The sequence below is a fragment of the Diabrotica undecimpunctata genome, chromosome 3 (genome assembly GCF_040954645.1).
Source record: "Diabrotica undecimpunctata isolate CICGRU chromosome 3, icDiaUnde3, whole genome shotgun sequence".
Taxonomy (NCBI): Eukaryota; Metazoa; Arthropoda; class Insecta; order Coleoptera; family Chrysomelidae; genus Diabrotica; species Diabrotica undecimpunctata.
Genome location: NC_092805.1, coordinates 128,668,202 through 128,812,380, shown reverse-complemented (window position 1 = coordinate 128,812,380; position 144,179 = coordinate 128,668,202). Strand labels below are relative to the sequence as shown.

At 31.8% G+C, this 144,179-nt stretch overlaps 1 protein-coding gene and 1 long non-coding RNA gene across 2 annotated transcripts; both read left to right on the top strand.

Annotated features, from left to right (window-relative positions):
• Nucleotides 1–22,466: 22,466 nt before the first annotated feature.
• LOC140436046 (uncharacterized) lies at nucleotides 22,467–22,913 on the top strand. Its single transcript, XM_072524759.1, has one exon. The coding sequence runs from the start codon at nucleotides 22,467–22,469 to the stop codon at nucleotides 22,911–22,913; it is 447 nt and encodes a 148-aa protein (XP_072380860.1).
• Nucleotides 22,914–70,725: 47,812 nt separating this feature from the next.
• Nucleotides 70,726–131,528, top strand: LOC140436165 (uncharacterized). The gene is made up of 3 exons (XR_011950254.1): nucleotides 70,726–70,827; nucleotides 107,303–107,732; nucleotides 131,439–131,528. It is a non-coding gene; the product is annotated as an uncharacterized lncRNA (long non-coding RNA).
• The last annotated feature ends 12,651 nt before the right edge of the window (nucleotides 131,529–144,179 follow it).

Below are 144,179 nucleotides of genomic sequence, written 5' to 3'. Positions count from 1 at the left end.
ACGGCGTACAGATTCTTAGTAAATCGATTTTTTCCGTCCTCTCCCCTACGATAGGACGTTTTAGGAGGAAACCGGGAAGTAAAAGATGTGAACTTTTTGCATCTTATTTTGGGTCCCAAAATCGACATTCTCAGCAAAATTCATCTTGTTAGTATGATTTTTAAAAATCAAATCTCTGACGACTGGACTAATATTATTTTTAATGTTTTAGAATGCTAAACTAATTCCAAAACAACAATGAGAAACTTAAAATGATACTACACAATGAATTCCTTTCTTTACAAAAATAAATAACCAGTTTTATTCTAAGTTAATATGAGAAAACAAACAATTTTCACAGTGTATCTTTCCTTGTTTCAGATATCATTTTCTCCAATTCAAGTTGACGAGTTGAAAATGTGGCATTTCTACTGTGGGAAAAGATATGTTGGATGCACGTGTGTTTGATCCCTTGAGCTATAAGTACACATATCATGGAATGAAAAAAATAGATTGTTGAAATGTAACCCCCGAGGCAGATCTTAAAATAATGTGAAGTGGTATTAGGAAATGGCAATAAAACTTATGAACAAGTTGCACCAAAGTTGTTTTATGTCAGTCAAGTTGTTTTAGAAGTTGAAAAATATAGGTTTGTAAAGAACTATAAATATATATCACAGCTAGATTTTCCATATTATGATACGTGTTATGAATATTGCTAATAATTAATTGCTAATTTAATTTTAATAAATGGCAACAGCATTGTAGAAACGACAAAACTAGCATTGGTATTGTAAAGTTTGATTAAAATAGAAAACATGTTTATTGTATTTTTTTTATTTTTATTTGTCTCTACTAATCATTCTGTGTAGTGTGTATTGAATAAACGCCTTTCTTGTAAGTAAAGTAGGTTTCATTTTTTTTGCAGAGTTGCTTGTTAAAGGCAATCCAAAATTTTTCGGAAGGTGAAAAAACTATTATTGTATATAACGTATATTGTGGACTCTGTGAAATAAACAAAAATATGTTGGTCAATAAAGTGTCTACGAGAAGTGTTCACAGAATTCTAAAACAATTCGGATAAAATTCCATGCTTTCTTCTTTTGCAATGAAATTAGAACCTTAAAGAAAGTCTCAGCCAAAATATATTCCGACAATTTCATACCCAAAATATCAGGACGTAAAGCAAATGAACATTAAATATATGAAAAGAAGTAGGAAAAATATTCTTATAGAAAGAGAAGATATTATTTGGTGGCGGAGACATTACCTGAAAGCAATTCAAGACTATAATCGTGAAGGAGGAAAAATCTACTATTTAGACGAAACTTGACTAAATCAAGGATATACTGTCTCTAAGATGTGGCAAAATTTTGAGGTTAAAACTGTCGGCAAGCCTTTATTGTAGGGTTATTATCGGGACTGAAAACACTAGCAGTGATTCGGGTTTTTTAGATAACCGCTTTTGTTACTTTTCTAATCCAATAAGACCAATGACTATTATGAAGAAATGGACACCCAAAAATCTGAAAGTCGGTTTTTAAAGATTTTATTAAAACTTTCACCGAATTTTGTCGTCCAATGCATCTTACGCTAGTCGATAATTGGAGCCATCAGTAACAACTGCCTGGCGGATAGCTGATATAATGAACTGACTCTTTTAAAAAAATTTATCATTCGATGATAATTTGTTTAATCTAGAATTATTAAATATTGCAAGGAGGCTTATACCTGAATACAAGAAAAATGTTGTTGATGAAATGGCTTTTGAAAATAACATAATTGTTCTACGCCTCTCTCCTTATCATTGTGAGCTGAACCCTATTCAACATTTTCTTCTTCTGGTGCACTTCATTACTGGAAGTTTGCGATCACTACAACAATATTGAACTTATATGGGCTCAATAAAAAATCAAGTGGCGAGGAAAAACAACTTTTAAAGTAGATGATGTTAAAGGGTAGCTAATGCTATAAAAAAAAGACGCCAGACTTATGAAATAATTGCATTGCACATACTTGAAAAAAAGAAAGCAGAATGTGGGATCTAGACACTAGAGTGGAATTTCTCGTTAAACCTTTAATTATCAATATGGCTAATAGTGATTGCAATAGCTCTTCATCATCCAACAAATTTTCTTCAGACGATAGTGAATATTTTGATCTTTTGTGGATGTCGAACTACTTTGTCAATATTTCCTCATATAATAAGCAAGTTATTTTTGTTTTCATGCATGTCAAATTAAAATACTACGTCTTCTATAATTCCTTATGTTACTTGTTTTTAAAAGCTAAATAAGCTTCACGGAATTTTGTTTCAAATACATACGAAAAAAAATAAATTTGGCAAAAATACTTTTTTTAGTGTCTTGTCTATACATTTTTAACGATACGCTTCTGAGTGTCTGATGAACGCCCAGACTGATTAACATATCTCCCTCTAACTTGCAACTTTGATTATGTACTGTTCCTATCTACTGGTCAGCTTTGTCATGCTTTATATGAGATATTTTAACAGATCCATTATTTTATTACTATTTGACTTTATGCGAATTATTAATATAAAAGTTAATACATTACCTATAATAACAACCTGGTAACAGTGTTGTCGTTAAAACTCAATTATCATTGCTCATAAATTATGGTCTACATTTTTGATACTCAACTATAAATACTTGATAAAAGCTGACTGATAATATTAGATATAAAATATATTTGATCAAGAAATATCATATTATCAGAGTTTTCCAGCAATTGCTTTAAAATCCCTTTCAATATTGAGTAAAAAAATTCAAACGACTTGGAAAAGATATCGTCGAGCACAATCCTGTGTAACAAAAGTAATTTAAGGTCCCGAGTCAATTTTTGAAGGAGTATATTTATATAGTAGCAAAATGTCTTTCGATGGAGCGAGTGCTTGCATAAAATATTCATGTTTTACCTACATGCATATAGAGTGAGAAGATGTGTTTGCATTTTCAACGAAATTTTGCGTCGCTATACAACTACAATTTCGTTAGGTTGGCTACGCTAGTCTCTGATAGACTTTGGAATGTGGGATTTATACATATATGTAGATTCTCTTGATCCGACGATATACACATTGATGACGTTTCTTTACAAACTTGTTTAGAATTAGGATTTTTTTAACAAAACACTTCCTTTTAAATTATATTATATATTACTAATTACCGTTTTTACGTTAAGACCTCAATACTTACATATTGTATAGGAACTTGCCTTAAATTTTTTATATTTTTTATGGGGTGCTATTTTATGCCATTAAGCTTTTCTATTTAAGCTTTATCACTTACTATGTATAGTATTTTTCATATAAAAATGCGTGCACGTCATAATTTATATAAAGTGACGTCACTTATATTTAAAATTTCCAGAACGTCAACCTTAGAGTTCAAATTTTCCTAACACAGCCAATAATACGAAACCCATACGGAACTGCTCGATCTCTCATAGGCGTCAACATGATATAATAATCAGAAAAATGTAATCATTATTATATTGGGCATTTTAGAATTATATTGATTAAATAACCAAAAATATTTGTTATTATTAATAATATAAATTTTATGAAATAACTCTTTAAGTCTAATATTCCACAAAATAATAATTTTAATTAAATATATTAGACAATTGTACGCAACTGATACTGGAATACTTCAAATTTTTTGACAGTTCAGCGTGTAGCAAAATTGTTTAAAGTGTTGCCGCTTTTTAGAGTAAGAATTTTGTTTATGTTTTGATTTTTTACAGAATTTCATCATAATATATTATATATTAATAAATTGTATTTATAAATACATATTAAATTTAGATTAATAGCTTTAAAAACTAATTATTGTTGTGTATTGTCATTGTGCTATGCCATAACAACTAAATAGTCTGTAGAAAGCTGATAAGCTTTCATATAAGATAGATTATTTTAAACAAGAAATAATGGCAAGACGTTTTTACTATTAATGCTCTAAAAGAGGTAAGTTTAAAATTTAGAATATATAATTTTGTATTAAAATGTTTTCTTATGTATTTTAGTGTGTTGCAGTATTCTTAAAACTAAGTGTATTTACTGTTAATATAGTAGTTTGACAAATAGTTGACATTTTAAAAATTCCTCACTTACTAACTATTCTGATGTTTTGGCAACGCTGTGGGGTTCTGACGTCGTAAATCTTGAATGACGTGCACGCATTTTTATATGAAAAATACTATAACATCTTTTTTTTAATCATTTTGTTTTTAATTCCTTTATTTTAGTTTTAAATTTTATATACACTAATTACTTCTCTCTTAAGTATCCAGACTTACGAACCATGAGCGAAAACAGCGGGTACCTATACACCGTAAATGGTCTTGGTTTACAATGTGAGTATCTTTTGATTTTAAATATGCAGGTCAACTTAGTCTGGTTTGGTGTTATATAGTCCAAGCCAATATTGATTCAATAGTCGATGTATATGTCATAGTCACTTGTATATCCGGACACATTATCATGTGACTGAGACTGAAGCACATCGTCTATACCAGCAGCACCAAAGATGTATATACTCTATTTCACTAATTTGCGACAACTTTAAATTATCGTTAGACACTCGACAGCCAATGATTCACTCTGCTAAACGGCATAAGAAGTACGAAATTAACAGCCATATTTTGATTTAGCACCAGATCAGTCATTATTTGCGTCTTGTTCATATTAATCTTTAGTGCGACCTCCAAGAAAGCGTGATATAATTTTTCCCTTCCATTAACAGCAATATTTTGATTTAGCACCAGTTTAGTTATTAGTTGCGTCTTGTTCATAATAATCTTTAGTCCGACCTCCAAGAAAGCGTGATATAATTTTTCAAACATTATTATTGCATCATAAGCACGATGGTATCTGCAAATCTCAAATGACAGCTTCTCTCCATTTATGTTGATACCATGCTCGTTTAGATGTGCCTTCTTACAAGTATGTTCTAAAAGCGTCGTGAACAGCTTTGGAGAGACTGTGTCTCCTTGCCGTACTCCTCGCTGTATACAGAATTTATTCGTTTCTTGTTCAGATAGTCTTACGCTAGCTGTGTCATTTTGGTAGATATATTTGATTACGTTAGTGTAGCGATGGTTTATTCGGCATTCTGTCAATGCTTCTAACATTTTGCTGTGGCTTATCGTATCGAATGCTTTCTCGTAGTCGACAAATATCAGTGTCAATAGTTTGTTGTATTCTGCAAACTTCTATATCAGGTTCTTTACCACTAGTAAGTGGACGTTAGTACTGTATCTCGATCTCAATTTAGCTTGTTCTCTAGGCCGAGAGAAGTCTAATTTAGTGTCCAGTCTTTTTTTGATCATTTTTGTGAAAAGTTTAGATATGTGTGAAAGCAAACTGATAGGACGGTAGTTTTTTAATCTGTTATGTCTCCTTGCTTGTGTAATAAAGAAATGACTGTATTATTCCATTGAGAAGGAGTTTTCCTTGGTAGATGGATTCGGTGAAAAGCTTGGCCAAATCCTGAATAATTTTATTTCTACCTAGTTTGATCGCTTCGATCACTACTCCATCATCGCCAGGGGATTTGTTATTTTTCATTTCTAAAAGTGCCGTTTTGATTTTGTATGGAGTTATTTCTGGCATTAATTCTGATCCCTGGTTTGTGATTTTGGGTAGGAGCTGATCTTGCCTTTCGTCGGTGCTCTCATGCATTTCGCGATAAAACGATTCGACAACCTCAAGGAGTTTGGTTCTATCAGTAGTAATGTTTCCATCTTTGTTTTTTATTTTGTACATATTTTTGTTGCCTATGTTGTTCTTATTTCGCCTCAAAACTTTTGTTTTCTTGAATTATTTTAGTTATTTCTCTTGTATTGTTTTCTCTTACGTCTTTTCGGATTGACCGACGGATATCTTTATTCAATTTCTTCATTGTTGTGTAGTTAGAGCAGTATTTTTCCGTCAGCTGTCTTCTTTTACCCATTAGCACTTTGGTATTTTGGCTTAGTTTTTGTTTATGAGTCTTATCGGTCGGGCAGCACTCTCTTTGCTTGATCTACATCTTTTATTTCATCTTGCAAGTCTTGTATATGTCTGGTTAGTGTATCTTCATACAGGTCGTTGTTTTCTGGGGAAATCCATTTTTTTTCTTGTTTTTAGGATCATTTTTGTTCTTTCCAATGAAAAAAGAGTTCATCAACGAATTTATATTGGGATTTTTCCGAACAGTTGGGATTGGGATAACAGTTTTCCGAACATTGACGGTAGACGATTAACAAATTTGAAATTCGCAGACGACATATTTTTGTTCTCGGATAACCTCAAGGAGATATGTACAATGCTACATGAACTTTAGTGAGTGTGTGCCAGTGTGGATCTTAAAATAAACGTCTTCAAAACAAAATTTATAACAAAAAGCGGAAATATTAATATTTGAGACAACGAAGTAGAGCTGGTGGCAAAATACATATACCTTGGACAGAAAATAAAGATCCCAGGAAACAACCAAACATGCGAACTACGAAGAAGAATAAACCTCGGGTGGGTAGCCTATGGAAAACTCAAAGACATCTTTAAAAGCGATATACCAATTTCTTTAAAACGTAAAACATTTGACGAATGTGTGTTGCCTTTGATGACCAATGGTGCTGAAAATTTGACATTGACAGCTACAACTTCTAAAACGCTGTAAATAGCTCAGAGGAAAATGGAAAGGTCAATGCTGAGTATATCGCTTCGGGACCAAGTTAGAAATGAAGACTGAAGAAGAAGGACAGGAATTACCGATGTAATTTCCCGAATTGCGGCACTGAAATGGAACTGGGCCGGACACGTCGCCCGAATCAGTGATGAAAGATGGACGAAGAGATTGCTTAAGTTGAGCCGAGGTTAGACAAAAGAAGTAGAGGCAGACCCCCTACTCGTTGGACTTGTGGAGCACGTGTGTCCATCTCCAAGTTTCGCTACAATTGTATGTATCTACTCAAAGATGAAACGTGATTTCGCGACGATCTCAAGAAAATGTCAAGAAATTGGATGAAAAGTGCTCAAGATAGAGCAAAATGGAAAAAAATAAGGGAGGCCTATGTCCAGCAGTGGACGCAAAGAGCTGGGTGATAATGATGATGAATAAGTAGATAAATCAACTTACCTTTTAAGAACAATAACATAATTAATGAGCTATCCACCATTTAGCCCTGATATGGCACTATGTAACGTTTTACAGCCAATCATTAAAAATAAATTGAGAAATCTGTGTCGACTGAAGATACCAATGTGGAGAGTGGAAAAATATATCGTAAAAAATGTTGAGGATTTAAAAGTATTTGTTAAAATTAAAATATTTATTGTAAATGGATTTTAGGTTTTTTAAAATTTTTGTCCGTATATTTTATAATTATATAATATTAATATTGCATATTTTTTTCTTGAATACGCATGAAATTTTTACTTTGAAAAAGTTATTGTAAATTGCACATAGTTTCTCAAGGAAAAACCGATTTTTCTGCACCGATGATTTTACATGCAGATTCCCTTTGATCCGAAACACATTTATATAGCGAGCGGCTCTAGCATGAGATCCCTTCCTCTTGCTTTCTATTCCTGGATATATCCAGAAGGAGCAAAGCAGCGGCGTATATATTCGTTATTTTTGTTCCTTTATCCAGATATTCGCATTCTTGTCTTGGGGGACTTCCATCCTTCATATATTGTGAGATATACGGGAGAAGAATCTATTCCCCAGACGACAGGAGTGCCAACCAAACAGGAAACGCGGGGAATGTAAGCATCAGACTGAAATATTGCGAACTCAAAGATTCAACCAATTTTCATATATTCACTTTATTGGGATAGCCTTGGATATACATTTCTCAGACTCGATACCTCTCTAGAAAATGGAAAGGACTGGAACGAGATTTTGTAAATATCACAAAGAAATGGTTAGAAGGTGATATCAAAATATAAAAGTTGCCATGAATAATGTTTTAACACAAACACAAATAAAATTAATTTTAAATTACTTTCTTAGAAAGTAAATATACTCGTAAATCAGATACAATATGTCTATTGTAAATTTGAAATATTATATAAGTTGAATTTGATAAAGGTAGCTTAAAATTATGGCTATTCCTTTTTTAATACTTATTTTTTTACCATCAGTTAGTTGTTTTATTTCTATAATGTTAAATTTTTTTTTCCTTTTTCTTTTATTTGTCATTATTTTATTGCTAATTATATGTAATGAATTATACTGAATAAAGAACAATAAAACACAAAAATTTTTGTTTTCAACACTTCGACAAAATTTACTATAATTTATTATCACTACAGCTAGTCAATCAGAATTATATCCATATTTTTTAATTTATCGATTTCCATAGATTGTGATAAAGATAACTAAAGCAATCAGAATGGCTAAGGACACACAGCTGAGAGAACAATGTGCGGAAATAGAGCTATTATAATAGAAACACGATTCATTCAATATGCCCAAAAAAGGTAAAGAAGGTTATACAATCCTAGAAGAGTTGGATGTTTGGCAGACAACCAAGGTAATCCACTACTAAGTGTAGAAGAGAAACTAAACACTTGGAAGAAATATGTGGAAATAACATTTGCAGATGAAAGGCATATTACCATTGAAGACATAGAATGCCAAACAGTACCCCCAATTACCATTGAAGAGGTCACGGCAGCTTTTAGAAAAACTAAAGATGGTGAAGCTGTAGGGCCTGACAAATTTTAAACAGAATTCCTGAAACTTATGTACGAACAAGAAATAAAATGGATAACGACTATATTTACACGGCTACAACGACTACAGAATAATTAGCCTAATGAGCCATTTACTTAAAACGTTTTTAAAAGTGATACAGTACAGAATATATAACAAATGTGAAGAACACTTGTCATGGACACAATTTAGATTCCGCGATACCTTAGGCACCAGAGAAGCTCTATTCGCTGTATAAGTGCTTATCCAGAGCTGCAGGGATGTCAACAGTGACGTATATATTTGTTTTATCGACTACAGAAAAGCGTTTGATAGAGTAAAATCATAGGGTCATAGAGACTTGGATCATAGAGACTTGCGAATTATATATAATTTATATTACAACCAAACTGTCAACATTAAAGCGAATGACCAGTTACTAGAGACAATCTTCATAGATTGAGAAGTGAGACAAGGATACATTCTGTCTCCAGTGATATTTAACATGTACTCGGAGGGTATCTTCGAGCAAGCACTGGGACAACTACAGGAAGGCGTCTTAGTTAACGGAGTGCGTCTAAACAACATTAGATATGCTGACGACGCAGTAGTTTTTTCAGATAGCCTTAATGGTTGACAAGCAATAATGTCATATATATAGCTAATTATCATATACTAACATTGAAAACCTGAGCTCCCACAGATCCATTAAATCAAATTAGTTTTGGAACAATTTTGACACATACATATCGAATTGATAGGTTGTGATAAAATAAGGTTGTGAAATATTGAGAAACTCTTGCATTAGCTTATTTCAACAACAACAATGTAAGTACAAACGCAATTTTCATAGAAATCACCATATTTTTAAAAAACAAAAGGATTTGCTAAAATCAATTAAACAAAAAATTGATAGAGATTCTCTTGTACTCAGCAAGGCTGATAAAGGTAATTGTGTTGTAATCTTAGAACAAACTCAATACATAGAGAAAGTAGAATCTTTTTTTTCAGACAACAGTTTTGTAGTTTTGGAAAAAAATCCACTTAACACCTATATTAATAAAACAAAAGCAATGGTTAAATTGTTTAATGACACTATTATTATTATAAGGCCTGTAGTAAGTTTTTGTAACACTCCAGTTTCTATTTTATCAGAGTTTATTTACAACACAATTCAGTCTATCACTACAACACAACACAACAGCACAACAACAGCAAAATAGTTTTTTGGTCAAGGTATGTTGATGATTGTATAGCTCTTATACAGGGAACCCAAGATGATACTTTATAGATTCTGGATGATCTTAATAACCTTTATCCCAACATCTCTTTTACTCTGGAACCAGAATCTAATAAAAAGTTGAACTTCTTGGATATGACTATATCCCGTAATAAAGATTCTTTATAGTACAATATTTACAGAAAACCTACCCAAACAGATCATGTTATACATGATACATCTAATCATCCAACCCAACACAAAATGGCTGCTTTCAACAGTTACATTCATAGGTTACTCAAATTTCCACTTTCTAATGATAATTTTAATTCAGAACTTAATATTCTTAAACAAATTGCTTCCAATAATGGTAATGATCCTAACATTATCTATAAGCTTCTAAATAGAGCTAAACTAAAAATTGCAGAAAAGCTTGCATATTCATCACAATGTTTTCTTCAACCTACTGCTTCAAATAACACCAGATATTTCTCCTTCACTTACATTAGCAGCATTTCCAATAAAATATCTAAACTTTTTACTTCTACAATTGATAACATTAAAATTTCCTTCAAGTCACACAACACCTTAGGTTCCTTCTTAATCAATACCAAAGATAGGATGAACACACTTGACAAAAGTGGTATTTACAAATTACAATGTGATGATTGTGATGCCTCTTATGTAGGTAGAACCATTAGAAAGTTATCCACTAGAGTTTCAGAACATTTGAAAAGACCAAACTCTTCAAGTTTTGGTCAACACTTATTATCCAGTAAACACAATTTTAACATCAACACTGGTTCATCTATCTTACATGACATTAGTCGAAAGAAAAACTATATGGAGTTGGATTTATTGGAAGATTTGGAGATTACAAGGGAAACAAATGGAAACTCTCACTGTCTTAATACTCAAATCAATTTAAATTGTACTAAATTTAAACCTATTTTTAAAAACTTTATTACAGCTTCACCTCGTAGGGGACCCAGCTCGACTGTTTAGACTTCCTGCACTGAGCACATCCATATTAATTTTATAGTTCTACCATTGACTGTGGGTTCAACTGAACTACTTGGATTACACACCATTTATATACTTTGCTTTTAATTTTGATTTTAATTTTTAGTATTTTAATTACATAGTCAGATTTCTTCCTTTCTACATTACAGATAGTGCTTGGTAGACTACTAGTGCATTTTATTGTAGTCAACTGCCCACTGTCTAATATATTGTTTAGTCTTTTTCTTGCATTCTTACTTTACATCGACTTCAGTTGCTCTCAAACTAACACCCTAATTATTATAGACAGGTTTGAGTGTGAGATCTGGATTATTCAATCTACTTAAAAAATATTCTATATAATTTTATATTTCATCAGTGACCTCCTATAGTAGTGTCAGTTGGACTTTTGGTCAATACTTAGTTTCATAGAATTTTTAAAAGGTGCAGATCACATATCTATGATTGTGACTGCTTATCCAAGCTGTCATTTGTCACATGTCACCCCAACATTTCCGTTAGATCGGGAGCCATTCTGTCTCCGGCTTCTGCACGCAATGTAGCTTTTCTTCAATAATTTTAAAGTGTTTGTTTGTCCTTTTGTAGTGTAGTGTGATGTACAATTATATGTTTATGACATTTTGTTCTTGTCGGATAGGCCGCAATTGGCGAAGTAAGTCTATAAACGTTAATCACATAAAAACTCTTTATCAACCATAAACTTCGAGTTTTTATCGAAGTTAATCAATTTCTTTAGTTATAAAAAACCGTTTCTTGGCTTATTTCAGATGCCCCTGAAGATGATCTAGGCATCGAAAGTACTTGGGCAAAATTAAATTAAACTGTGCTCGATATATGCCTTTTATTTTATCAAAGTTCATTTATTCGAGCATTCAACCTTATATTTAAATATTAATTAGGTAGAACCAGGGTTTCTGAATGAAGACAAATGGTCAAGTACAAAACAATACCTTTATTTGTAACAATAGCTTTTCAGCCAGAGGGCAAGAGATCAGACTATTCATGTTTAAACCTTTGGCCTTTAAAGAGCACAAAAAGCGGTAAAGGTTGACAAAGCGCATTTCCGCAACCTACAATTAACACGTTTTCTCCGTGCTCGGATGCGGTTAAATGTACCCGTTTTCCTCCTCTTTTAGAAAACAAAAATGATGCAAATTGTGAATCTGCATAATTTTTCGTCCATATAACATATGCTACCAGGTTTGTCAAATAGGTTTAGTTTTTCTATGGTATCTCTCAATTTATGAAAGAAGTCACCGACGATTTTTTATTCATTTTTTGGCCCCCAGCCATATTCATTTGTTGAGTTTTTCGCCTAGCTACGTCTGAATGCCTGCACAAGAATAACTTAAGCCATTATCTACGAGCTTTTTTTGACTCTTTAGAAAACTTTTAGAAGATTTGTAGTAGAGTAAGAAAACACACTTTTCATTAGAAGCTTGCTTCTAATAGGCATACCTACCTCAGCTAATCTGTGAATTCTTTCGACAAGATCATTTTCTTGATTATAGTTTATTCGTCTTCCGGGTTTGGACCGTGTCATTTGTGAGTGACCCAAAAGTGGGTTCATCTCAGGAGATGAACCCACTTTTGGGTCACTCACAAATGACACGGTCCAAACCCGGAAGACGAATAAACTATAATTCTGACTCTGGCCGTGGAAGCCTACGATATCATTTTCTTGTGCTGCAGACAACACCGGTGATCTTCCAAGCTTTCTTACGGGATTTTGTGTTCTGTGATAAAGACATAGCGATAAGCGAGGAATATTATGATGCTTGGCAGCACTTTTGATGGACATTCCGTTCGCTGTGGCTTGCAGCGTCGAGCGTAGATCTTCTTCTGATCACTTAGCTCATTTTCTTGGCAATATTCAAAAGAGTTTAATATTTAGTCCTTAATATTTCATGCAATTCATAAAATAATAACTACTGGAGTGTACTTACCTAAACTTTACTACTACTTACCTAAATTACAAAAATCCAGAAAATATTTTAATATATCTTGCGTAGGATCAACGGGAAAAACAGGTTTATTTATAACGAGGACACGAAAAACAAATAGCGACCTCTTACATCTGATGGATACCATAGACTAAAACCATCGAATAGGAAACAAGTTGCTTATAGACAAATAGACTTGCTACTGTTGCCACCTTATTTGCAACGTCGACACTATTTGTGATATAGAGGGTGGCAGTATTAGGTACAGTGGCAATATTTAGCGCACCTACCTTACACTAATATCCATGTAGAGTATTTTCAAAATTAATAAACAAAATTTGGAACATTTCCATTTCGACAACTCTATCATTTTGTAATTATTAAAAATAGATATAGAGAACTTTTTAGTCGTATGTTATGGTAAACACGCTATTCTAATAAAAAATCATCTACAAAATCAATTTAATATATTCAGGAAATCGATAGAGAAATTTGAATGAAAATCAACGAATTGAAATTCAAAAACCACACATCCTAACCGAATTTTAGTGATAAAACAATGCGTGACACAAAACGACGCAAAAGGTAAAGACCTAATAAATAAGCCAAAGTCTTGAAGCGTGTAGAGGTGAGCTAAATAGAAGTTGGAGTTCTCCTTTCTCCTTTGTATGACGCCGTGTTTTACATGCGAAAGTAGATTTGTATTCCGGGCCTTCCCTCACTCTAAAAACGACGGGAGAAAATGAGTGCACATTTGGTTCATTAGAATAACAAACATTGGCACGATGTTAGAATTACATGGAAGCTAAATTTTTCGGGAACTACCTCAAATGTAAAGACAAATGTTCAAGAAGACATGTACTGAATAGAACAAAATGCTTTAAGAATTGAAAATTATGTATAATATGTATATATTCTAGTAACCTCTACCATACTGCATTTAAAAAAATATTTTTTTATGGTGAGCATCATTATTTTTACCAATATACCTTTTAATTTCAATATATTACCAATAAATTTAATGAGGACTAATTTTTAACAGTTATACACCCATTATTGCGGTAAATTACTTCACTTTCTTAGATTTGTAGTTTCATGTCAACTGTAGGATGTTTTTAATTTAAGTTCTTGTTCTCTTTATTATTTTATTTTTACGCCTTTCCGTTTCTTCATTTTCTATTACTTTATGTTGATTCAGAGTTCAGATCCGATTCTATCATCTCAGTTTACACTGTTATTATATCCGGACCATTGTTAATTTGTAATTTAATGACTTTCATTAAATTTTGATTTGTGTATTACTTTTCCGTTTATTTTTTCTTATGTTTCCGTCATTGATTTCTCATTTTGATTAGCGATGCATGCGGGACGTCCCGTCCCGCACTTTGTCCCACATTTTGTCCCGCGGGACGAAACGGGAAAGACAATTTTGCTGCGAAACAAGACATCGATTTTTCTGCGAGACGAAATACAGGACGGGACTGGCGTTTTTTCCAGAGGGACGTCCCACATGTCCCGCAAAAATTTCACTTTTATTATTATCGGAATTATTTGATAATTAAAGTTATACAAGTATATTCATTATGTTTGCAACATAATATATATATATATATATATATATATATATATATATATATATATATATATATATATATATATATATATATATATATATATATATATATATATATATAGGAATTAAAAAGTTTTCTGTTTTAGTAAATCATATTGATGAAACATAATTAATACATTTGCAATAACAGAAAATTTTAAAATATTTTTGACAATTCTTTTTGATTTGTTGTGATGCATCCTTGGTAAGCAAAAAATTGTTTTGGTTTAGGACTCCTAATAAACCGCCACCCGACATTACGACAACACCACCAGATGATGAGACCATTGTAGCTAACCGTGAACATGATATATAAAAAGAACTTTTTTTTACTTTCTTCTGTGACGGTTAATCAAAATTATTACCATTAAAAATTCAAGAAGTAGAATGGGATTTACTAGGAGGGGAAAAGTATGTCACGCTTTCCAGTGTGGTTATGTACATAAATTTATTATTCGGCTACCTCGCCAAAAAAAAAAAAATATTAGAAATTAATACTGGCAGCAAGAAAGAAGATTATCAAATGCTACAATAAAACAAATTGGTGGTACTTTATTTCTCTAGTAATCGGTCCCTGCTACAAATTGTAAGCTTTCCATTTATCGGAATAGGGCCGTTCCTTGAAAAATGGAACAGAGAAAAAAAAATATGAAAAACAGAGCCTTAACCTGGAAGTAACACAGAAGTTGTATCTTCTGGGCCCTTTAGTGGTGAGGAATATCTTAAAATTTTGTCGCTGGACAAGAAAAGGGTGCGTCTTGACGACGAACTGGATCGATCTCTATCAGAAGAACGAGTAGACATGTACGTGAATATCTTATCTTGGCGGAAAGACAACCAGAAGAAATTTTCTATCATGGTTTATTTGGCTAGTAATATTCTATCAATTACAGCTACATCCGTCCCAGCAGGAAGGCTCTTTTCCAGAGCCGGCTTGACCATAAGGAAACAAAGAGGCCGGCTCAGCATGGATTCAGTAGCTGTGATCTTTTGTCTTCAGTTATGGACAAAAGATAACATATTTTTTAATATAATTAAAGAATACTTTATACTTTAAAATAAAGATTTGTAAAATAAACGTATATTGAAGTAAGTACTTTTTTGATCAAATCTGGCTTCTTATTATATTCTTTATAAAGTTCTGCATGTTCTAAAACCTAAAATACAATCGTCAGATAATAATTTTTGTCCGCCGTATACGCAGTTTTTCAAAAAATATTAATTTTATGAAGAATAAAGTAGTTTGCTGTCAAAAATTTATTGGTTTGTCAGTGCATCCCGGATTAAAAACCGATGTATAGACAAATGGTAAATTAATACGAAATTGAAAAAAAAATAAACATGTTGTCAACAATAGTTATTTATGTACCAAGGATATTAAATAGATATTTATGCCCAGAGGGCGACGATGTTGCAAACCTGAGAGCCTCTGACCCGAGGGTTTGTAAGTCGCCCGAGGGCATATACATCTATTAATACCCGCGGTGCATACAAACTTTTATGTCATACTAATTCGTTACTGCATCTACAAATAAATATGTTCTAAAAAATCTGAATATTCGATTTTATTTTGACAATATATTTACTCGCCGTGTTATGTTGCTACTCTACTGTCAAATGTGTCAAACTAAAACCGTGAAAATGCAAGATATTTTTGAGATCCCTAACCAAATTTAAAAAAAGTGGAAAAAGCAATGCAAAAGTTACTAATACATAAGTCGAGAGATGCCTGCGACAAGGAATATGAAAAATTACAGCACTGGATGACAGATGTTTCTAAAGATGTTTCTAATAAGTTATCTTTTGACGTGACAACGTCTTAAATTAGGTTGTGGCTCGGAGTCACTCATGAAAAAGTGTAACGCCCGCTCACGTCTGTTACGATGATACAAGCCCACTCAAACATGATCGGTCCGCTGCGCGCGCAGCACAATAACAATAAATATTCTACCGAGAAAAAGACGTTGTCACGTAAAATCTTCGCCCGTAAAACCGACTTTACAGGCAACCGATTTTTTGTTTGTATCTTTACGCCCGTGTGGGCCATAAAGTCCACTTTATGCGCCACGCGAGCATAAAGTAAACTATTACGTAGTTGGTAACTAAGCAATAAAAACACAATAATAAACTAGTATGGCATAATATAATTTATGTCATACTAGTATCAACTCTAAATATAACCAGCGCTTGAATAAACTTACAAAATATAAAGAACAATAAGTCTGACACTGATAATATTTATCGAACTTAACTATAAGCTAAGAGGCTAAGTTCATTACAATATTCCCATTTTAATTCCAATATATAACAATTGCTAAAATGCTTGGTGCGTACAGACTTATAAAGTTAAAACTATGACGTTGACAGAAATTTCTCCTAAATTTAGAACAACACATTGTCAAATAAATCTCAAACATTTGCTCAAGTGATCTAAGCAAAGGTAGAGACTGGCTACCGTAGCTGGTTAAGTGGCTAGGTACTGGCATATCCAGCCGGATGGATTGAGTTTGTTCTCGCCACAGATACAAGAAATTTTTCTATTTCTAATTAAACTGAGCCGCCACCGTGTTTCAAACAGCATGTAAAACTGTCGGTATCAGCTACGGAAGTAGTCGTTAACACTAAAAAATCTGATCCAAAAGGATATTGGTGTGGAAGTTGTACAATAAGACAATTTGCTGCAGTACGACCTACAGTACGACCTGCAGTTCGGCTTATAATAACAAACGTCTTCAAAACAAAATTAAACGCAAGGATAGGAAGTGCATGATGTAATTGAAAGTGCACTTTCGAATTATATAATTATGAAACGAAGATACAAATGTACAGATAACTAAAATTTTAATCACTTAATACATAAATTAATGATATCAAAAATCCTAAGAAAACTGCAAACATTAGAGGACACTGAGCAAAAAATAGTTCCAGAAATAGATACCATGGCCAAAAAACCATGGCGACTATTAATTTATTTCTCTCTAATATTTGCTCCTTAGGTAAAGACTGCTAATTTTTTGTGGCATATCCAGGTAATCCTTATTCTTGATGCTAATTTTATATTTGGCATATTCGTTCGTTGGTCATCTTATGTGACAAACTTTATATTAAGTAGTTTACTAGCTTTATGGTTTGGTCCATATGTTATCAAAACACATCTATGTTGTCATAGAGTAAAAGTAATTTTTTATTTTTAAATATACAAAAGATTACCCTTGATAACTTATAGATATTTTTAATCCTTTAATATTTCTAAAATCGTTGTCCAAACGGCAGCATCTTCGATGTGGCGGCGGCCTTATAAGCGAGCGAGTTCATTACTTAAGGAGCGCGATGAGACTCGCGACCGCCTCCAGCAGCTTCGGATCCCCGACCTACACTAACAACATATTAGTTTAATGTGTTAGGACTTTAAATGATCCACATCCGCACAGCCACTAGCCGGATTTTCCGCCTTAAATTCCTTTTATTAAGAGGGTGAACTTTGCTAAAAGAAAGTCGACTCGGAAAATTTCTTCTTGAGTTATGATTTCGAATTTGCTTGTTTGTGTTTCTTGGAAAGTGAAAGGGGTTTTTTAAAGATAATTCTTTTTAACATGTCATGGATAGTTATTTTATGGGCGGTACGGGGTATAAGTTGTGATTTTCGTAGAAGATAAAAAGTGAAAGAAACTCAGAAAGCATTGGATTAAAGTTGAATCATAATAGTTAAAAGGGTTTTACATCTTCAAGGAAATAAAACTAGAAGTAATAAATATTCATTATGCAGGAGTTAAAAAGAAATTTTTGTCTATGTTTACGAGTATATCATAAATGTGTCTCTTACAGTCTTATATAAAATCAAGATAGTTTTGATAAAGCCCTCATTTCAAAGAGATCTGCTAATTTTTTTTCTTGCGGTTTATCCATTAAGGAGATTGGCGATCATCATGACTTATTTTACGCTGTCTGCAGCAGTTCTGAAGAGTTCTATTGTTGTTTTTTCACTCCACTGCTTTAAATGTTTTAACCAAGACGTGCGCCGTCTCTCCGGTCTTCTTTTTTCTTTCACTTTCCCTTGTATAACCAATCGGATCAACACATATTTTTTATTTTTTAGTATGTGACCAAAGTGGCCCATTTTTCTTTCCTTTATACTTTTGAGTATTTTTTCTTTTTTCATCTTTCTTAATATTTCCGTATTCGTTACGTGTTGTCTGGCAAGTTTTTTTTAATTGCATCCGTAATTGTCCAGTTTTCCATTGCATAATTTTTTCTTTGCATTTGGGTACTTTCACTAAAGCTTTTCCTTTAACGTAGATTGTTTCATCTTTAATCTTGTTCTTACTGACAATCATGATTTTTATTTTTTTTTGTATTCAGAGCTATTTCATACCTTTAAGCAGTACTGCGTAGTGAGATCAAAATTTGCAGCCTTTCTCTGCTGTCCGCAAGGAGTATTTTATGTCTGCCTATCTGAGATTATTCACTATTGTTTTGTTAATTGATATACCTTCATTGATGTCATCTAGTGCCTTTTTAAACATCTCTTCTGAACACGTATTAATAAGTAAACGGATTAGTATACATCCTTGTCGCATTCCTCTTCATCTAGGTATCTTTAAATTTTTGTTGTTTAATTCGTATTATGGCTTGCTGATATCGATATAAATTTACAACGATTCTCACATCATGATTATCTATTTCTGTGTTCTGTAATATGTTTGCAAGCCTTCTGTGTTGTATTTTGTCGAAGGCCTTATCAAAGTCAACAAGACATATAAATACGTCACAGTTAACATCTCGACACTGTTCTATGAGTGTTTGTATAGTAAATAATGCCTTTTTAGTGCCAAAGCCTTTTTGATCTTAATTGGTTTCCCATTATTCTATCGTCTAGTTTTTTGTAGTCATGTTCATGTATCACTCTCAAGAAGACTTTTAAAACATGATTCATCATGCTATTAGTAGTCTTAAGATTTCTGTAGTTATTTTATCTGGTCTCATGGCTTTATTATTTTTGATACGTTTTAATTCTTTTTTAATTTTTTTTTTAGTAATTGTAGGTCCATTTCTACCTCTCGGTTATATGGTCTCCATTCTTTCGTTGTCTTCAAATAGCTCTTTTATATATTTCTCATGTATTTATTTTCTCTGCACTTTCTAATTTTTCTCCAGGAGCTAAGAAGCATCCACTATTAAACTTAATACGCAGTAATAAAACAATGGAAGGTGATAAAATCCCTTTCTCTTTAAGATCTGAGTCCGATAAGAGGAGAAAGGAAACAAGCTAGATGTTAACTATTCCATATATTAGCGAAAACGTTTCGTACTTACAAAACAGCATCAGTCCAAATCTGCAAGAGTAACACTCTTTTAGAAAGATTTGCGAAGCTCTTTAAAGGGAAAGCCAAAAGTGACCTCTTATGTTGAGTGAAAGGAGATAATAATGTAAGATGTGACTTACATCAGCAGTAATACAATATCGATGGTAATTACAGCTACCAGTGTTACAAAGAATTGGCCATAAAATCAAATTTTTTTTTGATTAATTGATTGAATGAATTGAGGGAATTATTATACACAGATATATGAAACTTACTTACCTTACTTAAAATCGTTTCAGTTAACAATTTGTTTATTACTTAAAACATTTGTATCCATAAATAAGCAAATTCATTTTCGTTTCATATGCCATTTAGACATCTGATAACCCGCACGGTCATTACAACAGATTTAAAGTCCTAGTGATTGTTAACGAATTTTGATGTTTTTTGGTTAATTTTGTTAGTAAAAGTCAACGTTAATATGATTAACCCGTTTTTCATTTGGCAAAAATATCATATACTTATTATTAAATACTACTCGTAGATTACTTTGTTTATATTATGTACATAGCGGCATTAAGGGCAATCATGATGTAATGAAAAATTTTAAATATTTATTTGTAATAATGCATGTCACACAAACACAAACTTTTCATTTAAACTAACTCTCTTCTTTGCCCGCCTGTCTGTATCTCTTTCGCTTTCTCTCTCTTTCTTTCACACACATGCACACACTATATATGGTCTGTAATAGTCATATATTGATTTCGGATTAAGGATTCTATTGATTTTTAAAATAGATATTGAGTACGTGTTTGTCCTTTTGACTCTACCTTTTTATGTATTTGCTACATTAACCAATCTTCAGTTCTATCTCTTATATCTCTTGGATGTCTATCTCTTCCCGTCTAATTTATCTTGACTATTGCAATACTGTCTGTTGCTCGATAGTTTTTCACCTTAATTTTATTTTAGTAGCTTTTCCGAAGGTTTTCCGATTTTTATTTATAACCAAATAATATATAACCGATAAGTGAACGGCGTTATGTATCACTAGACCAAGCGCCATTTTCTCAAATTGTGGATTATGGCACTTTCTGGTGGGAAATAGCATAAACTATCTACAGAATAAATCCCATTAGTCTGTTAGTAACGGTTAACCAGATATATTTAAAAAGAACAAGTGCCTTTCTTCTTATTCTGAATTTTGAATTTTGCATAACCAGACCAAGTGACTAATTTTCTGTATTAGTTTTGGATCAGTAGACTAAGCGCCTCTTGCTAGCGTTTTAATGATTGTAAATTATCGAATATTTGGCAACATACATACATAAACGTTGTTGATAATAACTTGTTGAGGCGTTTAGGTTAAAAAGTAGTGTTAGTTATTGCTTAAGTTTTTCTATAAAATTAAGAGAGCTATAATTTGTTCAAATATTTCCGAAGTCCCAATAAAGCATAAAAAAACAAAAACCAGTAACAAAAGAAATACTACAAGGATATACGCAATATCCGCTGTGACAGTGTGTAAACCTTTCTTTTTACAGACCTTGAGAATATCAAGTTCCAAAGTCAATGCAGCATTGAAAGCTATGAAACGTCCCATGGGTATTCGAGATTGTCGTGGTCAAAGTGGAGGTCATAATAAAATTAATGATAATCGTGAACAAAAAGTAATTGAGCATATAACAAAATTCCCTAAGTACAAGTCACATTACAGAAGAGCTAACACAGAAAGAGAATACCTAACAGAAAAAACAACATTAAGTAAAATGTATGAAGCTGGTAGCTTTGCATAATACTACAGACTTTGACATACGAGATGAGCAATGTTTATTTACTATTTTCATAATATTCAGAAAATTGTACCTACTGTTAACACTGCGTTCAACACTGAGTTTTTTTTATATTTTTGATTAATTTCTTAAGTAATATAAAATATTCAAAACAACGATTTTTATTGTCGTACCCAAAAAGAAAAAATAGCTTGTGGCCTACTAATCATTCACTAAAAGTGATATTTTAGTTACGCATCACTAGACCAAACGAATTCCATCTCGCTTGGTGTATTGATGTATGATACAATGTGGCGAAAATAAGTCGACCAACAGCCTTTTTATTTTTTTCGTTTTTCTTTAACATTAATAAGTTACTATTTTGCACTTGGAGAAAACATAAAAAACTGTCTCCGAAAACAAAAAATTATGACTATCGTAACATATACTCAATTTTAATAGAGTGAAAACTTTGAAGTCAAATATCTCAAAATAAATTTTTGGCGCTTGGTCTAGTGATGCATAACTCCGCGCCGTCCAAGTATAATCTGTGTGCGTAATTTGTGATAGCTATTTATACAGATTTTAGGGTTTCTGTTGTGACTGAGCATTGAATTATCTGATATACACTACTCCAAGAAATTTACGCACCATTTACAAAAACAAAAAAAGCGGTTCATTGGTGTTTTAAATTTAGTTGTATTCATTTTTGCATGGAATATACCATGTATTTGGAATGTTTGTATTAGGTTACTTGTACTGTTTTTCTGTTTCAACCAGTTTCTAAGGACCCCAAAACAAAGGTGCTGTAAATTTGTTAATGTCGATAAGAGGTTAGTGTCATTTTTCAGTCATTGCGTGAACTGTTGCTGTTTGGTGGAAACATTTTGCTATTGTTTTAATCAAAATGCAACGCGAATCGAGAAATTTGACTAATGAAGAGTGTGCTCAAATAGTGGTTTTGCACGAAGAAGGTTGGAGTTCCAGACATTTAGGGAAACGGTTCGGCGTACACCATACATCGGTCTCACGAATGATGGAACAGTGCAGAGAGACCCGTAGTCACTCTAGGCGTCCAGGACAAGGTCGACATCGTGTAAAAACGTCCGTTCAAGACCGTTTTTTACGACTTCGTACCCTAAGACAACGATTTGTAACTACCAGAAGCTTACAATCCCAACTTGAAGATGTTCATAATGTTCGAATCAGCTGTCAAACTGTTGTAATTTGTAATTTAGTAAATCGTATACCTGCCAGAGGGCCAGCCTTGACCATAGCTCATCGCAGAGCGCGTTTAGAATTTGCACGAAATCATATCCATTGGTTGGAGGATAATTGGAATAGAGTTCTATGATGAGAGCAGATTCTGTCTTTACAATTGTGATAGGCGTATTCGCGTGTACCGACGTCAGAACGAACGGTATGCACAGTGTAACATGCGAGGAATGACATTATTCGGTGGAGGGTCGGTTATGGTCTGGAGTGGCGTTTCTTTGTCGTACAGACTTGGTGGTGTTGAATAACGGTACCATCAATGCTCACCGATATATCGCTGACGTTCTTCAAGACCACGTTGTGCCATTTGCTCCTTATATAGGCAAAAATTTTGTTCTAATGCACGATAATGCACGACCGCACGTTGCAAATGTAGTGCAAAATTATCTAGAGAAAGTTGGAATCGACGTTATGGAATGGCCAGCGAATAGTGCCGATCTCAATCCTATAGAGAATGTTTGGGACTTGTTTGGTAGATGTCTACGGAATTTTCCTAATCAACCAAACACTCTGCAGGAACTAGAACAACGTCTTGTCCAAATATGGAATGAACTGGATCAGAATACTTTAAGATCTTTTATTTTAAGTATGAATCGTCGATGTCAAGCTGTCATTCGTAGCAGTAGTGGAAATACGTCTTATTAAGCAAAAAAAATTAAACAATTTCTATTTTTAGAATTAGAAATTTTGTTGTTAATTGTTTTAAGATTGTGTTAAGTTTATAAATATTGAGGATGGTTAGTGACAACATCACTAAATATGTTTGTTTTACAAAGTAAAGTAATACGAAATAAAATACTTTTAATTTCAGTTAATATTTTCCTGTCATATGGTAAGTTTTAAAGTTGTGCGTTAATTTCTTGGAGCAGTGTATTTATCTGGTTTTTCTTAGGATTTCAAACAATAATTCGTTCACTAGTATATTGAACATAATTACGGCTAAGCTGTCTAGAACTCTATTTTTTATAGTTGGGGCTTATATCCTTGATAATTTTATTATTATAGCAGTATAGTCATAAACAATAACCATAATTTCAAATTTTTGCTTCCAGAAATTATTATTAATTTCATTTGACACGATATTTACATTATAAAAAATTTTCTTTATATTTACTGAAATGTTTCGTAATTAAGAAACCTCAGACAAGATATTAAATACAATACTTGCAATATATGGTGGTTGGCCAGCATACCAAACACTTGGTTTGAACCAGTGAACATGAATTCACAGTGCGATTGCATCTTGAATTAAATTCCACAAAGTCACACAACGAACACTACTACATAGCTGTGCGAAGGGGAACCGCAAATAGGGAATAAGGAACATCTAAAACTGACATACCCTTGCGTCGTCCCCTGTGGCTTCGTCTTAAAGATCGGGGTAGAAGCCCATTCGAAATTTGAATATTTTTAGATTACCAGCACCGAGATAAAATTGTACGAATACGAATAGTGAAACAGAAAATAATTTTTTTAGAATCCACATAAACATACATATAGTTATATACATATATACATATAGTATATATATATATATATATATATATATATATATATATATATATATATAATATAATCCACTTATGATCATAGCTGACATCAGTTAGACACAAAAGAAAGGGATTAATGGGTAATCAGCTAATTTAACAAAGCCAAGAGTATTATTTTTTTCAATAATCAAATGTATTTCAGTATACTTAATACCATAACATCATTATCAATGATAGCTAAAAAGATTATGATGATGAGAAGTTAACGATTTTAAATAATAAGTAAAGATTAACAAAATTGAGATTACGGCCATTAGATTGACATGGTATGTAAAAAATCCTTGAATGAGACAACATAGTACGTTGCTAAATGGAGTTAAAATTTCTTTTTTAAAAAATAAACATATTCTATATAAATATCATTCACAAGTTAATATTAAAAACATCGAATCTGCATTGCTAGGTACAACCTGCACTTTTTTGCAGCAATTTTTTTTTCGGTAAAAGAAAAATTAACTCAAAAAGTGACAAGTTTTTAAACGTATGTTTGCACGCTGATCATAAATCCATTCTTAAAATAATCGTATAAATTCGTCGTTTGCCAGTTACAGAACTTTTTTAAAATTTTTCTTACCTGAAAGTGAGTATTTCCGTTTTGAGATTTTTGCCGTAATAACTTGAAGGGATAAATCGAAATCCATCATCAGTTTTTCTCTATCTATTACAGTTTTGCCAATCTATGTGGATAGACGATGGATGAATAGAAAAACATAATCTATATGAGCGATGTATTTTCGTGTGATAATTTTGATCCAAAAGATAAAGATATTGAAAGATGTCACTTAATTGTTTCAAAATACCCTTGCAAGGTGAACTGAAACCTCGGCATAATATGATGTCATTACTACTATAACCCTATCAAATGTAAATTGTTATGATAGCGGCATGATACTGAAACCTGATTACTTATAGCTTGTCCCAACATATTATATATACAAAAAGGCAAATATATCTAAGTATATATTATCGTTTTTATCTTCTTTTTCTTCTTCCTCAGCTCTTTCCTTTTTAGGGTTCGCTGTTCCTTAGTCTTCGTCCCCACTCATTTCTGTCCATCGGGTCTTCTTCATCTGAACATTTTTCTCTTAAGTCCTCTGCCAAACAGTCCTTTTATCTTCTTCTCGGCTTTCCTCTTCCTCTTCTTCCAAAAACTTCAATCAGCTATATCCTTCGTCACACATAGTTTTCATCTCTACGTCTGACATGGCCAAACCATTGCAGTCTTAGTTCTGGAATCTTTCTTGAGACTATAGTCACCCCAGCTCTTTTCCAAAAACTTCAATCAGCTATATCCTTCGTCACACATAGTTTTCATCTCTACGTCTGACATGGCCAAACCATTGCAGTCTTAGTTCTGGAATCTTTCTTGAGACTATAGTCACCCCAGCTCTTTCCCATATCAAGTCCTTTTGGATCATGTCCCTTCTAGTAATACCAACATCCACCGTAAAATTTTCATTTTAGCTACTTCCATCTTTTTTATGAATCTTCTTTACAGACCACACTTAACCGCTATACACCAACGCAGGTCTCACCACACTCTTGTATATCTTTCCTCTAAACCCTTCCCCGATTTTTCGATCTTAAAGTACCCCGCTCCTTGGCATCCAGTTAAACCAACCAACCTGTATCCTGTGGGATATTTCTCGATCTAGTGTCCCATGTTATGTTATGTAGGAACCAAGGTATTTAAATGCTCCTGCTCGTCCTGGCGTTTCTTTAAGCAATTCTACGTCCAAAACCATTTCTCTTCCTCCCAACCAGCTATACTCCGTTTTCGACCTGCTTATCTTAAGTCCTTCCTCTTAAATAGCCCATCTCCAACAATCCAACTTCTCCTTCAATATTTCTTTGTTCTCCTGTCTTAACACGATATCATCAGCAGAGAGTATTGACCAAGGAGAACTCTTACTTTCTCTGCCATTAACATCCATAACAAGTTTAAACAGGGAAGGACCCAGGACAAATATTATTCACGAGCCTTACGTAGTTTTCTCATACATCTCTATAGCTGTTGTCTAGGAACTGTGTCGTACGCCTTTTCATCTATAAATGTCAAATGTAGGTCTCCTTTTTATTTTCGCTGTATTTCTCTATCAAGTGTCTCGTTGCAAACAAGGCATTCGCTGTACTCCTTTCTTGGCATAAACCCAAACTTTTCTTCTCCTACTGATGTCTCTCTCCTTAACCTTTGATCTAAAGTTATCTCCCAAATTTTCATTATCCTTCTATAGTTCCAACTTTATCCTTCTATAGTTCTTACAGTCTTGAATGTCCCTCTTAAAGACTATTGCCAACTGCTTATCCTTTAACTTTCACCACTTTACTTTCTGGTGTCCTACTTGTTTTTCTTTTCCCCTCACCTTTATCTCCGTATTTACTATCACCGGTCGGTGTTGATTAGCTACACATTCACTTGTTATCACTTTACAGATTGTAACCCCCTTTAGTTGACTTTTCCAAAGGTAAAAAAAGATAAAAGATAAAGATAAAAAAATAAAAATAAAAATCGACAAATATTGTTATGACAGACGCATGCTAATGAAACCTTGATAGCTTGTCTCAACATATTTGAAATATGAAAACAAGGCAAATATATATAATCGAAGTATATATTATCGTTTTTTATGATTATACAAGATTGATTTTGAGTATGATTATTTAATTTTTTTTTAATAAGAAATATAAATAAATTATTTTAGATTGAGAATGATACCAACTTCTGAATCTTGTGCTCATTCATCATAGCGCGTAAAAATTGGGCGCGTAAAAAAGTATTAAATATAGTATTGTAATCAAGTAACATATGTTATTATGATAAATAATTTTAGCAACCCATTAAAGGTTTGAAGTATGATCATTCATTATATCCATTCTTCTTTCAAAAAATAAAAGTTTTATTTTACCGCTAGTATTTTTACTGCTGGTTTAGAGCAAAGCACCATAATGATTCGTGACCTTTCTACTATTGATAAGGCTAGTATGAGAATGCGTATGAGTTTAAATTTTTACATACCATTATTTTAAATGATTTACAGACGGTAAATTTGTAAGAACACTCATTTCCAATAGGTATTCCTATAGGTGAAGACATAGGTATTATATCTTGTTTTTAATTGCTTTTCCATTATTGCGCATTGATAACGTTTAAGTGTAAGTTTATGTTTTTCAAATAAGTTATGTTAGCAATAAAACGGTTCCAGTATTTATAGCTTTCACTTATTTTATATCTGTTGGATATACACAAAAAAATTTAGTTAAATTTTTAATAAAAATATTATTTGTTTGGTTTTATAAGCTTGAGAAGTATTATAAGTTGCAGAAATTGTGAGAAAATTAACTACATTTGCTGAAATATTCAAATTCAATACAAATTCAAAAAAAGGAAAAGAAAAAAAATATACTTAGGTAATGCTTGTGTGGATTTTTTCATTAGCTCAGTCTTATTAATAGTTCCGAATAAAAGTGATAAATGTACGATATTTAATTACATACCTTGCAGGTCATTATTTTATAGTCCAATTACTAAGACCGATGCAATTAAAATACAGTAGACTAGCGATTATCCGAGTCCCGATTAATCGAGCCTCTGGATTAACCGAAGTAGTAATTGAAAAAACAAAGTGTCACTAGCGAGTGTTATTGTTCTAGCCAGTATGCTTCTACTGGCCGCCTCACCAGCCACTCCTCAACCCGTTAGTTTGAGTCATAAAAGCTAGCTGTTAGGCTCTTCCAACTGTAAGCTCTTAAAAGTTCAATCATGTCTTCTCTTTGTGTATTTTCTACGTAATTTAAAGTGCAATACAAGTTTAAAAAGTAAACTAGTTGTGGTTTCTTTAGAAATAAAATTAAGTGCTGTAAAACACTTGGATAAGGGTAAGTCAGTAAATAAGGTTGCTGCTGATCTAGATGTTGGAGAAGTGACTGTGGGAGATTACAGACGTAAACGAAAAGATGTTAAACAATGGGTTAATAAAAGTGTAAGTGGTGGACGTAATTTGTTGCAGAAAATTATGAAGAAAGGAGAATACGAACAGACTTCTAAAGCCTTAATTTTATGGTTTTTTAATCTTCGAGGGTTGGGAAGTCCAATTAACGGCCCCATTCTTCAAGCTAAGGCTGTCGAATTTAACAAATGGTTTAAAGATGGCGAGGAAAATTTTAGTGATGGTTGGCTCGACAGATGGAAAAAGAGGTATGGCATCGAACAACTGAACATTTCGGGTGAAAAAGTGTCGGCCGATTCATCTGAAATTGAGCCGTTTAATTGAAAATTGAGAGATCTCATTTAAGAGCATGGCCTTACGTCAGACCAAATCTTCAATTGTGACGAAACGGATTTCAATGTCAGAATGCTTCCACCCAACACACTGGAGCTCAAAGTAAAAAAACTGCGCGTGGATACAAAAAAAAGCAAAGAGGGAGTAACTCTTTTGATGTGTAGAAACCCTTTGGGATCCTTAAAATTAAGACCATTGGAAAATCAACGAGTTCAAGGAATTAAAGAATTTTTAAAAATATTTAAGTAAACTGCCTACCCACCATGTAGAGGAATTAACATAGTGCGTAGATGGATTGCCAAAATTTTAGGATTGGTTTTTGATGAGTTCATTTGCGTTGTTGAGGACTACTTAAAAAAGAAAAACCTACCAAGAAAAGGTATTCTTCTTTTGGTCAACGCACCATCTCATCCAGATGCTAGCGGAGATAGATAGCGGAGAAGTTCGTTGGCTAGCGGTGATATCAAAGACACTAAAACTGTTTTCTTGTCACAAAACGTCACATTCTTATTCAACCTCTGGACCAAGGAATTTTAGAGGCTATGAAATGGAACTATCGTCGAAGGCTTCTCCAAGTGTTGTTGACATGGTTGGATTAGGGAATGACTGTGACTGTTCACGGAAATTGCGTAGCCACGAGATTTTACGTCTTCCTACGCTTCTTCGGCCTTTGATTTTGCCCTGCATTATATTCCTTAATAGTTCATATTTTTTTTGCTTTACTTTATTACTTTACTTTAATATTATATAGCTTGTTTAAAATATCAATAACAAATAAATAACAAAATTACTTTATTGAATTTTAAAAATATTATTTAAATTTTAAAAATACATAAAACATAGTATAAACCTTCGCGCTAGCCTACTTTGCCGCCTACTGTAACATATTTTACATTTATATGATATGATTCCAATAAGATATTGAAAAGAGCATATCAATATAATATATATATATCGTTCTTACTCGACGCAATGAGTACAAGAAAGATAGTAATTTATATGAGTAAATTGTTGATGCATAGTGGAATATAAATATTCCCAGCATCGCTCTTAATGGCTTGATTAAGCGTGAGTATACAGTTTACTTTAATTGCTATCGACACATTTTTCAATATAATATGTTACGCCAAACTCTACAATTTGAATCAAATGGGGTAAGATCACTTTAATTGTGTCTGTTAATAAAAAGAAAAAGAATATCCACATGTCTTTTTATATCTAATTCAGAGAAATATCGAGAGAAATGAAGTAAAGTACGTCGAGCGGGCAAATATGACAAGGTGGAGACCATTTCACCGAAGCGGTTACGGGAATTACCATAGAGTGTTCCATAAAGCGGCGCAAGAATGCGAAGAGCACTAAAACGTAATACGGCAAGGACAATAACTGGATGCAGCTAAAGGATATGAAGACATAAACGGAAAAATAACGTCCTCTCGGTTGATATTCAAATTCAACGCGTATGTGAATAAAGCGGATCCAAAATAGAAAAGTTTCAACGTATTACCATGATTTATAGCCGTATAAGAGAGGCTCTTATTGCCTATATAATACAAGAATGCCATAAAACCATCGATATACCTAACCATTGTTGGTCGAAATGGTAACCGTTTGCTTACGTCTAGATATATATTAGTTTGCTGGGTGGTCGTTATTATTACAAATAAATCCTCTCTTGGAAGCTCTGAATAGCACGTAAAATTAAATAAAAAAGAAATAAATCATTCAGATTATGATGTGTTTGCGTACAATATATTTTAATGATAAATTTCTTGCGAAATAGCTCCACAATAATTATTAGAAAACGTGACATAAAACCTAAAACACAACCCTCTTTTTAATTTTCATGAACATCAGCTTCCTCAAAGAGTAACTTTAAACAAAAAACGGTGTTAGAAACCAATAATTTTGGGAAATTACATATAAAATAGTAAAGAGATAATGGAAATCAAAGTTTGGTAGTACATTAGACATGGCCAAAACTATACATTGTTCAACTAAGAAGATATTTCAACAAAACAGATAATTAAACATAGAGCTAGTAGAACAGGCTAGCAAATCGTATGTGATTTTATTTTTTTACTTAAATCGCTTCGAAATATTATAAAAAATGATAATTTTACTATGCGAGCACTGCAAATGGTGGACTAAATATTTTATTAAACAATTTGAGAAAAAAAAAATAGAAAACATTCAATTTTCGTCTCCTTTTCTTTGCTATATCTCGGCATATATATTTAAAGCTATGAATGAAAAAATAATAATTATTATTGCAAAATTAGCAAAAACCATTAAGAAAAGGTTCAAAATCAATGTTTTTTCAATAATCTTTTTCAGGCCATTAAAAGCCACATAGAATCTTCAAACTTTATCCAGCAAATGGTTTTAATACAAAAAAAAACTATACAAAATTTCAGCATAACCGATGATGTAGTTTTTGCGAAATAATTTTGCAATCTGAGTTTTTAAAAATAAGTTATTAATTTTCAAAATTATGCAGAGTCAACAAAAAAGGTTTTAAATATTTAAAAGTTTTTTAACATACAAAAGGGCACTCAAGCTATCAATTAAAATTGAATCGAATCATTGATATCCATTTAATAACAAAGCGTGGGGAGTTTTTTAAACAAACAACTGTACAATTTTTAAGCTAATAAATAAATAGAAAACCTTTTTTAATTTTCAATTAACATTTTTTTTTTCTAATCATATATATCGAGAGTTTACCAAAAAATTCGTCGTTAAAAAAAACATTATTAATTAGACAATTAGTATCAAAGTTAGGATCAATAAAAATTGACCGGTATTTATAATAATAATACGAAAGTTTGAGATCTGTTTTTAAACAAATATATTTTCCTGGTTAAAATACTGATTTAACACTTTAAAAATACAGAAAAATTAACGAGAGCTAGTGGTGAGGATAGCAATTTCAACCGTATCAAAAATAAAATCAAGCGTTCAAAAGAGCGACGCGCTTACAAATTTCAATTATCTCATTTCTAGTGGACCAATTTGAATTATTATTTTCTGAAATTGGCGTCCTGTTATTTAAACCTTTTAAATATTATACTTTCAAAAACGCATAATTATTTATTTTTCATGTGTTTACGTATAAATGAATATTCACTTACGCAAAATTACGTCATTTCTTCTTACGTCTTTTTCGTTCGTTAAGGTTATATTATCAATGTAGTATTTTTTATTAATTAATTTAAATACCTATAAAAATAAGTATATTAAATAATTAAATATAATAGTTAAATTAGTTAAAATAGTTTAAAGTCTAATAAAAGTTATTCTATTGTTTATTAGCTCAAAAATTGTACAGTTGTATAAAAAGTTAGGCTATCCTATTCAACGGACTTTAATGATGTGAATTTTTTTATGGTTTTTAATAATTTTGAAAAAATAATAATTATTTTTTCAATTTGCCATTAATTCTATTTTTTAGATTCTTTTTTTGTTTTTACTTATTTTTTCTAAACCGAGATATAGCGACGAAAAGAAGAAGAACAATTGAATTTTTTTCACAAATTGTGTCATAAAAAAATTAGCCTACCTTTGAAGTGTCCGCATAGTATCTATAGATTGAACCATAAGTTTAGAATTTTACATACAATATAAAAAAATAAGATTTACTCGAAATATTAGAAATTTTCCTTTATAATAATATAGAATTCATTCTCAACCTACAGAAGGGTAGGGCACAGTATGTGCATAAAAGTCCAACAAAAATATTCTAGAACTTCTGGGGCGTCTAGGAAGATCTAGAAGCCTCTAGATTTCACTAAAAATTTTATCTTTAAAGATAAGTACCACTCAACATTTAGAGGTTTGCGATTCTTGATTTTTTGAAAGTTGTTTACAATGCCTAGAGTACTAAGACGTCCAAATGTCAAATAGGGTTTACAAAAGTTTAATTACTGTGTTAAAATGTTAACGCGCATATCGTCAAGAAGGATAATCAGATTGTGAGGCACAGGGCAACGCCGAATAAAAACAATGCATCAAGATTGTCACCTAAGGTTAATGGATTTAAGAGACCGCTTCTCCACTACTAGATCTATTGCAAATCAGTGGTTTGCAAAACATTGAAGACCAATTGGGATGCGAACAATTTATCGTTGATTTGCAGTGTTAGCCTTTTTTTCATTTCGGTCCCAGTGGGTGATACCTCTTACTCCTGATCATCGACGTAATCATCTTGAATGATGGAAAGGACGGTTGGCTTGGAACCAGGAATGGAATTGAGTTGTCTTCGGTGATGAATTTTTATTTTGTTCAAGAATGTATAATGGCCGTGTAAGAGTAAGAAGATAACGTGGTGAAAGAAGAAATTCACAGATTTTTGCTTATGTTTCGAGGTCACCTCTAGAAAAATCCTTGTCAGCGGAAACATGACAGCTTGTAGCATTTGAAAATCCTTTGGATATGTATTGAAATTCCCTCGTATTTGTTAAATATCAAAGAATAATCTTAGTGTATTTAATTTCCCATTCGTAAGTATTAAAACACCGAACTCTTCCAATTCATCTTAGCGTCGCTCAGTAAAACAAACCATTTTTAGAGTTGTTTATATTTCTTGGAGGTATTATTTTCTTTGATAGAAACCGCTTTTAGGATATTCTGCGTTTCAAATAAATATTTCAGTTTATACGTTTTGTTTATACCAAGATTGTGCGAATGAATTTTAAAGATAATTTCGTCATTCTTACTTGAGTCGCTGTAAAAGACAGTTGGCTTAGGTCTGGGTCCAAATTCATTCGTCGAATTTGTAAAGTTTTCTGTTTTTGCCCCTTTTCATGGAAATCTTCGTCTTACGTTATAGAAAGTGATTTGAGTTGCGGTTGATGGTACCAGTTTAATATGTATGCAGTTGTACCTGTTCCTGTTTTTTAAGAGGCAGAGTCCAAAGTTTTGTGTTCAGTGCCGGCTTCGGCCTCAAATGGTCGGTTCAATTCGCAGTGTGAGATGAATTTGTGTCATTATTTTTATAGCTGTTTGTAGTAGGACACAATAAATGTTAAATTTTTTTGTTTAAACATGTTGTTTATTTTTTTTTAACTAACCCTTTTTTGAGTTTCATTTGAAAAAGATATGATTTTTATTTTTAATAATTATTTCCCTAGTTGTTGAAATAGTTATACTTAGGCACCTCGAAGTGGCGTCTTTTTAAATTACTAGAGGTGTTTCCTGTTTCCTTTCTGTGTTTTGTTTTATTTGTCCCAAGAGATTCATAAACTTTTGTTTCATATTTTTGTAGTTGCCCCAATCCAAACCCCTTGTCATTTACTTATCCACGACCCAGCTCTCTTAACAAACCCTGAGTGCTGTCCGCATAAGTTTAGATTATTTTGCTTGCCCTATCTCCGCTTCAATAATTTCTGTCCCCAATTTTCAACCCCATAATCTTACCCTATGGTAGGCAAAATATTTCGTTACAAGCTCGGCGATAGAGACATATAGATGTATAATTATACAAAACAGTTTCAAAACTTATCGGTGTTCGGATTTTGAAAAATAAAAAGTAAGAATCTATAAGATACCGAACGTAAGAAGGTCCGGTAAGAAGAAGACGTAAGAAGGTAAGAACGATATTCGTAAGAAGGTCCTGAAATGTTATGTGTGGTCCATCCTATTGTATGGTTGTGAGACATGGACGTTAAAAACTACAATGCTAAACAAGTTAGAAGCATTCGAATTGTGGTGCTATAGACGAATCCTAAAGATATCGTGGGTTTCGCACACTTCCAATGAAGAAGTTCTTCAAATGATCAATTCAGAACGTCTGCTCATAAACACCATAAAGAGGAGAAAAACAGAATACTTCGGCCATATAATTAGAGGACCTAAATACCATCTACTTCGCCTTATAATACAAGGAAAAGTGGAAGGAAAGAGATGGATTGGTCGAAAGAAACTTTCATGGCTGCGTAATATTAGACAATGGTGTGGTTCCACAGTAGAAGAATTATTTCGCACAGCAGCCGACAGAGAAAGGTTTCAGGAAATTGTAAACATGATGACGGCCAACGTCTGAATACGGACACGGCACCCAAAGAAGAAGATAGCGAACGATAAATAACTATTTAAAAATGTATAAAAGAAACATTCTTTTCTGATACGAAGCAACAATTCTTAGAAAGATATTTACTATTGCTGAACGTAAAGCTAATATAGTGGTCTGTGTCTAAAACTATTTTCTTGTGGTATTTTATGTTATCTGTTTTATTTTAATGCGAAATAACCAAAATTTTATGTTACAAATAGTTTATTTTGACGTTTCGATTTCCGAAGTGAAAACTGAAACGTCCAAATAAACATATTTTCAATTTAAAATTTGATTATATAATAAATGAAATAATATATATATATATATATATATATATATATATATATATATATATATATATATATATATATATATATATATATATATTCGGTTTTTTTATAACGTCTTACGACGTTGTCCGACTCGCAAACGCCACTGTATTCTGTCTTGAGTTAGGTCTTCGTCCAGATTTCGAGCGCTAATCGCTTTCCTAACTCCCAGGTTCCAGCTCTGTGGTGGTCTTCCTCGTTTCCTCTTCTCTGGGGGTTGCCACATCATCGTTTTTTTAGGCAATCTTTCGTCCTCCATTCGGCTCACATGCCCATACCATATGAGCTGTTTTCTCTCAATATCCTCAACTATAGTGCCCTCTATACCCATTTGTTGTTTTATCACTTCATTCCGTATTCTGTCGGCTCTTCATATTCTCATCGATCTTCTGATGGCATCCATTTCCGTGGCTTCGACCTTTTTCTTATATTTTTCGGTTATTCTCCATGTCTCAGCTCCATAAAGTAGGCTAGTTTTAACCATTGTCTCATAGATGTTCCATTTTCTTTTCTTTGATATTTCTTTACTCCATAGAATTCCGTTCAAACATGCTATAGCTCTTCGTGCTTGTACAATTCGATGTTCTATTTCTCGTTCGTCTTTTCCACTACGGTCGAAGATGACGCCCAGGTATTTATATTCGTTGCATGGATTTATTTTTTGATTGTCATCGATATCGAGTTGTTCTGCTTCAGCTCCAATTGAGAGGTATTTTGTCTTTTCTAAATTGATATTTAATCCCCATTTCTGGTATTCTTCAATTAGTTTTCTAAGCATGTATTCCATGTCATCTTTGTCATTTGAGATTACCACCTGATCATCTGCAAACTGTAAAGTATATATGTAATCCTGATCGTTCAATTGTATACCCATTCCTTTGACTTTCCTTTTCCATTGTTTCAGAGCTGCAGAGATATAAATCTTAAATAGAGTCGGAGAGATACAACATCCTTGTCTGAGACCCTTAGTAACTGCAAATTTTTCAGCTAAGAGGTTTCCGAATTTCATTTGGGAGTTTGAACCATAATATAGATCTTTGAGAGCACTAACCAATGTTTGATGTATGTTTGATGTGCCCAGGACTTCCCATAGTTTATTTAGCGGGACTGTGTCATATGCCTTCTCAAGATCTACAAAAGTCATATGTAACTCTCTATTTGTCACAATTTTCTTTTCTATAATTTGTTTAAGACAGAAGATGTTATCTGTACATGAACGACCTGCTCTAAACCCTCCTTGTTCTTCGTCTTCAGACGATTGATAATCTTCCTCTATCAGGTCCCGTAGTATTCGACCGTATAGTCGACTCATTGAACTTGTGACCGATATCCCTCTATAGTTTTTACAATTTCTCCTGTCACCTTTTTTATATATTGGGGTCATATATGCTGTTTTCCATTCATCTGGTGTTGGATGTCCATTAATATATTCGTTAAATATTACCGTGAATGAAATAATGTGGATAGATATTATTAACCATGTAACAGGTAACGTAACACTGGCGAGGGTTTCCCCATTTCCAAGTTACCCATTCACAGATATAATTAATAGAATATTAGATATTTATATATTTCAGAAAGTCAAAAAGTAATTGCCTAAAAGATGGAGAAAAAAATATTAATTAAAATATTGAATATAAAAAAATGTAAAACAAATAAATCTATGCTACGCCTATGTTTCATAAATTTACTGTAATAACAAGAACATTTTCCAATGCAGTTATATTCGCCAAATCTTAGATCTGACTTTTACCCCGTACACAACATACATCTAAATCATATTCACACATTTGCTCTTGAAATTCATGTTTCTTATTCTTTCGAACAACTAATTTTCCGCGAATTTCCCCAAAGACAAATGCGTGGTTAAAGTCTTGCCAAAAACAGAACCTAAATACGACTTGAATAATGCTCTTCGATTACATAACATTATTTCTTTATGATTTTCGCGGTAAAATGCTGTGGAAAAGCGCACAACACATCATGTATTACAAGGAAAATTGCGCTAGGAAAAAACCATCTTCCGCTCAGTTAACTTTTCGAATTTCCTGCTGTTGGTTTTTATGGGAAGGCTATTAGAAGATATTAGCATCGTTGAGTATTCGGATAGAGCTGTCAATAGCATCTGCATTGGCTGTAGAAGTTGCTACTCCTTCTTTTGCACCGTTAAGGTTTTCTTTCGAGAAGGAACGAATTCACCTTATACTAAAATTTTACTTTAAATAAATTGGGGTGGAAGATTTAAAAGTTATTTTGAATGTACAGATTTTAAGATATCGGTTAAAATAAAATTGTATAGCAATGTGAAATTCATAGATTTAACAAATAATATATTTAAGAAAATTTACATGTATTGGATATTTTATATCTTGATCAATTGTGACTTTTTTATATAAACACAGATTTAGTGGTTATACAGTGTATCCATGGATCGGGTACCCAGAGAAAAACTCTTGATAAACAGTTTTGTTTGGTCGAAAGGAAAACAGAGTGTGAATAGTCTGCTAGCGAATTTTGGTCGCTAGAAAGGCTTTTCCTAAAATCTGCTGAAAAACATTAGCGACGTCTTCATTTGTTTAATGCTTTTAAGTATGTAATAAAAGTCCTCTGTCGAGTACCATAGATTTTTCTAATTATTTGCCAAACTTCGTAGGAGTTTGTTGTGTTATTGGTTTCCGAAACAATGAATTTCTTTTGGCTCACGTTACAGTAAAGGTCGTGGCATATTATCGTGCACGTTGCGTTTCCAGCACATAGCGTTTAGTTTCCGAAAAATATAATTTAAATGGTTTTAAATATGAACAACACACACTGTCCGGAACATAGCGTGTCAGACACTTAACGTTTCCGTTCAGTATATTTGAAAACAATTTTTTTACTGATGCCGACGGCTACGTAACCAGTCGTAACCGGTTGGTAAGGATAATGTGAATTAGATGTCCGTCGTTTTCCCCCTGTTGTTTATTTAGGTATTTGTTTGATTTTGATGCAGAGTATTTAAAAAAAAATAATTTTCGAGTCTATTTTGTCATTTATGCATGTGTTTTTATTGCTTTGTGACAATTAATCACGGAAGTGATAAACAATTAGGACTTTTGTACGGAAGTGATACCTCTTCTTTTTAAAAATACTTTTTGGTTTGATATGTATGGCTTCGTTAAATGTAGTATTTTATTTTTTAACTGAAGGTGAAATTAAATTTAAAACATATTTAAACTGAATCCTATTCATTCTAAAATATCCATAATATTTTTCATCGTCATCAATTAATTCTCTGTATAAAGTGTAGTATTCACATTCCTTCTTCCTTTCTCTTAGCATTGGATGTACTTCAAACCTTCTTTTTAACACAGTTTTTCATTCTTCATCTTTAAGTAGAAGAGCAATTGCACATAATTTTTGTCGAGAAAAACGAGATCATACCTTCACCGAACCAAACTGAAACGTTATATGTATGAAAATTTGAATGCGCAGCCCAATTGCTGGAGTGGAAACGCTACGTGCCGGAAACTATACGTGCACGATAATATGCCGCGACCTTAAGCTCTACCTGTACTCGTATATATGCTTTATTTGATTAATGTGAAATATACATTCATATTATGCTCAATCTCAACCCAATTCGAACCCTTAGATTACTATTCTTGATACTAGAGCTTTCAATTTGGTTAACAATTCTTTTCATCAAATTTATCAAAATTAAATTGATTTTGTTTAAATATCTTTTTTAAAATTACATTTCTAAAAGAATTCAAAAAAGAAAGAAAAACATTTATTAGACAAAGTATTTTTTTACAATAGTGTTTTTTAAGGATGTGTAAGATAAGGATGTTTTATTAACCAACCGAATTTTATTTGGTGAGTTACTACTTTTTTTTGCAATTATCAGTTCCACTTTATAAGATGTTTTGTATTATTTTAGCTCGTGAAAAGAATTGTAAACACAATTGAAAGCTTGAAAGTTAGTGTCCAACATCCGTAACGGATAGGCACCATAAGAAGAAGAAGAAGGTAACTGAACAAGGGTCTTTTGAAGGTTATCGTAACTTACGTTGTTCTGATTGCTCTAAAGCAGGTAAATATTACAGATGTAGATTTTCCTCTATGTAGTTCTATGATTTTTATCGCAATTAATTCGACATATGTTGTAAGGTAAAAGGATTCGCGCCTATTGAATTTTTTACAAGAACCTCACTCCGGTAGTACCAAGAAGTTAGTCGATGATTGTACGTTTGAATTTTAAGTGGTTTCTAGCAAAATTAGTGGCAGCTGTAAGATCGAGATGTAGAGTTGTGGCATATCTAGACAAGTGATACCCATGAACCCAGTAGAAAAGATAAGGGCACATCTTTTATGACCTCATATAATATTTCCCGGTAAAGAACTAGCGAAAGAAAAGATCAGACTTTATTAGTGCGCAGAACATAATTACAGTGGCATAATTACAGTAATAGTGGCATTTGTCATTATTATTTTACTTTCATATATATTTCAGATCCCTCTTTGTTAAGGTTTTATTTAAAATTAATGTATTAAAACCACTTCTCTCTTTTATCTCTTCTATTTACTGGGCTAGATTTAAGTCTTGTAAGATGCAGCCTTGCTGGTACCTTACGAAAATAGCTATATATTTGTAGCTTATAGCATACCTTTTATCAGAAAACTAGCATGTAAGAACTTGAGATTATTTAATAAGTTCACATACTTTTCGTGTAATTACAAGCTCCTTACAGCAGGAAATTGATATATTTTAATATAAACATTCCATGCTTTGTTTACATGATGTATGGCTATTAAACCAGATAACAGAGACTAGCACTCATGCAATGCACTCTTCTTGACTGATTTCTCACAGCTTATTTGTATAAAATTATATTATTTATGTAACTCGTTGCATACATTAGGTGTGACTTATATGAATAATAATAATATTCTACTAAAGTTTTTACCAAGTTTATAAAACATTTCACAACTAAGTATGTATATAAAAGTAACATAAATTCATCATCCATAAATTGTTCGTCACGATTTCATCATTTGTACATTCACGACTGGTTCATAGTCACTCCCTGATTGAAGAAATTCCCTCATTCACCATAATTACATGTTAATAAACTCTTTATGGGCATCCAAGGCTCTTATTACTCCCAACTAAATAATACCTAAGGTACAAAGTATTTATTATAGTTAATGTTCATTTTATTTTCAAATTTCAACACCTAAGATTTAATGAATAATAGCTGTTACCTAAGCGGTTGTTTGCCATTTTCAAGCCGTTCATCTATTGATGTAAGAAAGTATTTTAAAATATCAAGTGTTTATCTAAGGAATTATTTATACAATAACTGTCAATACTCAACCCTTTTAACGTCCAGTAAGGAAGTAAAATTACTCATACGCCCATATGAGCGGTTAAAATATTATCAATGATGACAATATGATTTTCTGTTAAAATAGTCAATAGTTTATATCAAAATAATCTCGAAAGACAAAAATTCTGCAACGATCTATGCACGAAAACAATGAAGTGCATCAGAAAGGTATCCGAAATATGTTGAGAAATAAATTGGGGAAAAATACTGTTACAGATAAAATAAATAAGATTAAAGACGCTAAGATAAATACTTGTAAATAAGTAATTATTTAGAAATTGAAGAAAAGCTCAAATGAACGAAGAAGCAATATATTATATGAGTACAATTAAAAATCAGAGTATATGTGTACAAAAACAAAAGAGATGTTCAACAGTGCACAAATTATAGGGCCATAAAACTATTGTATATAGAGATTTCGAAATATCCGTAAATCGGTTTGGCTTTTTGCAAGGAAAACAACAGATATAATATTCTATGCTTTATAAATAATATTATGCTTAATATAAAACATATGGAAATATAGAAATAAATGCTCATATAGTCTTAAGAAAGAGTATGATAAGATACCTTTGATATTTTGTTGTGCACACTTATAACTACAGGAGTTTCCAGTGATTATGTGAGCATTCAAGGAGACATGTATGATGAAATAATAAATAAAAGCCTATGTGGGAGAAATACTGATAAATTTCATCGAAAAGAATAATTTTCAGAGGCTCAGTGCTTTATCATTCAGCCAATCGCGTCCACTGCTGGTCATAATATGCCTCTCTGGTGCTCTTCCAATATTCTCTACACTGGGCCGTTTTTAGCCAGTATCTCGCTCCTTTTTTTAGTTCGTCGTTCCATTTAGTTGGTGGTCGTCCTAGGCTTCGTTTAAAGTTTGTACCTTTTTTACTCCTATTAAAGTACCCTGCCCAGTTCCACTTTAGTGTCGTTATTCTTTCGATGGAGTCTTAAACCACTGATCTATGCCTGATTTGTTAGTTTGTTATGTGGTCTCGAAGGCTCACGCCCAGTATAGTTCAGTCAATATTTATTCTCATGTTTAAGATCATTGTAATAAAAAGTTAAAATTAGAAGAGAAATAAACAAATACTAAAACCGTGGAAACCAGCTATTAAAGAAAAAGTTTTACTGCTTAAGAAGACCAAAATAATCGGATCGGCTGTTACCTAAAAAGGCAAATGTGTAAAGATGTAAAATTTTTTTTCGAATTTTGCTCTCAAGTATGTATTAAAAAAATAGAAAAAGAACTTACTGAAACACAGTTTTGGTTCTGCAATAACATTGAAACCAGAGAAGCATTATTTAGTATTTAGGTTATGATACAGAGTAGCAGAGATGTTGGCCATCCAGATAATATGTGTTTTATTAACTTTGATAAGGCCTTTGATAGAGTAAAACATACTGAAATAGTAGCCATCCTTCAGCAGGTAGGCATTGATGATAAAGAACATATCATTAATAATCTTTATTGGTATTAACGTGCAAATATCAGGATTGGCCGGGATAATTCTAGAGAGCTTCGTACACGAAGAGAAGTAAGACAGGGCTGCACTTTCCCGACTAATATTTAACATTTATTTGGAATTCGTTTTCAATAATGCATTGTATAGTGTTCATTATGGTAACAAAATTAGTGGAGTCAATATTGATAATTGAGGATAATTAAAAGGGTTTTTTTACTTCTGGAGCGAACTAGTGTGTTCCGGTCTTACCAAATGAATTTCTGGCTTTTTTCGTCTTTGGAATTTTATTTTTATTTAGAATGTATCCTGTAACATATATACTCCTATATCTTAACAAATTTTAACATGTGTAAACTTTAAATATATTATCGGAAAGAAAACACATCTGTCATATAAATTTTTTTTTAATTTTTTTTATATCAATTACTTTTCCCTTTTTCTGTATAATATTCTCAACATTAGTTACTATACAAATTCTTCACGTAAGATCTACGAAAATCCTAGTGTCTTTCGGTACGTGACACTAAGCTCACTTTAATTTCCTCTCATTATGTAAGGATTACCTTCCTGTTCGTGCATGGTTGTCTTGAAAGAGACGATAGCAATGTGTCGTATTGACTATGGTGATAACATCAACCACGTCGCTATCATATATTGGCTGTTTAACGGAAATTTATTGTGAAATATCTAGTAATTGGCGTTATCATTACTGTCATATATTTTTATTAAAGTAAAATTTATAGAGAGGTTGGTACAAATGTATATAATTATTTTAGATCGTACTTTGTTAACTATTGATTTAGAGTATCAGCAATCGGTCTGTAGGAAATAAAACTCTATTTGTTTTGTCTCAATATTTCGCCACGATTTTGTGACTTCTTCAGGAAAAAACTGTAAATTTATGAGAATAAATATTCTATGTAACCAAAGTGAATATTTAAAAACTTACAATTAAAAAATAAAAATTTAAATTTTGTTAACATATGACATTTGTTTGACATTTTAATTTATTAAGGAGTTATGGTAACCGCAATACATTATATTTTATAGAGTGAATTCTTACATATACAGAATGGTGGAAATGAAAGGAATAAATTCGTTATTTCGTAAACCGGAGACTTTCAGGAAAAATCCTGAAACCCGTCGATTTTTATTTTTAAATAAGCTATTCGTAAGAATACATTTTTATTTTTGACGTCATCTATGTGGACGTCATTGCTAAAATTTTTGAATAGAAAGGGGGTATTGGAATACATCATTTGAAAGGTCTTTTAAATACCTATTCAGCTATATCAATATGTCTAAGTAATTAAAGTTTTTAATTGTTTAAAAAAATAATTAAATTTTTATTATTACAATAAATATTTATTATTCAATAAATACAACGAAACCTAAATTAAGTGCTCAAATTGTTTACCTTCAGCTAAAATACAATGAGAAAGGCGTGCAGCGAACTCTTCTCTAACATTCTCTAAAACTTCCGGAGTTATTTGAACAACCTCATTACGTACTCTTTCTTTCAGTTCATTAATATTTTGTGGTCTATTTTGATACACCTTACTTTTTAAATATCCCCATAGAAAGAAATCAACAGGAGTCAAATCAGGTGACCTAGGCGGCCATTCTATTGTTCCTCTTCGACCTATCCACCGATTTGGAAAGACGTTGTTTAAGTAGTTGCATACCAAGACAGCATAGTGTGGAGGCGCACCATCTTGCTGTAGCCATAAATCATTTCTGTTTGGAAACAACCGGTTTAATTCTGGAAGCAAGAAATTTTGAAGAAATTCTAAATATCGAGGACCTGTTAAGTTTTCTTCGAAAAAGTATGGTCCAATACACCTATTATCTATTATTCCCACCCAAACATTAATTTTCTCTGGGTATTGAGTACGGTACTCTTGCATCCAGTGTGGATTTTCCGTAGCCCAGTACCAATAAGTTAGACGATTGACATGACCGTTTAGTAGAAATGTAGCTTCATCAGAGAAAATAATCTTTTTTAAAAACATCGGATCTCTGTTATTTCGTTCCATTATAATGTCACAAAATTCAATTTGTCTATCAAAATCATCTTCCATAAGTTCTTGTACTAAACTTACTTTGTAGGGATGCCACTTTTCCTTCTTTAGCTGTTTAAGAACTGTTGAATGGTACATGTCATTATCTAATGCTACTTGCCTTGAACTGTTATGAGGATTATCTTGAAAAGCTAACAGAACGTCTACTTGTTGGTTTTCAGATATTGGTTTTCTACTACCTTTAGGAAGGTCTTTAACATGACCCGTTTCTCTAAATTTTTTTTCAATTTTGCTTACAGTGGATTGTGAAATTGGTTCTCGACGGGGGTATTTATTATTAAATAACGCACATACTTCTTTCTGCGTACGTGTTTTATCTCCATAACCAATCATTATGAGAATTTCAATTCTTTGCGTTTCAGTTAGCTTCATGTTCAAAGATACAAAGACTTTTTGAATACGTTTACTACAATAATACTATCAATCACTTGATAGAAAGATAATTAAGTTTGAATGTCCAACGATCAATGTTCATATTGATAAGGTAACTAGTTTTTTTAAAAAGGTAAAAAGTAGATAAAAAAGACATTTCATTACCAGTGATGGCCTTTATAAAATTTATTTTTGAGTGTCAATAATACATCATATCAATACTTAATAAATATTTATTGTAATAATAAATATTTAATAATTTTTTTAAACAATTACAAACATTAAATACTCAGACATATCGATATGGCTGAATAGGTATTTAAAAGACCTTTCAAATGATGTATTACAATACCCCCTTTCTATTTAAAAATTTTAGCATAGACGTCATCACGCACACATAGATGACGTCAAAAATAAAAATGTAGTCTTACAAATAGCTTATTTAAAAATAAAAAACGACGGGTTTCAGGATTTTTCCTTAAAGTCTCCGGTTTACGAAATTTATTCCTTTCATTTCCACCATACTGTATATGAATATAAGTAAACAATTATTATGACAGAATTATCGATATTATAAAGTGGAAAGATGCAATTAATAGTAGAGGAATGAGAAAGAATCAAGAACAAGTAGTCAAGAACAGTTATTGTAATACTAATATTTAGAAATGGAATATAATTGTAGGTAGAATTACTAGAATATTATTAAGTATGTTTGCCTAAAAAAAAAAGAAAATAGTAATGTAAAAATGCTATGACTAGTTTTAAAGACTAAAAGACTATATTTTGTTTAATTTTCAACTCTCCCCATTTTCCTGATGTTCATCCCGTAATCCGAAATATTTGATAATCCGGTAAACCTGGAACGTGGTGGGTTAAAGGAATTTTACAGTATCAAAAAAATGTTTTTTTAATAATTTTTCGACTGTTCTAACAACCATTCAAATTTCGTCATTTTGTGTCATGTGGAACAATTTCACCCAATCATGTCAACATTAGACTGATAATTTTTCGACTGTTCTAACAACCATTCAAATTTCGTCATTTTGTGTCATGTGGAACAATTTCACCCAATCATGTCAACATTAGACTGATAATTGCATTCAGTGCAATTTTCAATCCCTATGACAACACGATCGAGTTTGACAACTTCATCCAAATAAATTTCAAAATGTCACGTTTCGGCAATGAGAATGTTCAAAGTATAAATGCTCTAATCAAAGAAAAAATTCCCAGAAATACAACCTACAGTCACAAATATATTTGGGGAATATTCATAGAATTTTGCTGCGGACGAGAATATGAGTTGAATGAACATAGAAGCTTAGAAGTTATGTTGAGTTATGATTTTTTTTTTCGAAAAATTATCCGCCGAATATCCCTCGGACATTGATGAATGCCTCATAATTTCATGACAAATTTCTCAAGATCGATGCTACCAAGGAACGAGCTTTCGATTGTCATGAAATTATCTCGTCTGTTATCAATGTCCTAGGGATATTACTACTGATAATAAATCAGGCGGTAAAAGGTATTTTGTCATTTTAATTTCCCTATGTTCATAAGAAATTTTTGGATTGAAATAATTTTGGCATAATACAGATGCACTACAATATTTCAAAATATACAATTAAATTAAAAAAAGTTTCTTATTTATGTTTAAAAAATTTCTAGTTACATCTTAATTTTTAACCAGCAGTTTAGCAATATTTTAATATTTTCTTTACAATTAATCTGTGTAAAGTTCTCAGACTTTCAGAGCTTATAGATTAGGAAAAGATATATTTATGTTTAATGTAAATTAACTTACCGTAAAGGAAGATAACTCACTTCTATTGATATCGCTGCTTACCTATAAAAAAATTTTACATGTTAAATTAAATTTTCTGAATCCGCTAATAGCGACTTATATGCTTTAATTAATTTACACTTAAAGGGTATTGACATGTTGTGGTTATAATGTCCTGAAAATTTTGGCAGAAAATATTTATTGGATGTTTTTTAATAAAGAAATTTATTTAAATACTAACAAGTAATCATAAAATTATAACTTAATACTTCACACTACACTATACTATCGAATTATCTGACATGGCCCATTCTGCTATACTAGACGCAAAATTTCTTCGAATGTCTTTTACGAGGTCATCGAGGGAATTCAGATAAATTTCACTCAGTTTTTCCCAAATTCGCCGTCCTAATTGTTCCTTATTTTGAGCTTCGCAGCATCCATCCCAAGTTTGAAGAATTATCGTTTTTGATAATAAAAGGTATGCGGTGTTGTCAAAGCCAGTTTTGAGTACCTTTTTGAGTATTGGCATGATCTGGTTAAAACATGATATCGTCATTAGTATGATGTTCGTGGACAAACTAAAGCAATATGGAAATGCCGTTACTTATATAGCTCTGACTCTTTAAAGTTTCATCCCTTACTCTTCCATAAAAGGTCAGGATACACCCCTGTTAGAAATTGCGCTCCGGGCGTTGACAGTTTACAGTGGACTTTGGAAACACACTTTTGTTTCCAAAGGTATGTTGATATTATTTTGTTTTTGGCTAATGAATTTTTTTGTGCCAAAACTTTTAGGTCATACATTTTGGAAGTTGATTATTTTCGAGTAATGAACTGGGTCAACAGGTTTGTTTAGAACTTATTCACAATGAAAAGGGACCAGATACAGTCAAAGAACCATTGAGCGACCACTAATAATATGATTTATTAATTAAGTAATTGTAGGTGTATCGCATGTTATAAATATAATCAACACGAAAGGTATAAGCTCAAAAAACAAACAAAAAATATAGATGTTGATGTTATAATTAGTATGTCAGAGAATTAGTAGTTGTTAAAATTTAGGCATAACCCTTATTCTTTTCCTATTACTCTTCTTCAACTTACAGTTGCTCTTATTTCTGCAATTATTGTTTAGTTCATCCAAATGTCCAATTCTTTCTACACTGTAAAAATTTTTAGTAAATCTGCCGATTTAAATACGGTATGAAATTCTAACTCATTAAACGAGGTAAAAACCAGTAAAAATACCACTTAAAAATAGGTATATTTGTCCTAAAATACATTTTGCTTATAACTCAATAAAGTTATCCTATTTAAAAGGTAACTTATGTACTAGAAAAGGGTAAATCTGCTAAAAAATTATAAAGTGTACCCCTAATTTTCAAAAGGTGCAGCCTAGTGATCCACTAATCCACTAGTAATTAACTGATCTACTAGTGCGTAGAGATGTGTAGCTGTTTGTACGGCACTATTGAGAGCCATATATTAGGAGCAATGTCCGAGCAGCAAAAAAGACAAACATAACACAGAAAAACCCATATTCAAAACGGTTTAATACAAAAAGTAGATGATAATATCAAAAGTTACCAAAAAGAAAAATTTACAGCTTGAAAATAAATTACATGAGATTAAAGCGATTTTTTACAGCATTAAAAAAAAAAACAAAACTGCGATAACAAAATAGTGACATAGAAATTTTAACGTTTGGTTTTCAGCAGAATCTTCCCCTATCGAAAATTTCGGCTGGCGAAGCCTTATACAAACGTCAACTAACGCAGTTCGAAAAGTTTTGGCACAAAATTCATTGACTTTAATTTTATCAAAAACTAAATAGTATCTCGGTGCCTTTGAAAAAAATAGTTTGTTTACTTTGTATACTGTGACTTGAGATTCATTTATATTAAGTAATTGCTTTAAGATGCCGTATAAATTAGAAATAAGTATCTACAGGTTGGTTGGACGAATACCAAAAGCTAAAATCTGTCGAATATTCGAAAATGAAAACATTTTACACAGAATCATTTACAAAACAATGTCTGATCTGAAAATACTATGTCTGAATCTCCCAAAAAGTAGAAGACGACGTACAATTACTGCAAGGAGGTCAGAGAAATTGGTAAGAAGAGTAAAAAAGCAGGTTGAAATGTCAACTAGGAGACTGGCTTGTCCAAACAAATCTTATAAGAGTACGATATTGGTGTAATTAAGGAGGAATGGTTGTAAATATCGAAAGAGACGTAAATGCTCCAAATAATCTTAATCACAACTAATTCGTATACTAAGATGCTGTCGTCAACTGAGGCGGGTACACTTTTACTTTATTACTAAGAGATACCTTAAACTAGCTTCATTCAACAGAAAATTTTACAGAAAAAAGGGAAGGAAACAAAAATTAGTTGAAAACAGTCGAAACAGGTACAAAAAACTAATTTAGAGGTGTAGGGAGGATACAAATAATGACCCGACAAACGAAAAGGCCTAAGATGTTATATTAAGAAAGAATAAAAAAAAATAACACAGTATAACACAAAGAAGCATATAGCTCGAAAAACAGGAAAAAGGCCAAAAAAATAAGCAAACAAAAAATAGCCACATGGAATGTCAAAACATTACTAAAATTAGGAAAACAGAAAGAAGTAGCAAGAGTGATTCCCAAATATAACATAGATCTTACAGCAGTACAAGAAGTACGGTGGAAGGGTTCAGGCGAAATGAAAAACAAATACTAGATCCTCTTGCCTTTACTAGATCTATCTAGTATTATAGAATTCCAACCAATAAATGAAAGAATTCGTCACGCTGCGAATAAAAAAAAGGAAAAAAACATCACAGTTATAAATGTGTATGCACCTACTGAACCTGCAGATGCTGAGGAAAAGGATGGCTTCTATGACGAGCTAGCAAAAACATATGAAAACATCAAAGAAGGGCGAAATAACTGCCAAGAGAGATTTAAACGCCAGGATAGAAAAAAAAAGTTATTTAAAAGAATTAGTTGGCAATAGCAAAGTAACAATACATAAGGATACTAATGATAATGGTCACCAAATTTGTCAACCACCAGGAACACTCAATATAAGTTTATTAAAAACAAAATTTGAATATCCTCAAAACACAAAGTCACATGGAGATATCCAGTTGGAATAATCGAAAACTAAATTAAGGAATTATGAAAAAAACAACCGATACCAGAACCTACAGAGGCGCTAATACGGACACGGATCATTAGTTAGTTGTGGCAAAATACGAAATATAATAATATGACAACCAAATAATATGAGAAAAAACAGAAGGCAAAACGCAAAAAAATAATATGAAAAAAAAAGCGGTAGAATATACATGAACTAAATAACTATGACATAAGAACAAAGTACGAAGAGGCAATCTCCAAAAAATACAATCCTAACAAAAGAAGCAATAAAAGACACTACAGAGGAGATTCTGGAAATCAGAAACAATAACAATAAACAAGTATCAAAGAATGGTAGAGAAAACTGCAATGGCTAAATTTAACGACTGAGACCGACAGAAAAGAATACAAAATAGCAAGAAATCGTGCAAACTCCATTTACAAAAGGACAAAGAACGAGTAGTTAAACCCACAACTAGAAGAAAAATGCTTCCAAAAAATGGGAAAAAGTATCTATTTTCAGAAAATGTTTCAGCTCAAAATAATATTGCAACAATACTACAGTTTCTGCATCTTTTTGTAAGAACCATATCTTCGTAGAATATTCAAAAGCATATAACTCTGACCACAATAATCTTTTATTTTTATTAAATTATTCAACAATTTAACTTAACTATCCTTATTATAAATCAAAATTCAAATGACAGACAAGGGACCATTATTTTCGATTTGCCTAATAATTCCCCTGACACGTTGCATCATCCTTTGGACGACCTCCGCGTCAATTTCTCTAATTTTTCTATATATGCGGCGTCTTAACTGTTCCTGATTTTGTGCTTCCCATCCGTTATTATAGACTTTCCGACTTAATATTGCCCAGAACTCTTCAATTGGACGAGCCTGAGGTAGGTTGGGGGATTGTCTGCTTTCGGTACAAAGGTAATGTTGTCTGTTTCATACCAGTCCCTTGTGATCCTCGCGTAATGACATGAAGCAAGATCTGGCCAAAAGACTATTTGATCATTTGCATGATGTGTGATCATTTGCATGATGTGTGTTGTTACTGGATAGGGTCCTGTATACTGTAGTCTTTCCAACATGAAATCTTCTGGCCAGTTTTCGCTGTGAGACCCCAATTTTGTTCTTAGCTGCTTCAATCAGTCTTGCCTCTCTTATATGGTTCAAAATCCGCGGTCGGCCACTTTTACGCAAGTTAACACATGATATCCCTTCTTCACATTCTCTAATTGTGCGATAAATTGTCGATTTGCTTATGTTTTGATCTCGATAAATATTAACAATATCTCGATTCGACATTCGCCCAACCATATTATAAACACCTCGACGAATATCAATTTTATAGGACATTTTGCAGAGCACAAACCAAAATATTCTGCTTTGTTTATTAAATGTCAATAACTGATGACATTTCAATTCAATGGCCTTCTTTGTTAAATGCATTTTGCTTCTCAATCAGACCAGGTGAAATTTTTCCCAAAACTTTAGGACCATACGTTAGAAAAGTTTTTACAAAAAAAAAATTAGGTATGTTTTTTCTTCTATATAATACTTCCAATTCGTTCAAGAAGAATCTAAAAATTAAATACCCATTATGGCTCATCAGGATTAGATTTTCAACTCTAGCAGTCATTTTAAGAATCATTTTAAGAAAGTTACTATGCACTTACAGAAAAAGATTTAAGGTTTCTCAAAACTGTGTTTTTAAATACAAGGACCGCACAAATCTAGTTAATGTGAGTCTTTCGACTGGCATTGCTGTTTTGGAATCGTTGGAAATTTTGTGGAATATTAAGGATTATATTTTAGCTGAATCAACTTAATGGTTTAAGATTCATCAATACTCGTAAAAAAAGCAAAGTACAAGGACGTAGTGCAATTAGCTTCCAATTGCGTTCCAGCCAATGGAATAGAGTTTTACCAAGCACTTCATCGTGATGACGTTGGTAATGATGACCGTGCTTCTCAGATTTCTGGCATCACGATCAAGCCGAAGTTTTGTTTGAGTATCAAAGAAAAAACGTTTTTTGGTAATTTTTAATATTAATAAAAAATCAATTTTGGTTACTTTTTTGTTTTCAATAATTACAATGGGCACTATCTTTTTTTTTCTTTATATTTTTTTAACTTTGGTACAAGAAAGATGCAGGTTAAATTTTTTTGCAAATATAAGCTTATAGATATCACTAAAAAATATATATTTCACAATTGTACCATATTATCTTTTTTATGATTATTTTATATTTCTCTTTTGTTTATTTTATTGTAATTAAAACATAAGTCAATCTTTATAAAACATTTTTTATATTTTTTCAAAAATTTTTAAAAAATTATAGAAAATATAGCTACTTCATCATGCAGCAACGTCCTTTATTACTAATTTGAATATGTTTATTGAATAAAATGCCACACTAGTTTAAAATAGAAATATTTTAAATCATAGATTCAAAAAAAATTAAATCAAAAAACTATGTCAGTTCCCTATTTTCATTTATATACTTAGACAATTTCTTTAAATTTCATGTCGTTGTACAACAACGACAATATTATACTTATACGAGAATCGCCGATTTCTAATCAAATTAATATCGTTAAATCGAATCCAGTCTCGTTTTATCGAGTACCTAATCATGTGAAACCCTTTTCACATGAAAAAGGGTTCTACCTAAGCCTGTCACGAATGCACGTCCGTGACGCACAGAAGATACCTAAACGGGATGGTTGCAGTCAACTTTTCGAAATGTCAAAGAGCTAGTTTGCATAGAGGTAAGCTCTTAGCATAACATTAAAAAGGACTTGCAAATCCCGACCTCATTATCATCACAATCAAGAGAGCCAATTTGTATGCACGGCGGTTTTGCCAACGGTTTTCATGTTTTACTTTTCACTCATGTGGCCGCTACCCGAGCGGAGGCTGGCATTCTTTAGTTAGGTTATCGATGTACAACAACAGTATTAATACTTAGACAGAATTATCCTTGTTACTATAAAATTTTCTTTAAAAAATGTATGTTTCTCGTTCATATCTCATTAACATTTTCCTAGAAATGTAGGGAATGGTTCAAAAATTAGAAAAAAATGTATTTAAGGAAATTGGGAGATAGTCATCAATGTTGACGTAATGACGTAATTGACGATTTTTTATATACAAACCAAGGTCACGAGACATCTCTTTTGAAAGGTCTCCTTACTTTTACTACGATGTATTATTCGAATATTTATTTTGACATGGTTAACCAAAATTATGTTCTTGGTTAAAAAAAATGGAATTATAATAAATACTCATTCACTATACTAAATTACGTTAGGAAAGAATTTACTGCTCATCATTCTCATAGCTGAAGATCGTTAATTTCGATATTAATTATAATTTTATTGTATATTACTAAACATTTATTATACAGCAACAGTTTTGTTTAGCCTTGTAGAAATTTCAGCAGAATATTCAAATAACTGCATCGTCGAAAAGGCGATTAGGAGACCTTTCAAATGAGATACCTCGGTTTGTATTTAAGAAAATCGTCGATTACGTCATTATGCCAAGACATATGACGTAATGTCCAACACCTATATAGAAATTGATGGCCATTCAAAAATTAAAATTAATGTGTGTGTGTCATTTTTTTTTAAAGTCGTCTGTTTTTGAAATATTGAAAATATTCCATACTTTTGCATCATACTTAACTTAAGAAAGTACATATTTTGGTTAACACTGTAGAAATAAATATTCGAACATTACATCGTTGCAAAGGCGATTAGTACACCTTTTAAATGAGATTTCCCGTGACCTCGGTTTGTGTTTAACCCATTATTACCTAGTGCCATATATGGTTCAGCAAATTTAATATTATCTAGTTTAGATATTTGCAACCCTCATTTCACATTAGTATTTTATGTTGCCAATGATGGTGTACACTTAATTGATATTTTGTGAAAGGTATATGTACAATTTAAAAACCTTAAAAGGGTTGAAAAAATTGTGAGAATAAATATTGCCAGTTCTCGACGGTAAGGAAATAGTTTTTATATTTTTCAAAACTAACGTTTTATTTTTATTGTGAGTATCAAGTGAGGTATAAAGAATGGTATGATAACTGCAGGTTAGTTCAATTATATTTTTTAATTATTTTATAAGTCTTTGTTTACTACCGTACCGTATATGGCACTCTAGGCTAAACGGGTCTGTTTTTTTTTAGTTTAACTTTTCAAGAACTCACGGACATCATTGAATCTGACGAATGGTGGGAAGACGATGATGTTTCTATATATTATATATATATATACATTATATACATATATAGCTGATGAAGAGTCTGGAGGTTTGTTAGAGAATTTTTCAAGTCATCAGTTACAAGCACAAGCCGAAGCTGTTTCCGTAAGCGGTGGAAGAATAAGTTATAAACAACATGAACAAAGTGCCTATATAATTGGGCAAATGATACAGATTTGGCTTGTACCCTGAGAAACAACAATTTTCCAGAATAGAATTATACGTTATCTTGGACAAAGAGAGTAAAATAAGAATGTGGAAAGAATATCTAGAAAAACTATTTGAAGACCAAAGAGATAACACCTTTGAGCTAGAAGAAGAGATAAATGATGGACCAAGAATATTACAGCAGGGAGTTTATTCCGCAATAACACAGTTAAAGGATGGCAAAGCGACAGGCTCTGATAATATACAAGCAAAACTACTCAAAATAATGGACAACGAATCAATAGCAATAATCGCAAAGATATTCCACAACATATACAACTCTGAGAAAATACCAACAGAATGGCTAAAATCTGAGTTTAGTGCACTTTCAAAAAAACCAGGAGCCAAAAAATCCGAAGATTACCGTACTATAAGCCTCATGAGTCATCTCCTAAACTTGTTCCTAAAGATAATTCATAAGAGAATCTACAATCTCTGTGAAAGTCAAATTTCCCCCAACCAGTTCGGGTTCACAAATGCTGTTGGTACTAGAGAGGCTTTGTTCTCAGTACAAATCTTATTCCAGATATGCAGAGACGTCAACTGCGACGTATACGCCTGTCTGGTTGATTACGAGAAAGCGTTTGGTTGAGTACAGCACGCCAAGATGATGCAAATACTAAAAGAAGCAGGAATTAACAACCAAGATCTGACAATCTGATTAACAACCCTTCACTGACTATGTGAAAATTATGCGTCAAGTGAGACAAGGCTGCATTTTGTCTCCTCTAATTTTCAATCTGTACTCTGAAAGAATATTTATCGACTCAATATAAACGTTAAGAAGACATAGCTTATGATAATTAGCAAGAAATGGATAACAGAAGATCAACTCAACGTCAACAAATCCCCTGTAGAAAGAGTGACGCACTACAACTACCTCGGCACCATAATAAATGATGAATGAACCAACAACCAGGAGATTAGAGCACGCATCGGAAAAGCTAGATCCACCTTCAATCCGATGAGGGCCTTCTTCAAGAGTCACAACCTCTCTCTTGATACAAAAGTTAGAATGCTGCGATGCTACGTCTTCTCTGTCCTTTTTTATGTTGTTGAATCGTGGACCTTGAACAAAGATATGAGCAGAAAATTGGAAGCATTTGAGATGTGGCTATATCGAAGAATACTTAACATCCCGTGGACTGACCGAGTCACAAATGAGGAGGTCCTCAGAAGAATTAATAAAAACCGAGAGGTATCTCGAAAAATCTCTAAAGTTACAATCCTTCGGACATATTATGCGAAATGTATCCAGATATGCTCATCTTCAAGCTATCCTGCATGGAAAAATATTTGAAAAACGAGGTCCAGGACGAAGAAGAATATCTTGGTTAAAGAACCTCAGAATCTGGTTCAATACATCTGTGCAGCTTTTCCGAGCTGCTGCAGATAAGATAAAGATTGCCATGATCATCGTCAACATTCGTAACAGATAGGCACATCAAGAAGATGAAGAAGAATTATACGGAATATCGAGATATGACAACTGTGGATATTTTCGAAGAATTTTTTGATGATCAGTTATTGAATATTTAGCGAATGAAAGTAATAAATTTGCGTTATTCATAAATTTTCCGAATCCAAAGTTCACGTTGGGCAAAATGAGATATTTTCTCATTGTTTCTGGATATTGTGATCTTCTTTCTAGAATAATATTCTGACAAAATGTGTAAAAACTTTGATGAATTTGTTAAAAGACAAATTTATAAAATATTTTGTACCCGAAAGAGAAATGGACCATGTTGAGTCAATGATTGAATATTTTGGTCGCCACTGATGCAATATATCCGTGACAAACCAATAAGTTTTGGGTACAAATACGTTTGGTAATGTCTCAACATTAGTGTGTGTATCTGATAGAGAGAGGGAGAGAGAGAGAGAGAGGGAGAGAGAGAGAGAGAGAGAGAGAGAGAATATGGCTTGGAAGCAGATCCGTTAGCCATAGATTTTTATTTGTATTTTTTTAGCATGATATATTGCTTTTTTTTATATCTATCAGTGTTTATGTCTTAACACTAAAAAAGGATATTTGATCCATTTTGAAGTAGATCAAAGATCCACTTTAAATACCAATGCGGATGATCAAAAACACTATGGTAAAGCAACAGCACCTCTCATAGCACTTATAAATGATCTAGATATTGAAGTGAGAGAGCTGCCGTTTAGATTTTATTTCGATAATTTGTTAACTTTTATGAATTTGCTTACATACATGAGAGACCATAATTACGGTGAAACTGAAACAATTGGGGAAAACCGCGTTCCTAAGACTTGTATCGGATTGGAATTAGAGAAAAAAAAATGGTGGTTTTCCTTCTTCACATGGTTGTTACATTTTAGCATTCAGAAGGCGTGGGTTTTTAGAAGAAAAAAATTTACCAACTTCAGTTTAGAAGGGAAATAGTTCAATGCTACTTATCAAAATACAAAAATTCACCTAAAGGAGCTGTCGTCCTTGAACATCTGCTGAGGACTAGCAATTGATGGCCATCTAAATATTAAAATTAATGTGCTTTAAGATTTTTTTAAAGTCGTCTGTTTTTGAAATAATGAATTTATTCCATACTTTTGCATCATACTGATATATTAAGTGACATAAAAATCAGAACATTCATTATAAATTATTATATTTTAAAATTAATTTGTACAATTATACAGGGTTGTAAAATATTAATATGAATAAAACAACTTACATGGGTGCATCAATTAATAATGTGTTGATGCACCTCGTGAATGCACCTTGGCTAGCTTCTGATTAGGTGGTTAATAATTTCCGTTTACTCCTTCTCCTCCTCCGTTAACTCCTCCGGAATTACTCTCAAAATTTAAGGAGGATTCTCGAAACTAAAAAGTCTTCAACCCATTATGTCCGACACTTATTTAATTGGGGATAAATCTCGGTATCTTGTGGGACAGGGCAAAATATTTACTGTATTCTTTTCAAAGGAAGTCTATGGTGACTCTCGTAATGTGTGGTTTTGCCTTATCCTACTAAAAAATTTGATGTTAGATTGTTTGAAGTTAGAGTATGATATGAGGTTCCAGAATTTTTGCCTCTCTTGGTTATGGACTATTTTGTTTTCAATAATTTGTGTAAAACTATTGATCTTTCTAATCTGAAATAAGCTTATTCTTCAGCTTGCATATCTTTATATTCGTTTTCTATTATGTAGTAGTTTTTCTTACATAACTTGCTAACCGAGTCACAGCAATGCTTCTATAGTTATCATATTCGTCACTCTGCCTTTTTGTGAAGTCTTTGTGCGATTTTTTGCCTTGATTTTTGTACAATTTTATTGTGTAGTATTGAATTAGACCCTCTGGTCCTAATGTTTTATTATTTATCCGAGCGTTTTCCGAAATCATTTCAAATATGCATACTGAATGCACCGTTAAAAAAAGAGAGAGGAGTAAATATGCTACCTGCGCTGCAGTATTAAATATATTTGGGATATATCTAGTCTTAACAGTCTTTTAACAGTCTTAGGAAGATTCTCTGTAAAATATTTTTAAGTATCAATATACGCATAAGAAGAATTCTTTGATGATACGTCTTTAGTGTCCTCTACGAAGTAGAAATCTGGAGTCTGTCTTCGAAACATACCTCTCTCCACCGAGGTATGTTCAGGATCTCATATAAACACCATATAATTACCATTATTATTCTTGAGAGGCAACGAAAAGACAAGGAAATTATTAACACCGAATAGAACAGCAAATTAGCTTACTTTAGCCAGTTTATGCATAATAATAAATACCAACTTTTACAGTCAATTCTACAAGGCAATCCTAGGTAACGGAATGGCCTAACGGTAACTGATCTATTTCAAGCTGCAGTAAATAACATAAAATTTGAGTTTGCACTGTTATCTTTACGTTCTGGTCTATCATCATTTAGAAGTGATTCAAAGTAACTATCCCATTTGTCAGGTATAATTATTGTTCTTGTTATTTTTCTTTTCCTTTTCTGGCGAAAATCTTTTCCTACTTTGGGAACTCCTAGGTGTGCGTTAATCATGTTGCTCTATTGTTACCAGGCTTCATTTTTTATTTGACATATCATTTACGCACTTTGATCTTCCTTGCATATTATCTTGTCAGCATCGTCTATTGTATTCAAAAATGTTTAAATTTCCCCATTTTGTTATCTATGTCTCTCTTTATTTCTACGACCCCACAGTACAGGAGTTTTCTTTGCTTCTTTATTTCGTATCCTAAGGCTTCTGTTGCTGCCTCCTGGAGGCTTAGTTTTATATGATAGAAATGTTTTTCATTATTAGAGAGTTGTTTGATGTTTAACTTCTGTTGTAGCATTTTCCGGTATAATTCCTTACATATTCCGATTGTAGTCTCTTCAAGTTATATTCTTGCTCTGTTAATTTCTCCATTTCCTTTTCGTCCTTTGCTTCCTGTGGCTGACTTTGTCTTTGATAGGTGATAGTCACTTCTGCTAGTTATTTCCTTTTGTACCCATACATCCTGTATAATGTTTCGTCTTTTATTTAACGATTGTGTGGTCTATAGCGGATTTTAATTGTAGCACGTTTTGTGTCTACGTATGTTTACATATCTATCCTTGTTAAAGGAATCTTGAGACGAACCTGTACATGCTGAGCTTTATAACAACAGATGTTTGCCGAATACCCTTAACTTTATTAATGTTATGGATATCAGAACGACCATATATTATTTTAACTTAATATCATTTTGTACCATTATACCAAAAAGACTTGGAAATTATTGTGGTAGAATGACATCAATTATTTAAAAAGAGATAACACTCCAATTGTCGCTCAATAGAAGAATTTTGGTCACTATGGTATCGAGAATTGTAATATTAGAATCACCATTGAGATTTATTTTTGAACATATTATATTGATAATTTTTCGACTGTTCTAACAACCATTCAAATTTCGTCATTTTGTGTCATGTGGAACAATTTCACCCAATCATGTCAACATTAGACTGATAATTGCATTCAGTGCAATTTTCAATCCCTATGACAACACGATCGAGTTTGACAACTTCATCCAAATAAATTTCAAAATGTCACGTTTCGGCAATGAGAATGTTCAAAGTATAAATATATATAGTAGATAATATAGTAGAGAACAGCAACGAATCTAATGTTAACTTAAATTTTAATAATTGTACTTTCACTAACTGTACTTTTAATAAATAAATGTTTCGTTATGTTGAGTTATGATTTTTTTTTTTCGAAAAATTATACGACGAATATCCCTCGGACATTGATGAATGCCTCATAATTTCATGACAAATTTCTCAAGCTCGTTGCTTGGTAACAGCACTCAGCCTTCAGCTTCGTGCTGTTACCAAGGAACGAGCTTTCGATTGTCATGAAATTATCTCGTCTGTTATCAATGTCCTAGGGATATTACTACTGATAATTAAATCTGTTAACTTTTGCTCAAACTTGCACCTCATACCTTATTTAAAATTGGTTTGCATTACTTACTGACTTTATTTTAAAATGTGTTTAAAAATATCAAACAAGAAAGTTACGAAAACAAACTTTCGTAAGTTACACAACCGTTTCGCTTATCCTATTGTTATACATCAATACTCATTATTCAATATACTTCAACTTAATAAAAAGATTGAACATAATTTTAATAAATTCAGTGGCGAAGCACCGAGTAATATTTCATAATATCGATGACGACAGCGAAAGAAAACAAACGACGCCTTGAGACTCCGGCGAAGAATTTGATCGCAGTATAGTAGTCTATGGACGGAGTAAACAAAAAATGGGCAATCATTCATTTGTCGTTGTATGCGTTGTATTGATGCAGGGGTTGTTGCGGATGATCAGCAGTGACGCCCCCGTTGGAAAACGTCGCCATGGTAACCTGGCCTAGCTGCTCGCATTCTCGAACTCGTCCCCCGAACCCCCGTATACCGTACGACTGTCACATATGAATACACACACATGCTGCCTTCAGCAATTTCAATGTGAGATAGAGGAGGAAACGGTGGTATTGGAGACGGCAGTCAGTTATTGGGAACGTGAAGCAGGAAAACTCTATATTCAAAGCTACTCTACAGTTACATATTCACTCTTACTTCAACCTGTTTTTTATTGCTTCCAAATTCTCGAAGTTTGAAATAAATAATATTCATCCTTTTTTGGAATTCTATGACAGTTACTAGAATTTCGCATCGAGAAATTAAATCTTCTTTTAGGACAAACAAAGTTCAAAGAAAAGAACTCATTTTAGCAGCATTGACTGTGTCAGCAAGTGAGTTGTGTCAATGAAACAATGGTCAGTTACTTTGTGTTAATAACAGAAAACACAAACACTTAGCAACATGCTGAGCTTCCGATCATTTTGTCGGTCGTAATATTCAGTAAGTCAAGACGAAAATACCTCACGATAAATGACATTTACTGTACATTTTCCCATCAATTTTAGTTGATGAGGCAAATGAGAAACGGAGTTTATAATTCCTGAGAAACGGAGTTTATGTTTCATTAATTATACCAAACCATTACAGTGAAATTAACTATGCTTAATAAACATTCCATGTTAACTTAAGATTCTTTTTTTTATTTACAAACTCGCATCATCCTGTAAGGCTATTAGCGAAAAAAGAAAAAGTATTAACAATAATTAAATAGCGTAACAAATAAATTTTGTATAAATAGTTTATTGCTTTTAGATATTGGATAATCACTTTAGCACCGCACTTTAAGAATAGTTCTCTTAAATTCTCCGGGATTCCGAATTTACGTCTTTCCGCACCGTGTAACGGGCACTCCACTAGAAGGTGTTTTACTGTAAGCGGAGTCTCGCAAGTATAACACTTCGGTTGGAGATCCCTTGTCATCAGATATCCATGCGTAAGGCGACTATAATCAAGCCACAGCCGTGTGATGATAACCTGAGAAAAACGATTGGTGGAACTATCAGACCATGGTTGAAATATTGGTTTTATCTCAAGTAATTTTGCCTGTTTATTGTGCCATCTGCTGATCTTTTCCCGTGATTCCAATATGAGATGGCACCCACAGGAAAGCAATGTTTTTGTGATTTAGTTTGTGCAATTTTTGTCTAATGAGTTTGACCACAGGATGGGAAGAATAGATTTTTGAGATGATTTCTAGAGAACTTAGTGAGTCAGTAATTATTAAGAAGTTAGTTTCAGGACATTTTATAACATGATATATGGCTTTATATATTGCAAAGAGTTCTCCTGTTAAAATAGTATTATGTCTCCGCTAGTTTATATTTCTTTAGTTCATCCTTTGTTACAAAGGCAGATGTTGCAAAACGTTCTGTTCTAGATCCATCTGTGAATAACTGTTTGAAGGAAGAAAATTGAGAAATTAAGGTTTGATATTTAGAATTAATTAGATGCCGATTGCTTTCTTTCTTATTTTCTGGTAATAGATCGAAATTTATGTGAGGAGAAGATTAGACAAGGAGGGGAAGTTGGCATCTTGCTAGGATAAATTTCGGGGACTTTAAGGTTTAATTCATTTATGATTCGTCTGCATCTTTCGTAAAAGGGAATGTGGGTTTTGCGTGCTGGATATTCGAGCAGCGAATGTTTTGGTGATATTGTAAAGAGTACCGCTTCGATGCATATGAGAGCATTAATTCCTGTCTTCTTAAATCTAATGGTAGTTCACCGAGTTTGGCCTGAAGTCTTAAGATAGAGGTTGTTGATGCATCGCTTATTATTCTAACGTAAGCTTTTTTGACATATAGCTGATATACATTTGATGTGTTCCTTCCAGGTTAGAGCTTGACTAAATACTAAACCTAGATATTTAATTGTATTTACATATTCAAGTGTCTAACCCCCAAATTTTAAAGTAGGTATTTCTTTTATTTGTTTTGGTCTCTTTGAGAATATGATGCAGCGAGTTTTAGATGAAGCAAATTTAAAACCACTCCTTTAAGACCATGCTATAAATTTATCTAGTTGATCTTGTAGTAATTTAGCCATATTCTGTATCTTATTTCCATTAAAGAATATTATAAGAGCATTCTCGTACAATCTCGCTTGAATGGGTTTGTTCATCGATTTGATCATATCATTAATAGCTATAAGAAAAAGCGTCGGGCTGATTACCGAGCCTTGGGTTGTACCATTTTTTTGATATCTCACATTAAATAGAAGACCGTTTACTTTTACCTTGAAATTTCTATTTAGGAGAAAATTTTTAATAAAAGCAAGTATATTTCCTTGATAGCCTCATGATTCCAGTGTTGAAATTATCTTGTGATGCCAAACCATATCAAATGCTTTGTGCAAATCAAAATAAATTGTAATAAAATATGCGATTATATATCTACTAAATTGTCGATAGTTGCGAAAAGCATGGATGAAAAATTTCAGGAGTTGATAGATATTTATAACCTAGAAGCACATATCGTGATAAGTCTTGAATGGGTAGCTTTCTGTAATTATTTCTAATGATGTATTTAATATTACAAGCTAAGAACATCGGCTGTTAACACAAAAAAAATACGAATGTTATCTTTTTAATGTTTTGTTGTGTTTTAATTGAATTTCCATTGTCGCAGTTATTTTCTTTTAAGGAATCTAAGGAATGTTTCTCTTTTTTATCGATATAAAATATTTACAGTACACCCCAACTATGAAAAACCTACACTTATGTATATTCTATACTTACAAACTAAAGTATGATAGCTACAGCAGTTTTGATAACGGGTTCATAATCTACTTGAAAAACGTGTCTAAATGGGTTCAAATCTTCTACTTCTGGTGATGTATTATGAATTCTTATTACTATTAGTAAGGCATATTTTGGTCAATGATACAAGGTTTATAAACTGTGTTTATTTTTACTCGTAGGGTTTATTTTCATTATGTCAAGGTTGTAGAATTTTTTCAGTTGTATCAATCACCACTGTTTTATTGTTGTATATCTATTTTTATTGGACTTGCCTTTGTTTATCCTGTTCTGAACAATGAGTTCTCTCTATTGGTAGTAAATTTTACTTTTATTACTCAAGCGAAGCTTTTATACTGGCTTTGTATTACTTTTTTCTCTCTAGTAAAATGCTAAGGAGAGCGTCACGGAACTAGAGCCACAAAATGTCGTCGTCACGACAGCGTCATAAAATAGCGGTTCTTGACATCGATTCGCAACTCTCAATCAATTCGTTTCTAGTTATTATATATTAATTCTAAGCAGGTTTAAATTAAAAACTGCATGAAAAATAACCAACAAAAAACAGAAAATAAAACAGAGAAGTAAAAAACATGAATGAATATTTGTCAATAAAAGATTCGATTCGGAACGATTGATAAAATTTAAAAGTCATAAATTGCATCTGATTAATAACAATATTGAATCATCTGTTTAAATTTTTAACGCACTTCTTGATTTAAAATAATTTCATATAAATACAATTAATATTTTTAAACACAATATTTAGTTTATATAATAATTCAATTTACTATCAAATGATATTTATTTATATTTTATTATAATTTAAGCTTTTGTTTGAATTTGACAGGTCTACCAGAAGTAAACAACGTATGCTTTGGTAACACGTCAACAGGTGGCGTTAGGAGCAATAATAATAATTCACTAAATTATTTTAATATTATATAATTTGTGTAAAATATAAATAATAAACAAATTAATTTTTCCGTAAAAAAACGAATAGAATTCTTCATCTTTACATAAATTTAATGCTTTTATTAGTTTTTTATGTTATAGTATCTTTATTTATAAGTAGATATAGAAGATTTCTGAATGTAAAAAATCGTGATTATCTTTTTATTATTTGTAAATGACTATTGACATTATTTAATTCCTATTCTTATAATGTTTTTTCTATTGTTTTAAATTTTTCTAAATATGAGTTTGTCTTGTTTAAACCCTTGATTTTATTTTTATTAATATTTACAGTTATATACATACAGTTCTCTTATTAGTTCTTGTCGATTGCTTATACTTTCGCCGATTTCTTGATATTGGTAATTAATTTGTATATTATCCATGTACATATTTTTTAAGTATTCGATTTAAAAGTATTATTAACTTAAAAGTATTATTAAAAGTATTATTTTAACTTTGTTTTTTTTTGTTAAGTTTCAGGTATCTCTGAAAATTTGCATATAATTTTATGTAATTTCTTATTAGATAGTTACTCACATGTATATTGGATACAGAATAAAAAGAAGCGTTTCCATCTCTACAAAGAATTTCATGAGGTTTAATATTAAAGAAAACTCCACAAAAGGTGCAAATCATGTTCGTGTATAGAGCGAAAAGAAAATTCGGAAAATTGCTAGGAGATAAGATAGAAAAACATAGTAATCTATTATTCATGTGTCTAATCTTTGTGGAATGTCTACAGGACTGAAAACCGTGTATGAAAGATATTGCTTATTGATCGAAAAGTCAAAGGGAAACCTTGTTTTCGATATAGTTGCGGTGTTGCCGATACTTGCCTCGACAAGAAAGCTAATAATAGTCACGAAAGCTTACGAAATTGATAACTGGATGAGAAATATATTATTTCATATACTTAATTATTCATATATTTCAAGTAATAAGCTATTAGAATATATATATATGTATGTATGTATATATGTATATTATATATAGTTTATATTTTCTGAGAAAACTTACTTGGAATAGGTTGAGTTAAAATTAGATATTATTAAAGACTTTTATTTTCGTTGGCTTTTCGACGGGCATTCCTTGTATTAATCATAACTATATCTAAAATTTATCGATTATTTTTATTATAGTGTTACAAAAAAATAATAAAAACTTACCATGAAACGGAAATTAGGTAACATTAATAGTATTCCTATTTTTCATGAAACTTTTTAAAAATCTGTCGTCAAATTTATTGTCTTCTTTACATTCTGCCAAAATAATTGTTTTGATCTTGTTTTGTATTAATTCATGTATTTTTCTTTTTTTGTATTTTGCTCTACTTTTAAAATTTTTGTTTGCTCAAAATTAAGTAAGAGACTTTAAGTGTGATCTTGTTGTTTTTTTATGTTTGGTAAGGGCTGTCATATTATTTTATTCCTATTGATATGAATTTAATCTGGATTGCAGATGCTGACTTGTTTGGCCAGTATAAACTTCTTGACAGTCTTTACTATGTAAAAAAAATAAATATTTATTTATTTTCCAAATATAATATACATATAACACATAAATGATATAACCTTACTAATAAATATTTTAACAAACGTAATATTAAAACTTCTCTATCGAAAAAAAAACACACAGAGTCTACGAAATTCCATCTAAAGACGGACGACTGTCAAGGATTTTATATTGGTCAAACAAGCCTGCACCTTCTATCTAGATTAAATGCATACAAATGTGATAAAAATAATATGACAGCCTTTACCAAACATTAAAAATAAGATCACGCTTTTAATTTCGAGCAAACAAAAACTTTAAAAGTAAAAGAAAACAAAAAAAAAGAGAGAAATATATTAATCAATATACATCAAGCAGTGCCCAAACGCCATAAATGAAAAAAGCAATAAATTTATTAAATAAAACTTTTTTAACATTTTGTAACTGACTCTTTGGTAAATACCAGAAAAAAAAACATCAAACATATTACTTTCCAATAAACCACTAATTTAGATCAAGAAATCTATGTTGATAGAATGGCAAATAGACAATAAATTTGACAATAGGTTTCAAAAAGTTTTCATGAAGAATTATGATATATTTATGATAATTTTTTTAACATTATGATAAATATAATTGATAAATTTTAGATATAGTTTCGATAAAGTCAAGGAATGCCTGTCGGAATTTCATCTATATATCTTTTCCATATACCTATAAATGGATTGATAATTATTTCATGTTTGGTTTGGTATATATTTCTATTTATTTTTTTTATAAAATTTGTATATTCTTGCCAAAAGCGCTCAAACTAGACTCTTTCTATCACTCAGAAGGCCCGGATTCGATAAGTGGTGCCAGCGGAAACTAGATCTTTAATCTGTCTAAAGCCCTCAGGTCTACTCAGTCTGTTTAAAATTAGTAAGTAGGTGAAAACCAGAGTTACCAATAGACAATTTTGCCTAAAAAGAATTTTTTTTTATCAGTGCTCCTTACCGTTTAGTCATGTGCTTACGGGTGTAGAAATTTTTGTAATGAAAAATAAAGCAATAAATCAAACACATGTAACCCAAAGTTACACGGTGGCATGTATTTCTATGAGATTAAATCTCCAATGAGCCAATAAGGAAATACGCCAAAGAACAAAATTAACAGATAACCGTTAAACAAAAATCAAATTCCGTTATACAATAACCGTTAAACAAAAATCAAATTCTCAAATTAGAATAAGATGATCGATGAATAAAATGCTTCATAGAGTAGAGGTCATGGTAGAATTATTTCATAAGTAGAGGATCCGCATTAAAAAGATTATCTGTCGATAAGGTCCTCAAGTTCGGTAAGAAGAAGCTACAGAGGATCTAAATCCAATATTCCACAGATTTGTGTTGATGATGATGAGAACTCTTATTTAATGGGATATTTATCTAAAATTAACAAAGTTTTAAAAAATTAAGTATTGCGATTCAGATTTACATGCAAAATTCCAATGTTTCAGATTCTTAGTGACAAACAAAGTGTATCTTTCAGCTCTGTTGTTCCATATACAAAAACAATGGAAAATTTGGCATGTCTTATTGCCCAAGAAGGAAGAACTATTTTAATAACAACAAAGAGATTCACTGGTGGACTGTTATTTTGTAGCAAATAATCCCTTAACATTAACCTTCAAGGAAGCAAACTTTATAGCTTACTGTGACTGTAATCTTAAACTTTTTTATTATATCTACTACCAGCTCTGAAGCATTTTGAAAGCATAGCTTTTTTATCGCGGAGTACAGATGGAGGGTTGGATAAAAAATAGATGAACGACTGAAACGACTGTAACGATAGATCGCGCGAACAACAGATATAAGTATATGAGTATATATATAATCTGTTGGTATATATATATATATATATATATATATATATATATATATATATATATATATATATATATATATATATATATATATATATGAATTGGCGATATCCGTAGTCAAGGAGGGTCTAATAATAAATGGTGAGCCACAACATAAGATATGTTAACGATACGGTTCTTCTGGCGGGAACACTAGAAGAACTGCAATGTCTTGCAGGTCCGGAAAGCACTTGGAAGAAAACCAAGTTCATGGTATTTAAAAAAGCACAAAAGATCAAAGTTAAGTTAAGTACTACATAATACAGAAATTGAGCAAATATTTTTGTACAAATAACTTGGATTACAGAAGATACTGATCAGATAAAAGAAATATGATGACGCATTAAAATTACATGGTCAACTTTCAAGAGAAAGAGAAATCTTTTCTGTAATCGCAATATCAATATAACGTTCCGGACAAGAATGCTTCGATATAATATTTTCTTCACTCTTTTGTATAGGGTTGAGGCCTGGACACTAAAACAATTCAACGTTAAAAACCTCGAAGCATTAGAAATGTGGTGTTACCAACGTATTCCGAAAATATCATATATGGATTGCAAAACAAACGCACAAGTTCTCAAAAAACTAGGAAAACGATGTAAGGTTTTAAATTCCATAAAAATCAAGAAATTGGAATATTTAAGGCAGATTATGAAAGGTGAAAATTAACTAAATATTAAGGAACATAATGCAGGGCAAAATTGGTAGGGCAAGGCGAAAGAAGCGTAGGAAGACGAAAAATCAGACGTATTCAGGCGCGTAACCAACAAGATTATAATTGCCAAAATTATTTCCAATCTGCGATAGGAACGGACAACAAAGAAATTGTGGCAATGTATGTTTATTTGAGTCACGAAATAAGACCAACGTGAAACAGCCAGACATTTGAGCTACAGATAAGGGTAAGTTTAGGTAGGGCTGCATTCGTAAATATGAGAGACGTATGTAAAATAAATGTCCCAATCCGTCTAAAACGCAAAGCTTTCACACAGTGGGTTCTACCAGGCCTTGCATATGGAGCAGAAAGCTTAACCTTTACAAAAACATTAGCGGAAAAATTGAGATGGATACAACGTAAAATGAAGAAGAAATGCTTGGGATAGGCTTAAGAAATAGACTAAGAAACAAGGAATTTCTTTTCCGTCGAAACAGAAAAAAAGAGGAACAGAGTAACAAATAAAAAATAAACCAAAAATAAAATACACGTTGGAATTTTTTATAAATAAATAAATTTATAAATAAGAAATAAAATGGTACTGAAGAAGAAGAAGAAAGCCTGGGATGAGTTTGGAATGAAGATGGAGGCAGAAGTCGTGGTAACCAAAAATTGTTTTACAAGGCACTAAAGAGGCTAAGAAAAGGTAAAGAAGCAACGATGAAACAGGTGAAACGTAAAGACGGCACACTGATTATCAAACCAAATGAGATTATGGAAAGATGGAGACAATACTTCAGCGAACTCCTAACACCAAGACAACCGAAAGAGGAAACTGTAATGATAGAAGTAGAAGGAGAACATGGACAAGAAAATGATATTCAAATAGAAGAAGTCAAAGAAGCAATTAATAATACAAAGAGAGGTAAATCAGCTGGTCATGACAAAATCACTGCTGAAATGTTAAAGACAATGGGACCGAAAGGAGTTGAATTTTTAACCAAAATTATGAACATGGTTTGGAACCGATGTACAGTCCCCGAAGATTGGAGAATTGGCATAATACTACCAATCTTTAAGAAAGGAGACCCAAGTTCTTGTGAAAATTATAGAGGAATTAATCTACTCAGTATCGTCTCCAAAATATATGAAAGCATCCTAGAAAAGAAATTAAGACACATCGTTGAACCACATCTGGATGAAGTACAAAGTGGGTTTAGGAAGGGACACAGTACGCAAGACCATATATTTACGTTGAAACAAATAATTGAGAAAGCTAGAATAAAGAACACAGAAATATATATGACATTTCTAGATATTGAGAAAGCATTTGACAGAGTGTCCCAGGAAGCAGTTTGGAAAAGTCTGCAAAATAGAAATATTAACCATCAACTAAACGGTGCTATCAAAAGTCTGTATCAAAATAACAAGAGTTATGTGCGTAAGGATAACTTGGAATCAGAGATGTTTGCAATAAACGAGGGTCTAAGACAAGGAGGTGTTATGTTACACACTGTTCATATTGATTATTGACGACATAATTAAGGAAACAAAAGCAAATATACACAAAGTACATATCGGATATAGTAAACTAAGACCGGTTGGTATAGCTGAGTGTGCATTCGCAGATGATCTCATGTTATGCGCTTCCAACGAGAGAGACCTCCAGAAAAATATAGATAGATGGAATAATGAGCTGGCAATTAGAAACATGAAGATTAATGTTAAGAAAACCAAGGTGATGCTAATAGCGAAAACTAACCGAAATGTTAACATAGAAATTAACCAACAACTCATAGAACAAGTAGATGCATTCAAATACCTAGGGGTTACAATAGACAGAGAAAGTACCATGCAGAATGAAATAACAGAAATAACTGAAATCAGCAGAAGAACCAAAATGACAGTTTATAAGACAGTATTCCGACCAATCTTGATATATGGAAGCGAGAGCTGGGTTTTAACAAAGCAATTAAAAAGCAAGATACAAGCCATTGATATGAAATATCTAAGACGAGTCAAAGGAATAACACGACGAGACAAAATAAGAAATGAATATGTTAGAGAAGAACTGGGCATAGAATCTATACTACACGCTATTGAAACACAACAAATAAAATGGTTTGGTCATCTGTGCCGAATGAGCGACAACCGACCCGTTAAGCAAGTCTGGAAGGCTAAATTGAAAAAGTTTAAAACCAGAAGTAGACCACGGAAAACCTGGGATGACGAAGTAGGGCAGATTTTGAAAAGTAGGGAAATGGAATGGTCAGAAGCTCAAAATAAGGCAAAAAAGAAGAAAGAATGGACAAAATTCGTGCACAGAATAGAATAGAAAAAAAAATAAAAAATTCTGTATTTTCATTGGATTTGAGATGTAATGTATATCTGTAACCTGTATTTGTATTTACCTCACACCTTAGGGTAGAGAGGTGTTCGATTATATATATATATATATATATATATATATATATATATATATACATATATATATATATATATATATATATATATATATATATATATATATATATATATATATATAAATAAAATTGAAAATTTTGTTTAGAAAATATATTTTTAAAAAAGGCATTGCAATTCGTTATAAATAAATTGAACTAAAAATGCTCAATTTCTGATAATTTAAATAATAATTTTTAATAATAATTACGCTAATATGAAAACATAACGAATTCGAATAAAATTCTTGATTAAAGTAATAAAAGGGTTGAAGAACCAATTTTTCCGCATCACATATCCAATATCATGTTTGTTTGTTCACTACACTTGAATTCCTCACTCATGCAATTTTTTATGTATTCTATTCAGCGGGTACAAGCAAACTAAGCCCATCCAAACTGAAAAAAACTCATTGTTATCATCCCTTTTTCAATATACAAGACCTTTCCCTCCTCTGTACCATCATCGCAAATCTCTTAGGCACATACACAACAAAAATTCCTATTGTAACCTAACGTAACACATTTTTTTCCACTAGACCGTGGTTTATGTGTAATATTTCTTTCTACATAAGAAAAGGGTTGATGTAAATCATTTTTTACACACAGGGATGGGGTAGCGGCCTTTATAATGCATATTTCTACGAGGATAATTTATGCCACGAATATGCAGATGTGTACCGGGCCTACTTGGATATCTAATTTGAGCAAAGCAAGGGGTAATTCTGATAAATGTACCCCCTCCATTGACTGAGGGCCACTCCCAAAAGGATACGGTTATCTTTTTAATTTAAAAATTTTAAAAGTGATAGTCAGTCGATGATTTTAAGTGAAGATAGAAGAGCATTAAAAAATAAATGGAAGGTTACGAGAGTGTTTGGTTTCGTAGGCAGTTTGTGGTTTCCGCGCCTCGACCACCTGTCAGGTAAATATTTCTTTTTCATTTTTTGTGTAGTCAGCGTACCTTAGACAAGATCAAATTACCAAAGATAAAGGCTGTAATTTTATGTGTTGTGTGAAAATTAGTCATATCTTATAAGATTCTTATAGAATTTAACAGCTTGGAAACAGTTCATACACAATTCCAAAATGTCAGTCAATATTCCTTTTATGATCCAATAAACATTTAGATCTCATTTAAAGATTTTAACATTTCTTTTTTTTACTAAGTATTTAACTAAAATTGCATACTATATTTGTGATTAAAAAATTATTGTCTTATGAATAATATCCAAGTTAAATAACTATCACTACTATGATAAAAACAATAATTAATACTTCTAACCGGCTACAATAGGGTCTATAAATTAATTTGTAAGATATTATTTTTGACGTTAATATGTCAACGTTTAAGTTTTTTTAGCTACATTTGTATATATATAAATATATATATATATATATATATTTATATATGTCATATAAATGAATAAAACATGTTTAATAATCTGATCATTATCGTCTCAAACAGATATCTTCCACTAATTTTCATCTTTTTTGTTGCTATATTAACGATTTTTTAAGTTGTCATCTACGTGGGTACATTTACAGTAGGGACCTACCAAGTCAGGTTGCATTGTTTTATCATTCAAACAATTTTACTCAGATTTTTTGGTTAAATAAATTTGTACTTCTATTATCTACATTTTTTATCAATTTTGTTATCTTGTTATAATTTACCACTAATTTATATTTATTTTATCTCATTCTTTACCTTAAAATATTAGATTATTTGGTTTACCTTTCATATATATGTGTGTAGGGATATTGACGGCGGAACCTATGGTTTTATTCGCGTAATCATGTTTGACTTTGATTCTTAGGACAAAAAAAATTAAATTAAATTTAAAAATAATATAAATACGATAAAACGATAAAATATCAATCATATATTACTCTTCGTATACAGTTTTCCAATATTATCCAATTTCATATTAAGTAGTTATATTTTTCCAGTATTATCCACTTTTAGATTCATATATTTACATTTAGTCACCGATAAGATCTCCTGAAACTGCTGTGCAGTTCTACGTAGGCGTCCACTGTTTATTGCCTTAATTGTTCAATAGATATGTTCAATAATTAGAACAATAATTGTTCTAATTTTCTCAGCATTGCCAAGAATTTTATAAATATATATTCCCTTCCATTGGCAAAAATTACACAGTCATGACATATAGTACGCTTCCCATGCTCTCTTTCTTTCTTTTTAGTTGCTGAAAAGTATATCGTTCACCTCGTCATACTCGCCTTAAATATTCCCTTCTTCTTATTTCTTATATATTTAAAAAGTTTTCTATCTTCGGGACAAGATCTACGTAATAATTCTTCCTTTAAATGTAACACATGAGCATCTCAATATTAAGTCCAAGAAAGCGTTTTTGGCTTTCTTTAGTTTTTGCTTTTTTCTTTAATTTTATTTGCATTTGGGAAATGTTTTCTAATTATATTCATTTTTTTTTGTTTATTTTTAAATCCGAAGGTTTGCCTCACTTTATAGTTAGATTATTTTTGAAGTCATTAAATATTGTCGTTATTGTCGACCATAACCACTGTACCTTTCAATTACTAGAGTCTGAAGCTGACTGTGAATCATCTCTATTACGTTAATCAATATTGGACAAAGCACACATTATTGCCTTAATCACTTTGTTCTAAAAAAGTATTCACCCCCGTATAAGACGTAAAAAAACGAGACCAGAAATTAGCAGAACAAGAAGATATGTGAAGATATGTGCAAACAATTGAAATAAGAATACTATAAAGAATAAGAGGAAATACACTTTCTTACAGATCAAGAAGAACGTCATCAGAGACATGTGTAAAATAGACAACATAATTAAATGGACACAATTTAGAAAGGAAGAATAATTTTAGCAGAACGGTAAAAACGGAATAGTTTAAATAGTCCAAGATAAGTCACCAATCGAAAGAAGAAGCATATATAGACCCATAAAGGGATGAAATGATAACATTTTAATAGAATACGAGGCAATGTTAAACAAAACCCATATGCCTAGATAAAAGTAGAAAAAAAAAAGAAAAATTAGAACACAAACGTAGAAATCTGTGTGGTTGGTAGAGTAGTTGGTTCCACAAATTTTTAAAAGCATCTTGTCATCTGGTACCTGCCTGCTGGTAATGCTATTTAGATAAATATTAGAACTACATATGTCTTCTTCTTCTTATTCTTCCGTTTTCTATGTAGGCTTTAAAGCCTGTTTCTTCTTCAATATTAGCCTCCTAGATTGTTTAAATTATCGCACTATATTTTTCTTGGTCTGCGAAATACTTCTTCGTCCATTTGGTGACTTATCTCGTGCTATTCGTACTATCCTATCCTCTGCCATGTTACTAATGTGTTCGCTTCACTCTCGTTTCCGTTTTGTCACCCATCCATTTATGTCTTTTATATTGCATGCTCTTCTTATGTTTTCGCTTCCCTCCCTATCCAAGAAACTTTTCCCTGATATTCGTCGAAGTATTTTTATCTCTGTTGTTTCTAGTAGTCGTCTCGTTTTAGATATGTCAGGTCTTGTCTCCTCCGTGTATGTTAATATAGATCTAATTGCTGCTTTATAGATTCTTGTTTTTGTGTCTTGCCTTAGGTGTTTATTCTTACAGAATGTGTCATTAAGAGATGCCATCACTTTACTTGCTTTTAAACTTTGTTGTAGTACTACTTCTTCAATATCTCCGTAACTAGTTATGTCTATTCCCAGGTATAGACATCTTGCTTTCTGCTTTATTATTTTCCCATCAATTTCGATTTTACATTATAGTGGGTATTTAGATGTTTTACATTATTTGTTTTTTTTTCTGCTGATATTATCATATTGTATTTCTTGGCTATTGTATTAAATATGTGTGTAAATATTTGCAGCTCGTCTTTTATCTCGGCGATTAATGCGGCATCGTCTGCATAACATAATATTTGGATTTCTTTGTTCCCCATTCTGTAACCATTACCTTTACGTACTGCTTGTATTATTTCGTCCATTAAGTCACCCTGTCTGACTCGGCTTTGTACTGGTATACACTCTGTTAGTTTTCCATTTATCTTTTCCTGTATTCGATTGTGGAAGTAGATATTTTTGATGGTTTGTATAATATTGATTGGCATGTTTCTTTTATACAGTAGGTGTAAGACGTCTTCGACTTGGATGCAATCGAAAGCCTTTGTCAGGTCTATAAAACATAGATATGCTGGTTTATTATACTCGATGACCTTTTCTGGGCCATATAATGCGCAATCAACAATGATATGACCTACTTCGGACCATACTTCAAGGTAAAGTGCATGGGAAAAGAGGTCCAGGACGAACAAGGATATCCTGGCTGCATATGGTTTAACTTAACCACTACCGGACTTTTCAGGGCAGCAGTCAACAAAGTCAGAATAGCCATGTTAGTGCCCAACATCCGTAACGGATAGGCACCATAAGAAGAAGAAGACCTTTTCTGTGATTTGTCTTAGTACAAATACGGCGTCTACGCAGGATCTTCCGGATCTGAATCCTTGCTGTTCATCTGATAAAGTTGTTAGTTTATTGATTTTGTTGGTTAGGACTTTTGTGGTAAGCTGAAGTGTGGTGTTCAGGAGATTTATACCTCTATAATTGTTGGGGTTTCTTATCTTCTTTCTTGAACATTGATATCATTATGCTAAACTACACATGTTTTTTTTTTTAAGAATTCAATAGGTTCTTGAAATCGAGTCGTCTGTTCATCAATCTCTCTTTGCGATAAGTCTTTAAGTAAAAGTTCCTGACTTTGGAAACTTGGTGCATCGGTTTTACTTGATTAAAGATAAAAAACTTTTGATTTTAAAATCAATGGATCAAAGGTCACCAAAGTTAAAGATAATCCTGAACAGAGAGCAGTGTGTTTTTAGTTTCAAGTCAGGATTTTTTCATTTCTTTCCCTTCGTCCAGTATGGTCCTTTCCATGTTTTCCTAGGTCTGTCCACTGTCTTCGTTGGCCTTGGGATTCCTATTCAGCGCTATCCTGGCAACGTCACCTAGAGGTCTACGGAGTGTGTGGCCCAGTCATCTCCATGTTCTTCGCCTTATTTACTTATTTTCTTTACTTCATTGCTTTGGTTCCATAAATTTTTATTTAAGATTCAATTAAACCAAAATCAGGTAATTGATTTACTATGGGTGCTGAAATCTTCTACGTTTTCCAGCCGTATAATAATACAGCTTTTACATTTGTGCTGAAGATTTATAATTTCGTGTTATTTGAGTAAATCCTGAATTTCTATATATTGTTAAATATATTGTTAGCATTACGAGTTAATAATTATGATGCCCAGATATGCAAATATACAACTCCCTTAGTATCTTGGTTATTAATCACAATACTCTGGTTATTTATTTCTAGACCATTCTTTGATCCTTCTTGTAATCTTTTTACTTGGAGTTGATTGTCCTGTTTTGTATGTGCTAAGTGGCAAATATCATCAGCTTAATCTAGATCTTTCAGTCTGTTTGCTAATTCTTGGTAAATTCCTCTATTAGAGTGTACCTTTGTTGTTAGTGTGAAGTCCAGTACAATATTAAATAATAACGAAATAAAACACGTACCTGCTTTACTCTTATTAGCACAGCTATTGGGTCAGATGTTACGTCGTTGTGTAGGTTCGTGCTTTTTGTAGAGTTCTTTGATGGGATTTATTATTTTTTCTGATATTTCTATTTCTTGTAGTGCTTGTCACATATACGCTTGGTGGAGGGCTCTTATGAAGTTCACAAAGCATATGAAGAGAGCGGAGTTGAATTCCTGCGACTGTTTTACCATTACTCTAAGTGAGTTAATTTGGTAAATGCATGATTAGTTTGGTCTGACCGATGATCTGGCTTGTTCCTTCTTTAACATTGGTATTATTGGTTTGTCAATCGGTTTTTTATAATTATTGCTGTTAATTTATTTATGGTATTCAGGAGTTTGCTACCTCTCCAGTTTTCGTAATATCTTTTGTCACCCTTTTTTGGTATCTTTGTTTTAAGTCCCGTTTTCTATTCTTTGGAGAATTTTTCCTTTCTTCAGGCCCTTCGCAAAAGTAATTTAATTAGCTCTGTAATTGTGCTTTTAACAACTCTTATAGTCCCAAAACTTGGTAGATATTCTTGGTTCATGTGGGATACAAACACATAGTGTGTCAAATTTGGGCTAAAAAGTTACGGAATTTGCAAAAATAAATGTCTGATAACGCCGAATTGCATCAAATTTACAGTCGTGTATTTTTGTAGTAATATGTACTCGTACTATTGTATTATATAGATTAAATTTTAGAACCAGTTTAATTAGCTAATTTAGGTATCTGGAACTAGCCACCAAATTTTCGTTGCGTTTAAGAATAATTATTGTTCGTTTCGGTTAAGAATTAAAAAATCACCTAAGTCTTCATCGATGACTTGGATTATCAAATGACAAATTCTTTTTTATATTAAATACATAATCTGATTACCTTTGAATTACTTATTTTTTTTTCTTATTTTTTGTCAAAAATATTTATTTTATTAGGTAGAACCAAACTTCTAGTATATGAAGTTTCAATACTATTTCATCGTAATTCCCATATTTATAATATAATATATTTAGAGTTGCTAGTTCTTTTCCAAGTTTACATCTTTTCAAATACTGATATTTACGTAAAGACGTAGTGTGAAAAAAAAAATGTGTCTGGATTCTCTAAAATAAACTAACATGGAAACTTACTTACATTAAATCCTTCTCTACTCGAATATTTGGAACACTATCACTATCTTAACAATTAAACGATCACACAACCATATGTTTGAAATTTCAATCGATTTTCCAAACTCATCATCGTCGTATTGCTAGTCGACCTACTAAATTCGAAGAATGTAAATGAAAATGAGGGTAAGAAACTCTCTCATAACAAATCCCTGATTGCTCGAAGTGAGCTCGGAAATCTAGAGAAGAGAGAGAGAGTGAATCTTGAAATTTAATTGATGCTAAGTGTAACGTAATTCGCGTTGGGAAAGGTCGCGCTCCGTGTGTCGATGTCTAGGGGCAGACGCCGTTCCTCACTAATCACTCGACGGTGGTCCTAACGACCAATGGGGGCGGTGCTGCTGCTGCAGCCCTCTTGTTGCCGCCACCGACGAAGCTCGTTCATAAAGGCTCTTCTCGTTGCGTTTTCATTCACTTTTCACTCTCCATCTCACTGTTTTCTCAGCTTTAATCATTTGAGGGATGCTGAACTTAGGATTTTATCGACGGATGGTTATTACGAACATTTACAATTAACTTTTATCGTGTAAATTACAATCGGGTATTTTTTATAAATAATTCAAAATATTTTATTAGTTGGTTAGTTTCTTGTTTTATTAGGAATATATAATTTAATATGAAAGCATTGAAGTTTTTTTTATTAGAATGCATTATAATTTATGTTCCTGATATATTTGCATAATAGTTATATCAATACAAAAAGATGTTTTATCAAACACGGAACATTTTTAATAATTTTTGTTTAGACAGAAATAACTATTTTGATTGAAATTGTAATAAATTGGTTATTATGTAGGGTGTTCCACAATTAATTTTCGCTCTCTGTCTTAGAATCTACTCAACAGTTTTAAATTAAAATTAATAGTTTTCAATTAGATCTTGGCACTGAGGTAAACTTAAAATTAGTGATATAAATAAAGATGATATCACATCATTACATAGAAAAAAATTAAATAGATAGGAATTAAATAGATAGGCTTTAAAGTTAACTCATATGAAAGGTTTTTTTCTGAATTCAACGGTGGAACACAATGGATGTATTAACGGCAATAATTTAATTTAATATTTATTATAAACATTAGCAAGTATACTACTTATTAAAAGACTATAAAAGGTGTACATAATTACTAATAATATCATATGCACAAAACTTCCATGGAAAGAAAATGCGATTATTGAATGGCATAAAATTGTTTGTAGCAAATTTCTCGTTTTGCAATTAAAATAGGTGTTTGAAAATATCATATTTGAAATTCTTGTCGTCCGAGACATCGATTTAAAAAAAATCAAAATCAGTTGACAGGAAGACGAGAAAATGCAATTTTTGGAGCGCGTTGTGATTTTGAACACACCGATTCACTTCTTGCTCGGGGCGTCCAGGGGCTACTCCCATCCTACCTCTCATGCACTTTCAGCGACCTTTCACGTGAAAACAATTTTTTTTTTGCCTTATTTATGCACATTGCCACGAGGCGCATCACGCAAAATTTTTTATATAAAAATTACTTGAAAAAACAAAGGTATTTGTTTAAAAACGAACCTGTAATCACCTATAGTTAAGCTTCAAGTGCATGCCAACTTTAAGCTACGATAACTCAGCAATTTTAAAATTGATATGTGTAAAACTCGCTTAGTTATTTTATTTATTTATTTATAAGACCAAAAATTATTTATAACTTTTTAAAAATCCCAAAGCTCTCTTAGTTATCGATTTCAATGTTTTTAATAGTTCGTTTGAAAGCTTGAGCCTTTTTTCGACTCTTTAAAGTGCTTATTTTGGACCCAGCAGTATATATCAGTATATTATAACTATTTGTGTGGGAAAATAAAACTGTTTTTACTATTTTTCTTACAATTTCATCATTTTCTCGGGTTTATACGAAACGAAAAAAGGAAATAGGCATGTAGTTTGTTAAACGTCACTTTATGTTTAATTGAACTACCACTGTAGTAGAGGTAGAGTCTTAATAAAACATTTTGTATAAGGGTATAATGTAACTGTTTGTATAGGGAACTAAAACCGTTGTTTCTACTATTCTCTTTATAATTTCATCAGATTTTCTTACCCATTAGACCTTCTTAGGACGTCAAATAATTATTTCAAATCCAAAATAAACCAAATCGATTTAGTAGTTCTCGATTTATTATAAAACAAAGTTTAAAAACATAAAATGACGTTTTATTAAACGTCATTTTATGATATTTTATATGTAGTTATAAAATATCATAAAATGACGTTTAACAAACGGATGAATTAAAACTGTAGAGGTAAAGTCGTATAAAACATTTTCAATTTATAATTAAAAAAAATTAAGGGTCATTCATCGAGATAAAAAATATCCTACATTCTAAGTTGGACCAACAAAAACACTTTCACAAAATTTTATTGCAATCGGTTCAGTGGTTTTTGAATATTAGCTTGTACAAACATCCTGACACAAGATTTATATATATATATATATATATATATATATATTTAATAATATATATATATATATATATATTTAATAATATATATATATATATATATATATATATATATATATATATATATATATATATATATAGAGAGAGAGAGAGAGAGAGAGAGAAACAAAAATAGAATTATACGAGAATAGAAAAAATAGATAGGTATTCATAAAAATATGATTCCAGTCTTAGACAAGAAAAAAGAGAGGACAGGTAACGCTCATTTAATAAACCTTCACAAAGTGAAGCCAGTTTCGATGTGACCGGCATGTTTTGGTGCCGGTACGTTGCCAATTACTGATTTTTCAGTAGATCTACAGATTTTGACTTCAATTTACTGATTTACTGAAACACTATCGATCTACTTAAATATATGTAATGGTAAAATCATATTCAAAAAGTGATCATTATATCAGTGTTCAAATATAAACTTTGCAAAAATCTATTTAATAATATACATCCATTATTCTCAATCTACTGAAGAAATAAAATATGACCTAGCAACCTTTCTGGTACCGGTTAAGGCTTCAGTTAATTCCATACAATTACACATTCCCTCTCTTTCCTTGTTTAAGATGCCAGTACTTCTTTTTGATCTAGGAAGTTTTAAAGCATGGTTTTATTTTTATAATAGATTAAATTTCGTCCCTTGTATATAAAATATAAATATTTGATATCTCCGTGGAACACGTTTATTTTTTTATTCATATCATAAATCTAATATTTATATTTATTGCATAAGATATCGTCTCAATAAATAATGTCAATATATATCCGGAATTATTGTGGTTCTTACATTTGCTAATTTTATTTTTAATCCTAACGTAGCGACATTGCCACAATTCGTTTTGAGTTATAGCGCGGTTTTTATGCCAAAAATTGCATAATGCATGATACGGGTCAAAGTTTCAGTAATAAGATTTCCTTTTACTACACACGGAATAGCAGCAATATTTCTCGTTTGATAGTTTGATCAATATCTTTGTAGTGCTAGCTGACATACATAGTTCCATAAAGTCGCTAGTGTTTATTATGTTACCGGTTATGTATATGTTACTCGTAAGCTTTGCCTTTGTCTTAAAGGAATAATAAATTTGAGAAATAAAAAAATAATTTAACTGTAACAATATTTGTCAGCTTGTTTATATAAGACATGATTTATTTTATTTCTCAGGATATAACGCACGACCATGTATAGACAAATAATTTTTTCTCGCTTATTATATTTAGTAATAAGATAAGATGAAATAGATTATATATTAAGACTTCATCAAAAGGTGCGGTAAAATACAAGAAGTGGTATTACAAGATAGTACACAATTTTAAAATGTGGATTAAATATGGTTATATAATTTATGCAAATAATATAAAGGATTTTAATCGAAAAAAGAAAAAAAAATTCTTTTGTGCGATCCCTTCAAGTAACTATCGCCAAAACTGCAAGAGATACTAGATAGATAGAGAAAAAAACTGATAACGAATTGGCAGTCAGCATCACAAGTAATATGGAAATTATGAAAAATTAAGCATTTAGAATCTTAAAAAAAACACTTTTACTCACAACCTGTGTTAGGTAAACATTATGTAGTATAATTCAAGCTGCCTTGTCCAAGCGGTTAAAGGAGAGTGACTTGAATCCATTTTGATGTTCTTATCCTCTTCGGAGCGTCATCTCATTTTTTTATTTCTGTATCCAATTTGTCTAATTGTCCAATTGTATACAAATAAATTGAAGTGTTTCTTGGAAAAAGCTTAGAAGTCTAATTTCACTAAAATTAAAATATTTGCGTCACTTACTTCTGAATCCCAGACAAACACTTATTTCTCGTGAAAATATCATTGGTTCCATAATCTACAGATAAAATTTGGTATTTTCTTCTAAAAATATAACAAGTCTGTTCTTTTTCATCTAAGAAAGTTACATGTCCATAACATGTGACTGTTTTTTAGATAAAATAATTCGACTGCTTAGGTGTAATGTGTAATGATTCTTGGTCGGGTCGGGTTAGTTCATATTGTTCACTGACAAAATAAACATCCGGTTCACTGCACGTGTTCCTTTGTGTGTAAGCTAAAGTAATTATCCAAGTTTCTCGAGTACTGAAAAAATATGGAAGCAGAAAATAATACAGAAGTGACTATTTTCCAGTCGCGAGAGAAAGATGAAACAAAAACACATCCCAAACTTGCCGTAAAAGAAGCGGTAGAAAGGTATGAAACACAGAAATCACAAGGGGGCAGTAATAGCTGAGAAAAAAAGTAGAAAATGATTGCAGGTATTTTGATTTATAATAATAATATTATGTATTTTTGAATTTTTATTGTGAGCTTTTTTAGATGAAAACAGCTTAAGTATTAACCCTAACGTAGCGACATTGCCACAATTCGTTTTGAGTTATAGCGCGGTTTTTATGCCAAAAATTGCATAATGCATGATACGGGTCAAAGTTTCAGTAATAAGATTTCCTTTTACTACACACGGAATAGCAGCAATATTTCTCGTTTGATAGTTTGATCAATATCTTTGTAGTGCTAGCTGACATACATAGTTCCATAAAGTCGCTAGTGTTTATTATGTTACCGGTTATGTATATGTTACTCGTAAGCTTTGCCTTTGTCTTAAAGGAATAATAAATTTGAGAAATAAAAAAATAATTTAACTGTAACAATATTTGTCAGCTTGTTTACATAAGACATGATTTATTTTATTTCTCAGGATATAACGCACGACCATGTATAGACAATTAATTTTTTCTCGCTTATTATATTTAGTAATAAGATAAGATGAAATAGATTATATATTAAGACTTCATCAAAAGGTGCGGTAAAATACAAGAAGTGGTATTACAAGATGGTACACAATTTGAAAATGTGGATTAAATATGGTTATATAATTTATGCGAATAATATAAAGGATTTTAATCGAAAAAAAAAAAATAAATTTTTTTGTACGATCCCTTCAAGTAACTATAGCCAAAACTGCAAGAGATACTAGATAGATAGAGAAAAAACTGATAACGAATTGGGAGTCAGCATCACGCAGTAATATGGAAATTATGAAAAATTAAGCATTTAGAATCTTAAAAAAAAACACTTTTACTCACAAACTGTGTTAGGTAAACATTATGTAGAATAATTCAAGCTGCCTTGTCCAAGCAGTTAAAGGAGAGTGACTTGAATCCATCGTGATGTTCTTATCCTCTTCGGAGCGTCATCTCATTTTTTTATTTGTGTATCCAATTTGTCTAATTGTCCAATTGTATACAAATAAATTGAAGTGTTTCTTGGAAAAAGCTTAGAAGTCTAATTTCACTAAAATTAAAATATTTGCGTCACTTACTTCTGAATCCCAGACAAACACTTATTTCTCGTGAAAATATCATTGGTTCCATAATCTACAGATAAAATTTGGTATTTTCTTCTAAAAATATAACAAGTCTGTTCTTTTTCATTTAAGAAAGTCACATGTCCATAACATGTGACTGTTTTTTAGATAAAATAATTCGACTGCTTAGGTGTAATGTGTAATGATTCTTGGTCGGGTCGGGTTAGTTCATATCGTTCACTGACAAAATAAACATCCGGTTCACTGCACTTGTTCCTTTGTGTGTAAGTTAAAGTAATTATCCAAGTTTCTCGAGTACTGGAAAAATATGGAAGCAGAAAATAATACAGTAGTGACTATTGTCCAGTCGCGAGAGAAAAATGAAACAAAAACACATTCCAAACTTGCCGTAAAAGAAGCGGAAGGTATGAAACACAGAAATCACAAGGGGACAGTAATAGCTGAGAAAAAAGTAGGAAATGATTACGTGTATTTTGATTTATAATAATATTATGTATTATTGAATTTTTATTGTGACTTTTTTAGATGAAAACGGCTTAAGTATTTCCAAAAAGTTCCTATTGAAGAGCGTGAACATATATTTACTGAATTTTATAAAATACATGAAAAAACGAGCAAGACGCGTACTTGGCTAGTCTAATAATAATAAACCATACACAATGATATAGAAAACGTAATGAAGAATACAAACCACATTTTGCTGCATATTCTTACAAGTTGCGATGTTTTGTTATGGAAAAGTTCATTTGTGTCAAAGCATTTGCCAGCATTCATGCAGCTACACTGCCTCGTCTAAAAATAATTCAGTTATCACTAGTAAAAAAGTTAAAGTTCAAGTGTGCACCTAGAGATAGGAAGGAAACACATAATTGCCGTCCTAGAAACTACAGCAAAGAAGCTGCAACCTTCATAATGCATCACATACATACATTTTCTTCTATGCAGTCACATTACTCATTGCGGAAAAATTCGAATCAGTAGTACCTACCATCAGAATTAACAGTTAAAGATATGTAGTGGGCATTTCTGCAGGAAAGTATTTAAAACAAAATTAAATATTCAATTTGGATTTTCCAGTACTGACATATTTGCGGAATGTGACAAATTTGAACTTAAGCAAAAAGTATATTCCTGAAGCGGATGCAGCTTTTTGCAAAATACAACAAGAACTTCACCTAAAAAAATTTAATGCATTTCATGTCAAAAACGCAGCTACAAGAAACAGGCAAGAGCAGGCGAAATTACTTGCACTACCTTTGATTTTATGCAAAATTTATGCAAAAAAAGGTAGATATGGTATTATGTTTTCAAGATCCATGATTTCAGGGGCAATCAAGGAACAATGTATACTTATACAGAAAATGAAGCAAAAAAGGAATTACTCTTTGTTACGTTGATGTTATTGAACTACTTTAATACAAATAATCTATGTAGAAATTTGGTTTTGATTAGTAATGGTTGTCAGGGCCAGAACAAGAACAATACCATGTTACACTTTTAAAACGAAGCGAAGCGAAGAAAAAATAATTAACAAGATATAGACATTAAACGAGAAGGACAAAATTAAAGGATCAAAAGAAAACAAGAAGTATCTGTCACTATAAGATTCGATTCGTAACGATTATCAATATTTAAAAGCCATAAATATCATCCGATTAATAACAACATTGAATCGTCTGTTTTAAATTTTTATAATAATTCGCGTTTAAAAATAATTTTATATAAACACAATTATTATATTTAAATATATTATTTAGTTTATATAGTTATTGGATTTACTATCAAATGCTATTTATTAAAATGATTTTTATTATTAATATTTGGTCTTAATTTGACAGGTTTCTCATAAGTAAACAACGTATGCTTTGTTAATACGTCAACAGGTGACGTTAGGAGCAAAACGTAATAATTTATTGAATTTGTTTACAAGATAAAAAAAGAAATTATTAAAATTATTTTTTTTAAATATATTATTGAAATTTTAAAATTACAGAAAACATAGTATGAAGTACCGCCTACTGCAGCACTTTTTTTATTCTAACTTGTTATTTTTTAACATCTTATTTTGTTTATATTATAATTAATTCTACTATAAAATGATATTTATTTATATTTTCATAATTTCATATAAATATAATTTCATATAAGTAAATAAAATGTTTTATATTTAACACAATAGTCCGACTATTGTATTAAAGTGCAATAAAAAGAGTTATTAGTAAAACATTTTCATATTTGTGTAGCTGTGTAACGAGGGGGTAACTATTAGGTATAAAAAATATTGAAACTGACCGTAATTTAATATTTTGTTTGAATTTGAAAGGTCTGTCAGAACTAAACAACATATGCTTTATTAATACGTCAACATTTGGCGTAAGAAGAAACATAATAATTCATTGAATTATTTGAATGTAATAGAATTTGTTTAAAATATAAATAATAATTAAATAATAAATAATCATACGTAAGCATTCCAATCTTCCCACCAGAAGGTTGGGATAACCTCGTTTTACAAGCAAAACCTAAACCGTCTCCTTTTAGACATCAAAGACAAATTTTTCTTAAAATATTCAAATCCGGCTAATAATATAAAAAATATGAGAGTACCTATTAAAAATCGAAAATACTATGTATTCTTCTTACAGATAGCGATAGTGGTTATATGGCGTTCATTACTTGTAGCATCAAAAATACCAGTAAAAAACGAAATAAACTTGCAGTAAGCATATGCTCTACCAGTACCCATTAAAAAGACAAAACTGGATACTCTATAAAAGCTTTTTTCTGTTTTGCATGACCACAGCAACAGAATATTTTATGAAGACTTGATAAAATGCCAAACCGTGAGTGTTTTTTAAATTTTCTTCATGTTCTTGAAAAAAAAAAAAAAATTATGAGTGATATAATTCTAAATATCTTTTTTGTAAACCAACTAAATATATAAATAAAAAATTTACTCAAAAATCGTAATGTCGGAGAGTTTTTTCATTTTCTCAAAAATGTTATTTTTCTTTTATAAGGTTTTTCCGAGAAACGCCTCAATTGTACTTGTACCGAAAATATTTTGCCTACCATAGGGTAAGATTATGGGACTGAAAATTGGGGACAGAAATTATTGGGGCGGAGATAGGGCAAGTAAAATAATCGAAACTTGTGCGAACGGCACTCAGGGTTTGTTAGGAGAGCTGGGGTCGTGAATAAGTAAATGACAAGGGGTTTGTATTGGGGCAACTACAAAAATATGAAACAAAAGGTCAGGAATCTCTTGGGACAAATAAAACAAAGCACAGAAAGGAAACAGGAAACACCTCTAGTAATTTAAAAAGGACACCACTTCGAGGTGCCTAATTATAACTATTACAACAACTAGTTGTAACTAGGAAAATAATTATGAGAAATGCAGAACATGTCTTTTCTCAAATGAAACTCAAAAAGGGTTAGTTAAAAAAAAATAAACAAAATGTTAAGAAAAAAATTTAACATTTATTGTCTCTTACCACAAAAGTTATAAAAATAATGACACAAATTACATGGGTTTATACCAAAATAAAATATAAAAAAGACTTACATATGTTCTATCTACTGGGAAACGCCACAAAAAACTTTCAAAACTATTATTACACGGAGGTTAACCTTTTTTTTTTAAAACAAAACAAATTAATATCAAAAATAATAAAACGAGCTGTCATAAGTTAATATTAAATTTAAAACAACAATTAAAATGACAGCTAAAGTTAAAACATAAAATTTACAACTTTAAATATTACAATTTTTATACTGTATGAAAGCAATTATTGTTATTTAAAAAAAATGTCTACCTTACTTTGAAATTTATACACAAAAAGTTACCTAGATTTCACTTTATAACTTTAAGTTCCTGAGTAACTGGAGTTGAACTCTCTGGACATGAACACACGAACAAAAGGACTGCATCTCACACTGCGAATTGGACCGACTATTTGAGGCCGAACCGGCACTGAACACAAAACTTTGGACTCTGCCTCTTAAAAAACAGGAACAGGTAGAATTAGACTGCATACACATTAAACTGCTACCATCAACCGCCACTCAAATCACTTTCCATAACGTAAGACGAAGATTTCCATGAAAAGGGACAAAAACAGAAAACTTTACAAATTCGACGAATGAATTTGGATCCAGACCCAAGCCGACTGTTCTTTACAGCGACTCAAGTAAGAATGAGCAATTAACTTGCCAGCAAAAACTTCTCAGCGATCTCAATGGATGTGTATTTAAAACGCAGAATATTTCGATCAAAGAAAATAATACCCAAGAAATATAAACAACTCTAAAAATGGTTTATTTTACTCGGCGACGCTAAGATGAATTGAAAGAATTTGGTGTTTTAATGCGGACGACACAGTGATTATAACTGATAATTTGGAATCAGTTTGGAATCACTGATCAGCAGTTATTACTTGATAGGGTGAATAGCATAGGTAAAAAATATGGCCTCAAAATCAACATTTTGAAAACGAAATATATGGTCATTAACAGAAACCCTCCAGAAAACCCGATAATATGCATAGGTGACACAATCAATGACCAATCGGATCCACAACAAGAGATAAAAACCCGAATACAAATGGCAAGACAAGCTTTTGTGAAATTCAGACCGCTCCTATGTAATCAAAACCTAAATTTCGAAATACGCTACAGAATGGTCAAGTGCTACATATGGTCCATCTTGCTTTATGTCATGGAAACGTGGACTTTGAAAAAAACATCTATCAACAAACTTGAAGCATTTGATATGTGGTCATTGAGAAGAATGATGCGCATACCTTGGGTGGATAGAGTTCGAAACGATGATGTCTTTAAGAGAGTCGGCGTGGAAAGAGAACTCTTTGAATTAATTAAAAAACGCAAGATTGGTTACCTTGGGCACATATTGAGAGGAGCAAAATATGAAATACCACAGTTAATCCTACAAGGGAAGATCGAAGGTAGGAGAGGAGCCGGCCGCAAACAATTATCCTGGTTAAGGAATATTAAAGAATGGACAGGAATACACAATACAGGCGAGCTGTGTCACGCCGCCAAGAACAGAATTCTAGTAATGAGATAGTCGCCTACGCACTTTGGTGTATGGCATGTTAAGAAGAAGAGGTGTTTTAATACGTACGAATGGGAAATAAAATACACTAAGATTATTCTTTGATACTTTATCAAATACGAGGGGATTTCAATACATATCCAAAGGATTTTTAAATGATACATACTTAGATAAATTATAGTTAAATTTTTCTAGAAAATCAATTTTGAATAAACTATGATAGCTGGAGGCTTGGCCGTCATGAGGATACATGGCGGCCATGCCACCGAACTAGTTTGAGCAAAGAATATTAAGTTTATTTCAAATTATCTTAAGCATCCTTATAGAAAAGTAATTTTTTAGTCAAAGTCTGTAAAATCAAAGCTCTATACTGTGTTTGTTTAGGTCAATTATTGAAGTTTACCGTTACTTGTGAAAAAAAAAGTTTTTTAGTGTTGCAGCATTACTTAGAGCAAGACGAGCTGCAACACTACCAAATGCGCTGGCAGATGCACGAGAATAAATAGAAAAAGAAGAAGAAGAAGAACTATGATAACTAAGTAATTGGAATAATGGATCCATCTTGTATACTTTTATTGACATTAAAAGTAAATTAGGTACAAATGCCAATTATGTAGAAATCTTTTTTGCAATTCTACCAAAGCTTTCTTAATTTTCTGGTTTACTTTGTTGAATAAAATACAATACAAATGCGTTTATATACGAATTTGGTTTGGCCACTTAGCATAGTAATTAATCATTAATAATGTGGTGAAAGAAAAGGGCGCAACTTTAAAATTAACAATTTCTTGTTATTACCGTTATCGTATGTTAGCCAAATCCGTTTTCATAGAATATTTCGAATCAGGAATCACAGTTTCCAATTTCATGGTTTTAATTAACTAATCTTGCGATTTGCATTCCAAAAAAGAGTAATAGCCAGTTTAATGTTCTTTCTTTTACATATTTCAACGGTATTTGTACTTTGTAGGTAATTTCACGGAAATTCTGAGAAAGGTTATGGCAATTTTATTATGAATATAATATTGGTGTAAATAATATATAGTCGGTTCGCTATATTTACGCGGGTTTCGGATTAAAAATTTTATTGTAAGTACCCAGTTTTAATTACCTGCTCTTTGGGGAAATATCAACTGGTCAAATGAAATGAAAAATAATCCATAACTTTTTTTAATTAAATAATAATGGAAAATCTTTTATATAATTGACAGTATAGTAAGGAGAATTAGTTCATTAATGAAGTCTAATGTGGCTAATATAAACCTAATAATAATTTTATATTACACTTCACACAGAAAATACGGTCTATGTATATTTGTTCCATGGAGAGAATTTCTAATGAAAAATAAAAAAAATTAACTTGCCAACAAAAATGAACATCAGTCATTATCATCAAAAATATCATAATCGTCATCATCATCATTGTCATCACCATTAATTGTTATTATGATTGGACTTATTTCGTTTATTTTATTTTCACGAGTCCACCAATCTTCTATTAGTTTCTCGCACTTGAATATACAGTTGCACCACACTTCTGGAGTTACAATTGAAAGTGCCTTTCGCCAAGTTTCCCGAACTGCGTCGTCGCTATAACCGTTAGGCCCAATATGGTTGTCATAATATTGTTTCGCTATTCCCCATATATATTCGATGGGATTAAACTGGCAATGATACGGTGACAGACGTAAAACTTGATGACCGTAACTTTCAATAATCTGATCCACAACAAAGGTTTTTGGTTTTGCGTGGATATTTGCCAAGCGTAATAATTCTGATTTTAAAATATGTTGTGTAAATGGTATATGTTCCTTTGTCAACCATTCTTTAATTTTATTAACAGTCCAAGAATTCGTTGGACTTTTGTTTAATACTTCAGAATGGTAAGGTGCATTGTCTAAAATAATTACGCTGGGCTCACTTAAACCTGGGAGAAGTTTTTCATGTAACCATTTTACAAACATTTCTGTGTTCATATTATCGTGATAGTCACTTGATTTTGATTTAGATGAAAATATTAAATCAGCACCGTCTATAAAACCCGATTTCCCTCCTGCATGTAAAATTATGTGTCGCTTCCCTTCTCCACCAGTATGTTTGATAGACTTTACGTTATCATCTTGCCATATTCTCTTGGTTGCACCCCTAGAAAATATCCATGTTTCGTCTAAATATATTAAATTTGCCCTTTCTTCTTTTGATTTAGAATATTTTCTTAGAAAGGTAATTCTTTTATGCACAACAGAACTTCTTTCATAAAGGGCTTTTCTGTTATCCTCATTTTGAAATTTGAAATCCAAATTATGTATCACTTGCCATAGACTTGTTCTGCCAATTTCGTCAAATTTTCTATCTTTTAATTCCGAGAGAATTGTATTTAAGGTCACATGTTCCTTGTTGGCTTGCATTCGATAAATGGTATCACGAATTTCAAATTTTTTTCCATCTGGAATATCTTTCGTTTTCAAAGATAGGCGAGTTTTGCGGTGATCTTCTTTCGGCCGTTCATTATTGCGATTTTGTAATACTCCTCTTAGTTTGGTTTCACTAATTCCTAGAGCATCACATACGCGTTGTTGAACAGACATTACCGATTTTAAAGGACCGCCATTTTCTTTTTCATCCGTAAAATACTTATGTACACTACAAATTAGACTATCTACATCTAACATACGTCTAGGCATTTTTAAATATTTTCACCAAACATACAATGTCAACACTTGCAAAGAATCAATTCAACTGCAATATTGTAACAAATTTATACCTACCCTAATGTTATTTTAATGTATTTTAAAATATGACCATTAATGCAGTTTTTATCTAATTTTCTGGGAAGTCGTTTACTGCAACTGGTTATCAATGAGTCATTAACATAATTTTGTTAATCCGAAACCCGCGTAAATATAGCGAACCGACTATATTTATATGGGTTTAAGCCATAATTGATTGCAATAAAAATTAGTTTTTTTGCTTTTGTTTTTACGTTTCGATTTCTACTCCAGAAATCGGAAATCTATTTTTCAAAAAAGAAAGAATTAAGACTATAAAATAGTGATTTTACTACAACCTGTTGTAGTTTATTAATTGGCGCCTTTTCATAACGCACCCGTCCTTGATCTTGCAGGCAAATAGCCCTGATTTTAGTTGAAAATTCTGAGCTTCGTGTTGTAACCTGTGGGGTCGATATCAAAATTCTGATTTATTGTGTGTTTTGTGTATTATGTGTTTGTGTACTATGTATTATGTATAATTGTAGTTGATATATCTATGAGTTTCTAACTAACCACTTCCACTTCCACTAATGTTGAGATTTTCCTGTTGTTGAGTTCTTTTTTTTTAGCATTGGCTACCAGTGTATGCTACATTTGTTTGGCAAAAATTACTCAAAATTAGTGAAATATAGTACATTAATCGATGCAAAGTTACACGAAGAGTTCAAATATCGACTTCCGGCTCTACTTCCGGTCACGTTGGGTGGAAACCTAAGGCATTTGAAGTCCAATTGCTTGTCATGTCTAGTTCTTTCATAAATATTGATGCAACTTTCCATTTTACTCTGTCTTCATTGTCCAGGCATGTTAGCATATCTGGGATCTGTCGAAGTCTTTATTTTTGATGTATGATTTATGATCGTTTATCCTGACAATTAGTGGTTTTGCGGTTTCTCTCACATAAAAGTTGTTTAATTCACAGGATATTTTATACATACAGTTTTTTATCTCTATTCTGTATCGTTTAGTTTGGAATTTAAATATCTCTTGGCGTGGGTTGGTTTTTTGTAGACTTAGGCTGCATATTCTGTTTTCTTTTGTGATTAACATATCTAGAAAAGGTAGTGAGTTGTTTTCTTTTCCATGATGAATTTGATTGATTAATCTTTACTTTGCATGTCTATCAGAAATCCATTCAGTGCTTCTGGTCCATAAGGCCAAATGAAGAACACATCATGTACATACCTGTACCATACTGTGAGATTTTGGTCATTTTTGAAGATTATGAAGATCCCATGGTTAATCCAAAATCTTATTATTAAATATCATTACCAAGTTAAAAATGAATGTTTTCTGTGTATAGTGTTTGTAGATCCAGTATAGCTTATACATTCAGTTGGTTTTCTTCCCTCTTGTTTGAATGATAAATTTAAGATTTTTTTCCAAAGGCACATATATGAAGAGGCTGGTAATATCAAAACAACTGACTAGCAATTTGTTAGAATTGTAATTTATTTCTGCCAGTATTGGCAGAAAATGCTGGGAGTTCTTTATAAATGTTACTTTCCAGTGTATTTTTTCATTCTGGTCAATTTAACTTCTTATTGGTATAAAAATATTTTGAAAGTCTCGATGAAAAAAAAAATACATGATTCTTAGTCCCGCAATATTGCTTACATATTTAAGAATATCGAGGTATCTGGGATTTCTAGAAGTCAGTTCAGGAGGTTTTTAGCACAGTGAACTAGTGAGTGGCTTTTAACAGACGTTTAAATAAAACAATTTTTTTAATTTTAAATAAAGTACCGTTATTAATTGTGTGTATTAAGGAGTGTTTTGTTGACACTGATTATTTTCTTACTGAAAACGTTCTTAACTGATAGAATTGCCTGAACTTACACTATATTTCTCCGTTCATTTATGAATTATCAAATAATTAAAGATAGCTGGCCATTGTAAAATATTACCTCGCATTTAAATATTTTGGGACTTCGTAGCTCCTCCGAGAGTTGATAATAAAATAAATTATAAATGCTTTATATAGCATTTTATATTGTATTGCATAAGTCTAGATTTTTAACACATAAAGTGTGAGTCAATATTCTGTGAGACAAGACGGCCTGTTTGTGCTGTAGTATCTGTTACTAAAATTTTATTTCAAATCTTTAATAAAAGGTATATAATAAAATACCCAAACGGGCTATATCACAAATACATTACAGAACGTTTTCGGAATGTAAATTCCATCATCAGTGTAACGAAGTATACATGCTATGAGCCACTAAAATATATGGGTGAAAACCCTTTAAATGTTATTAATTTATAGATATGTTACATTATATAATTATTATAAATTAGGATGTTTAAGTTACCGTTGGAATTGGTAACATGGCAACGTATGGCTCTACATAGGTTACATGTTCCTGAGACAAAGTGTCTTCCAGGACCTGTTGATAACCTGTTGTTATGCCTGGTGGTGGCAAGATGTTTTAAGGCCCTCCATTGCTCTGATGTTAGTGCTTGTTACAGTGCGAAGTACATATATCTTGCCGAGAATTCGGATTCTGCTCTCTATAGTGGGTATGTTTGCCTGTTGATGGATTAATGCCAACAGATAGTCCGCACGTTTTCTCATAATTTTTCTTAAGTTCGGTGGCCATGATGGCGTTTATTTGGCGGTTGTTCAGTGAGGAGTAAAGAATAGCCCTGTATTCAATAATAGGTCTGATGATGTGTATTAAAGTCTTGCTTTGTGTACCCCAAGATTTGCGTGATAGGGCTCCCAGGAGTCTAGCCGTTCTTCTTACTCCGTTTAGGGTGAGATTTAGTTTAGTATCCCAATTGAGGTTCCTCTGAAATCATGTACATGGTACACCCAAATGGGAAACACCCAAGTAGGTGACCGAACTTTGAAACAGGAGTCTGGCTCCATAGAGCCTATCAGATTGGTGATGCTATTGGTCAAAAAAAATGAGTAAAATGGCAAAACAACAAATAAAATCACCAAAAGATACGGAGGTAAAAATGCTCAAAAATAACTAACTTAAATAGATCTACATTTCGACAGAAATTTAAGGAAGTGAACCTATTTTGATTTAAGATTAATTAAAACAAAAAGATATGTAGGAAAACAAGAGAAGAGCAATCCGGGTTAGAGTTATAATGGAATGGATACCACCAGGTATAAGCACCAGAGGCAGACCTAAACTGAGATGAAGATAACAAGTGGAAAACGACTTAAGGAGTATAGAAATTAGAAATATAGAAAGGACGATCAAAGAGAGAGAAGGTTGGAGAAAAGCGGTGGAAACAGCGGAGTCACACACCAGAAACTGTAAAACCAAACCCATAATGCAACAAGAGGTGTAACATAAATTTAAATAGATAATTTAATATTGTTTTGGATGGCATTTATGACTTTTACATTTTGACAATCGTTACGAATCGAAATTATTATTGACATATTCTTTTAATTTTTTACTTCTCATTTAATGCCTGTATTTTTGTTATGTAGTACAGTTGCTACCAAATTATTGTAGACTTTATTATCTGCATCGCATTATTAAGTCGTTTCTATTTGATGGAATTCCTAACAAATGCCGATAGCAGATATCACCATAAATAAAGAGTCCTTTGTTTTTGTCTATTTGTTTATGGTAGATACCTTCCGAAAGTTAACGACACCACTCAAATAAAAATGACTTTGAAATAAGCTTAAGGCTGTTTTATCGGTGCACCAAAACCTAGGGACAGTGTTTTCTCTGTTATTTACTGACAAAATGTCTCGAAATTTGGACACTTTATTCGAAATTATGTTGCCTTTAAACTGATGGTTTTACTTTTTTTATTTTTTTGAAACTTCTGTTAAAAAATTGGAATATACTGTTTAACGTTCTATTATAACCAAACTTTTTACGCCCATCACTCGAAAGAGTTTTTTTTCTGTAATCGTTGATTTTTGTTTCACCTTTCTGTGTCCAGTAATAGTCGAGAAAAGCGTGTTCCAATTTTAAAGAAAATTGCTAAGAAATACTGAAATCTAATAGTGAAACGTGTTACTCATCATTAGGCTTAGTTTCACCGTTATCGCCTTCGTGACGTCAAATCTCATGAACGTACGGTCAGTTAGTTTGTGTTAAAACTAATTTGAATGGAGAATAATGTATTTGTTGTCATTAAACTACCCGTCGGCCGGCGGTACTGAGTAAAGATGGTCTCGCGTAAGCAGTGTAGAAAAGTAAGTGATACGCCCATTTCAAATCGCAGTGTACTTGAACTGCTAAAACAGCCTTAAGAAAAGGTTTTCTGCAATAATTTGTTGGCAACTATAATATCAGTATAGAAGCTTCGCTTCAAAAACTGTTAAGTGAAAAGTACTTAAATATAAGGTAAACAAAACATTTAAGGATAGAATACATAAAAACAATGTAAAAGTTATCTATAGTCAAAATAAGGTAATAAAAAGACAGAAATTGTCAAAGCAAATGTCATTGTCATCAACAGTTTTATGAAAAATCCTATCTTTGTTGACATAATAATTCCTGTCGTATTATTTAAGTGAATAATTCAAAAATTAGGTGGTTGCGATTCGTAATTATATTTTTATTCACCCGTTATACTTTTGTTTCATCCGTATCTATTTTTTATAGGATATTATCATTATTAATAACATGTTCCACATGAAAAAGTTAGAAATAAACCAATAATAGCCAATCATATTACGTATACATGACACGTGCGTGACTAAAAATTCATGTGAAAAATAATGGCTGGAGAGAAAAAACAGGTGTATTTTTCTTTATAAGTGATTGTTTCATCATGATACGTTCTTTATTAGGTTCCAAATTTATTAAATTTAATTTATTATTCCGATAAAATTATTCGAAAAAATACACGGACAAAAATGTGGAATAATGTTGGATTTTTGTTATATTTAAATATATGTATTCAATAAATGTAAATAATTTTAAATTACAAAAGTTTATTAATCAAAATAAGTGGCTCACCAATCACGAAGCTATTTAATAAAAATTCTTAATAGTTTTAATGACTTGAAGTAAAATATAACACATGTCTTGAACGTGTTTTTTATGAAGATAATATGCAGCTTGACTTAATGCAATATCTAGCGTTCTAGTTCATTAGAGTTTTTTTAGTCTAATTAATTCTCAAAAAACATTTATTCGTATTAATGAATAAACCAAATCTATGACTTGAAAAACTTATTGTCGTGCAAACCATGATAATACTGATAAGAAATTACGGCTTAGAATTATGTTCAAAGTCATAAATCCAATACTGCTCTAATACATTGTTCACAATCAAAAAGTTTGCCAAGGCTAGGTCAACTACTTTGGTACCTATAGAGCAACCTACCGACTTTGTCAAGGCCAACAAGTACTCACACCTAAGAAGTTATATATAAATATGCCAAGTAACACCAGAAATTAAAAATACACATCAATTCTCTTGTCCAACTACTGTTGGAAGAGAGAAAGAGAAGATTCAATGGGTTAAACACAAGATCCAAAAGGATTTATATGCCAATAAATTATCGTTTTAGAGTTTATTGTTCCTCGTTTAAGACAGATTTGCTTGAAAATTTTGATTTAGGTTCCTCTTACCCTCTACTTTTCTTCTGGACTTGAGCCTAGGGTTACTTTTACTTGTGGGTATAAGCTACCTCTTCTCGTGGTGAAAAGACATTCGTTCAAAATAAGTCCGAGAATTAATAAATTAACTAATTCTTAGTAACTTTTGTTTTATATAATTTATATATTGATTTTTTATTTTATCTATATAGTTTATTTTTGGCCATCCTTGTAATACAAGGATGGGCAGCATACGGAGCTCTTAGGAATGTTTTTAAGAGTGACATCCCAACTAATATGAAGAAAAAAGTTTTCGACCAATGCGTGCTACCGGTGATGACCTATGGTGCAGAAACATTATCGCTCACAAATAAAAACGCACAAAAACTAAGAGTAGCGCAGAGAAGAATGGAGCGATCAATGATAGGGGCCACTCTGCGTGACAGGATTAGAAACGAAGATCTACGAGCTAAGACCAAAGTCATAGACGTCATTGAAAGAAGCTGTAACTTAATATGGAAATGGACTGGACACGTTGCCAGAATCAAGGACGGAAGATGGACTCGCAAACTAGTTAAATGGAGACCAAGAGCCAATAAACGTAGCAGAGGAAGACCACCAACACGATGACAAGACGACTTACGAAAGACAACAAAAAACTGGATACAGCAAGCACAAGATAGAACACTTTGGAGACAAACAGGGGACACCTATGTCTAGCAGTGGATTAAGAAAGACTGATGATGATAGTTTATTGGAGCTTAAGTCAATAGTTTTTGAGTTATTTGCGAGTAAAAGTGTTCATTTTTCAAACTGAAAACCACGTTTTCAGACGCTTTTTTCACAAATAATTCAAAAAGTATTTTATCGTGTAAATATTTTTAGCAAAAATGTAACTTGTAAATGTAAAAAAAAAACGAAAAAGGTGCTACACGTATGAGATCTGTAGACCCAGTAGAAGTAGTTGTAGCTCATGAAAAGTAGGCTCTTATTTGTCAAATTCCAAATCAAACATTTCACCGTAAAATAACCAAAAAAGGGGAAAACTCAATGGAATTTTTTGAAAGTGTTTAAAAAAAAACCTTTATTTTTGTTTTTTTTTTAGTTTCTAAGCGAATTACGCTCAAAATAAAGTTGTCTCTTTTTTTGTAAAAACATCGTGAAAATCACCCCATAAGTGAAATTAATCGTTACCGCTTTAAATTATACGTTATTTGTGTATTGTTTATACGATATGTCAGTTTGACCGGTTTAAAGTGCTTATTTTAAAAAAAATTATTTTTAAAGTAAAAAAAAAAAAATTTTGAAAAAAAAATTTTGAAAAAAAAATTTTAAAATAACTTAGTTATACTCTAGTTATATTTAGTTAGTTATATATATATATATATTATATATATATATATATATATATATATATATATACAGATTGAACGAATTTAAAACGGAACATACAATTTAATATATGTCTCTTTGAACTGCATTTGAAATAGTGGACCAATATAAAACTTGGACAAAAATAAATCCATACCCGGTGATAGACATTGTATAAAATATCGTTCAACTATCTGTCTCCTTTAAAGGAAAGAGGAGCTTGCCTAATAGTCGGAGAGATAGAGCCGAAATTTTGAACGGATCAGTAATATGACATTTCTCTATTGAAATATATTCATTGTAACTGGGTTAAGACTTTGCCTTACAGGCGGACGCCCCTCGTGTTACAGGGGCTGGCTATACATGGATGAAGTAATTTTTTTCGGAAAAATTAACGATCGATAATATAGCTGAAAATTTGCCCAGAGTAAGATCTTGGTATAACTAGACGAAATCCCAAAGGGCGGACGCGAGAGTGGATACATAAGGGGTGGCGGACAGGGGTGAAGTTGCAATTTTTTGGGGAAAAATTAACGATAAGTAATATGTCCGCCATTTTCATGGCTCATTATTTAGCCCCTAAAAACTCTAAATCCAAAAGAGCGGACAACTGGGTTGGTACAGAGAGCCATAAAACGGGGTCAAATGTACCACTTGCCTGCGCATTTTAGGTCTCGGTAACAATTTTCACAAACTGATTTTATTTTGATATTTTTATACCGATTGATTTGAAAATTTGTATGCTCACTTCTGTTACTAATCTGAAAAGAGTCAAATAGAGTTATCCTCAAAATTTTTCAAAAAATTTTCCGTAAATGAAAATTTTTGTAATTTTTTGAGGTAAAATCTAATTTGTAGAATCCTTTCGATTTTCTATCAGTTATACCATGATTTTTTTCCAAAAATTTTCAAACGATTTTTCCGATAAGAAAAAAAAATTTAGAAAAACTTTAAAAATTTCGTCATTTTTCTCACTCTCATTGATGTCATTACATTCATCATCTTCGTCACTTTCACTTTCAATAATATCACATTCATTATCTGCTTCATTTTCAATCACTACTTCTCGAACTGATTTCGGCATCTGAGGTCCACTAAACCATTTGAATTTATATGTTTCATCTTCAAGCTCCCAACCATGTTCTTCAACAATCAATTCTGTTGGTACTTTTTTATGAGCATTTATCCAAACATTTGAAATATAATGAGCTCGCAGTAGATGTTGGTGTAATTCATCTTGACATGGTGGTAAGCTTGAAGCATAGAAATTTTTTTTAAAGGCTAGTTCACATCATGCAACTTATACTGCCGGTTAAATAGTGAAAATCTGACATCGTTTACTTTTCGTTTTGGAATTGTTCTCGTCAGTCCTGTTCCATATAAGTGACATATGTAAGTTTCTAAGAGTTCAAAACATTACAATCGAAGTCAGTTTCACCAAGTTGGATAAAAGCATCTTGATACTTATCTTAATCTTTTAAAATAATAATAATGCAAAATTAATGTCCAATCACAATTTGTAAAATTATAATTAACTAATGAAAAAAAAATTCAATCAATTTGAAAGTTAAAAAAAATATTGAAAATATCTACAAAGTAAATTTCAAAACTTAAAAAATTGATAATTCCACTATTAAATTGATTTTTATTAATAATTATTTGTAAAATGTTAAAGGAATTGTACAAATTGAATTTGACCTATTGATAAATAGAAATAGTATATTTTGTATTTGATTATTAATGTAATAATAAATCAAATTTTTCTTATATCTGAACAACCATTATTTATGCAATATAAATTTAAAAACCTTTTTATTGTAATAAAAAATAAGTAAAATTACTATTTGTTATACCAAAAATATTTAATAGTTAACATTATAAAATTACTTTAATAAAATATCAAATATCAAACATTTATTCAATTAAAAATTAATTCGTAAAATATTTATATTAAAGAAAAAAATGTGATTTGTAAAGTAAATATGACTTTAGTTTGAAAAAAAAACATTATCATAATATCATTTTAAAACTACAAAATATTTTATAAAAGATTCAGACGATGACGTAGAGTTTTATCAAATGTTTTAGAAAAGTTTCTCAAAATTTTTTTTTCTTATCGGAAAAATCGTTTGAAAATTTTTGGAAAAAAATCATGGTATAACTGACAGAAAATCGAAAGGATTCTACAAATTAGATTTTACCTCAAAAAATTACGAAAATTTTCATTTACGGAAAATTTTTTGAAAAATTTTGAGGAAAACTCTATTTGACGCTTTTCAGAATAGTAACAGAAGTGAGCATACAAATTTTCAAATCAATCGGTATAAAAATATCATAATAAAATCAGTTTGTGAAAATTGTTACCGAGACCTAAAATGCGCAGGCCAGTGGTACATTTGACCCCGTTTTATGGCTCTCTGTACCAACCCAGCTGTCCGCTCTTTTGGATTTAGAGTTTTTAGGGGCTAAATAATGAGCCATGAAAATGGCGGACATATTACTTATCGTTAATTTTTCTCCAAAAAATGACAACTTCATCCCTGTATAGACACCCCCTGTATCACGAGGGGCTTCTGCCTGTAAGGCAAAGTCTTAACCCAGTTACAATGAAAATATTCCAATAGAGAAATGTCATATTACTGATCAGTTCAAAATTTCGGCTCTATCTCTTGGACTATAAGGAAGCGAAAAGTGGTTTGACAGCATAATAACTGCTTGTTTAGTCTAGTTTTCACAGTGATTCTAGGCAACCTATTTGGGTTGAGTTTTGACTTGTTCTTGAATTAGTTCGGAATCCAGCAGCCCGCTGAAGTATTGGATTTTTATAATATAATTATTTGACAACCTTTTGTTGGCCAACCACCTAGAGCGGAGTTGAGCCGAAATACATTGATTTCGTATGTTCCGTTTTAAATTCGTTCAATCTGTATATATAATAAAATATTAGTTATACGAAAAGGCGTGAATAGTAAAAAAACATAGTTTTTACTTTTCTTGACATTATTTGTTTTTTTATTTTGTTTTTCTGTGAGACAAAAATTAGTTGACGGCTGTTCAAAGTTAGTGCATACACTAAATTAATTTAAATAATCTTATGCCCTTAAAAATCTACAAAATGTTTTTCATAACTTACAATCTAACCGAGTTATGAGTAAAAAACCAAATATATATTATAGGAGATATCAGAACGCGTATACTGGAGCATTGTAAGATACACATAATGTGCTATTAAGGCACAGACATACTTTCACCCATCCTTTTAAGCTAACTAGGGTTGTTTTTTAAGTTGAAATAAAATAAATTCATAACATTTTGATTAAAAAATTATTGTATTTATAGTTTTAATGAAACAAAATTCTCTTCTAGAACTATTCGCATTTTTTCCCAAGGGGTGGATTTTATAAGGGTAAAAATTCTGTGGTAAAAAAATTTAAACAGTGAAGAAATCTTAAGTTTAATGTCATTGTATAATTAAATAATTCCAAATTGCTTGAATTTACAATTATATGATTTTTTTTTCTAATAGGGGTCGTTTTCACCCATAAAAAATAAAAAAACAACCAACAGCACAAGTCCAAGTTTGAAGTGGAGGGCAAGTATAACCTTAATCCAACTTTCCATGTAAATCAGTAGAGACAAGGTTTTCAGTGACTAAAACAATTGTTTTAATTATACCTATTCTAGGGGGTGAGATTTAGGGGTTAAAGTGTAAGAAAATGATGTTGTTTAATGTTAATTAACCATTGTTTCACTTCATTAAAAAATAAAAAGCAACTAACGGCACAAAAAGTGAAGTTACTTACCCCCTCCCTTCACAACTCCAAAAGTACAACCTAAATCCAAATCTTCATACAATTCAGTGGTGACACGGAAAGTTATACGGTATCTATTAGCCAATAGATCAAAAGTAAGGTTAAAGGATGTTAAAAAAAATCGCATCAGGACACTAGTGACCCGAAAAAAAACCAACAAAATAGTAAAATTTTGATGATGGTGGAAAGTGTGTACACTAAATGGCTGCTGTGACAATTTCTATATTTTTTCAGCAACTATTCATTTCACGTTTTGTTTAGATTTTAATATTGTTCTGAAGCTATTTTCTTGTGGCATCTTGGTGCAATTTACTATTTTTGTTTGGAATAAGCCACAATTTTACTTTAAAATAAGTTTATTTTTACGTTTTGATTTCCACTTCGAAAATCATTCACAAAATACAAAACATTAATTAATTAAACAGATATTGATTTTGTTACTTAGTTAAAAATTCTTCTAAGAATTTAATTTTATCTGACTCATTCATATTGACAATTTAGATATATATTATATGAACATTTTAAAGTAGACATTGCCTATATTTTAAGTTAGTATTATTACTTATTTTTGTCAATAAAGTCATCCCAGAAACGCAACTTAATTTAAAAAAACGCCGTAAATATGTTTTATAAATGTTAATCTTACTGCTTATACTTAAACAACCGACTCCTTTATTTTTTTTTGACATCTCAAGTTTATATCAAGTACCTTGTGTTTTATAAATGCAGATAACTTTCCAAAAGCACTCTAGTTAATATCGTTTTTTGTATACAATTTGTTTTTAAATATTGAAGAGTATAATTGTCCAGAATTATAGACGAATTGATAATTTAAATTTCCTATTTTGTGAAACAAATATAAAACAATTATTTTTGCAAGTTTTTCCAAATTTTTTCTATGACTATGTCTTCTGTGTTTCTGGCATCAAGTTTAAGTTTACCGTTGTTACAACAAAATATATTACCAATATGCATTTTCAGGTTTTACCATATATTAGCAATAAAGTAAAGTGCAATACTTGCCCAATTTAGTAACGGAACATTTTGTCTAATGTACAATTTAGCATGTACGTAGTGATGAATTTCCTTGAATTTGGTGGGTACGAATATTAGATTATCTTACATTGTTAATGAATTATTTCAGATATATTGAAGATATCAAAATATCAAGTTAAAAAACGTTAAAAAGTTATTACTTAATACAGTTAAGATATTTGTTAAGATATATATATATATATATATATATATATATATATATATATATATATATATATATATATATATATATATATATATATATATATATATATTGCGTTTCCTGTTCTATATAATGATTCTCTTTACGTATCTACAAAAACTTTTGTAATTCTGTTTTAAGATACTAATATATCATCTGATATATTTTGATATCATAGCAAGCGGAGATTAAGTTAGGTTTAGTAAGATTTGGTTACCTTCATAGATATATAATACAAGATAGACTGGCCAATACAGCGGTGTTTCCCCAGTACAACAGAGAAAACCGACGCAAAGCAGTCACTGCATCTCTATCTAATGGGCCGGATTTATCGACCACGTGACCTTTTCATTGTTTATTTTTATTTCAAGTTGTCAATAAACTTGGCAAATTAGAAAGAGATGCAGTAACTTCTTTGCGTCAGTTTTCTCTGTCACTGAGGAGAACGGACTGGTATTGCAAGCATCAGTATATCTTGTATTATATGTCTATGGTAAGGTTAGTTTATTAGGTAAGGTTAGTTTTAGTTAGGTTAGTGTAGGTTTTATTAAATTAGAATGATTTAGGTTAAGTTTGGTTGCATTGGGCTGAGTGTAGTTTGGTTTACTTAGGTTTGGTAATCAGCAAATAACCGAATATGGAATCTCAGTTAAATATACACAATAAAGGTACTAAACGGGTTGACAAATTTAATTATCTTGGAGCTACATTAAACAAAAAGTGCAACTGTAACCTGGAAGTGAAGATAAGAGTAGCAATGGCTAGAAACGTCTTCGTTAAATTTGATAAATACTTTCGTCGCCGTAAAGTTCCCTTAAACCTTAAAATCCATACCTTGAAATCTGACAAAAGTGAGATCTCTGAATCGTCTCCAAAGGCTGCTTAGAATTCTATGGGTCAACCATATAACAAATAATAAAGTCCTAATAAGAGCTAAATATAATTGTTGGATCTCATTGAACAGCAAAAAGTTTCATAATTGGGCCATATTTAACGAAATAACAAATATAATCTGAAGATCATTTTATTGGGTAAAGATAAAGGTGTAAGTTTCCTTAGGCGAAAGCAATACTCATGGTCCCGACACATATAAGAAACTGGTGCAGAATAACTGACGTCAGTACGTTAATAAGAAGTGTAAACGAAGGGTACTCTGTACTCTGCATAGCTTACAGCAGCCAAAGAAGAAGTTAGGTTAGGTTAAGTTTTTCTAGGATGTCTTGGAGTCGGTTAAACTACGAAAATAAATCCATTTCACATCGTTTACTTTTATCCCATCTTATCTTTGACTTTTACAATCCTTTTCACAGCGAGCTATGTTTAAGGTACAAGGCTGTTTTTTTATTCTAATATATGGGATCCAGAAAACAGATCATAACAGTTTTTACTTATTCTTGATCAGGGTAAACAATTAGTAAACAAAAATTTATTTAGTTTTTTTTTTTTAAACAGAAACTTTATCTTAGCTTAGGAAAAGTTTTGAATAATTCGAGACAACATACTAAATAGAATTTTTCCGAAAGTTCATTCTTTAAAATTTTTTTAAAATTGCTCAGTGCTTATCCTCAATTTACATCAGGGCTATTACCACAAGTCAGAAATCATGGATGAGTAGGAACGAGTTATTATGAACTAAAAAGTTCAGAAAGTAATGCAAGGAATACTTATTAAAACTATAGAAAAGTTGTATGCAATTAAGAATTAGATCACCATATTAAAATCACATAAGTTTAGTGAGGCGCGTAAATTGAACATTTAAATATAATCATCTAGAACATATTCCTGATATAATGCACACCCAATATATATATATATATATATATATATATATATATATATATATATATATATATATATATATATATATGTATATATATATATATATATATTATATATTTATATATATATATATTATATATATATATATATATATTATATATTTATATATATATATATATATGTATATATATATATATATATATATGTACATATACATCTTTCAAGCATTCACATCTGTTGCAAATGAAAAATTTTTAGATAAGAAAAATTAATACAGCACAAAATAATAGAAGAGAACGTTATGGTTGGTACTAGTATTACTATATATATATATATATATATATATATATATATATATATATATATATATATATATATATATACAGGGTGGTCCTTAAGTAATTGTACAAAAAGAAACAGTAGATTCTACACTTTAAAATATTACGATTTAAGCTAAATTGCTTTTATAAAATGTTGATATTAAGAAAGATACAGGGTGTTAAAGTGCAAATTAAAAATTTTATTTTTGGCTATAACTTTTATGTTTGTAAACATTTATGCATAAAAATTTACAACTGGGTACTTTTAAATATAAGAAATTATAATTTGATGCACACTTTGATGTAGCGGATAGAGGGCGCCACATATGCCACATATGTGGCATAAATTTGCACTTAACTTTTTTGCTCTTTGAGTGAACTGTATTTGTGATACAAAATATTAAAGATACATTATTTCAACAAAAAAAAGGTATACCTGTTAATAACTTTTAAACTCAATAGTTTTCGAGATAATCGCATTTTACAAATCAGCTGCATATTTCTGAGTTAAGGCAATTACCCCAGGACACGAAGGAAAAAGAGACAAAAACATTAATAAATCTAAATTTTGGTATAAAATACCAATAACTAAAGTTAATAGTTAACGAAATAATAAATAAAATAAATATATCAGCAGGATAATTAATAATAGGATATGACAAAAAACAGAATAATAGGATTTTACATCAAACATTTTATATTTTATGTTAAATTAAAGTCGTAATCAAAACATTTTGTTTACAAACCAAATTAAGAAAAAGTTAAACTAAATTACTAAACTTTTTGTTAAAGTAAGTGTTCGATATGTCTACCATTTTCATTAATTCATTTGTCAATATATTCCATAAAAATCATCTCATATTAAATAGCATCATTGGTTCTAAAGAAACTGTTGCAGTATTCATTTCTTCCCATATTTGGTTGCAAATGTTTATAGCATTCTTATAGACACGTTGTTTTAATACGCCCCATACACCAAAATCAAGCGGATTAAATTCTGGGCTACGTGGTGGCTATAATGTATAATGGACGAATCTATATCCAAATCTTATAGTATATTATGTCGCAAAGGTTAAATAATGTATAATGTATTAAACTGTGATGTATCTCATTCATTGGTTACGTATATACACTCATATAAGCTTACGAGTAACTATAATTACATATCGAACAAATGGACTATTATGATAATGATGATAATATTATGAACTAACGAACTAATATTATGCTGAACTAAATTGCCTGTTTGTTTACTATATTTATAACAATATCGGTTATTAGGCCAACGATGATGTTTTTGTAAAAATGCTGAGTCTTTAAGGTAAGATTTGTAGCAAAAGTATTATGAAACAAGACACGTGTGTTATTTCATACCTGTGCTTTAGTTTCCATTTGTCATAATAAAAATGGGTAAACAACAATTTACGTAATAAGTAATAAGTATTATTTTGGGTTTTTTTATAAATTAAATAATTATATCAAAATCTCACCACATTACCAAGGAATATGACTGCCACGTCCAATCCAACGTTCAGAAAAGGTATATTTAACTATGTTCTCAACGCCTTCTCTCTAGAATGTGGTGGTGTACCATCTTACATAAACCATATATTTTGATTTTTCAGCATTTTACAATAGGGAAAAAGTAATACAACGCCAGTAGGTATAGAAATTTAAGAAGCGATAGAAAAGGGAAATTGTATACATGATGACGGCCAGCGTCTGAATACGGACACGGCACCTAAAGAAGAAGATGAAGAATATTTTCTCCAATAAGACATTTAGCAGCCATAACAAAAATTTTGTAATGTTACATTATCATCTTTGAGTTGTTTTAATAAGAATAAACTATGAATTATGCTTATCTACAGGTATTGAGTGCTTTACCGCACAAATATCACAACTAAGAATTATGAGGCAGCTGACTTATAAAATGCGATTATCTCGAAAACGGTTAAATTTTGAGGTTACTAACAAGTATACCTTTTCTTTGTAAAAATAATGTATGTTTAATATTTTTTAACACAAATAGAGGTAACTTTAAGAGCAAAAAAGTTAAGCGCAAATCTATGCCACACCTGTGGCATATGTGGCGCCATCTATCAGTAACATTAATTTATGTATAAAATTATAATTTATCCTACTTAAAAGCGTCCAATTATAAATTTTTGTCCAAAAATATTTACGAACGTAAAAGTTATAGCGAAAAATATAATTTTAAATTTCCAATTTAACACCCTGTATCTTTATTAATATCAACATTTTATTAAAGCAAGTTGGCTTAAATCGTAATATTTTAAAGTGCAGAATCTATGGTTTCTGTTTGTACAATTACTTTAGGACCACCCTGTATATATATATATATAGCAATACTAGTATATCAGTAACTAACAAATTTTAAATAATTCCATAAATTCACACAAACTGAATTTAATAATACAATGGATCAAATGTGTAAAAAACCAATGAATTATTTACTTTACATATTTATTTTCAATATTATATTGTGGATCATAGGATCACTTTGAATCAAAAAATCAAAATAGGGAAAAATGTTTTGAATACGAAAATAGACTTATTTTTGTACCGTAGTTTCACTCTGTTTATTAGAGCTGATGAACATTGTTAAACTAGATAGAGTATAACAGTGTTTGATTAAATGTCTGTATCCAAAAGTTATAACTTTTTAGAAATATATTTTTCAAAAGACGTTAAAAAATTAGAACACAATTATTATTTTTAAAATACATAAATATAATTTTATTTTACACGATTATAATATAACTGTATAGCATTTTTTATATAAAAAACTTATTTTTCTTATACTGAACTATTTTTGAACTTCAGGGCTCAATTTATATTTTATGAGCCTTCAAATATTTAAAAACACGAATCACGCAACATTTCTAACTTACCTTATCATTACAGGTGAATCGACACGAACACGCCAGCAACAATGCACACATTCGCCAACAGGAAAGAAAAAACCGGGAAAATCCAAAGGACAATGTGTGGAAAACTCGGGAGAAACTTTTCGGAGCTGGATAGGAAGACAGGAAAGAAGCGAATGAAACTTCAAAACTCCCGTTCTTGAACCTAAACTTATACACACGCGTGAAATCTAATCAAGTCAAGTTGAAAGAACTCCGTCTCTTTCTCGCCCCTTGAAAGAAAACGTCACAGAAAAAGAAAACGGTCGAAATTCCTCGAAATTCGCGAGGAACTACACTGTTGCGTATGTGAAAACGCGAGGCGCATGTTCAAAATGGCCGAAAGCGGTGTCTTAGGTATTGGCGTGATGTTGCCACATGTCGGAAAATCTCTCTGGAAAACTGGGAACATTTTATATTGTTTAATGGTAAAAACCTCTTATATACTACATGGTAGAATGGTATATCCTATTTAATATTTTCTGAGTAGACTAATTTTATTTCATTAATATATAAATGATTGCCACATAAAACTTTATATATATATATATATATATATATATATATATATATATATATATATATATATACAAAATTATGAATATGTAGTGACTGTTCAATTATATAAAGTCTTTTTATTTTTGGGAAATGCAGTCAATTTATTTTGGGCTAAACGTAAAACTCTTTGAGCTTAGTCAAGTTTTCGAAAATTTGATTTTTTTCTCAAGACATTTAAACACGAGCAGTCAGTTTTTTTATTTAAATTAGTTTTTTCTAAATGTAACCTTTCATTTTGAGATTGTCTTGAGAAAGGAAATCAGATTTCCGAAAGCTTGACTAAGCCCAAATATATATATATATATATATATATATATATATATATATATATATATATATATATATATATATATACATATATATATATATATATATATATATATACATATATATATATACATATATATATATATACATATATATATATATATATATATATATATATATATATATATATGTGTATATATATATATATATACAATATATTTCAATACTGACGCCATTAATTTCTATTTTACATCTGGTTGGTCATTTTTGCTGACTACTATTGTTTTATTTATTTGAGATGAGATTGTCATATTAAATTCTTTTGCTCTTATGTTATATCTGACACCAGTATTTGCAGACTATCTTCATATTGGGCTATCAATATTCGGTCCTCTGCGTAACAGAGTAAGTATTTTTATTTCTGTTTCCCATTCTGTATAATTTTCCTTTATTAACGCTTGTGATGATTTCATCCATGATCAAATTGAAGAGCATGGGGCCCAATGAATCTCTTTGTCTTATTCCGCTGCCTATTTCTATAGGTTCTGTAAGTTGTCCATCTATTCTGACTTCCATTTTGTTGTTTTGGTAGATGTTTTTGATAGTTTATATAATATTTAGGGGAACTTCTCTAATATACAGAAGGTGGATTACAACTTTGAGTCTTACTCTGTCAAACGCTTTCTTTAGGTCAATCAGACACAGAAATGCTGGTTTATTATACTCTAGTGATTTCTTAGTTATTTGCTTTATAACGAATATTGCATCTGTACCTGATCTTCCACTACGAAAACCCTGTTGTTCAGCTGCTAAACTTATCCTCTGATTTATTAGCACTTAGTAAAATTTTAGTTGTAAGTTTTAGCGTAGTATTTAACAAGTTTATACCTCTGTAGTTTATATCTCCTTTTTTGAATAGTAGAATTAGTTCGCTCGTTCTCCATTCTTCCGGTATTTTATTGTAATTTATAATTTTATTAATTAATATTGTTAATTGTTCTGTCATTGCTGCTCCACAATATTTCAGTAATTCGTTTGGTATCCCGTCTTTACCTGCTGCTTTTCTGTTCTTCAGGTTTTCAAGTATTTTCCCAACTTCCTGTACATTTATATTAAGTTCTTCATTTGTGGTAATTTCTGGTGTTTCCGGTTCTAGCGTCATTTGTTTTTCCTCTGCATAGAGCTTTTTTAGGTAGTCAAACCACGTATTCTTTTCTACGTGTTTTGGTTCTATTAGTTCCTTTATCTCCGTCTTTTGACCTTTTTTGAAGCGCCATATTTCCTTTTGCAGACCGTAAAAATCATGTTCTTCTTTAGAAAAGCGTTCCCAGTGATCATTTTTTATTTTTCTTACAAGTGCATGTGTTTCGTTTCTAATTGTCTTGTAATTATGTAAAGTCTTTTTTCGTACTTTGCATACAGTGAAAAATATCATTTTGCCGATATATCATAAGAATTTCGTTAATTTTCGTAGTAGCACTTTTGATTTTACTATTTTAGATTCTCATTGTGTATGGAATTTTATTGCCTTTATCGATTCTTTTTATATTTTCTGTATGACTTTTTAAGTACCTCATTATTTTCCTATAAATGCGGGCTGCAATTAGCAGTTAGGTCTTTTTTTTAATTGAATGAAAATTTTGGTTTGTATCTCTTTATCTCAACTATCTTGCACCGTTGGCTTGTTTTATTTAATTAATGCCTGCGAAACGTGAATGAACTAAATTTGCCTTTTTGGTCTACTACGAATGTTGTGTCAATTTAATTGTGCACGAATTCTGCACTCTGACATTCATGTTTTACTATAAGTCGTCAAATTTAATAAATTTATTTCATTTCCATGTAATATTTTATCTAATTTGTCTTTTAAATATTAATTAACCATGTTTTTATACCGAATCTATTATTATTTATAAGAAAATAAAAAAAATTTAAAAGATTAGGACGACAATATGAAATCTACTTATATTCTGAAGCTATTTTCTTGTGACATTTTAAAGCAAGTACTATTTTAATGGGAATAACCCACAATTGAAGGTTAAAATAAGTTTATTGACGTTTCAAGTGGAGATTGAAACGTCAATAAACTTAATTTTAACCTTCAATTGTAGCTAATTTCCATTAAAATAGTATCTGATTATATTCATGACATAAAGAAATTGTCTATAATAAATATCAATCAAAAACATACCAATACTTGAACTATAATTTAGATAACCTATATAATCTATATAATAGTTTAACAGGATGAATTATCTGAATAATTTTAAGTACTGAAAAGTTGAAATTGAACTCCAAACTTACTCATTGTACTCCCCGTAATCGTGGCAACGCTGTGCTCGAATAATTGTTTCATTTGGCGTCAAGATTTGGCGGTAATTAGACGTAATTTGAGTCGGTGGATTTTTCAATTTTCGTGGATAATCCATGGCTTGTTAGGGGGTAGATTTTTAAGGGGTGAATTCAGAGCAAGTTCGACGCGGGTGATGGCTACCCACCCCTATGTTTGTATGGAATCATTGATTTTATTTCCAATATGTCTCTCCTACAATGGCGAACATGTATATCGAAACTGTTAGTCAATAATAAAAGTGAAGGAGGATGCAGGGAAGTGTATGACACAATATCAAAAGAAATGTATTTGTGAAGGTTTGGAATCGGGGGAATTCAAATATAATATACGGAGTGAATTAGTTTTAACATAAATAAAATTATCAATGAACTTATTTTATTAAAAGAAACAATATTTGAATATATCTCGTAAATATCGTGCAATAATTCGGAACTCTTTTTTAATAAAAGCTATACAAGATGTGGTCAAAAATGTATTTAGTCTGATATATGCTATTAATGAAAAACAAAAATAAAAATTGATTTTATGAATTCAAAATAAAAATTGCTGCATAATTCGAATTGCAATATACTTTATAATTTATTCTTTTATTAAGAATCTTATTAAAATCTGTCCAACAAGGCAGTAGCTTCAAAACCGGTAAGGCAAGGTACTTTTTGTATTCAATACAGAGAAATTACAACACAAAAATACAAAAAAAAAGAAACCGACAAGCACAAAAGATGTTAATAGTACTTACTATTCTACAATCTACAGTAAAAATGCGACGATATAGAACCATTTTAGCTTTTAAATTATTCGCCAACTCTTCCTGGAATTTGTTTATAAGATTTTATGAGCGAAATCTATTTTAAAGATATACTTATTAACAGTGAAGCGAACCGAGTTTAAAGATAAAAGCAGTAAAAATATACGAGCAGAAGGATCGAAAATACGAGTATCAAAGGAAAAAGTAAAAATAGTGTAAATTTAAAAACATAGAAGAGCCCTGGATCAACAGACATGTACGAGAAACTATTAAATCATTTAAGTAACAGGCTTCTCAAGTAACTATTCCAATCATGTCTCAACGCGAGAGAAATACAATCTGAATGGAAAAGATCTCGACTAGACAACCATCAGGCATAAAAATATATCATATATTAAGTAAATTTAAAGTATATGGAAATATCTTGAAGCACAATGTAGAAAATAAGAACAAAGATAAAGAGGTAGAAGAGTAGGCAGCATTTAGAGCAGAAAGATCAATATAAAACCATATTTTCTCACTGATCAAGGTTATAGAAAATAAATACCACTATGATTAAAAACTAGAAAGGAGGTTAAGCTAATAGATCTATATGACTTTGGTTCAATTGGGGGGTCTTTGTCACTAAGGAATGAAGCAGACCCTAAGCTCATAAGTTTTGAAATATAAACTAAAATTAAAGTCATTTTGAATATTTTTTGTTAGGTGAGGCGGTATGATATGCATTTCCTGCTTTAGCAGAGCTGGAAAGGTACCATCCGCCCCAGAAACTTTATTGGGCTTTAAATAATTAATAGCATATTCAATTTCATTTATTTGTGAAGATTATTTTTCTCGTAGATTCCTTAATGTTCTTGATAATCTGTATGTGGATACAGCAAGCTTAGTCTTTACTTCATCTTCAATAAACGTTAAACCAGGAAATTAAGCATTTAAAAGGAATCTTATGCTTTCCTTTTTGGTTTCCGTAAATTCACTCTTTGGATTTTGAACCAGTCCAATTCCATTATAGTGCTCTCGAGATAACTTTTTGAGCATGAGCTAGATAATTCTAAAAATAATAAATAGTTCTAAAATAAAAAAGGGATTAACAGAATGTTAGACGATCGGTTAGCCAAAATTGCCAAAGAAAAGCACTCAAACACACCTCGACAGCCTGGACGACGGCTTAGGAGATGGTACGAAAGTTGGTCTTCGTCGTGTTAAATATTACTGCAGAAGCATTGAAGAAGACACAGGACGTAGTAATAAAGTAAGAAGAAGAAGAAACAAAGACAAATAAAATATCAAAAAATGAAAACTAGACAATTTAAAACAAATAATTAAGATACACTATATATATGACACAAACAGTATTAACAAGAATTTGAGAATAGGAACGAAAATCTAGAAAAGGAAACCGCTTCTCCGGGTGGTGGATAGGAGACCGTCCTATGTGTTGGTTATGGTAGTGTAATTGAGGCGATTATCATCAGTATAGAGAATAACACGACCATGATAATTGTAGAGGGCAGTCACGGGATAAGTGGTGAAATATTTACATTCCTCCCCGCACCTCAGCTTCGGAGCACTGCCATGCTTCCTCCCCAGTTATAACCTATGGGAGCTAATGGCTCTTAAGGGGGCCAACGTGACTACTTTAGAAGGCGTAAGCAGGTAGTGGTGAGTCCGCGAATCTTTTCTTATAAAAAATTTGCTCGAGTACTTAGGGAAAATTTTGCTTCAGATGGTACTGGTGATAATGTTACCTGTTTACCAAGATCTACTTATGGAAACGCAAAGGTCGATGTCGCCATTGCATCGGCCTCTGCCGTGAACGAATGGCTTAATAAAAAAACAGGCGGAAAGTGGATTTGTTTCTATTTGCCTTTTATTTTAAGTTTACTTAAGTGTTTACAATAATATACTGATACATCTTAAAGAAAATTAAATTAAGAGAATAGGAGCTAAATAATGGTGAAAGAACATATAAATCCCTATTCACTATACTGACGAGTATGTTAAACTATGAAATGCCAAAAAGAGTAAGTTCCAAAGAGGAATGTGACATTCATGGCATACCAATATAATCAAAATGGCTATAGAGAACTTATAATTAATTTAAGACTTTTTTAGCTTACTATGAAAAAATTACGCCAAAAACAAGAGAGATATAAAGATCAGAATTTGATATCAATGACTCCCAGAATTTTAACCCAAACACATGGCTATTTACCTACAAGGGGAAGGCCAATAGCTGCCACAAAGCGCCAATTGAAAAATATCTACAGGTTAATATAATTTCCTAATTTATTAAAAAAACTGAAAACGATTTCCGGTTTGGGAATCATCTTCACGCTATAAATTGTATATACATATTTTTTTGGTTGGAAATCGTTGGTAGAGAATTGCTTTGGGCACACTACCCTGAAATACACCAGATAGGATAGTTTGGTGTAGGGTTCGCTATACTTTACTAGATGTCTCCTTTTTGTAAGGTATAATTTAAATAATTTGAAGTAACGGTAATGTAAGTTTTTCTTTCACTTTTACAGAAGTTTTGTATGCCACACCTGGTCAAAAGCTTAAGAGTCATCTAAAAAGGCTGAAGGCTGATTTGAATTTATAATCAGGTATGAGCCTCTTTTTCTCCCATATTGTTTTGATTTTTCTCAGCAAAAGGTTTTTAAAAACCTTAGACATGACTTTGATCGAACTAATCGGGCAGCATAAATTAAAACGTTAAAGATTAGTAGTGATTATTATTGTGTAGTAGTCATGGGTAAGGTCCTTAACGGTCGTGAGATCGTATCCCTAACGCGCCTTATTAGGTTGTATCTTATTCTTGATTATTTGTTTTACTTCTTTAATATTGAACCGGGAGATTGGTAAATGCTGTTTTACATTTCACAAATAGGCTAATGTTTTTTGGTAAGTATTGACTGGGATTTAATTAAATAATTCCATTTTCATAGTTCACCACACAACAATGGCATCACTGGAATATTCATTTTTAAGGGTGTCAGCATGTTTTGGAACTTTTGAGAAATACTTAAAATTAACCAGAATGGAATAGGTATATTTAAGGTTTAACCTTCAATGACTTTGGTACAGAGTTACATGTTTGACAAATAGCTCTGCTGCATACGTCATATAGATATCGAGAAAACCTATACCTAATCTGCTATAGATTTTGGCACTTTCTTAAATTTCTGTTTTATAGAAAACAATAAATTGTAAAGAAGTTAGGTTATGTTTTGTTAATCTCAACCAAATGCATTTTTAAAGCCTACCCTATTCACAATGTTTTCCAATCTCACTATAGTTATCGTTATTTTATCAGCTGACTTACAATATTACTATTTTATTTATTAGATTTTTCTTTTTGTTAAATTTTTTAACGTTGTGTCATGTTTTTTTTTGTTTGACACAAATATGCATACCTAGTATTGAATTGACTTCATATGTTTTAGCAGTATAATTATCTATAATTTAAAATAGAGCATTTTTCAAAATAGAAATCTCAAAACCAAAACATCCGAATTAATTTTTTAATAATAAAATGGTTCATTGACATCAAAAATGCTCTTAACAGTCAACCAAACATATAATATGAATTATATATTCTTGATAAGACACACGTTCTTGCACGTTCCATTACAAAGTCACCCTCCTCAAAGATGCTTTATTGGCAGACCCTGGATAAATTATTAGAAAACCAGGCCACGCTTGAATGGCTTTTCCGACAAATATGTACTTATAATTTTATTATTATTAAATTTTTCCTAATATAAATAATAAAATAATATTATGGCTGCATATAATAGAGGCATTTTCATAGAGTTTTTGGTATTTAGGAATGCCTATTACTTATCTTCAGAATGAACTATAATATTGTTTAAGCTTTATGAAATAATAATTTTTTAGACGCAATTGAAAAAATTACAAAACAGAATAATTAAACGGTGACAATGTTGTAAATACTATAGAAACTACAAAACTACAGACTAAAGTTGAGAATCACACAATAGAAATCACAAGAGAAAAATTTTCTAGAAAAATCTGCATTCCAACGATTTGTTGACTGTTCTGGCATCACACTTAGCTTCTTACTTTCAAGGGCGGTCTACACTTCTGTCTTTCAGTTTGAAAGGCCATAGCGGGATAAAATGATCAAAATTGCACCATGCTCTATTCAGTTTTGCGTCTGGCCATTCGAAAGGACATAATTAAAAACCCACTCAGTTAAATTTGCAAGTCCCTAGGTGCCTCTGGGGGTTCGCTATAGGAAAAAAGTATTTTTTTAAAAAAGGCATTTTTTAGACACTGTATTGCTGCAAAAAATCTGAAAAAATTCATGAAAGCGTATTTTAATAATACAAAAAAACCTGAGTTTTTTCAGATTTTTAGCTTGAAAATTGAGCATAGGAAAAATATTTGAAATTTTCAGTGATATTTTAGGTTTTGTCGGAAATTTTCGGCCAACTTTAAAACAATGTTTTTTATGGGTTTTTTTCCCGTTCTTTCGAATGGCATAGGTATTATTGTCATTTTCAACGTGGAAAATGCCTAAAAATCGAAAAAACTGCTTTTTTGGCATTTTTCTGAAGTTTTTGACTCATAACCTCAACAACATACACCAAATTATAATTCATATTTTTATATGTATTCTTACCTTTACAATCGAAATAAGCTATTAAAACTATTATTTTTTCCTACAGCATGTTCCAAAAACCGAAAACTGTTTTTCGGCGTTGTTTTTAAGCTTTCGCTATGTAACTCCTAAATTCAATGTCTAAGTGAATGGTAATTTACATTTTCACATGTATCTTTCCCTCTACAATCAAAATCAGCTATTCAAAGCAATAGTTTTGTCTCACAACATTCTCAAAAACCGAAAAACCCCATTTTCTCCATGTTTTTACTACATAACTTCAAAAGACTCTAAAAAATGAACTATATTTTCGATATCTTTTAATTAATTTTTACAGCTGATCGTACGCAGGAAAACAAAATAATTTTTAGAGGTAAAGAAAATTTATATATTCACTAATTAACAACGACGTAAAATTGCATTGTAGCTAATAGATTCTGGCTTATACCCAATGTAACATTTATAAATTTGGTAGTTGTGCCGCGTAATATCAACTACCGTGCGGCGCAACTATCAACGCCATGTTTTATATTACAATCAGGCTCCCTGGATATGCGGGATGTAGGGCTAAGACATGAAGGCCAAAACAGTTAAGTAAATATAAAATATAAAATAAAAGAATAATGATATAAGCATGGGTATAACGCTCTTGTATCTAAGCGGAAGAGTAAGGCATGGACGAGCGTGGTACGAGCTTATGAATGTATATAACAGGGATCTCAAAAGTCATGGAACTATATAGATATGCGTCTGTGTATAAATACATGTACATTGTGATATAATATCACGTATATAGATATATTCGCTAGCTTAAAACTCCATAACTTTTAAGTGTACAAGTGCGTTCTAATTCACGATTCATTTTTCAGAGTCTTTTGAGGTTATGTAGTAAAAACATGGAGAAAATGAGGTTTTTCGGTTTTTGAGAACGTTGTGAGATAAAACTAATGCTTTGAATAGCTGATTTTGATTGTAGAGGGAAAGATATATGTGAAAATGTAAATTACCATTCAATTAGACACTGAATTTAGAGGTTATATAGCGAAAGCTTAAAAACAACGTCAAAAAAGGGTTTTTCGGTTTTTGGAGCATACTGTAAAAAAAAAATAGTTTTAATAGCTTATTTCGATTGTAAAGGTAAGAATACATATAAAAATATAAATTATCATTAATTTAGGTGTATGTTGTTGAGGTTATGAGTCGAAAACTTCAGAAAAATGCCAAAAAAGCAGTTTTTTTCGATTTTTAGGCATTTTCCACGTTGAAAATGACAATAATACCTATGCTATTCGAAAGAACCGGAAAAACCCATAAAAGACATTGTTTTAAAGTTGGCCAAAAATTTCCGACATAACCTAAAATATCAGTGAAAATTTCAAATATTTTTCCTGGGCTCAATTTTCAAGCTAAAAATCTGAAAAAAATCAGGCAGTTTTGTATTATTAAAATACGCTTTCATGAATTTTTTCAGATTTTTGCAGCAATACACCGTCTGAAATTTTTTTTTTCCATAGCGAACCCCCAGAGGCATCTAGGGACTTGAAAATTTAACTGAGTGGGTTTTTAATTATGTCCTTTCGAATGGCCAGACCCAAAACTGAATCGAGCATGGTGCAATTTTGACCATCTTATCCCGCTATAGTCTTTAGTATGTATTCGGTTAGTCCAATTTCATCAAAATTTACAAAATGAAAACACTCTTTTCATTTATCTCTAGTGCGTTTAAGACTATCAGTAATCTTCGCTATGCTGATAATACAGTCATAATAGCTGATAGCCAAGAAGCGCTACAACGACTAATAGATAGAATAAACACTAAAGGAGAACGACTGGGCTTGAAGATTAATATAGACAAGACGAAGGTAATGGTGGTTAGAACACGAAATATGCAATTAAATATAAGAGTAAATAATAAGAACATCCAAAAGGTCCCAAAGTTCAGATATCTCGGTAGTTGGATAACTGAAGATCTAGATCCAGACATAGAGTTACGTAGCAGGATTGAGCAAGCCAGAACAGCATTTACTAATATAAGAACCTTGCTAAGCAACAGCAGCCTTAACTTAACGCTTCGTAAAAGCGTTAAGTTTGTAAAATGTTACATTTACTCCATACTGCTATATGGTGTAGAAACCTAGACACAAAAACCAATGTGATGAACCGATTGGAGGCCTTTGAAATGTGGGTATTTAGAAGACTACTTAAAATTCCCTGGACAGATCACACAACAAATATCGAAGCATTAAATCGAATGGGCAGAGAACGAGAACTGCTGCTAATAATAAAAAGAAGAAAAACTGCTTATCTGGGTAATACATTTCGAAATTTCAAGTACCAGTTCTTAAAGCTTAATATGGAGGGGAAGATAGAAGGAAAACGGGGCATCGGAGGAAAGAAATACTTATGGCATAAAAACATAAGGGATTGGACAAACTTCGATGCCCATGCACTCTTTAGAGCCACACAAGACCGAGAGGAGTATGCCAGAATTGTCGCCAACATCCACTAATTGGATATGGTACCATAAGAAGAAGAAGCGTTTAATTTATCCGTATGCATCTACTCAATAAAAAAAATTAAATCATTGACAGAATGCCGAAAAAACCATCGCTACTCTAAGATGGTCCAACATATCTATTAAAATGTCATAATGCCATAATTAAGTATGTATTTGGTTAGTAAAATTTTATCCAAATTTACAAAATAAAAACACTTTTTTCACATATCTCTAGTGCGTTTAATTTATCCGTATGCATCTACTTAATAAAGATAAAATCAGTGACAGAATGTCGAAAAAACCATCGCTACACTTAGATAATCCAACATTTCTATAAAAATGCCACAGCTAGCGTAAGACTATCTGAACAAGAAACAAATAAAATCTGTATACAGCGAGGAGTACGGCAAGAAGACACAGTCTCAACAACACAGACACTCCAAAGCTTCTCACGACACTTTTAGTACATACTTGTTAGAGGGTAGATCTGAACGAAGATGGTATCAATATAAGTGGAGAGAAGCTCAGTCTTTTGAGATTCGTAGATGGCATCGTCTTTATCGCCTATCGTATGGATGTTGAAAAAATTATAGGTCGGATTAAAGATCAACATGGGCAAGACGTAATGACTAATCTGGTAAACAATCGTAAATCGTAATATTGCTGTTGAGAGAAAGGATATTGAACAGACTGCGTCGTATAAATACTTGGGGCATGTTAGCTTCTACGTCGCACAGAATTACCTTGAGTAGCATTCGGTAAATTACACTATATTCTTAAATAGAATCTTCATATTATACCAGTGTATGTTACCAATATTTACTTACAGAGCGAAAACAATAGCACTCGCAAAAAAACTAATAAACAAGATTAGCGTGACTCAGAGGACTATGTATCGCCAGATTTTGGATGTCTCTCTAGCAGACCGAATCTCAAACGAAGAAATACGTCGTAAAACAAAAATAACACGCACTATCGAAAGAATCACACGCTAAACAGGAACTGGGTAGCACATATCATCAGATTATCTGACAACCGATGGACAAGACAATTGTTTAGTGGAAGCCAAGACAACAAAGTACTACGGAGCAGAAGCCGACCACGACCACAAATCAGATGGTTTTCTTCAATTATAGGATTTAGTCTGGTTAGATACAGTTTTTCTAAAAGTTTTATAAGAACTGGTATCAGGCTATTGCGACTACATGAAGTTTTTGGGTATATCTACCTATATGACTCTATCCCCTTTAATCGGCAAAATAGAAATCGGGGTTTAACTTTCTGAAAATTTTGGTTTCGGGGTAATTTTGGTACGCGAAATACGAATGAAAAGTCAATTTCTCGATATCTTTATTGAGTTAGCCACAAAGTGAAAAAGAAGAATGCCGCCCATATGGCCGGTATATCGTTCTACGGGGAAAAATAAACTAGTGCTTTTTTGTTGCTTATAAAAACATTTAAATTTTTATTGATATAAACTTGAAATAACTTGATATAAAACTTAAATAACATAAATGCAGTTGACATTTCGGGCAGAAAGTGTGTGTCTCCGATTTCTTGCAGTATTTGCAGGACTTTTTACGGCCTGGAATCCATTCCGGAACATGATCTACTCCATCGTACCGTAGGTCTTCAACAGGATGCGCCGCCTTTTTATCAGCATTAGTACTATTAGTAGGGAGCGGTGAGTTTGAAGGTCGACCAATGGGTCTTTTCTGAACAGAAGAGCACAGACCTTGAGCAATTTTCACACAAAATTGGAATAATCTCATATTTTTTTCTTGTGAAGCTTCTTCTTCTTCTCTGAAATCTGTTTTCTTGGTATCTTCATTATATGATCTGCGATACAAAATGAACGCATTTGTGACAGCCATATCCAGAAGATGGCAAAAGATGCGTGTCATTGCATCCATTGTTTTAATGCGTAGTCCACTTCGTCCCATATGAGAGTCCATGAGGTCAACTCCACCCATATGCGAATTGTACTCACGAATTATTTGTAGGTAGTCAACATTAATGTATTCTTTCTTTTTTTGTCGTACCGAGTCGTTTTTGCTATCTGTTTGTCTGAATTCAATTTCCGAAACGGTTTGACCCCAACGTAAGTTGAACAAAGTTTTACATTCTTGGTGTCTTTCCAGAGGACAGTGGTAAGATCCACACCATATGCACAACCCATATACTCCACTGCATAACCTCGTTCCGCGTCTTTGATTTCTCTATCTGTATCAAGCGGAAGTTTACAATTGGGAATTCGATTTGCACGTATTGTCCCCAACCCAAAAATTCCACGAGCTCGTAAATAAACTAGAAGAGGCAAGGATGTGTAAAAATTGTCACAATATACAATATGGTTTTTGAAATTTGGAATTGTTTGTGACAACCGAATAACAACGTTGCTGGTAGCTCCGAGGTCTGGTGTTCCTGGCACGATGATGTTATCTCCAGCACCATTATGTATCTCAAATTGGTACGAATATCCTGTGGTATCGCATAGTACAAACAACTTAATTCCCCATTTATGGGGATTGTTCGGCATGTACTGGCGTAAATGGTGCGCCATTTTTGTCGAACACATTTGCTCGTCAACACATAACCGCGCATTCTTTGGAACGGAATTGAAGCGTGCATTTAAAATATTAACAACTTTCCTGATTCTAAAAAGCAAATCATATCCAGGTTGTCCTTTTTGGATACGTTCTGCTTCATCTCCCCAGTGTGACTCCATATTGGGATAACGAAAAATGGACATGTACAATAGAATTCCGACCTATCGTCGAATCTGCACTGCATCAACGTTGAATTGTGTGTTTATGTCTTTCAAACGTGCGTTCCGATTGGTTTCACAAACAACCAGGTCGATCAGTTCATCCGTAAAAAAATACCAAAATACTCCATTGGTGTCTTCAGCTTTTTTACAGTATAGAGCAATGTAGTGTTTCCTCGAAATGCAACTTCATTGACATGCAATTGCATTGCCTTTTTTCGCCATACAATTTTCGTAAACTCAGCTGAATTTTTGTCGATCGCATCCAAGCCTGAAAACAGAAAGAGAAAAAATTAGTATTGCATTATGACTTTCCGTGTTTTATTAGCATACCTGTGCCAGTAAAGCCACCCGCTGATGGTACTATTTGCAGTCCCGTAGCTTCTACAGTTGGTAACGGGGATCTGGGTCTTTTCTTTGGTTTGAACTTAGTGGTTGTTGCTAGTTGTGTGGAAGTTGATGCAATTGGAGCTTTTGATATTAACGGTACGGGAGATACTGAAACGTCTATTTGAGTATCCGGATCAGTTGTTGAAACTTCTGGTGTTGTAGTTTCTGGTGTTATAAGTTCCGGAAAGTTAATGTTGCTATTCATGGAGAGATCCATGGAGAGATCCAAATCAATGATATTTTCATGTAGACAAGGAGCAATCATCTCATCGTTCTCGGCTGTGAGCACATCCGCCTTGTAGTCATAATCCGGATCGGCTATGCTATCATCATCATCTTCGTAAACTGACTCGTCATCTGAAGCAAGATTAGAGTTCAAGATCTCGTCGATTTGTTCATCGGTTAATGTGGAAAGATCGTATTTTGTTCTTTTTTCCGCTTCTGTCAGCTCGTGATACCTTTTCGCACCATACTTTCTTCGTGTTTGAGATCTATTCTTTTCCATGGTCTACGATAGAAAAAAAAATGTATAAATAATTCAAATATGTAGTTTTATTCAAATACGCGAAGGAATTATTTTTACCGTACACCGACAAGCCGGCCAAAAGGCGGGTATCACTCAACACTCAAAAAGTAGCACTAATTTTGCATTTCTCATCAAACACGCTAGCAAACTATCAAACAAATACTATAAGTACTTACCAAAAAAAATATAAAATCAATTGGACAACTAGAACTATTTTATTTTACGGTTCGATTCCACGTGTTCCAGAGCAATAATTTGTATGTACGATTCACTTGCTTGTTTCTACGTAACTGGCTATATCTCTCAAGTAACTGAATCTACAACTTTTAAACCGTTACCGTTGGTCGACTCTATTCTTGCCCAAAAGCGGTGTAGTCGATGTGAGAGCAAATAAATTTTACATTTTAAAATAATTCGGTTATTTTAATGCCGGCCTTATGGCGGGATTACCGATTAAGGGTTAATCTACCTGGCAGCGTCTATACTTAGATCGACAGCACTGGGACTGCGCCGATGTAGTTCAATAGCCAGGACACCAAACGTGTTTACGCCCAACTCAACCAGGCTTTACGTATTGTATCCGGCACAATGAAGGCCACATTAACATACTGGCTACTATCACTGAGCCACACAGCACCCTCACATGCCGACCGAGAACATGCCCTTCTCAGGGAGAAAAATTAACACAGAGCCTGTGCTTCGCTCTCACGTTGGTATCACCTGCAGAGACAAGTAGGCTTCGTTCAAGAAACAGCCCTCTAGATTGTGCAAGAATCTAATTGAAAGCAACTCCAAGATAACCGACCCTTGCATTAACGAGAAGATTGGGAGAAGAATGCATCGCCCAAAATATGCCATGTAGTACAAGAAATTCAAAGGGTTTCGACCAACCAAGATGAATCTCATACTGATCAGAATCAGAACAAACTGTGGCAGGTGCTCCGATCACTTTTTATGTGGGGTTCTCTCCAAGCTGAGGACAAACGGTTAAACATATGGTGGAAGAATGTCCGATCAGATTCTACAACGGTAATCCGTTCGATTTTTTAGTTGCGGCCAAAGATTGAATTAAATTTATTTGTCAACTAAATGTTTGTAAAAATTATTTATTGTCATTTACTCGTTGTAATGCATTTTCCTCTTTGCTTATTCACAAAACTTAACTATGATGTAGCCATACGCTAAATAAATGAATAAATGACTTTATCTTTGAACACGTCAAACTCTGAAGTTTAATTTCTAGTGATTTTTTAATTGTATTATACACATCTTTGACCTTGAAGAGTTTTGGTATTAGGAACGTTTGACGTTTTAAAAATTTCAGCGATCTCAGTTTCTATTTCAGACATATCCTGCGATGCAATTCGTTAAAAAGCTTGATCCAGGTACTTTGGATTGGCCCGGTAATTCGCCAGACCTCAACCCCATTGAAAATTTATGGAGCATTTGCAAAGCTGGACTGCGCAACTGCGATAGAAGCGGTCATTCAGCCGCTTTTTCATTAAAATAGCCTATGCTTCTATTAATTCACACAGTACTGTATATATATATATATATATATATATATATATATATATATATATATATATATATATATATGTGTATCTGATAATATAAAATAGTCTAAATCTATTAAACTATAGATCTATTGACCAACAATTGATCTGGCAGCATAGCAATGCTTTACTCACACATTTCCAATTTTCAAGAAGGTAATTTAATGTTGAATACATTATTATTATTGATTACCTATACCTGCTTATGTAACTATATAGGTCCACTCACGCTAATACTCTTGGGTACGGCTTGTTTCTAATGTCGTAATGTATTTTTATGTTTGAGATACTTAGGAGTTTTATTATACAAGCGTAAACTAAAGGACAAGTGCAATATTATATAAAAAAATCAAAATATTTTAATAAAATATCACACCAAAACGTCGAGATCTTAAACGTAGTAATGCAGGTAATATACTGGGTGTGACAAATGAAGCGGAACGGTTGAATATTTCGCGAAATTTACATCGGATAAAAAAACTAAAAAACACGCCTTCAATACTTTTCAAAAATCTATCGAATAACACCAAACATACCTTATTCAGGACATTTTTTCGAATCCTGTTTACGACTGTGAAGCTGTAGGATAGTTCATTTTCTAATTGAACTATTGATTTTTGTTGGACATTAGTCTTATATCCCTACCATATAGCTCTGAGGTTCTTAGGATATCGATTAGTTTTCTACTTGGTACTTTGTCAAATGTTTTCTTGAAAGTAATAAAACATGCATACACATGTAGTTGATATCTCTAAATCCCTGTATTAGAACTTACAAATTGAAAAGTGCTTTGCTCGTTCCGAGTCCTGTTCTGAATCAAAAGTGAACTTCACTTAGTTGTTCTTCTAATTTAGTGTATATACTTGAGTGAATGATAGTAAGAAGTACGTAAAGTACATGGCTCATCAAAGTAATATTAATCTATGTTCTTTACATTTCCTAGCGTTGACTTTTTAGGAAGTGAAATGAATATCGATAGTAGCCAGGCTTTTGGTAAGTGACCAGTCTCATATATGTTGTTGAATGGCTTTGTAAGAGCTGTGATTTGGTGTGCTCTAATATGTAGCTTTAAAATTTCATCATGCACTTTATGAGGTTCTGGTGATTTCCCATCTTTAATTTATTTATTGGCCATAGTCACTTCTTGGTTTGTTTGTTATTTCTGGATTGTAGGGATTGCCTATTTCAGTCTGTCTTCTTGCTATAACTTAGAATATTTCTTGCTTGCATTGTTGTAATTTTTTAAATTTATCTTCAGTTGTAGTCAAAATCTGGCATTGTGTTTGCATTTTTAGTGTTCTGTACCTCTTCTTTATGTACATATAGAAATCATCATGTTTGTCTTGTAGTGTTTCAATTTCCGTACATGTCTTTAACAGTCATGCGGCTTTGACGTTTTTATTTCCCGTAGCATATTCTTATGCAACCTTTTGTGTTCATGGACATTTCTAACCTTTAATTTACTTGGCTCTACCAACGAAATGACACTTAAAACGAGGGATATAAACAGATTAGAAGCTTTCAAAATGTGGCTCTATCGCCGTATCCTAAAACTACCATGGACAGCGAAAATCACAAATATCGATGTCCTTCAAAACAATAAACCAAGAACGCCAACTTTTCGAAGCCATTAAGAAAAGGAAAACGGCGTATCTAGGTCACATCATGCGAAATGAAAAATACCAGTTCCTCCAACTTATAATCGAGGGTAAAATTGAAGGCAAAAGAGGAATGGGACGCAAGAAAATGCCCTGGCTCCGAAACATAAGGCAATGGACAGGGATTAACGACATACAATCTCTGATACATATTGCAAGAAATAGAGAATTAATGGAAAATGTGATCGCTAACATCCATTAGTGGATTTGCATCTGAAGAAGAAGAAGACCAACGAAATATTCAAGGTAAACGTGGCCCTGGTAGAAGAAGAACATCGTGGCTTCAAAACTTAAGACAATTGTACGGAAAATCGAAGACATCATTATTTAGAGCTGCTGTTAAAGAGAATACGGTAGCCAACATGATATCGAACGATCGGTAATGATCACGGATCTGGAAGAAGACAAGAATGGTTGAAATAAATAAGTCGACTATTTAAAATAGTTAACTATAGATATAATATAAATAGATATAATAAATATCGTTGACTATTTATTGTCGATCTAACTAACATTATCTTCTCGATGATATCATCAAAACTTTTTTCACTAACTCTGGATCACGTCCAGATGCTGCAGTCAGCTCCGTGTTTTCTTCTAAATATCGTTGGCGCGATATCGTGCATATACTGCAATCGTAATTTATCGGTTAACACACAATTTTTTTGTTCTCTTGGCAATAAATCAGGTGTATCTGCATGCTTTTATAATAATTCGATGATCATCTCTATATAACAGCTGTATTGACTAAACTTTTGCAAAATATTTAATATAAAAATTTAAAATTTTAATATTTTTAAATTTAAAAATTAAAATATAAAACCATACGTCTTAACGGCATTTTAAACTTTTAATATTTTATTTTATTTGTGTTCCTTCCTTGTTGATATTCGATTTCTTCTTTCAGTGAATACATTTTTTAGTTATTGATTTTTGGTAATATTTATCTTTAGTTCTTTAGTAATTGTAAATATTCTTTGCCTTTTTTGCATATAAATGTTAATCCTTGTAACATTTTTATTAAAAATTTTCATTAAAAGTTTGCTAAATGTTCAAGAGGCTAGCTGAAAAGGATCGCTCATATCTCAGATTACCTTTGGTTGTAATCTGAATTCATCTCTACAAAAAAAAAACAAAAATTTGAATTTTGTTATAGGTGTCATTACATCATAAAAAGCCATTATCATTTTGTTAACTTGTAATTCTTTATCTATACTATAACATATAAATAACAAACTACAAATCATATAAATATAAACAAACAAAAATTATCAAACCAAATTTAATGGACTGCTAAAAATAAAAGGGCAAGTTTTGACATTCTCCAAATCTGTTTATAGCGAGAGTTATTTAGGTAATGATTTTAACGGATGCATCAATTAAAAAATACAAAAATATTTTAAGCGGACGTTAGATCTTGGAGGCTTCTAAACTTTAACGGAATTGTTACAGAATACACCTCAGAAGGTGACAAAAATGTTAAAACTTTTATCTTAATCGTACCTTATCTTAATACCATATCTTAATAACAAATCATAATTTGATTGATTACCAACTCCTTGTCTCGAAACCGGACATATCTTTCTTGTCAATAGATATTTATTTAAAGCGTTTATTGCACGTTATTGAACATATATACCTCATTCACCGTCTGATCCAGTTAATCCATACCCGAATTCGAATTTGATTGAATGAATAAGTACGCGCTACGCAAATAATGCACTTCGACCATAAATTATCCGAGGAGTGCACGTTGTCGCAGCAGACCTCAAGGGGTTGAAAATACCTCAGCATTGACGCGACATTATTTACCCTTTGTCCGAAAAAAGGTCGCAAATAGAACCCCGAACGTCTCTAACAATCGAACAAATTGTTCAATAAACCTCATTTGAATATATGCATCAAAAGTAACGGCTGTCGAGGTATATTCTTTGAGCCAGGGACGAACTAGCTGCATGTTAATAATATCAAATTCTTGAAACATAATAATACAATTGAGACTAACAAAGTTAACAAAAAATAACCTAAAACAATATTAACTAGACTCAGAGCTAGTGCTAAGTATGTCAATAATTCTTCTTGTATTATACATTATAATTATATAATTAGTTGTAAAGGAGTAGCAAATTAAAGTCTATACTATAATTATATATACTATAAATTATGTAGGTAAATTCCAATAAAATTATGCAGAAAATGGTGCTTCACAAAAAAAATGTTATGAAATAAGTGATAATATTCACGAATTATTAAAAAGTATGTAAAGCGACGTAAGTAGCTCATTTTCGACAAAAATTTTTACACGAACGTCGACAATTTTCACCAATGGAAAGTAAATATTGCAAAGGATTAATTGCTTAAAACCAATGAAGATATTGTTTGAATTTATTGACCACAGCTTACAGCTTCTTTTGAACAACAGTAGTATTTAAAAAATTTTATTTGGAAATTCAATGTTCATACACAACAGAAATCCTAAAAGTAAGATACATGACTATCGTAGTTTATGAGTGTCTGTTTTTTTCTATTTTTTAGGAGTTTTTAGGAGGTAAAGTTTCCCCGCGTGTTTTAGGTCAATTATTTTCCCCACATGACTTTTAATGCTAAATCAGAATGCATCGTCAGTTTTTCTGTTTCTGTATTCCCAGAAATTGACAGTACTTATAAAGAAGTTAAGCAAGCTATTGTAACAAATTAAAGTTTTTCATTGCATATATAAAATTAAAACTTTACCATAAGACTAGATAACATCTACATATACCCTATTTTTAAAGAAAAACGAAACAAGAAGTTGCGAAGATCACCGCACAATATCTTTAATGAGTCACGCTGCAAATATATTTATGTGAGTAATATTTAATCGTATTCAACGCAAGTTTCCAGTTTTCCTAGCATTTGTAGACTACGAAAAAGCTTTCGATACCATAGAACACACGGCCGTAATAAACGCAATGCAAAATTGTAGAATAGACAGCAGATATATTAACTTAATAAAAGAAACTATGAACCAAGCTACAGCTACATACTACCTAAATGAAAGTGAACACACGAACCCTGTACCATTAAACAGGGGAGTCAAACAGGGAGATACTTTATCACCCAAACTGTTCACCTTAGTTTTGGAGGACGTTTTTAAAAACCTAAATTGGAAATATAAGGGAATAAACATCAATGGCCGCTACCTCCGTAATCTATGATTTGCAGATGACATAATCCTGATAGCTACTGACCTATAAGAAATGCAAACCATGCTTTTAGAACTACACACCGAATCTTCTAAAATAGGACTGAAAATGAATTTAAACAAAACAAAAGTCATGCACTCCGAAGACACCGTGACAATAATAAACGATAAAGTTATAGAAAAAGTTGAAGAATATATATACTTAGGACAAAAAATAATACTAAATAGGGAAATTCAAACTGAAGAAATAAAAAGAAGAAGAAAGTAAGCTTTGGCAGCATTCGGTAAACTGAACTATATACTCAGAAATCAACAAATTCAATTACATCTTAGATCTAAAGTTTTTGATGCATGCATTATTCCGATATTAACTTATGCGGCACAAACATGGACAATCACAAAAAAGAATATGAATATACTGAGAGTCACTCAACACGCGATGGAAAGATCAATGCTAGGTATATCACTTAAGGACAAGAAAACAAACACATGGATAAGACAGAAAACCAAAGTCACCGATGTGGTGCAAAAATCATTAAAGTTGAAATGGGAATACGCTGGACATGTAGCTAGGAGCGATCTAAACAAATGGCACAGATCAATTTTAACCTGGAGACCATACCAACACAAAATACCCAGAGGCAGACCTCCTATGAGATGGACAGATGATCTGAAAAGTACTGCTGGGAAAAATTGGCTACAAGTAGAGTACAATAAAAAACAATGGAAAGGAAGACTTGAAGAGGCTTATGTTCAGATGTGGACGTGAATGGCTAGACGAAGAAGAAGAAGAAGAACGCAAGTGTAAAGAATATCTAAATCATTTTCAATATGGCTTCATAAAGAGAACAGACCTTCGAGAGGCAACCCTAGGAATAAGCTTTATTACGAAGATGTGCCTAGAGGTTCAAAAAAGCTGATACGCATGTTACGTTGATTATAAAATTATTTAGACCACATTAAGCATGAGAGAATATTCGAGTTATTAAAAGACGTAGGTTTAGAAGGACATAAAATATACAAAATATTTTTAACATAGTTTGGAACCACACAGGATGTGTTAGAATAGAAAAATGGATGACTGAGGAATTCACCAGAGTTGCATTTTGTCTCCATTGGCATTTAATGTAGATGTCAAACATGTTATCAGACTATCCCTTCAAGAGCGTTTAGACGGGGCCAGAATAAATGCAATAATTATTATTAATATAACATATGCTGATGATAATATGATAGCTGAATTAGAAGAGCACAACTTTAATTTGACTTTATTGTTAGATATTATTTAACTATAATGAATCAAATATTGCAGTTACAGACTTGATGACAAATTCACTAAATTATTTTTAAACGTTCTGCAAATTTAATTTCCTAGTACTCTTTAGTACGTTTCCTGATTTTTTTTCTTTCAATATTCGATTTCAAAATTAATGTCTTCGGATTATGAAAAAATATAAAACACAAGTTATGACACCTTAAAAAATGAATGGTATTTGTAATATACCTGAAAGCTGGAACGAAGAATGGATTACACCGATTTATAAAAAAGGAGATAAGGCTGACTGCAAAAACTACCTCTGCATCTCAGTAACAAACAATCTCAGTAGGTTGTACGCTTAAGCTGAAACAGCAAGCATGACTTCGAGCTGGACGATCTTGCGTCGACCACATTTACACTTTAACCCGACCAAATGAAGAATTAATGTCTTGGGATAGTCTAATTCATGTATTACTTGTAAACTTGACTAAAGCTATGATACAATACCCTTATTATAGACTATGGTAAGTACTGGAGTCATCTATTAAAATTACACTTGTGAAAGCAATACAACGATTTTACAACGATCTTTGATCAAAAATAAAGATTAACAACCAGTTCGAGAATTTTAAGGTAAATAAGGAACTAAAGCAAGGCTGCTGTCTATCTCCAACAGTTTTTAAAATCTACTTAAGTGAGGCAGTGACGAAATGGAGATCATGTTCTGGAATAAGTAAACCATTAAACAACGAAACAACCCTATATGTGCCACATTTCGCGTAAGATTGAGTAGTCATCGCACAGGACCAGGAATATCTGCAATTCATGATATTAATACAGTATTATGAGCGATGGGGAGTAAATGTTAACTCAACAAAAACTAAATACGTACATGTATATAGAAGGAGCTGGAAACGATGAATTAAACTTAGAAGATGGGGCAAATTATTTGGAAGCAAATATAAAAAGAAATGGTCGCTCTGAAACAGAAATCGAAGAAAAAATCATAAAGGGAAAAAAATAATAAAATTACTAAACTTACTACTGTGGTCAAAATCTATCTCTAAATAGAAGAAGATACAGCTATATAACAGCATTTTCAAAAGCATTGTACTTTTTGAACTTACTTAGAGAACGGATCCAAACTCCTTGTTCTGGAAATGGATTTTTGACGCAGTATAATAGGTATATCTAGAATGACGCACTTAACAAATGAAAAATTAAGACAAATCATGGACAGAACGAATGATGGTGGATATCATAGAATAAGTACAGCAAAAACAGCTTATTTGGTACGGACATATTAGACAAATTAGGACAAAAAGCAATGTTAGAGAGAGATCTATGACCAGGACACTGGGTCGATAGACGTAAATGGAGACTGGAAACCAGTAGGTTCAGGATGCTATAAACCGGACAATATATTATATGATGGTCACTAAACCTTTATCTTTGTTTTTATTCTTAGATATATTATGTTACACACAAAAAAAATCGATAAACGTTGAGAATTCTAATTGAATAGTATATCAAAATAGAATCATTTATTTAATTTTAACAATTGTATTTTAAAAATGGACCCTCTATGGACTCTAAAGACCGAAATCTAAGATTAACTATCTAGTTACAATTATTATTTATTCCCAATTATCTACTTCAGAAAAAAACTAAGATACTACAATCAATTCATTACTGCAGAGCTTATTGATTTACATAAATATGCTTTCTTCTTGTTTCAGATATCAAAACAACGTGAACGAAAATTGAAGAACTCACCAACAACAAAAAATGGAAAAGGAACAAATCAAATATCAAAGAACGCATAAATGTCAACTCATTTTACATGATTGTTGTAATACTTTTAATTATATTTTGTTACATATTTAGTTTAGAAAACAATTAGATTAAAAAGACGAGATTTTTGCGGTGTCATATTTCTTTCCCAACTCCTTCCATCGATCTCTATCCTAAGCAGCGTACTTTCAATTTCCGTAGCATCTCATCTGTGGTCTTCCTTTTAGTCGTCTACCTATGTTATATTGTGGTGTTCCAACGTTGTTCTATTCTTTTTGTCTAACAGTGTGGCTTGCAAAGCTTCGTTTGAGTTTGGCAATTTTTGGCAATCTTTTTTATGATATCCTTGACATTTGTTTTTGATCTCACTAGGAGGTTCCTCTGACAGTTGTATATCTAACATTGCCCTCTCCATTGCTTTTTCTCTTGTGCATAGTATATTCATATTTGCCTTGGTCAGGGTCCTAGTATAGAATCCATATGTTATGATAGAAAGGATACACTGGTTTAACACTTTGCTTCTCAAATATTAAGATATTCGGAGGTTCTTAATTATCCAACTAAGCTTTCCAAATCGTGACAATCCCAGTCTTCATCTTCTAGTGATTTCCGTACTTTGGTTCTGCTTGTCAAGTTTCAGAATTTGGTCTAAGTAATTGTTTCTCATTTTTTTTGTCATATTTATCTTCCTCCACCATACCGTGTAGTTCCTCGTATGTACTAGTTATAATCACGAGGTCGTTAGCGAATCTGAAAGGGATTAACTTGTTGCCATCTTTGTTGATGCCAAATGTTAACTAATTTGAAGATTTGAAAACGTCTTCTAGAGCTAGATTAGCTTTCACGATATTACGTCGCGCTGTGAAACGCGGATCTTAATCAGGATGGGATTTGTATTTTCGTCTAGTTGTACTATTGTTTGCGTATAGTTGGATTTTCATATATGTATATTATGTATTAATTCTTTATATCTCGAATGTATTCTGCAATGATTAATACCTTGGTCTATGGTCCACATATCGATACTGTCAAATGTGTTTCATAGTCTATGAATGCATCTATTTTTCTTATATAAAAATATTTAAATCAAACTGATAAAGTGTAAAAAAACTGATAAAAAAAGATCATTTAAAAATATTATCCACTATTTTTAACGGAAAATAACTAAAATTGTAATTGAAAATACGTTTATTTTGATGTTTCGATTTTCACTTTCGAGTTATTGTGATTACTATTATAATTTTAATTTGAGATTATGTAGATAACGTAAAAATGCCACTAGAAAATATTTTTACAATCGTATTTAAAATAATTCTTTCCTTTTCAAAAGCGTACCCTGTTATTATAGAAGTAGATTTATAAAAATCTCTGTATGAATTCTTTAACTAGGCCTAGCCCTGCGCTGTTTTTAATACCCTACATGCAAATGCCATAGAAACGACCCATGACACTTTCTGAATGATATTCAAATAAGGTCCCCAATATAATTTATCATTTTTCATAATCCGTTTTTGTTACCTGTTCCCAGGTTCTCACACAACCCTTTTTTCACCTTTTTTTCTTATGCAGATGTCTGAGATACCTGCTGACTTCTTTTGCATATGGTCTAGTTCCTTGCAAGTGTCTGATGACGGCCTTGTTCTTCTGCTTTTGTGTACCCAGGTAGGCAGGGACCCTGCGAGATAAAAAATCAATGGGTTTGAAAGTGAGGGTCTTGAAAAAATATCTCAGATGTGATTATTAGGCACTTCTTCCGGTTTTAACCCTGTTTTTATTGCGCGGTCTATGTTATTTAAAATACCAATATAATTTTGTCATTTAAAAAATTGTATAATATATAAAAAGGTACAGGATAATACTTTATATATTAATTTTGGTTAATATAAAAAGTATCAATTAAAATTAAGTTTACCTTCTTTTTAAATTAACACACAACCTTATATAACATAGAAATAAAACCGCGAAGAGTATTTTTACCAACTGGCTCCTTTATTCTCATCGTTAAAGTTTGATTTTGATCTAAAGCTATTGTCTTCTGGAATTTGAATATTATTTGAATATTATATGAATAAAAAAATATATAATAGAAGACTAGTTAGATAGAAATATGATATAATACGAAACAATATACGAGACGAAAAATAATCTTGAACAACTTCCAAAACGATGGCGGGGCACCTAGCAATCAACTTTACATTAACTGTTGCAAAGCAGGCCTAAATAGGAAATGCCTTTTAATAATGCTATCCCGAGAATTTAAACTATGCGCTTTACTACTAAACTAATATTAATTTTTTTTTGACGGTGTATTATTATACTTACGCTATTATTTCGTCTAAATATATATGATCAGAAATAATGTCCCCTTTAATAAGTTTCATATGAAAGAGCCACAATGACATTATTATCTCTTTCCAATGGCTCTACAGTCCAAGTCGGGCGCTGGCTTCCCCCGGCATCTGCCTCCAAGCACCCCTTTCCTAGGCTACTCTTCTCCAGTTATCCACCCTCAATACCTCTTTAGCATCGGTTCTCACTTGCTTTATCCACCTCTTACCTGGTCTTCTTACTGGCCGACGTCCCAATATAGTTCCACTAAGCGATCTACTAGTTATTGATATAACTTGTATATAACCCTTATTCTCCACATACCATTGTCGCAAATGGGTCCCAATATTCTTCTCAATATGTTTTTTTTCAAAATCTCTCTAAAAAAATATATTTAAAACAGTACTTAGCTATGGATGTCTTTGGATCCAAACACGTGCGACAAAGATAAGTATACTCTCTTCTTCTTCTTCAGCCTTAAGTAATCCAATTTTGGACATAGGCCTTAGGTCTCCCAAAATCAATCCAGTGTTTTCTATTTTGTGCCAAAAGACTCCAGTTGTGTCCTCCATGTCATAAAGCCATCTCATTTGTGGTCTTCCTCTGCTTCTCTTTCCTAACCATGGTCTTCATTGTTGTATTTCGTGGTTCCATCTTTTACCCTTTAGTCGGGCGTTGTGTCCTGCGAAGCTCTATTTTAATTTGGCAGCATGTTATCCTGCGTCTTTTACTTTGGTTTTGCTTCTAATCCATTTGTTTGTTTTTTTGTCCATAAGTCTCATTACGAGCATTGATCTTTCCATCGCTCTTTGTGCTTTTAATATCTTATGATCCGTGTGATGATCTGTGATCTGTTATGATCTTAATATATTATGGTCTGTGAACCATACGTGAGTATAGGGAGGATACACTGATCGTAAATTCTGGTTTTCAAATATTGTTCTATTTTAGTGCTTTTCAAGATCCAACTCAGTTTTCCAAATCCTGCCATTCTTCTGGTAATTTCGGCAGTTTGATTTTCTTTGTTAACTTTTATTATCTGTCCCAGGTAGATGTATTCGCTTACTGTTTCTAAATTTATGTTATTCAACGTTATTTTTCTTTAAGACCTACTTTTTCCGAAGCTTGAAATAGTTGCGTCATCATGGTCTGTAGTTCTTTGAAACTTGTAGCGAATATTACAATGTCATCAGCGTATCTCAAATGACTCACGTTTTCTTCTATTAACATTTATTCCTTTATCTACCCAGTTAATGTCTTTGAACACGTCTTCCAGTCCAAGTGTGAATAGCTTTGGTGAAATAACATCTCCCTGGCGAACTCCTCTGTTAATTGGTATAGCTTTGTTTGGTTTTCGCATTTATTTGTATTTTTCATTGTAGCTTCTTGTAAATATTATGTATGAGCATTTTGTATCGGGAGTCTATCCTGCAGTTGTTCATAGCTCTCTCTATTGCCCAAAGTTCTATGGAGTCGAATGCCTTTTTATAATCAACGAAGCCAATGTATAAGTTCAAGTGATATTCATTGGCTTTCTCTATTAGCGTTCTGACTGTAAGAAGATGATCCGCTGTACTGTAACATTTCGGAATCCTGCCTGCTCTACCGGTTGTTAGCTATCGAGCTTCGACGTTAACCTGTTAGTTATTACTCTCATAAACAGTTTGTACGTTTAGGACAGCATGAAGATTGGCCTATAGTTTTTCATTTTCTTTAGTGCATCCAAATGCTGTGTTATATTTTCGATTAGAAGATTATGAATTTGTAAGGATTGATGATATAACAAAATAAGATTGCAGACTGAAGAAAGTAAATTAATTTAATAACATTACTAATAAAATTCACAACAAATAAGCTTTGAATAAGCAAAGTTTATAATGCATACATGGCAAGAATAAAAATAACAGAAAATAAAAATAATGTTGCACTTGGAGGAGTGCTGATAGAAGTGAAAACTATAGACAGGACTGGAAAACTTCTTTTATATTCAGAAAATTATTTAAACTTACTGATCCAATTATTTAAATTTACTGATATGTGATTTCTTATTTTCATTCGTTATTCAATTTACTTTTTTTCACGCATTTGCAGATAAGGAAACATTTGCAATGTTGGTCTATTATTTGTTTAATCTACAATTTGAAGTCGATTTGACTTTACTGAAAATTATACTTTTGACTGCAGTTACAAAAAAAAAACAAAAGTATAGCATAAGTGAACGTATGAAAAATGTCGTTCACTTAACTACATTCATCTGTTCGATATTAAATTATCTATGCTACCTTCATACACACCTCCCTAAGGCCTGGTGGTACCATATAATTTTATTTTTTCTACTTTAATCTAATTTAAACATTCGCTACAGTTGAATCCACCTTTCACTTTTTGAATATTAATATTTTTATGGTATGGCTTTAACATTTTTCTGCAACGTCATTAGAAAGAGGAAATTATTAACGATTTTAATAAAACAAAACAAATCGGTTCGTCGCTGTACGCTTTGTAACTTGAAGCAATGTGCATAAATAAAAAATATAAAAGTGAAGTAACTATGGTTTGACCCAGACGTGATTGCCATTTTTGAGTAAGAGCTCAGTATGTTTCCTTTTAGTTTAGATGCATAATCATCGATATTATGTCATTAAATTTTAATTTGAATTTACCATTTTATGTGTAAACCAATGGATTTTAAACCGTTTAGTAAGTGGCTTTTTGCAAATGTTCAAGTATCACTGACGATATTCTGATAAAACCAAAAACGTTTTGAAACATTTTCATATTTATTATACTTGTTAATGTAAGTATCTTACTGTGAAATCTTTCAGTTTTAACACAATCTCGAGTTTAACATCCAAAATAGCATTTGGTGTATTCAGTCTGATTTAAAAAACCTGTTAAACTTATCTGTACAAGGTAAAATCATTAAAGTCAACAGGGTTGTACTAACTTATTTTAGAAGTGAAATCAAATTTCGAAAGAAACTATTCAAACAACTATTTCAAAAACAATTTCAGAATCTATTTAAAACTGCAAGATGCCTGGTGACACTTCTGACTACAGTGTCCCATTAATGGTATGGATCAAAAACCCTCTCTCACTCCAGTAAAAATGTTTTAATCAGTCGATAATAAAAAAAATACAAGAATATGTCGTATCACTGCAATCAAAGACTGGGACGTCAGAAAACCAAGGCGAAGGATAGGAGAGAATGGAAGCTAATAGTGAAAGAGGTCAAGACACACTATGGTTGTAGAGCCAATGATGATGATAATGATATATAATTAGAAAACTAATACAACCCAAAAACATACTGTTTTCGTTAAAAATTGCTAATGATCGAGCTTGCGTCTACCTTTCAAGTAAACCAATTATGAACAATTTAGTGAACGATTACGGACAAATTAAAATTACATGGAGAATGTTATTAAAGTAAGAAAACTAATTTTTCCTGCCAGAAGATTCATCATCATAAGTGGCTCGACAATTCGTTGTGGATCTTGGCCTGCTCACAAAGAAGTCGCCACTGCTGTAGATTCTTGGCAACTTCCCACCATCTTCTGACCCTTAGAATCTGTAGGTCTTCTGTCACATCATCAATCCATCTTCTTCGTCCTCTGCTTCTTGTGCCCTCTGATTATCAAAATGTTAATCTCTTCGTGTATTCATGCTGACATTCTAGCAATGTGTCCATCCCATCTAAGTTTCTGCACTTTAACGAATTTCACAATATCAGGATCGGTGTATAATTGATATAGTTCAAAGTTGTATCTTCTACGCCATAGCCTGTTTTCATTTATGGCCCCAAAAATCTTTCTAAGAATTTTTCTCTCAAAAATACCAAGAAGTCTTTCATCATTTTGAGACAAGGTCCACGTTTCAGCCCCATATATCAAAACCGGTCTTATTAAGGTCTTGTACATATTGAACTTTACTGCAAGTTTTATATTTTTATTTTTTAAATGTATCTCGATACCGTGAACATTTCTGTTTGCTATTGCTATGCGTCTTTTTATTTCGTCGCTTATCGTGTTTGTTGCGTTTACTAGCGATCTAAGACATGTGAATTCTTTGACTTGCTCAAAGGTATGGTTGTTAATTTGAATTCTCTGTTGGATATTTCGGGGGGTTTTAGAAACCAACATATATTTGGTTTTTTCCTCGTTTATCACAAGTCCTAATTCACTTGCCCCGTCCGCAAGCCTTGTAAAACATTGCACCATTTCTCTCATGTTTCTGCCCACTACAACTATATCGTGAGCCAATGCGAGAATTTGTGTCGATATATTAAAAATAGTTCCATTCATTCTAATGTTTCATTGTCTGATTGCCTTTTCCAAGGCAATATTAAAGAGGAGACACGCCAGCGTGTCCCGTCTTAGACCGTTATTAATGTCAAAGAACGTAGAGTTTTCTCCTTTAATTCCAACGCATGAGCTTACGTTTTGCATTGTTAGTTGGGTCAACTTAATTAACTTAGGTGGGATCCCAAAGTCTATCATTGCATTATATAATGCAGTTCATTTCGCACTGTCATAGGCTGCTTTTAAGTCGACGAAGAGATGGTGTGTATCTATGTTATATTCTAGTGACTTTTCTAGAATCTAACTATGTGCTTGAATTTGATGTGTAGTTGACTTTCCAGCAGTAAATCCGGATTGATATTGACCAACAATATCCTTTGTAAAATGTTTAAGTCTTTCAAACAATTCATTGCCGAAGATTTGATACGTAGATGCTAACAGAGTAGTGCCTCTATACGTCTTATACTCCAGTTGATCACCCCTTTTTAAGCAACGGACATATTATTCACTTTAGCCACTCTTCTGGTACCAATTCATTCTGCCATATGACTACTATTAGTTTATGCATTGCTGCAAAAAGTTGATCACCACCTTTTTTATACATTTCCGAACAGATTTCATCGATTCCTGGGGCTTTATTGTCTTTAAGTTTTAGGATGGCATTTGAAACTTCTTCTCTTATTGGGTCTTCACTGTGTAATTGGCGTTGTAGATTTTGTTGATTTTCTATGATATAACCTCCTTCAATATCGTTTATATTTAGATGTTCGCTGAAATGTTGTGCTCATCTGTTAAGAACTGAGTTTTTATCATGTAGAATTTTACCGTTAGTGTCTTTACAAATTTTTAATCGTGGTTTAAATTCTCGACGGCTATTATTTAAGGATTTGTAGTATTTCCTCGTTTAATTTTAATCGAATAAACTTTGTATCTCATTGAAAGGGTTCTGTTCGTATTCCCTCTTCTTACGTCGATGGATACGTTTTTCCTCTCTTCTAAGACATCTATACTCTTCTTATTTTCTCCGTGTATAACCTGCGTCGATGGTTTTTTGATATGCTGCGTTCTTTCTATTTGTGGCCATTTCGTACTCATGATCAAACCAATGATTTCTTTTTTCTGACTTGTTTTTGACCAATATTTCAACCGATTTCTGTAACACAAAATCTCTTGCCCATATTTGGTTAATGTCTTCTTCAATCCTGCCAGAGTATTACTTAGAGTATGTTTAATGTTTGCCTGACTCTTCCCCATCATATTATGGAAAAATGTATTACTAATCGTAGTTTCAAATTATTATCACCAATATATTTTTTAAGAGCTGGTATTCCTGTCCATGTAAGTTGCTTATGTAAGACAGGTTTACCTGTACTTGTGCGTACTCACATTCAAGTATACCCTGAACCTTAATTTAAATTAATCAAAACACACTTTTTTCATATAGAAAATAAAATAATAAATTATTAAAATAAAACTGCAAAAACTTACGAAACAGTGGAATCTATCGAGATATTTTAACAGAAAATACTGAATAGAAAAGTACTCATTTTAAAATATCAACTTCTTTGTGTATACCGTCTGTAGAGAATCCAGAAATTATATTTATACAACCAAAACCAAAGGTTTTTACACTGGGAATTACACTGTCCAGGTATAGAGAAGTAAGAGACAAAGAAGTAAGACAAAGAAGTAAGAGATCAAGTACAAAAAGCAAATAGACTGGCAGGATGCCGTAATAACACTATATGGCGAGACAGACACATTAACACTGAGATGAAGTCAAGAATTTATAAAACCATTATAAGACCAATAATGACATATGCCTCAGAAACAAGACCCGACACAGCCACAACGCAAAGGCTACTAAAAACGGCAGAGATAAGAGTACAGAGAAGAAGTACAGGAAATACGCTGAGAGATCGAAAGAGAAGTGTAAACATTAGAAGAAAATGTAACGTACAGTGTATAAATGAATGAACACAAAATAGAAAAAAAGAATGGAATAACCATATAAGCAGAATGAAGAAGACTCGTGAAAAGAGAAGTATCGGACGACCAAATAATGGAGTGACAACCTTCCATAAAGGTATCATTCCGCCAATAAACAAGCAGAATTGCTTATAAAGAGGAAGAAGAAAACCAAAGGTAACAAAGAAACACAAATAAAATATACAACAAAAATCAGTATTTTCCGGTGCATCATTTCTTCCAGGAAAGAAACTAATTCAAGGAGCAGGGATTTGTACCAAATATCGACGGATTTATCAGCTTCCTCAAGCTGGGTATCCACTATGTTTGCGAAACTCTTGCGCTATGTGCTCCTGCAACTGCTCCACATAATGGATACTTTCGCGCTTCCGGAGCTTGCAACGGTGCGCGCTCCGCGCTTAGCGCTCCAATTGGTGACGGAAAATTGGGCGAACATAAATGCGAAATCAGTCTGTTCATGTATCACGAACTGCGTACATGTTGTATATCACGCTCCACGCTCGGTTAAATGGAGTGGTCGGAAGAAATATATTTAACTTTAATTGGGTTGTACCGAAACTGTGCCGTGGGATCCCCAGGATGAGAATTTTAAAAATAAAACTTTAAAAGAAGACGGCTGGGTGGAAATCAAAAGTGGTATTGACATTTTGTGACAAAAAAATGCAAACATAAAATGAAAATTCTGCTTTCGGGATTTCGGAGAGAAAAATTAAAACAAAAAAAGCAGTGGGACTGTGAAAGGTAAGTAACTGGAGCATTATAAAATGGTATAAAATAAAACACACCAGGCGACAAAAAGCGAGAAGGCCTTCTATAGTATTCAAGAAGATAATATACATAAAATATATGCTGCACTAGCAACTAATGGTAACGGCATGTTCACTCAAAGTTCGTTGAACACTGTGAAGCGCAAGAGGTGAGGGCGTGTTTCATGTAAAGAAGCGCTTGTCATACCCATTGAAGCAGTTGCAGAAGCGTGAAGATCGGTCAAGAATATATTACATATATACCCGTGCCTATTAAAATATTGACAGAAATACATATATTCTAAACTCGAAAAAAAAGCATCAAAAGCAAAATTTTAAAATAAAGAGGGAAAATACTTAAACAATGTAGAATCAATTAGCCAATTTGACTTAAACGAAGATACAGATACTTCCCGATTAGTGTGTATTACACAGTGAACTATAGACGGTTTATTCACCAACACTAAAATGTTTCAATTCTTAATTAACTTAACAAAGCCCCAAGTTATGTTGTAAACTGTCCACTGTTCCAGGTTGCGAGACAGGAGAGTAATTTATCTTGTGAACTGAGGTGAGCGTTGGATGATGAAAGTGGCGATAGATTCATTAATTTTCTGAAGTCGATCGATTTATATAGATTCATTTAAGTGTAAATTGTGTAGTATCTTATGGGCTCGTGATTTTTGTGGAGGTTATTATATATTGTATTGTATACTCATTTATATTGTATAGTGCAAATCATAACTGTATGAACCACCATTAACCAATTATTGTTGATGTGGTATATCGTAATAAAAAAAAAATAAATAATATAGTCGATAAATATTATAGGAAAACTGTATTATAGCAGTTTTATGAGATGTTTATTTTGAAAAAAATCAGAAAATATAAAATTAATTTTATTATCAGAAAAAAGCCATTTTCAAAATGCAATTTTTAAATTTAAAGAAAGCTTTTGATCTTGTTTATAATATTGTTAAAATATTTTCTGAAGAACAAAAATATATTAGATAAAAGAATAAAACGAGGATTGGTAATATTAACCCTTTATATCTTGAATTATTTTATTTTTGGAAAATCATATACAGGGTGGTCCTTAAGTAATTGTACAAAAAGAAACAGTAGATTCTACACTTTAAAATATTACGATTTAAGTCAAATTGCTTTAATAAAATGTTGATATTAAGAAAGATACAGTGTGTTAAAGTGCAAATTTAAAATTTTATTTTTCGCTATTGCTTTCATGTTTGTAAACATTTATGTATAAAAATTTACAACTGGGTACTTTTAAATATGAGAAATTATAATTTGATGCACACTTTGATGTAGCTGATAGAGGATAGAGCTACATATGCTACATATATGGCATAAATTTGGACTTAACTTTTTTGTTCTTCAAGTTACCTGTATTTGTGATAAAAATTTTAAAGATACAATATTTTAACAAAAAAAGTTATACTTGGTTATAACTTCAAAACTCAACAGTTTTCGAGATAATCGCATTTTATAAGTCAGCTGCATAGTTCTGATTTAAGGCAATTACTCCAGGTAACGAAGGAAAATAGACAAAAACAAAAATACTTTTAAATTTTGGTATAAAATACCTTTAACTAAAGTTATTAGTTAACGAAATATTAAACAAAATAAATATATCAGCAGGATAATTAATAATAGGATTTGACAAAATAACAGAATAATAGGATTTTACATAAAACATTTTACGTTTTATGTTAAATTAAAGTCATAATCAAAACATTTTGTTTACAAACCAAATTAAGAAATTGTTAAACTAAATAACATAACTTTTTGTCAACGTAAGTGTTCGATATGTCCACTATTTTCTTTAATTAATTTGTCAATATATTCCATAAAAGATCGTCTCATATTAAATAGCATCATTGGTTCTAAAGAAACTGCTGCAGTATTTATTTCTTCCCGTAGTTGGTTGCAAATGTTTATGGGATTCTTAGAGACACGTTATGCGCCCACTACACCAAAATCAAGCGGATTAAATTCTGGGCTACGTGGTGGCTATAATGTATAATGGATGAATATATTCTTTTGAATACATATCCAAATCTTAGGGTATATTATGGAACTACATCTTATTTGTTGCAGAGGTTAAATAATGTATCAAACTGCGATGTATCTCGTTCATTGATTACTTACATACACACTGAATAACCTATCGATGACATTACTTATTTAAATGATTACGTTACATCTTACGAGTAACTATAATTACATCTCGAACAAATGGTCTATTATGATTTACTAACGAACTAATATTATGCTGAACTAAATTGCCTCTGTGTTAACTATATTTATAACAATATCGATTATTAGGTCAACGATAATGTTTTTGTAAAAATGCTGAGTCTTTAAGGTTAGATTTGTAGCAAAAGTATTATTAAACAAGAACAAAATATGTGTTATTCAATACTTGTGCTCTAGTTTCTAATTTTCCTAATAAAAATAGGTAAACAATTTACGTAATGAATAATAAGTATTCTTTTGGGATTTTTTATGAATTATATAATTTTATCAATATCCCACCATATTGCTAAGGAATATGACTACCACGACCAATTCAACGTTCAGAAAAGTTGTATTTAAGTATGTTCTCACTGCCCTTTCCCTAGAATGTGGTGATGTACCTTCTTGCAGAAACCACTTTTTTTTGGTTTTCAGCATTTTACAATGGAGAAAAAGTAATACAACGCGAGTATAGAAACTTAAGAAGCGATAGAAAAGGAAAATTGTAAACATGATGGCCAACGTCTGAATACGGACACGGCACCTAAAGAAGAAGATGAAGCATATTTTCTCCAATAAGACATTCATCAGACATAACAAAGCATTTTGTGATGTTACATTATCATTTTTGAGTTGTTTTAATAAGAATAAACTATGAATTATGCTTATCTATAGGCATTCAGTGCTTTACCGCACAAATATCACAACTAAGAATTACTATGCAGCTGACTTATAAAATGCAATTATCTCGAAAAAGGTTAACTTTTAAGGTTACTAACAAGTATACCTTTTCTTTGTAAAAATAATGTATCTTTAATGTTTTTTAACACAAATAGAGCAAAAAAGTTAAGCACAAATTTATGCCACACATGTGGTATAGGTGGCGCCCTCTATCAGTTACATTAAAGTATGTATAAAATTATAACTTAACCTACTCAAAGGCATCCAGTTGTAAATTATTGTCTTAAAAATATATACAAACGTAAAAGTTATAGCGAAAAATAAAATTTTAAATTTTCTCTTTAACACCCTGTATCTTTCTTAATATCAACATTTTATTAAAGCC

What these genes read in the sequence shown, in the direction of transcription:
- LOC140436046 (XM_072524759.1), top strand. Translation starts at nt 22,467, where the DNA reads ATGCAACGCGAATCGAGAAATTTGACTAATGAAGAGTGTGCTCAAATA.